Here is a 144,179-nt window from a genome sequence, read left to right as displayed (position 1 = left end):
TGTCTTCACAGAAAGGCAAGTTTACATTTTCTAGCTTTAAGAACACAGTCTAAACCAGAAAGATGTAAAAATTCCAAATTTTTAAAATCGACACATCCTGTCCCATTCATCTGTTTTTTAAATCACTTGCAATGTTATAGGATGAGCTTGTATGAACAAAATGTACTCTGGGAGATTATTACAGTAGATCCAAATGGACAACATGATACACTGCAAAAGCTGGTTTATTAGAAAGCGCAGAAAGAAAGCCTTTTATGCACAACTAGTGTGTTTAAACACAAGGACATTGTGATAAGAAGATCAAGCAGTAGACTGTGAGAAAAAAAAAATAATAGAAAAAAGCACGTTGAAGGCAAAATTAGTTTGCTTTGCATAACTGAATATTTTTTTTTCCACACATGCAGGTCTGCATAACTTTTTTTATAAATGTTAACAATGGATACACTGAAATACAAAATCAGTTTTCTCTTTTGAAGATTGTATTTACACTTGTCCTGGTGCAAAAACTTTTGAACAACAAAAAACAACTCTGTGGGAATGAATTGACTTGAATTTAATTGAATATACAGTACCAACCACAAATAATATTTTCTCCCTTCATCTTTGAGATCAGAAAAACATTACACAGGGTCAACCTGAAAATGAAGTTGAAATATTAAAGATGCATAAAAATATGAGGAAATCAACGTCTAAATCTAATGAGTTAATAGAAATAAGATTTAAGAAAGATTGAGGTAAAATCTGTTTACAAAAAAAATGCATTCAAAAACATATGTATTGTAAATACGGTATTCATTCCATTTTTTTCCCCCAATTAAAGAGCTAGCAATAGTCAATTCTTCAGACCCTTATATCTCTCACTGTTGGTGGAGCAGTGAGAGAGACTTTAGGCCAGTGCTTCAGTATGTTGACCAAGGACAATGCAACAGGACATACCGTTCTTCAGATGACAAGTTCTAACTATCTCGTCAGTAAAGATTCAATGGAACTGTTTGTAAGTGCATTGATAATAACCCTGGCCACAATCCACTCTGGCTGTGCAAAATCTGAGCTACCTAAAACCTCGCCTCAACGCAATGGAAAAAACTGCTTCTTGTTTCTCTACCTGATGTGCTGTGATTTTTAGTGGTATTGTTTCTGGTGCATAATTGCTACTGTGTGTCATTCAGTTGGGTGCTAATCTTCAGTGGTAAATGGTATGGGATGAAATAATATAAACCACAATTGTTCATAGGTGGCAGTAATGGTTAGTTTTGGTTTGCAGAGTTTGGATTGCAGAGTGTAGCCTATTACTATAAGATCGTCTCATGATCAAACAGTCCTAATTTAAGTCTGAACAAAAGAAATGTAATGTATTCCATCTGTTCTGACTGCATGTTCCTGCTTTTTCTATCCTTGCTGCTGCAGCATACATTGTATTAGCACAATAAAACATATGAAGCAAAACACTTAATCTTCTACATGGTGCAGTGCTGCTTGATTCTACTGAACCCAGTAGTGTAGATAATAATTACTTTCTTTACATCCTTGAGGTGAAATGAGTTACAGTGTTTGCTTTCTGTATTACTGTACTGTGATGAAGATATAAACAGTCTTAATTTTTCATTTATTGAAACTGTTCAGCACCTCCTTTGAGATAATTTGTTTAAACTCAGTTAATGATACTCAAGCATGTTCATCTTAGCGCCAATGTTTTTCAGAGGAAAATATTAAAAATAATTATCCTTCTTTTACATAGTTTAAGGAGACAATTCATGTACAGCTGCATTTTCTAACCACCAAAACAAAACAAAAAACCCCACCAGATTCCCTAATGGCTCAACCATTAAAAGCATCTGTTCAGAGGCTTGACCTCATAGTCTGAAGATCATTACTTGACTGTGACTAGGATTCCATAAGAAATCATGAAAGCAAAGCCTGTGGCTTACCAGGGAGCTTGCAGTGATATTAATAAGAGCTAGAGCTGACCTCCATCTCATGCTGTAGCTCTGCCATTGGTGCTATGTAAAAGAAACAGATTTCCTGAAAGTGATGTTTCAAAGAATGACGGTTACTTTTATTTGTGTTTTCAAAATAAGGATGAATAGTTAAATGTATAGATAGCGATTTTTGTTATAGATATGTGTAAAAGCACAGTACACTTTGCAGTCATTCTAAAGGTGTTATGGGTGTGGGCCATGGACAAAATGATTTGATGGACCCAAAGCTTAATTTAATCCCCGTAGAAGAATGTCAGTGAAATGGTGAAGATGTGCCAAAGTCATTTTATGAAAGTTTTCCATGGTTAACATGCCTAGCATTTTTTTACAGCTTTTTCTTAGTGTTATAATGCTTATTAACTTTGAAGTCACTGGATTTTTAATTATTTCAACCATTTTTGTGTACACGTCTGCTCGATTGACTGTGGCTGAGGATCACAGCTTACCCATATCTTGAAAAACACCCACCGTGCACTGAACTACAAGTATATCATTAAGACATGAGACTAATACTAGTTTTTTTTTCTCACTATCATTAGATAACCGTATATGGCGCACACAGCTAAAAACTGTACATTAAAGTACATTACTTTGAAAGAAAATATTAATCTTATACATAGTAGTGTAGTTTTAAACAAAATAATGGACCACATATACAGTATCTGACAAGCCTACCTACTGTACCTCAGTGACCAATGCGATATGATGGAATTTACATTAAGTAGAAAGCAGGTGAGTGGGGGGCAACCTTAAATTGACATGGAGGTGAGTCAACCACTATTGTTTGTGCCACTCACAGACGAGTCTGATAATCCAAAATGTCTCAAAAGAACTCTTAATAAGCCCAGTGCATTGGATCATTTTTAGGATTTCTGAGAATTGTAGTCACATTGGGAATGACACTCCTCCTCATATTTTCATTTGAGAGTTGTGTTCATGCTTATTTCCTCTCCTGCTATCATGCATATTTTTCCATGGTTTTCCAAGGGCTGTATAATTGGTTATTTCTCTTTTATTAACTTAAATCACATATATTTTGATACTTTAAAGTACATTTAAAGTAAATTATATCATTCAATGGATATGCCCATATATTTAGACAGACACATGTAAATCTATCATGGCATAACATGTCAAACTTATAAGGTACTGTGCAGCTGATTTTCCTCGAATAAAATGACTAGGGGTTTACAGTATACGCAGATCCGTCTGTTATTTAATATTTAAATTACGTTTTACATGTTTATATGTTAAATACAATGTTAGCTACATGTTACTTTTTACAGTTTACATGACATGCAATATTTTACATGGTTCTTTACAGATATGCCAAAGCTTTTTCCTCAGCTACATTTTTGTTACTCTTTTTATAATGTCAAAAAAACTTTTTTCTTAAATACTGCAAACGTTAAAAATTAAATACAGATACGGAAATGCACAGATGTTTGGGTTTATTTGTCATAAAGAATATAAAACATTGGTTTGGAGCGAAATGCTGTAAAAATCCTTTTGTTAGTTGCTCCTGAAAACGTCCTTGTCCTCTGCTGAAGTTCATGTGACATTTAACAGTAAACAAAAAACGAAAAATAAGAACGCCTTTTCTTCTGCTGCTGTAATTCACCCCTCAGGTGAAAAGTTTGATCCTTAAACTGAAAAGTTTTGCTTGGTCCAATACTGTAGCTACTGAATTAGTATTAATTTGGGACTGGAAAAGTACCATACTAGTCCAAATATCATTTAGTAAGCAGGTGGTGTGCTAAATCCATATTTCTTGATATTTGATGAACACATTTTGAGTGAACCATTCTCCATTCAATTTACACATTTTGATTCCATTGCACTTTTAGATTGACCTTGTTTTATTTTCTCCGGAGCCCTTTAGAAATAGTCTTTTCCTGTACCAAGGCAGTTTGCTTGTACCCTATAGGATTAGTGCAACTGTAACCATGCCTTTTCTTGGAAACAATAGTGCAGCTATTGTTTCCCTTTTCTCCCTACTGCTCCATAGATACTGCCATAAACATTAATCACTTCAAACTTTAATCAATGTTTTCCATTTAACAAACAAAACACTTACCAGTATCAAAAGTACTTATATAGTAGGCCCTCCACTTTGCTGGAATAAAATAAAACATTTCCCAGGATTATATATTCTTGACAACTATTACTAAAAGGAAATAGAAAGAAAAACCTGATACATTCATGGTAAAAGTATAAGAATTCCAAGATTAAAGTATATAATTATTTAACAGACACAGTATGCCTGAAAATAATTAACAAGATATAGCTGCTGCTTCCTGGTGGTCACTATCAATGTAGAAGTATGACCAGTGCCAATTTTAGGGAAGAATGTACAAGCTAAAAACATGCTGATGCTTTTAAACTGTGATGTCCTACTGCTCAGTATGTATGATAAGGACCTTTCAAAGATGAAAAGATGATAAATAGACATGTAGCAGACAAAATAGATGCATTTTGCAATTATTGCCATTAATACTGTACATATCATTAATAATTGCCAAACTCTTAGTTTTCAGCTAATAGTTTCATATACCCTTTTCAGTTTACTGTTAGCAATATTTTTAGCAATTCCACAGCAACTAATGTCTCAATTAAGGACGTTTATAGAATTTTCAAAGTCACTTTAAGTGATACCACTAAGAACAGTCATATCCAAGTAATGTTCTTTATGGGAATGTACTGTACTATTATACTAATGTACTTCATGGGTAATAACACCTAAGTATTAAATGTATTAAAAATGTTTCTTGGAATGTTTAGCCATTTTACGTTTAGCCAACCAATTTGGCTGAGGGCAAACCTCATAGACAAAGGGCAAAGAGACTATGACCCCCATGTGGAGTCAGGAATTAACCAAAGGGTAGCTGTTAAAGATGGAGATGGGAGAGAGGAGGGCAAAAGAAGAATGTGACAGAGAAAAAGCTCACATATAGTATTAATAGTATTTATAAAATTAGAAAATAACATCAGGAATGATTACGAGTTAAGACAGCTGTGGTGTAGAGTAGAATTTACCTGCTGTCATCCCTCCCAAACTTTCATCTTAAACTTCACATCGTACATAATGAGACCAAACCTTTGTTACTAAACATACTGTATTTACATAAACAGACCAAACATATGATCATATGTTAACAATGCAGAGGAGTAACAAATGGGCATCTGACAAAACAAAGCGTGATATTTATTAAAAAGGCCATATTACTTACAGATATTTAATTTATTACTTAAAGATATTAGGCATTGTAACATAGCATGGAAGAAACTCACATTCTAGGTCTAACTCCAGTGCCCAATTTAGAACAACTGTTCTATTCCAGTGTCTGAATGCACGTACCATAATATGCATATGTATGTAATATTTTACTTATATTACATACAGTTCAAGGATCTCTTTTAATTTTACATCTGGTTATATCTTTATATAGATGTAAATGCACAATATATGCTTTGCTTGTCCTTATTGAGTTAGTAGACTAATCTGCAATATTCCAAATATTAATTCCTGCACTCTTCCCTACTAAAATGCTTTTTTTTAAAAGCATCAAGATTAATTTGCAAAATGACAAATGACATTTAAGAGTTCTGCTTCACTGAACATAAAGATGACTTTCGATATTGAGAATGGATTTATGTTCCTAACATTTGAGAAGTACTTTTGTCTTTCATAGAAATCTATTGCAATGGCTGATATAGAGAGATCTTTTTAAGCACATTGTATGGAATCTCTTTGTCCATTTTGAATATTATGACATTGCAAGTTGGTTCTCATCAATTTATAGATATAAGCACTCTACATGTGTGAATAGTTAAAATGATGTCATGCAGATACAATCTTGAAAAATGTTATTTTGAGAATATAAAGAAGTTCCTGCACTGGGTAGTTACATAATCTTGGTAAGCTTTTCTAAACAGAAACAAGAAATCTTAAATTGTTTACAGTGGTGTGTACATTATGCCAATTTCTTTATTTGTTTTTGTCATTTTACAGCAAAGAGAGTTAATAAAAGTCATTGAAAAAATGGAGTACGGCCACACATGATACGCATAGTGTACTTCATCTGTTTTCACTTACAGAAAATGGCCTTCACTATGTCAGAGAAATGTGTGAGTACAAATGCAGAATTCTGCAGAATGTTTCCCAGGGGTTCTTTTTCTTTTCCAGCATAGTGTACACCTCAATGGTATCTAATTACTCACAGAAGCAAAAACCACATAGGTATGCTTTCGAGAAAGCTGACTTACAGAGGTGGTTTTGATTTTGATTTGTTTTGGGGGGGTGGGGTGGGGTCCAGGGAGAGGTGAAAGAGACAATATTTTTCAATTCTCACTGGAAACTTGTCTTTGGATGCAAAACTCTGTTTCTACAGTAAGTCTTACTGCATACTCCATTTATAAAAAAAGAAGGTTCATAGTTTTCAAACACACTTTCATGGAGTTTCTTCAGTTCATCTCCCATAAATCTGTCTGCCAGAGATTTTTTAGTTGCATACATTGTTACAATATAGTGATGGGAAGGAAAAGAAAGGTTTTCAGTGTTTAAAAGGAAAAAAAAAGGGAAAATAAGCAAACAATATTTAAGGTGCCTTGTTTCATGTATGTTAGACATTCTCCCAGAACTAAAGAAATATTTTCTATTTTCAATTTCTGTCTTAAAATACTAATGGGTGGTAAACCACTACTTCAGGTTGCATGGAATCTATTTGCAGAACCAGTATTAATCAAGCAATTTTAATAGGAAACACTCTGCATGCTGCCTCTGCTCCTGCACATTGAGCATATGCTTTTACACATGGTTTGCATTTAGCACTGACTTGATGTTCCAAAGAAAAGCCCTAAAAAAGAATGCAGTTTCTGCTTTCAGGGGAATAATTCCCTTGAGCTTTGAGGCATCTTCTTTGTTGGGTTTAGAAAACAATTTAGATTCATCAAGAAAGGCAATACTTTGATGCTTTTGTTAACCAAAAATGATTTCATAACAAAATAATAAATGAGAAAACTTATAATAAATAAAAGAAGAAACGTCACCTGTGATGCCCGATTATAAACTTTCATTTTCTGCTCTGTACGTTCGACAGGCTTCCTCTAAAAAGCTGATTCATAGTAGGGACGTATTAATGTGTAATTCAGTACTTAATAGTCATAAAGCTTTCTAATGGGGGGAGGGGGGAATTCTCAATCACATATTGCATTACTTGTTAAATAGCGAATTATCAAAACATTTACAAAACCATACTTTAAACGTTTTTTTCATGTATGCTAGTCAATGATTGTGTAAAGTCTCTAATTTAATTTCAAAAGCAATGTGTCTGTTTAGACTGTAATGAGGAGGTTAGGAGTGGAAAAGCATTTAAAGCATTGAAGATTATTGCCAACTTCAACCCAATGGCCTTCTTCCATATCAACAAATGAAACATTGTCATACTGTATCACTCATAAGGAGTACTGTATATGCAATGTAAATCAATCCAATGGACTTTTTCAGAATCAACAGTGAAAAATGTATAGGTGACAAACAAACAAAGGGGAGGTGCTTTTAAAACTGAGAACAGGAGACACATTTTACATTGTTGAGAGTCTGGAAAACATGATACCCAACTACTGTATGTTCTAAAATTAGATGATATTCTTGTATGGATCTTGCCATTTAATGACATTAAATTGCTTACATTTTGATAGTTCTATTTTATCAAGGCCTGTGATATTGTGCCTTATGGTTTCTGTCTTGTGTTAGAACTGTATAATGCACACACTTAAACAGCTAATTGCTTTAATGCTGTTTTATGCTATAAGAAAACCTAATTCCCTTTTTGCAACGTTTTACACTCATTGAAAAACAGAACACACTGTAATTTTGTGACTTTAGTTAACCACGTTGTTAACAATGTTGAAGATAAATGGGTGCTCTCACAAGAAATTCAGAAATGCTGTACTTTCAATGTGTAAAGTGTAATAAACATGCAAAACAATGCTAACAGTGGGAAAATGTTACTGTGAGCAAATCAGGAGGAAAAATACAGATTACCCCATTATATATTTATGTTATGTTTGACAGACTGATAATGGTACAATGGTACAATGAATTTGGACAAAATTTGGACAAAACCAAAATGCCATAAATCAATTTGAAAATCTGTGGATATAAATTTCCCATTAAATAACTTCAGAGCTGGGTGATTTGGTGCTTATATGATGGTATATCCACACAGAAACACCTGGTAACTGTGGTTGCCTATTGGTGTAGTCAGATTGTAAAAGCTGAAAGTTTCATTGACTGGATTAAACTCATATATTTGTCATATACTCACAGCAGCTTTTAATAATTCTCCTTCTGTAAGCTCAATGCATCAAATCCAACCTGCATTAATTTCAAAAGCTATGTACAGTAGGTGCTGTACCTTATTACACAAAGGCAGTAATGATATTTTGTGCTGCTACCGTGACTCAGTCAGACATTAAAGCCTAACTACAGTATGCTATTAGTCCTGTAAGCATAAAATAGGCTTAATGGAGCTATTTTGTGCCATTTCAAAACACAAATATCCTGGAGATCTCAATCTGTCTTGCAATCATAGGATTGACATTCATCGAATCAACAGTGCATCTTTTGTGATATTGTAACATTTCGACAAGCTTACAGTCCTGAACAACCCTGGAGAGTCTTAAAAGGCTGTAATAACAAGCAAGTCTCTTTTCAGGTTTTAGACATTTCAGGGAAATTGAGATAAATATTTCATGTTGATGAAAGCAAGTTGAGAGTAGTAAATTTATAGCTGTAAAAAAATTGTACCTGTCACAGCACAGAGCCCTACCTTTGTACACTGGGAATTCCTGATACAGGAATGCTTGCAACACAACACTAAAACACAGCAGACAAACTCGTCAGTGTCTTAGCTTTGCATCTTGCACTAAGGAGGGCCTGATACAGATACTCACACTAAAGGCCGGTATTAATTGTGTATTGTGATTGAAGTAGTGTGAAAACCATGATGATGCCACCATTTAAGATGGCAAGAATCTTCAGAAAAAACATTTTCAGAATTTTTACAATAGTGTTTGCAGTATAAATGCAGTATATACTGTATAGCACTTAATTAATAATTAAATGGAATATACATAAACTGGTTCACTGTCAACTGTTATAACAGTAGAAATAAAAAACACCTGACACTCCCCAGAAAACTTGTAACTGACCATTATTATTGTCAGATTATTATTGAAAAAATCTAAATTTGATGATGTATAAAATTATTACTGGTGTATTTTATGGGTACCCATAAACTGACATGAATAAAGCATTAGATTGGATGTTGCAAATTGAATTTAGAAATGCTTATTAATCAAATGTATTTATATGTTTTTTAAAAAATGTTAAGTAAATGTGATGCTAACAGCCAATCTCTTTAAATGGATGTTAACAAGAAAACCACGAACCTAACTATCCATAATGTGGACCATATCTCTAATCCCAAACCTCTATACCTTAATGCTAACAGTGGAAGGTGAATGTTGTGAAAAGTGGAGTGAATTATTTTAAGAGAAGCTATGACAAATAACTATATATATTATATTGTACAGTATATATTTAATGGGGACAGAAATATTTTTTAGTCCTCACTGTTTCACAGTACTGAAAAGCAGAACTGTCATAATAGTGGATAATTCAGCCCTGTGCCTCTAAATTCAAAGTTTTTCAAGTGTGGGGCTGTGTCTGTGAGAGAGCTGTAAAGGATCAAGTAAAGCTTTATTTCATGCTGAAGAGCAGAAAGAAGAAAAAAGCATAATATTATGGCTGTAGGGTTTTATTCAAGTGTAACAACTGTATTTTCTTCTTTCTTTCTACTTTTCAGCATGGAAATAATCTCTACTTTTTCCTTTAAAGTCAAAGTAAGCAGCCATTAACTGATGTTTGCCCTAAGTAGGACTCACCAGCAATGACAAGACCAGTGAAACAATAATTTATATTACACGTACAGTACTGTATGTGCCTCATAAGAAATGCCTTTCAAAGTGGTGTTCATTAAGAATAAGCAGTTCTAAATGACTTATGGCAACGTGAATTTTAATTAGTTCTCAATAATTTACAATGGTGAAGACTTGTGCATTACATTCACTTCTTCCAGTGTGATAACGTTTATCTTTTTTTTTACTGTACCTGCAGTAATAGAAAATACATATCCACAGGACAGCAGATGAGGAAAAAAGCTGTAGCCCGATAAACCCCCTTTTTAATTTTAATGTTTTATATGGATGCATTGATAAGAAGTCTAATAAAATAAGACAGAACATGCAAGCATATAATAAGCAAGTTAACCAGACAATCCCTCTTATGGTCATGTAACAAACCTACGCATAAACTTTTTAACATATGCTGGAACATCTAAAATATTTTTCTTGATTTTGGATAAAGAAGGGATTCGTTAAAACAATGCTGAAAGTGTGCTACTTTATCTAATTAGATGAAGATAAGCTTTGTGTTTATCTTAATTTTTGAATAGTATCCTTGACATACACAAAACTGGATAGAATACTAATTGAGTTATACAGTACATGCCAATTAGCAGCATTCTCCTGTTTTAAGATAATTTATTTGGAAATATAAATTGCTTTGTCAGATTTGAAAATGACTGCTTAAAAATATTTTTAGAGAATTTAAAAAAATAATTTTTAAATTGTCCATCGCATAACGTAACCTTTGCTTATAATTATATAATCATACAGCTGACAGTGATGCAGTACTTAATTGTATCATCTTGTTTTGTGCTTCTCAAAACTTTCCCCATATTTCTTATTTTTAAAGATTTTCAATTCAATTCAATCTGCATTATCTGCATTTTGGACGGTACAGTCCAATTCAACAATACAATTCTGACGTGTAAACATTACCAACAAAGAAGACAGTACAGCAGGACTTAACATTGTTTGAGAGTGATATTATGGAGGGGATGAATTATTTCTTCAATCTATTACCATTACAGCTGGGGGCACAGAGTTGTCTCCCAGTTGGAAGTAGTGTAAATTCACAATGGAGCTCCATGACTTTTCATGTTGTAAACAACTACAGCATTACTATAATTATCATAGATTATGATGGCAAATTATGATCTTGAAGGCAGGTAGGTGAGGACAATACTCTTCAGCAGACTGGGAAAAAAAGAGTCCAATCTACAGAGGTGAAGCCTCTATTTCAGTACTGAAGTCAAGGCACAGTAGTAGCAGTGCCTTGCAAGAGCAAGAGGGCTCTGTCAGTTTCCCTGACACATCCTTTTTTAAAGTTTGTAACAAACATTTGTTCCAAAAACCACAACTTTGTAGCCACTTCGTCCTGCTGGCTAAACTGACAAATTATCTCATTTTCTGGTTAGGAGGAACACATTTACGCCCCCCCTCTGTTACTTCAAGTTAATTATTTCTGAAGATCTACAGTCTGCTCCTTTGTTGTTGTTTTTTTCAAATGATACATAGCTTGTTGATCAGACAATTTTTCGGCTATCTGCATTTTATTTTTTTTAAATGTCGCAAAAAAAAACATTATCGTAACTTGCTAGATATAAGCAATATTTTGTAGGATACAGGTTAACAGTGCTCTGGTAACAGTTATGTTACACAAAACACAAAATCCAATCCATCTTTTTTTCTAATTGTTGAACTGCAGAACCAGTACATGATGGGAGGTGTTGCTGCTTTGTGTCTGCCTTATCTATTAGACATATCAGTAATTTTAATATAAATTAAGAGCCAGCTAAAATAAAACACAAGAGCCCAACATTTATTTGTGGGACAGGTGGTGGCATGATGAAAATCATGTTTGGTTGGTTATTAGCTCTGCTGTTAACTGCTTAAGTACAGTACCAGTTAAAACAAATGCTTATTTGAAGTTGCTAAAATAATAAGATTGGGCCAACCACCAGCACTAAAAAGTACAGTACATCCTGTTTTATAGCATTATGCTTTAATCTGTTTTCTAATCACTCCTTCCTTCAGGATGTGGAAGAGCTGGTCCATACCCCAGCAAGCAACACGCGCAAGACAGGGATGCCAGTCCATCACAGGGTAGAGACACAGTCACACACACACCAGGGCCAACTTTCCTAGATACCAATTAACCTCCCCATATGGACTTTTTGGACAGTGGGAGGAAACCAGAGCTCCTGGAGGAAACCGCCATGAGCACAGGCAGAACACACAAACTCAACGCAGATAGCACCCCAGGTCTGGAATTGAACCGCGGACCCAAGCACTGCGAGGCAATGAAAATCATTATGTGACAATGCCATCCCACATTATGCTACCATCTGTCAAAAATGTCTTGAATTTAAATATATAAAGTGTACTTTAAAATATGTATTTTTTTCTTCACAGAGCATAAATAATGCAGACTGAATGTATTATGTAGATATAATAAGGGGAGCATTGTAACACGATTTAAATTATTACTAAGATAGGTACTGTATAATGGGAATTATCGCAGTAGTTACAAGATTCTGGAAAGAATAATGTCTTTGACAAACTGTCGTGTAGCAGAATTGATTATAAGATGGAATTACATTTATCATCCATAATGTAATATTGAACAGAGGTGTTTCTCTAACTTACATTCTGAGAATTTAATTGGCTTTCCTTAAATATCATTGCCCTCCCAAGCTCCCAGTGGTGCGAGATGTACAAGGTTTAGTAAAGATCAGAGTAGTTATTACTGCACACTTGGGTAATTATTTCTTTCAGCAGTCCAGTACCAGTATTAGACGTTTTTTCAATTAAATTACATAATTACTTTAGTTCTTGAATTAAATAAAACTGAAAGGAAGTCAAAGGCAAATATACAGTGCAAGATGTATGGTATGGGCTTGTGTATGGTTTACTGACAAAAACATTTTGTATTATAAGAAATGAATCGTCTTTTAAAAGAATATTGAGTTTTATTTCAAGTATGATATCTACATAAATACCAAATAAAAAAGTAGCCTTTCATCAAATAACTAATTAGGATGACAGCTGTTGAAGTATACTGAGCACGACATAATAAAAGTAAGCACTGCAGTATGTACTGTTATAGAAGGAGTAATAATGACTTTCTGAAAAAGGACATTATCATTATGTGTGCTCTTAAAAAGTGACAAGATTTTCATTGTGCCTCAAAGCTCAATTGTGGGTATTTATTGTAGTAATTTATTATACACTTCTGATTTAGAAAATTATTATTATACACCAATTACCATATATACTCAGACAAAAGAAAATATGCTACTTGTTCTGTGACATTCATGAAATCTCTGATCTCTATGTATTGTGTTTACATAAAGATAAGATCACTTTATTAGCCATGTACAATTTATTGTATTAGAAATTTGTCTTTTCACATACCCCCACTTGCTCTCCATGAGACACACAGGCAGGGAGAGAAGCTTGGGGTCAGAGCGCAGGGTCAGCCATTTATACAGCGCCCCCGAAACAGTTGGTGTTAAGGGCCTTGCTCAGGGGCCCAACTGAGTAGGATTCTTCTGCCGGCCATGGGATACAAACCAGCAACATTCCAGCCACAAGCGCAGATCCTTAGCCACAGAGCCACTGCACCATCCCAAAGATCACTGTATGGTGCGGTTTTGAAACTTTCTATCACTCACACCTGTTCTGCCCTGGATCCTGCATGTGTCAAATCAGCATGACTGATGAGCTGTGAGCCACATCAGGAGGAATGAAAATACTTGCATACTTTCCTTCAAAACTCTGTTTTAAATTATTTTTAAAATGACCTTTTGTCTGAATATTTTATAGACAGTCTATGGCAACACTTCCTACCTTCAAAAATGTCTGCACACACCAAATGTGATATTTCTTCCATTCATTATAGTAGTGACCTAGCAATCGCATAAGGTCTAAAAAGCTTGTTCACAAACAAACATTTTGCACTGTTTAAAATAGGCTTATGTTACACCAGACTGCTGACAAAAAGTTGTCCAGGAGTAGAAAAGAGGTGACAATATACAGTAGTTCTCTGTAAATACTGTATTGAAATACGTAACATCTAACAAAAACGTCTTCCTTAAACATTTTGTGAGATGTAATATTTCTTCACTTTTTGGAAAAAGCAGTTTGGGGCTTGCAAGTAGCCCATTAAGTGAAAGTGCTTGCTCAGCATGCCAGTTTACCCCACTGGCCCTGGCATTGTGGTTTTCTTCCTGTGCCAAGCCAATTGCCAACCACAGTCCATTCCATAAATAATGGCTGCCAATTGGAATAGTACTGCTCGGGTTTTAGATATCCAGAGGGTCTTCTGGGATTTCAAGGAAACCGCAACTCTTGTAGCTTTAGGGTAACTACAAGAGGAGTGGCTCTGACAGGTGGGAACGTGTGGAACGTGTGGTATAGGTATACAGTACCTATAAGTATAACTACTTACTGTATAGGTACTTATATAACTATAAGTACCTTCAAATGCCTTGCATTTGTTTACACTGAAACATTAGTAAAGGGATGTCACTAATTATAAAAGTTTTCTACATATACAGCACATCTATTTTTATGATTCATATAACTTAAAAACAAACAAGAATAATGCATTCATATTAATTAAAACAAGTTCTAGTTACATTTAAATTCTCTTCTAGTTGCACTTTGTGTAAAACATTTTGGTTTTGGTCAGTTTATGGTGCAAAACAAAACAAAAATGCAGTGTATGACTTTTGCTGGTTAAAGTGTTAACCACTGTTAACAACTAGTGTTAATGGTGTCAACAACTATTTAACTCTTTCATTAGCTTCTTTATCAGAACAGACAGGATTAGAGACACTATCAGAAGCCAAATGAAGGAGAAAAAAAGTAATGGAGCAGAAAAAATATGCAATTGTTTTTCCAAATTACCTTTATCCCTATTCATTTCTGGATTCTTGAGACCAAGACCAAGATGACTCGGGGTTATGAAGAAGTTTGGACATTTAAACATAAGAACAGTTACCAGATATTTCCGGAAATATGTAAATGAAGCCATAAAGTAAAGATTTAAATAAGCAGGATATTAGTACATGTTACTGTAGGCATTTTTTAATTAATTACATTTCTGCAAGAATATGTCTACAAAAATGTGCAGATCTGGGGCAGTGGCTGTTCACTAAATCCATCAATCCAGATAAATACGCCTCTTAAATCACTGGAATATATGCCATATGTGAACAATTAAAAGAATAAAGTATTTATGGTTAAATTAAAACACGAATTGTACTACAATATATAATGGATGTTCAAGAGCCTGCTGATGTCTCCTGCGGTTACCATGGAAACAAAAAGAAACTGATCAAAGATCCACAGCAAAAGCTAAACAAGTCTTTTACATGAATTGCGTCAGTGCCTCTGGATGTTTGAATTATATGTTCTTGGTGTCTTCTTGAATTGTGTACTTTAGGTCCCGTTTCTTACTTTTTTCTGTAACGGTATTATAGTATTTTTTACCCTGATCTCATCAGATCTCTGAAACTAGGAAGGATGCGTGCCTAGTAACTACTGGGTTGGGAGAACTTTGAAGAAAACCGAGTTGTAAAATGTTAATGGATTAATAGGTGACACTCGTCTCTCTGAACCAGGAACAGTACTCGGTCATTTATGGTCCTTTTGTAGTGTTTATACAGTAAGTAAAGGGTGTTAACCCAGATGTTGTGCCTAAACTCCAGTTTTGGGTTTGCATAGCATGGCCTCCCCATATTTTCCCCTTCATTCAATTGGTGAAAAAATTCCTTGTTTTGTTTTAATATTTCTCATTTCAGAGTTGTGGCCTGTCTGGCACATAATGCACTTCAAATGTTGGAAGAAATAGGTGCCCTCGTCTATGCAAAACACTTAGGGATTAAAAGCACTTGCTAGGAATTATTAGATGGAAGGTTAAAAATACTGGTTCACAGTTTTTTTGCCATTTATTATCAGGATAAAATGTCAATGTCTAGAAATGGAATTTTAACTAGATGATTCTGTGTATTTTACTTAGAAATACATTAAATATACAGTACAAACTTTATTTTAGAAATAAATGTAGTTGTATGTCTCCACCAAACTTGACTACATTTTTTTTTCCTTTTAGAAAAGGGAGTCTGGGAGTCTAAGGTGTATGAAAAAACTTGTAAAAATATAGTTCAGGTGGGTAGCTGCGTCAGCATGCGTAGGCTGCAAAGGAACAAGTAATAGGTTTATTCCATGCTGAAAAAAAGAAGAAAGAGAACACAACGTTTTGGCCTTGGAGCCTTCTTCAGGTGTGAGGTTGCTCACACCTGAAGAAGGCTCCATGGCCAACACGTGTTCTCTTTCTTCTTTTTTTCCCAGCATGGAATAAACCTATTACAGTGCCTTGCGAAAGTATTCGGCCCCCTTGAACTTTTCAACCTTTTGCCACATTTCAGGCTTCAAACATAAAGATATAAATTTTTTATTTTATGTGAAGAATCACCAACAAGTGGGACACAATTGTGAAGTGGAACGAAATCTATTGGATTTTTGAAACTTTTTTAACTAATAAAAAAATGAAAAGTGGGGCGTGCAAAATTATTCGGCCCCTTTACTTTCAGTGCAGCAAACTCACTCCAGAAGTTCAGCGAGGATCTCTGAATGATCCAATGTTGTCCTAAATGACTGATGGTGATAAATAGAATCCACCTGTGTGTAATCAAGTCTCTGTATAAATGCACCTGCTCTGTGATAGTCTCAAGGTTCTGTTGAAAGCGCAGAGAGCATCATGAAGACCAAGGAACACACCAGGCAGGTCCGTAATACTGTTGTGGAGAAGTTTAAAGCCGGATTTGGATACAAAAAGATTTCCCAAGCTTCAAACATCCCAAGGAGCACTGTGCAAGCGATCATCTTGAAATGGAAGGAGTATCAGACCACTGCAAATCTACCAAGACCTGGCCGTCCCTCTAAACTTTCAGCTCAGACAAGGAGAAGACTGATCAGAGATGCAGCCAAGAGGCCCATGATCACTCTGGATGAACTGCAGAGAACTACAGCTGAGGTGGGAGAGTCTGTCCATAGGACAACAATCAGTCTTACACTGCACAAATCTGGCCTTTATGGAAGAGTGGCAAGAAGAAAGCCATTTCTCAAAGATATCCATAAAAAGTCTCGTCTAAAGTTTGCCACAAGCCACCTGGGAGACACCCCAAACATGTGGAAGAAGGTGCTCTGGTCAGATGAAACCAAAATCGAACTTTTTGCCCACAATGCAAAACGATATGTTTGGCGTAAAAGCAACACAGCTCATCACCCTCAACACACCATCCCCACTGTCAAACATGGTGGTGGCAGCATCATGGTTTGGGCCTGCTTTTCTTCAGCAGGGACAGGGAAGATGGTTAAAATTGAGGGGAAGATGGATGCAGCCAAATACAGGACCATTCTGGATGAAAACCTGTTGGAGTCTGCAAAAGACCTGAAACTGGGACGGAGATTTATCTTCCAACAAGACAATGATCCCAAACATACAGCAAAATCTACAAAGGAATGGTTCACAAATAAACGTATCCAGGTGTTTGAATGGCCAAGTCAAAGTCCAGACCTGAATCCAATCGAGAATCTGTGGAAAGAGCTGAAAACTGCTGTTCACAAATGCTCTCCATCCAACCTCACTGAGCTCGAGCTGTTTTGCAAGGAAGAATGGGCAAGAATTTCAGTCTCTCGATGTGCAAAACTGATAGAGACATACCCCAAGCGACTTGCAGCTGTAATCGCAGCAAAAGGTGGCTCTACAAAGTATTAACGCAAGGGGGCCGAATAATTTTGCACGCCCCACTTTTCATTTTTTTATTAGTTAAAAAAGTTTCAAAAATCCAATAGATTTCGTTCCACTTCACAATTGTGTCCCACTTGTTGGTGATTCTTCACATAAAATAAAAAATTTATATCTTTATGTTTGAAGCCTGAAATGTGGCAAAAGGTTGAAAAGTTCAAGGGGGCCGAATACTTTCGCAAGGCACTGTACTTGTTCTTTTAAAAATGTATTTATTTATTTTGAAATAAAACATATTTGACACCGCCAACACTAAGATAAAAATCTGATATGTGAGACAAACATTTTAAAATTACCATTTTAAGTTAATACAAATACAAATTTTTGACTGCTGCTGCTAGTTGTTTTTTCCCTAAACAATGACCATGTGGTAACTTGCTGCGTGTGAATATTTTTTTTCATTTTGACCATTTCAAATACTTTACTAGTTTGATCCCTGAGCTAGTTTGGCCCCAAACTTCATTTTGTAATTGTACCATGCAGGAATGAAACATACTGTACTTCAATCAAAAACATTTTTCACAAATGGGAAACAGGACACAATAAATCGTTTTATTTCTCTGAAGCTGAAATGACATTTTTGTATCAGTATGGATAGATAGTGCCATCAAGTGCCAGCAGCACAGAGAGACTCAAAAACCTTTGATCATGTTCAGCAGGTGAAATGTCCTTTAGTACAAAGCAAGGATTTCATAAGTGTAAGGACCTTAACAATAGAAGAGGCAACAGCCCTAAAGCAAGTACTTTTTCTTAAGGAATTCTGCACTTTCATTAGTCATTAATATTTGTCAGAAGTTGTAACAATATATTTCCAATCTTTCAGAGGTTTTTATTCTAGAAATCAGAAAACAATTAAAATATCTGGAAGAAATTTACCACCACAAAATTCATTTGCTTTTACTTCTGTATGTTAGTTTTCACGTTGCTAGCATTGTGCTGAAGTGTATTTATTTAAATGTCACCAATATGTTAAGCACTGTGCTCCCAATAAATGTGAAATAGCTGTATCTTGAATTAATTGCTTTGACTCCACTTCAGTTAATTTACCTTACTACATATTACAAGCTGACAACAGATAAATGAGTATACGTACATTTCAAAGAAATAAGATGATCTTTCAGCACCATAACTGAAACCTTCCCTGAAAACACTGTTACTTGTGGACATGTCTAGAATTATTTCTTAAGCCCTGAATCATAACATATTCATTATGAAAGCAGGGACCATTTAGCAACTTTTCACTGTCATTTTGAAAGACTTTTGTCATACAAACAAAATACTACAGCTATGGAGTTAGATGGATGGCTTAGTGGATGGGTTACTGATGATATCTTTATTACAACTGCTTGCCATTAAGTATGAGTCAGCATGAGATGGATATTTGTGAGCAGATTTCTGACTCACTTGGATTTTACACACCAGGGGCTTCGTGTGTTAAATAATTACACCTAAGCTCAATGTCCAGTCTGCTCTCACTGCCCTAACTTGACTGCTCATATCAATATAACAAAGTCAGGGGGAATATCACAAAGCTGTGGTACCAAAAATTCAAAAAATATTAATACGTTTTTCAAAAATTATTTCAAACACTCATGAAAGAAACTCTTAAAAGAAGTACTGTAATTGTAAAGGTTATGTAACGACATGTATACATATGGAAGAAATTTATTTGAAGATGTCATTGCAATTACACTTATCGTAAATATCTTTTCTGAACTTAAACGCAACATGCCATAAAAAAAGAATTCAAGTTTTGCAAGAATTCTAGCCTTAGCTATGGGATTGCAAAAGTTAGGGTTAGGATTCAGAATTTCTTCAAAGAATTAATGCAACCTACCACTCATTTGAGTGCAAAATATACTCCACTGAAACAAAATATTTACCTGAAATGGTTAAGCAAGCACACAATATTAATGAGAATGCATTAACAAGGGTAGAATTCTAAATATAATTTCTGTCCTAATACACAGCCATGGCATCAGAAAGTTCCTACGTTTTGCAAGAATCCTAACCCTAGCTTTGCGTTTGCACTAGGTTAGGGTTCAAAAAATTCAAACTAGAATTAATGCAACTTTCCCCTCATTTGAGGGTGAAATATACTCCGCTGAAACAAAATATTTACCTGAAATGGTTAAGCAAGCACACAATATTAATGAAAATGCATTAACAAGGGTGGAATTCTATTATGGACATATATTCTACTATTGAAAATGTGTTGGATGGTGATCTCAATGAGCATGGTTTCAGGTTTAACTGGGGTAAGAGTCAGAAAAACCAAGGTCTGGGCTTCATTTCTTAATATGCATGTGCATTCAATACCAAAGTCAACGTTTTGAACAGTTTTATCACTTTCTTTCAAACTTTTGCCTTTTGGGCAATGCAGTGCAAATAGCTATATACTGTGGTATATGGAAGAAAAAAAATCTGAAGATATCATTGAAATAACATTTGTCCTAAATATAATTCCTGTCCTAAAACACAGCCATGCCATCAGAAAGTTCCTGCGTTTTGCAAGAATCCTAACCCTAACCCTAGCTTTGCGTTTGCACTAGGTTAGGGTTCAAAAATTTCTAATTAGAATTAATGTAATCTTCCTCTCATTTGAGGGTGAAATATACTCCGCTGAAACAAAATATTTACCTGAAATGGTTAAGCAAGCACACAATATTAATGAGAATGCATTAACAAGGGTAGAATTCTATTTATTGACATGTATTCTACTATTGAAAATGTTGTGTTGGATGGTGATCTCAATGAGCATGGTTTCAGGTTGAACTGGGGTAAGAGTCAGAAAAACCAAGGTTTGGGCTTCATTTCTTAATATTCACGTGCATTCAATGAACATGGCAAGATTTTGAGCTGTATTATTAGTTTTTCCAATTTAGGCAACATTCCCTTTTGGAACAATGTAGTGTAAATTGCTACTGTAGTCTCACCCTTTGCAAGTATTAGGAAGGATAAAGCTTAAATACAATTCTTCTTGATGAAAATGTGAATTAATTTGCATGAGAACTGGAACAGAAATGTTGCCCAAGAAACGGAATTAAATACATCAGATACACAGACATGTATTTTATTGTTCACTTCCCATTACACAACCATACATTAATTATATACATGTATTTTTTATGGTCATATGCACAGAACAGTCACCAGTAGCACAGGCTTCACATACATTTATTCTAATGGTATTTCTCAGAATTACTGTATATTTATTTTAGAATTCTCATTTGTCAACCACTGTACTGTCAGTCAGACTGAACATGTGTAATACTACAAATCAATGAGCATTTTCTTCATCCAATGGACAATCATCTGTCACTCAGCATTATATCCTGGAAATCTTCAAAAATTCAATAAATTCTTCGATTCAATGGTAAAGAGCATGGATTTGACTCCATCTTAGGGGAAAGATGAGCCTTATAGCCTTCCAATTGCAACTCTATTTACAGTTGGCTGCTTTCTAACCTAAAACATTGGATGACTTAATAAAGAGATACTCTCCCCTCCCACCCCCAAAGATGGTAATTTTCACAAGGTTAAATTTGAATCATGCCTAAACTGTGAACTATGGTTATACAAATATTTTTCATGTATATAAAAAAAGTGAGAAAAAATGCTTAAAAGGCTTATAAATTCTTTGGCATGCTGAATCAATGGTTATAAAAATAGGTTTCCTTCTGCAACTTTTAAGACCCCCTCCAGATTTCTCTTGTTCTCCTACCCTGGGGATTTACTGTAGGCCTTCAGGTTGAACCAATTTGCTCTTGAAAGAAGTACTGCATTTGTTTGACAGGTACCCTTATAAAAACAGTCCTGTAAAACTGAATAGATTGCTAGGGCATAAACTTAGCCTTTGCTAGTATCAGGAAGGATAAAGCTTAGAACACAATTCTCCTTAAAGAAAAAATGAATCAATTTGCATGAGAACTGTAAAAGATGTTTTGCCTCAGAAACAGAATTAAATACAACCCATTTGACATGTCTTACTGAACTGAAATTTCAATGTTATGACATTGAATAATGAATTCCTTTCCTTTTTTCTCCCTTATTTCTTTAACTTCGATATTAAATAATTAAATTGTTAGGCAAACTCATGCTATAGTTAAACATTGACAAATAAGTCCCCAATGAAAACTGGTTCTAGGAATAACAGAAGTAACATGTAATTCCAATAATGCATTCCTATTACAAAGGTGACAAGGAGCAAGTCAACAAATTAGGCTTTAAATAATCGTACCTATTAAGCTAGCATTGAAGCTACAGTACCTTTAAATTCCCATATGAGAAGTGCATTGATACAATCAATGCAAATTAAATCATAAATAAAGAGTCAGATTTAGTATGTTAAAATGATTGCCAATGCTTATTTGCCTTAAAATCTACTTTGAAACCATGATAAAAATAGAAAAGACATTTGATTTAAAATCACATATACACTGTAAATGTTTTATACTTCTAGACAGTTATTGCAAGACAGCATTATCTATAACTTGACCACCTACCTGTAGGGCCTTTGGCAAGCCATGGAGTTCAAAAATATTCCACATTTGTTGTGGCAACTGGGTCAATCGAAAAGCTGCCTTAAAGGAACATCTGCCTTTGAGATTAACATAATTTATACAAACAGGAAAGCGTTAGCCTGTGGTGAATCATTTAGACATTTAATCCCAGTGGAAATGAACTTTTATTGTGATTTGTGAGAAACAAAACATGTAAAACAAGCATAAACAGATAAATTTACAAACTACAAAAATGAATATTAACTGCATAATCTGAACACTTCAGCACCAAACCACATTGTTTTTATTAAACAATTAGGTTGACTGTTGGGAGTGTGTAAGCTTGATTGATATGATATTGATTGATATGCCTCAATCAGAATGAATCAATAAATCAATCAGAAATATGTCAATTATCTGAAAGGATTCAGGTGCTATTTGGAGATTATTTGTTTCACTGTAGTAATTAAGCCAGGACTGTTTGATCAATGATTCCTATTGACTATGTGAAGAATGCTCCTACTTGTGCTTGTTCCACATGAATTATTTGGGACTACTTTAAAATCAACAGTGAAAATAAGGATCCAGAGTCAAAAGCTTAAGTAAAGATGAGCTGGTGATTAGGGCTGCATGGACCAAGGATATACATACCTGTGATATTAAACATTTCTTTCAGCACCATTACTGAAACCTTCCCTGAAAACACATTAACATTTGTTATGACTCCAGGTACTATTAAGCTGCTATATATATATTTCCTGCCCAGTATAATTTGAAGCTGTCCAGTAAAAACTTTGATAAACTTTTGATCAGTGTAATAAAATCCTTGTAACTTATTTGACTGCTTGGAGATGAGTCAAATTGGGGGGATTCAATAAGTGAAGTACAAAAGAACCATTGCTCTTCCTAACTCTTATCAATATAGATTCTAGTGTAACTAACAAGTTAAGATAATATACTAAACTGAATTTAACCTGAAAAACTAATTCAAAAGAATTTACACCAAAATTAGGACAAGGAAAATACCTGGTGGTTGACATTTAATGTAAAATGTAAACAAGTGATGGTACGCAAAGTACTTAAAAGTGAAGAAGTAGGTGTTACAAATATGCGACAACGGTGCCATCCACTAGTAATACCTAAAACAGTGTGAACAGTTTTTGTCACTAAGACATAAGAAATCCAATGCTCTGGAATTAATTCAGAGAAGAGCAACCAGATGTATTTCAGGGCTCAAAGGACTGTCCTACAATGACAGGCTAAAATATTTAAGCTTTGGAGTCTTAAACAGAGAATACTAAGTGGATCCTAAATAATACATTTGAAATACTCAATGGCATTGACAAAATCACCCGAAAGGGTTCTTCAATAGTAAAATATGAACCAGAATACATAAATGAAAACTATGTGCAAGTGAATTTAACACCGAGAACAGGAGACACTCCTTTAAATAAGGGAGTATGTTAGTATGGACACGACATAAGCTACAGCAACATTTAGGTTGTTGAAGCTTATTTTTCTGACTTCTTTCATGACTTTGCTTGATGAGATTATCGGATCAATTAACTAGTAGCAACTAAAGTGGCTAGATGTGCTGTTCAATCTCTTCTCATTTACAACCTTTTTAAACACGTGTTATTTTCTAAGCTTCACTGCTATATTGTAATCTTGTAATATACTGTGTATATATACAGTATATAGCTGGCGTTATGTAGATGGAATATTTTAATTTTACTCTATAACTTATTACATTTCTGTAACTACACAATAGTGTCCTAGTATAACTCCTTTGATAAGTATAAATTACCTTATTGGGCTTTTACAGTTCAAACACTTTCAGAGAAGAAGTCAATTAAGATCCCACTTGGCCAAGAGTTCAGAGTACTCTATCAACATAATGAAAAATTCCATCTTTCAAAAAATTACAGTCTCAATGTCTAAACACTTTACATTATAGTAACTCTGGCAATTTTACAGTATCCTTAGCAATTCAATTAAGCCAATTAATTATTTTAACAAGTACCAAAATAACATTTCCAGCACTAATTTATTTTTTCCTTAATTATCATACACAACAACCGGTGCAAAATTGAATTTACTTTTTAATAACTGAAGGTCAATGAAAGGAGATGCTGCCATAGATCATAAAAATGATTTTGCTTGTGGCTAATAAAAAACCATTAGTGTCATCTGCGCTACTTTGATATAGTCACAACAGACGTTGCCGTCAGTCTATAGCATCTGCTTTGATTTAATTACATGAATAGAGTCTGTACATTAATAGAGAGAGGGACTAGAATAATTTAGCCTAGACATTTATACCAGCATAGCAAGGTGAACAGACTGAAATAGACTAAAGCTTTGATTTCAATGCAAAAAAAACCCCGAAATGGTAAAAGATATGAAACACTGATAACAGACATCTTGTTTTAACTATACTTTTATTAATTCCAAACACACTTCCAAACCATTTTCTTCAGTGACTTAATCTCTCCAACAGGTAAAGTAAATACATAACTGTTTCCTTTTGCAGAGCACACACACGCATATGCTTTCACACATACAGTATACTCAATATAGAGACACTAGCTTGATGTGCATGAAAATAAAGTAGCAATAAAGTAGCAATTAAACATTACCCGTTTGTCAGGGAATACAGTACATTACCCGTTTGTCAGGGAATACAGTGCATTTTATTCAATTTATACAAATATTAAAGCAATCTAACCGCAGCAAAGTGTGATAAAGTAATTACTAGACAGAAAAGGACATTTATGTACAGAAAATTAACATTTTCCACAGCTATACAGATTTTTACAGATATGTGAAAGTTCTTAAGAATTCTCTAAACACATACCACAAATGGGAACCTTCAACATATATAAAACAATAGTCCCTCACTTAAAGCCTATTTTCAGTCTTTTTAGTGCTCAAATTACCTAAAAAATGTCTTGCTGATGTACTATGAAAGAATTACACTCGCTTCTCCTCATTCCATTTTTTTCTGTTCTACTCTCTCTCTCTCACCCTTTTCATTGATTCTGTATCATCATTGTCTTCAGAGTTGACATTTCCCATCCCTCATTAACCACAAAAATGAGCTTAAGGATTTAAAAGCAATTATTTTAGTCTTTTAAAAAACAAAGATTTTGTTGTTCCAGTTGCCTCATAAAACCACACAACTGTGGGAAAATTCCCAAGGATAACCATGATTTTAACTTTAAAGAATGGGATACAGTACCTGGATGTGAAAAACATATCCACCAGGAAAGTTTAAAAACCCCTCTGATTTTGTTCAATTTTGTCAAATGCACAAAACCACCTTCAATTGACAATTAAATATATTTGAAAAAATTAAAGATATTTTCAATGATTCATTAATCATTAAATTTTAATGGTTTTATTGTTCTTAGGAGCTGCTAGAGCCCAATGTGCAGTTTAATGTTACAAAAGACCAGAGAATTGCTGTGCAGCTTTCGATGGACAAAAATAGCCTAAAACACAAATTGTTTCCTTCAGACCTAATAATATACATTATATACTTTAAATGCTTTTCTGATGCTTTAGAACACTGGCACCTACTGTGTGAAATCAAATCTTAACAGATAATGGAACATGAAAAATAAGCTCAATCACATTTACATTTTTGCATGATAGTATCAATTTAGCAGCTACCACCACTCTCGTTTGAGCATTTAGGCTTGACTCTATATTCCTGGACTATCTTCCTCAAGGGTCGAGTTATTTTCCTCCTACTGTAGGTCTTGCCTTAACATGCTACTCTACCTACACAAATGTAGAGGTAATATACAAGATTCATAGGCACAATTTTACTGCAAGGTGGTTACTGGTTACTGCAAGGGTGAGTACAGCAGTATGTGTGCTCTTTGCTGGAAAGCCCTATGTGAATGCATTTGGAAAAGCAGATATGTCTTGTTCACCTGTCTCAACCTCTAAGTACTTATCAAAACAGTGCAAGGCTTATAGAGTTACAGCATATCACCCTATCCAACCATATGAACACCTGTTGTCTCCACCCGGGTGAAGGACTGGAATTTCATTCATCAGCACTGAGAAAACAATTAAGAATGTCATGCCTACACTGTACTGTACCAATTCTGATAATTGTGAACATAACAAGGTGGTTACATGGGTTGAAAATTAACTGTGACAGCACAAATTCCTATATAGCTCAAAATAGAATTGTAAACTAAATGTTACAGGTAAATCACCCAATTCATAAATTAATATTGTATTCTGTTATCTACTATAAGATGTTTAATCAAACAGTATTATTCAGATTAGGCTATACATCATAAGAAATTCCTTAAAAACAAAATTCTAAAATGAAAGTTTAATAATTACTGCTAGTTAATCTGAAAGGTCAGGGTTACTTTAGGTTTTTTATACAAATTTCATTTTGTGCTGGTGTTTATAAGTACTAATAAAACTCTTATATGAAAGAATCATTCACATTTTTCCTTTCTCCATTTTGGTTTTCCTATTTTTTAGGATCTCTGACTTCTAGTTTACTGTACATGGATTTTCTTCTTTATTAAGTAAATGATTTTGTCTTATGCATTTAGCTTTAGTATGCTCATTGGCATGTTAGATGTTTAGATTGGTTCATCTCTTGTATTCCAGTTCAATACCTAATATCATAATCACATGCCTAATGCATCATGGTACTGCTGTCAAGTTTTGATAGACATCTCTTCATCTTGGATGAATAAGACCACATGCACTTCAGGGCTTGTGGGGCTTCTCTTGCATTTATTAGAGAAGATAAGAGAAAGAGCTGAAGGGTGTAGCAAAAGGTTATCAACTGTGGGCCTTGAGTGACCTCCCTAAACACCTCTTCTGCTTTATGGGGGGGGTTATGCTTCTTGTAGGCAACCAGTTGCAGAAGTGTAATTCTTATTTTCTCCATGTAGTATTAAACTTCAGATGAAGCCAAACCACTCCTCCTTAGTATTCTCCAAAAATTCTTTATCACTCATGTTTTACATTTACAAAAATTATTGAAATTCAGTTGACCACTTGAGCTTTCCAAAATACACAGTCACCAAGGCAAAAGATTAGTCATTTAAACAGCCCAGAAAAGAAGTCTTTAAGAACTTGCACTCTTTAATAACTTTAACATGTCAGATGAATCACTTTTTTTCTACCCCAATATCGATTGTGGTAAAAAGAGTAATATTAAGTCTTCACCTCACTTCTTTCATATTGTACAACATAAGATCTTTGTTTTAAGAAAACCATTCACTACCCAAAAACGTAGTGTAGCAAGGCGGTAGTGGGAGGAGCCGCGGCGAACACCGGTAACTTGTCGACGCCCGCTGTGAGGGGGCGGAGGTACCGGTGTGACGTTGGCAAGAACCGGAAGAAAACAAGGGAAAATTGCGCTGTTACAAAAAGAGGCGCTGCGCTGTCGGTGCAGAGCAGCGCCTAGGCCGGACTTACCCTCTCTAGCAGGGTCCAGTCTGGGAGCGCAAGGCCAAAAATAAAAGTTGTGAAAAAGGAACAGCCGGTCCCGGTGGAACTGCACAGCGGGGCAGGTGAAAAGAAAAGAGTCGACCTAACGCTCGAGTACAATCCCCCCCAAGGACCGTCAGAATAGCATCACTCCACTTCCAGAAACAAACGCTGCTCAGCCCGTCAGAGGCGTGTCCAGTGTGGTTATAAATTGCCTGTACAGCTGTTCTTCATTAGGCCACGGCGGTCCAGCTGTGACTCGTTAGGCAATGCATCGCCCTTCCTCCAGGGCTCCAGCTCCACACTAAATATACCCCTCAAATTCCCTCCATATATTTGTACAAGAATTAAAAATTAAAACATCTCTACAGTATATATACCCCACTCCGTGAAGAGTTTATAGAGATAATGTAATATTCTGTTAACAATTTCAACCATTGACAGACTACTTTTCATCTAATAAAAATATGTACAGCCTAATAGAGATGACAACTTCTGTTATAAACTATAGGTGCTGGAGGCTTTCAGACATTCTTATCCACAATTTGCAAATCAAATGATGTTTTTTTATTATTTTATATCCATATTTTATTTCATTTTAGTATAATTTAGTATAAGAAGTTAAATATATGAACTAGTCTACAAAATAAATCTGATTTGTATCACTGTAGGTATGCAAATCAGATATATTAAATATTTGTTTTTTTGCCATAGGATAAACTAAGTTACAGTACATAAGCCATATACTGTAAGCACCGAAGGAATACTAGTCTTTGGAGTTGTTGTGTTCATTGTGAAGGATGCACATGTGAAAATGAAATGTTTTTTTTTGTGCACTTTCCAGTTCAGGAGAAGAAAGCATTGAAAAAAATAGTTTTTCATGTTTTTTTGCCTGAAAAAATGAAAATGCATGAAAGGGGACCCCAGCAAAAAACAAAATAAGTGTGTAATGAGATGTTTTGTAATGTTGATTTCTTTGTAGATTCTATTGATTGAAATGTTTCCAACTCATGCATAGAAGTGTATATTTAGGTATACACTGTATACTATAGCAAATAATTAAAATATTGTTTTTCATTTAGATCATATTTTAATGTCTAAATCAAATTAAAAAGTAGTCGAGGTTTGCAAATGGTTTCCAATAGATATTTCTTATAACATAATAATAGCTATAATAATAATTATTAATATAATTCATGATATTCATACATAATAATTATACATATAATTAAGATACTTGAAAAAAGATAAGTCATTTGGCACATCTTGTTTGTTTGGTACTTTAGTTATTAATTGAATGGAAATTACGGACAGAGAAAACCTGCCTCTTGGTGAAATTCCTGGAATGGGTGAATCACATGGCTGGGAGATCCGTTCCACACACTGTTTTTATTAAAGTGTTTCTTATTTTCCTTTTAATTTACACTAAAAGTGACACTATGACCTTTTGCTGCTCAATCTGGTGGAGTTTGGACTGACACTATATACAGTATACTCCTTAGGATTTTTTATACTGTATACTGTATGTACTGTAGCTGGCTGAAGATTATAGTTGCTACATGGTCTTAGTAATAGTTTGTTTAAGTATGTGTACTGTAGTTATTTTGGTGAGTAGAAATATTAAACTAAAATCCAGCTAAAAAATTTGAATTGTACCAAGCTTTTAGTATAATAATACTTCAACAAAATGTAATCAGAACTCTGATGGAATGTTCATATAATGGTCTACAAGATTTCAAACTTGTAAAATTATAGTGTTATATTTATTAATATGAAATCTATCTCTGCAACATTATAGGTAATACCACGATTTCTGCAAGGATTCAAAGGATGTTATTTGTAGACTGAAAATAAAACTTTTTCGAACAGTTACACAAGACAGGGGTGATATTCTTTGACTGGAAAGTTGCTAATGTCTCAGCCATCTACAATAGCGGTGACAGAAGGGTACTTAGTAATTACAGACCAAAAATAAGACTTGCTTCTGTTAAATATAAGGCCATTGAGGTGATAATTCTAAACTAGAGGATTATCTACAAAGCAATATGATTAGAGGGGATAAGCATTATTGATTTAGAAATAGTAGGTCTTGCTGAACTAACTTGTTAGTTTTCTTTGAACAAGCAACTAATAATGAACGCAAACGGAGCATACGATACCTTGATAACCTGGAGAGGCATTTTGGAATGTTCCACAAAAATATTGACATGTAGGCCAACAGGGAATATGCCCAGAGTCCCTGGCCAATCAGTGTCCCTATAACTTTTTGTGTCAAAAACATACAAGTATAAAAATCTGAGAGTTTGAAATTACAATACGGGCAAAACATGAACTAGATTGTACTTGTGTTGAGATATGCAAATTACTTGATGTGTGATTGGTTGATTGGAACTGAAATCATTAAGAATGTGCATTCTAAGTAGATAAAATGGTCAACATTACAATGCTTTAGAGGGAATGCTAAGTTGAAATTTACACAGGGCAAGAAGAAGTTTATTTATAAAAAAATTACCAACAATAAATCATGACTTCAAAGAGACAGAAACTAAAAAAACTGTAACAAAAAAAATAAAGAGGGATCCAACCACTTATTGGCACATTTTGTTGTGGACTTCAAATGGAGTATGACTCTACCTATCAAGGACAGTGTGAACAAATGAACAGAAGGTTTTTTCTGATAAGCTTTATGTAGTTCTAACCAATTAGATTTTTGTAACATGCAATCAAGCAGTTCTGTAATAATTAAATCCAACATTTTTTTTTACTTGTGAGTTTATATGTGGGGGCACAGTGTGGGTGTTTTAGTTCTGTTATGGACGTTAAGTAAGGATTTGTGAAAGGTCCATACTGCTACAATTTCATACTATGTGAATATGATCAAAAGAAGAGAGCAAGCCACACTTTACACAACAATACCAAAATAAGAAAATAAGAGTGAAGAAATCGAGAAGAGAGACTGATAATTCAAGTCCATTTCCCCTTTAATGAAAGGTCTACAATTTATTATTTATTTATTATCATTACAATCTTTTTTGTTATTACTTGTACAATATTCCTTTTTCAGTGGCACACCATAGACCTCAAACTCACAGAAAACCACAACACCAGTTTTTCCAGGTTTAACTATATTTATGTAGCGGCCATCCATTCCATTGCACTTGTAAGTGGCTGAAATTCCACTTTGAAGGTTAGTGATAGTTGCACATCTGAAACAAAAAAACAAGGCAATATTCATAGTAAGCAGTAGATAAAGTTAATCACTGGAGATAAGAATTCCTGATAAGCATCTAAATATTGCTACAACTAATAAATGGGTCAATCAATCACTTAATCAACAAATCAATCAATATAGGTGATTGCAACGTGCATAAAGCATGAATTCTCAGACATTTCTGCCTGGGTATTCATTTTAAAGTCAATGCTTTTTAATGGCTATACCCCAATTTGAAGTCAAAACCCTATCCCAAACATGTCATTCTTATCATTATAATAATGATTATGAGATATTAAATGTCTGAATTATGCATATTACTTGACTTGGGTTGTAGGCTTTCCCTTTATTTCTGAGGTTCTCTGATTAAGATCCACTAGCTAAACAGTTGTCTTGCATAATGTGTGATCAGAGTTTAGTTTAGTACATTGGGTAAATGTCATTTTCAAAAACTGTTCTCCTGAAAAACATCAATATATTTTCTAATTAAATTTACTAATTACATTTAAAAATAGCATGCCATTTTATTCCTTACATTTTGCTAGATACTGATCATTATAGCATAAGACTAATGTATCATAAATTATATTAACACTAAACTTTGCTTTTGTTAAATATTCGAATCATATACCATATTTAATTCATTGCATTATCTGAATTGGTTAACATAGTCTATGTACAGTATACTGAGAGTATATAACACATTATCCCCAACACTGGCTATAATAAAATGTATTAAAGTACATCTAACAACAATCATAATGTGAGTAAGACATGTGAATTATGGTGGTGTGATTGCTGAAGACTACCAATTGCATCAAAGCCTTCCTTCATAGAAGCCCTGCCCTTTTAGCATAGCAGACTTTAGTTCTGTGAGTGTGTGCTTTGTTTCTCAAGAATTAGAAAATGCTTTAAAGAGATGAAAATGAAAAACTGCACACATGCCAAATCGATGGGTGTGCTAACAACAGGCTACATGCAAGGGGATATCTAGTGTCTGCTTTTCTAAAGTCCATTTTTGATCAATAATCTCCATGACATAATAACTAAGACTTATCAAACACCACCTGAAGTTAGAACAAAAAATAAATTATTTAAGGACCTTACAGTTTTGGGAGATTTGGGGACATTTTTAAGGGTTTGATCCACATTCAAAACAGTTGAGCTCAATCTTTTAAAAAAAAATAACATGTCTTCAATACATCTGTTTTATCATATCTTTCCTGTTAGCTCTATCATTTGACACTGAAAGTTGTTTTTTGATTCCAACCTGGGATTTTGGTTGCCATTGTTATCTAATGAGTTGCCAATGCGAATATCGGATCCATTTATCTGTTCAGGACAGCAGTCTCCTCGTGTTGTGATGATCACCCACTCTACTCTGTGTGGTTCCAATAGGTCTACCCTCCACCAGGGGGTATCATGATTTCCAGTATGTACACAGGACCCATGTTCAAAAATCCCATCATGGTTACCATCAATACCATTGGAAGCTAGGCCCAAATGGTTGTACGGTTTTGACAAGGTTGCTTTTCCACGCAGAGCAACATTTTCAACTGAAAAAAAAAATAGATTGGATGACATTACTATGAAACAAAGACATAACCAACATGACAAGCCTACAAATACAAAATGGAATCCTAAAAATAATTTCATAACCTTTGACAGATTTTCTGTTTTTAAGAACAGAGGGCAGAGGGTTGGTATAATCAGTGTTTTGTGGATCACAGAGTTTGATTGTATAATTCACCTTTGTGTTCTATAAATATCACATTAAGCACCGCTTTAGCTAAACCAAGTTGAGATCTGAATGTCCTTCCTTGTATGCTTACCAATTTACAAATGGCATACTCATCATTAATATATTCATCAGTTTTGTGCACAACTGAAATGCCGGGCTAAATACTCAGTAAAACAGCATTGAAGCTTATTACCTTTTACATACTGTATGCATGTTATGGAACAAAACATATTTTACATTTATATTCTTGAACAAAATGAGATGTAACATACTGTAAATGTTTGTGTAAGATGAAACAGGAAACAGTAAGAAAACCAGGACAAGGGTTTCTCATTTCTTGGGGGAGATTTCATACATTTGTATCACAAAGCTTGTTGTTTTGCTTATGTCTCCAAAGTCACACTGGAGAACCCAAACCTGGTAAGGCTTTAAGTGGCTTTTCTAAGGATTTAAACATATTCATCAGCAATTAAGCAAGTGCTTAGTTCAACCTGGCAATATCTGTACCTTCAGTGCTGAACAGTATTCAGCTGGGTTCATGTCAGTTTTGTACTGTTATGTTATTCAGGATGTGGATGTATGGTGTGTAAGAAGTTTAATGCTTCACCTGAAATAAAAATAAATCAAAGGAATTTGACCCTCCAGACTGACTTAATGACTGTTCTGCTTTTTGCTGTCAAAAGAACAGCAGGTGCTACTTATGGAAACTGAAAGAGATTATGTGGGTACACAGATTGCTGTTTATTTTCAATATTCTCTGATATACTGATAGATAAGAGTTACTAAAAGAAAAAAGAAATCCGAACCCTGTTCTCTCAGGTGAGGAATCTGCAGTTCACTTTTACTTGGATTATTTGGGCAATTGTTCTGTACTTCAGTGAAGGAAACAGAAGAAGTAATTATTTAAAAATTATAATAAACTTAATTATATATTGTATATGTTATATACACTTCTGAGAACTTTTTATACTCTACATAACTTTCACTTCTGAGGAACAGGATTTTAACATACATTTTAAGAAATTCAGACTTTTTAATCTCCTGGTAATATTCTTGGAACTATTTAAGTTTAATGTAATCGCGAATTATGTATTATGACCAATTGAAGTCTGAAGGGATAAAACCCAGTCACAAGCATCTACTTTCATTGAGAAATTGTTTGTGGTCTGGTTGGTGCTACAGTATGTGCTTATATGGTGCCTGTTTAACTAATCTGCCAAAACTTGTACTTCATGATTACTATGAGGAGTCACAAAAGAACCAGAGAAAACAGTGATGGGGACACCTCTCTATGAACACTTGACTGCTAGTTTGTTGTTATCTGACATACTTCTCAGTTGTAAAGCCCATCTCTCTCAGCTTTGAAGAAAAGGTTTGGTGCATCCTGCCAAACAATACTTAACTCCTTCTTTTACCAAAGAATCTAGCTTTTAGCACACAGGTGTCCAACACCTGTGACGTCCTCAGTACAGCTTTAACGGTATTTTCTCAAGCTTTCTAAGCTTGTTGAGTCCATCCCACAAATCAGTAAGCCAACCCAATCAGTTTCAAACGCCCATGCCCACTCCTTTCAAACTGAAGTCTAGATACGAACTTAAGATCTCCTCACCTCCCTCCACCCCTTTTTTATAAATCTCTTAATTTGATCAGAGGTGTGGCTAATTCCATGCAGAGCTTATCTAGACAGTTCCTTATCCTCACACAGAATTGTGAGCGCTAATTACTCAATCATACCAGGTGTGCCTCATTGTACATGTTTTTACAATTGCCAGGAGGCTTATATGATTAGGTAAACTACCCAGGTAGAACTTCCTGCTGTTATGTTTTGTTTCCTGGTTTAAAATATTTAAACTCATATCAAAATTATTACTAGGATTTCCAGGTAGATGCTAAGAAACTCCTTCGTGCTTTTTCATTCTCTTGTTTAGATTACTGTAATACATTGTTTGCTCTTGCCCCCTGATGCAACAGGCTTTCCACAGATTGCAGTATCTTCAGAACCCAGCTGCTTAAAGTGTAACTAAATCAAAATCCATCAAAAATGTCAATCCTATCTTGGTCTCTCTGCAAGTTTAGGATTAGTTTTAAAATCTCCTGATTTATAAAGCTCAAAATAATCTGTCCCCTTTTACCTCAAATCATTTCATAGCCATTACACGGTATGCTGACATGTTTACTTTTGTTTGTTGTGCGTCCAATAATGAAACACCTTTCTTTGGAAAAAGAGGTTTCTGTGGTTATGCACCTAATTTTTGTTGAATCAACAATCTGAGATTGTATAAGACATTGTCTCTGTCTTGTTTTAATTATATTTAACATCTAGGATCCTTTGGTAAGAAATTACAGAGCTGGTTAGGTGGGGATAAATTTGGGTTTTCTGTTTTTGATTTGGTCTGTTTTGAATTTAATAAATTATCAAGTCTATATAGTTGATATGGTGGCATACATCATTAGCATTGTTGTCTGGGACCCTGGTTTCAATTCTGAGAGAGAACGGGGTTCTCTCTGTGTGGAATTTGTATGTTCTCTTGGTGTTCAGATGTATGCCTTGTACCCCAGTTTCCTATAACAGCCTCCCAAAGACATACTTTTAAGTTCATTGGGTTTCTGGAAAATTGGACTTAGTGTGAATGCGTGAGTATATGTTTCATTCTTTTTCTGCCCTGGGTGTATTCTGCCCAATGTCTGTTGCTTGCCAAAATATGCTCTGGCTCCCCATCGACTGTAATCAGAATAACAGTTGAAACATCTAACATTTTCTACCCTTGAAATACTACATTATTTTTTTGAACAATTGAAAAAAAAACTTTTATCTTAACTTAATGACTTAAATGAAAAAAAGAAAGCCTGACTAACAGAGATGATTTCACTTACTGTTAAAGTAGTTGCAGTCATCAGTGCTGGACTTGGCCAAAAAAGTGAAAAATAACAGTGATAAAAGGATACTAACTCTGAAAAAGAAAAAGCATTATTTTAACACATTTAAATAAAAAACAAATCTTGAATCATTAAAGAAGTAAACTATAACTTTTCCATTCTCCCCATAATATGTAGTATAGGTATGCAAATTATGGTATCAAGAAGTATAATTAACTGAGTTTCAACCTCGCATGGATGTTATCTGAAGTAAAATGTTTTTTAAAGCACTGAGTAAAAGTCCACAGTACCAAAGTTGTGGAGTCAGAAGGTCATACGATGAAAAATATACAGTGCAGTATATGGGATATGTTGTTTTTTGGCCAGCATGGTAGTGCACTGGTCAAAATTGCTACCTCACAGCGCTGGGGTCCTGTGAAGGTTTGATTCCTGGGGTGTTATCTGTTTGGAGTTTGTATGTTTTCCCTTGTGTTCGCATGAATTTCCTCCATAAGCTTCAGGTTAATTTGCTTCTGGGAAAATTAACTCCTGCATTAGTCTGTGCGTGTTTGTATCTACTGTATATGTATCCCGAGATGTACTGGCATCCAGTCCAGGTTATATCCTGCCTTGCACCCATTTCATTGCTGGAATGTGTTCCATTCCGAACTGGAAGAAAATGGATGGATGGACAGTACATGCCTCTTAATTCTTTTCTGATGCAAGTTTTAAGAAAGGCTATCCATATAAAATGTATAGGATATACCTGATAAGTAGGATACGAGGTAGGAGATAATCTTCTACAAGTAAATTTTCTCTTTCACAAAATTATACCCTTGTGCAGGAGGAGTCAAATGGTGGTGAAAGGTAATGAACAAGAATTCTGGTAGTATTAATTCGAAGGTCCATTTTTACTCAGAATCAGGGGACAATTGGCCCTGGTGTGAGTGTTCATGTTTGTGCTTTAGAATATTTCGTATTCCTTCTTGTTTTCACTGTATATACAGTTATATATCATGTAAGTTTTGATAATTGTAAGATGACCAAGGGAAGGGTCATTTATAACCGGTATTTCCGGAACAAAACATTTAATATACTTGATATAGACCTGAGCAAGATGGCCACCAAGGAGAACCAGCTGATCCGCTTTTGGAAAAGACCTATGCAGCGAAACAATGAGACACAGGTGAGCTACATCAGGAAACAAAATATAAATGACCCTTTCCCTGGTCATCTTACATAATGTATAGTATGTCATTTAAAATCAAACAGTATGCTCTTTTTTTCATCAATACCTATACAATTTGTATATTCAAATACAAGCTAGAAACAGGGGTCATGCATAAAAAGAGGTGATCAGTCAAAAGGGGCAAGTTAGTAAGACATTCTTATTCCATTAAGGACTTGAAGTAGCATAGCTACATTATAGTACTATGTTAAATTTATCCTATAATAATTATTACAAGGTTCATTTTACCATGTTTAAATAACCTTTAGTTTTATTCCTGTATGCTATTAGAAGTCAATTATTAATTGTCCACAGCTATATTGAATTATATTTTTCTTACCTTATTAATTCTGCACATAGCATTGTTGGTTGTATGTTCCTTCCTCTCAAACTCTACTTGTTTAGGCTCCAAGGTACATTATATAGCAAACTACAAGTAGGTATTTTTTGTTGCCTCAGATTTTGGTTGAACTTTGTCTAGTTACACACTGATAAGAACACATTTGTTATTATATAACCGATCACAAATCAAACACAGGTCAAAAGGGGGAGGACACATTTTTGGTAAAATTCCCACAAAAATATACTGAAATTGAATTTCCACTGTTACAAGCAAAATCACTGTAATTAAGGATAGCAAACATAATGCATCACTTTGGAAAATTGCTTTTTGTATCATCCAATTTGACCATTTTTAAATGTTCAAAAGACATGCAATGATATTCTTTAGAAACTGTTCAAAGAGCATAAAATAAATTCACATATACAGTATTCAACTTTTTCAACAAGCAGAAGAGAGGGCTAACCTGTGCTGACAACAGCCATTTCTCTTTGCACAGCATGACATTTCTTAAACATCAGCTCTAATAGCAATCTTAAAGAATTTTCATACACCAATTCAACCTTATACAGTATAAAGTGTCCTCTAATTTTCTGATCATTTCAGTTTCTGAACAATATTTGCAATAACTGTTATTTACTTATTAACAGTATGACATAAATTTAACTGTATAATTTAAAAAATAATTTAATTTTTCAGTATTTTTGGTTTTATTTTGCAAATATATAGTTTTTTAGCTTTATTATGTATAATATCAGTTTTACCTTTCTTATGAGTGATAGTTTGTGCTGCGATGGTTTTAGACATCTTAAATTTTAAATATTTGGTTTTCACATCATAATATGTTTACATTACCATTACCACAATACAAATAAAAAAGGTTTGTTTAAAATAGTATACTGTAGTAGTATTTAGTATGGTATGATTTAGAGTATATACTGTAATATCAATATATAAATGTTTAAAATATGTATAATGTGCAAGCCTACAAATCAAGAATGTTTAATTGACTATATGACAATTTCTGTGATCTGCTAGATAAGTTACATCCAAGACTCCAACACTAATAATTTCCAGGATAATGTGAAACCATTTCATAAGTGGGCAAACTTTTAATTTTTGAACTCCCAGCTTTTAAATAAAAGCATTAGCTTTCTAGTGTACCTAGACCTTTAAACCATATTTTAAATTTTCAACAAAAAAAAAGAACAAAAACATCCCAGACCTTTTTGATCCCGAAGCAGTCGTACATACAGTACAAAGCACAAAGCACTTTGCATTGTGATATCCACCTCTCTTCCATTTGTAGAAATACTGTATGACTGTGCTGACTACCCATGTCTTCATACAACATTTTAAATAGTCTGGATTAAAGTGGTTGAGCTTTAATATAATTAATAATTTGTACTGCCTTGAGAAGTGCATTTTTAAGAGATGTGGTCGTTTTTTTTTTAACTGCAAGTGCTTAGCTGTATAGAACACAATGGCTGCTGGTGCTTCCTGCTGTGTGACAGCTCCCACCATTTTAACTATCATTGCCTGGAAACCATCGTTAAATAAAGCAACGAATGTTTCTCATCCAATTTCTTGTTTTGTTGTTTGTGCAGTTAAGTATTTCTACACCAGTCACATTGTTTTACAAATATTCACTTTAAAGATTATTCAATAGATGCATCACACCTACTATATTGGACAAAATACAAAATCCTGAATGGCACTGAGCAAGTCAGATTAGGAGTGTTCTTAATGACTAGAAACAGATTAATAATCAAAGCAATATATGATGATAAATTAGCAATATAATAATGTAATAATAAGCAATACATATGAATATTACATTTAGGGCACTCAAGAGGACTGTTAGAAGTATGGGACCCAATTCCTACTTATGAAGCTAACTCTGTGGAATCCTTAAAGGAACGGATTAAAGGAATTCTAGGATCGTTAAACTACTACTAAATGAGCAAGGCTGGTCAGACTGCCTCCACTCATTTCTAACCTTTTCCTTCTTCTTTATCATTCTAAATCATGAACATAAATGGATATAGCATTACTCGGGAACTAAAAAAAAAGTTATGTGTGATTTTTCTTAACTCAAAGTCCGACCATTTTTAAAGTTTTTGTGATTCACGGACAAAAGGTGGCTACAATGACCAGGAGGTTGTGTTCAAAAATCTAAAGGAAAAGCAGGAGATGATCCAGTTTTATCAAACTTAACCTAACATTACAAGAATGGCAGCTTAATAATGCAATAGTATCCATGCATAACGCATGAGGCATGTGACAAGCAGGTACAAGTAAAAGCAAGTGAAAGTGAAAATAATTCACTAAAGACCAAAAGTAAAATCTTATAAATACTGGATTTCAATATCCTCAGGAATATTAATAACATTAACATTAATATTATGACCAAACAAAATTTGGACTTAACGGCTGTTACTTTCAAATGAACCATTTGTTATTATTACAATTACCTCATTGACCATCCCCATTCAGTGCCAACATAGACCATATTTATGCAAAGATTTTACCAGATGTCGCCAATCCCTTCACAGCTGTGCTAATCTGCAATTAAATAGCTTTCATTATATCAGAATTTAGGCCATTAAGATACAGATTGCGAATGGTACTTCTAGTGTGAAATGGTTTGACTGCCAAAAAATAATGAATTTCCACACAATTTAAATTTCATACACATCTCATAACATAGGTAGAAATTGAATGCAAATGAATTGCTCTAATGCATTATTGCCCACCAGCCTCTTTTTAATCCCAAACCATATAATTAAGAATAAAATTTAGTCTCAGCATTGTTCTCAAAATGTCACAGCAAGAGTGGCGTGGGAGGACAGAAATCATTAATCCATGCTGAAGTCTGAGTCCAATTTGATAATTACTGTCCCCAAATCTATTTGGGGAAACATTAAGCAGTAATTGTAGGAAAGTTAGATAAAGAATTCACTGTTCTGAAATATAAAAGCAAATTATAGAGTCTAGTTCACTTAGAGTCTGTTTTCATAAATGTTAGCCTTTGCTCTGTACAAGCCTAGTACAGTTAAGCAAAACTCATTCTTACAGTGTAGGAGTACACGTACTGTATCTCTGGAGAGCACTACATCATGAGATAAAGTGTCAACAGTATTTTTGCCTTCGCAGCATGCTCAGAATACTTTCTTAAGCATTCGTTCAAGAACAGAAACTTTTATGTCATCTTAAGCTGGTTTATTTTCCTTCACACTGCACTATAAGAACTCCTTTACTCGTGCATATTTCATGCCCTTTCCTGTAGTACTGTATTTGTAGATGCTTATGTCAAGTGTAACATTTTGCATTTATAATTTTTTTTTAAAATTATTTTACTTTTTTTTTTTTCCCTATCATTTCTAGTATTATTTTCTTGCAACACTGACTAAGGTTTAAAAACGGATCTTTTCTGTTGTTTCATTGAGGCCAAGCAGAGTGGATGCATAAGATGGAACATTTGTCACGGCTAAAGTGACAAATTTGAAACAGACTCGGCAGCGTACACAATCGGCGGTTTACTGTACACCCACAATATTAAGCCTCTGATTCTTGCCTAGTTTCTATTTTTAGATTAACATTTTATATTGCAGTTTATTTTAAGACAAATAACATTCAAATGCCATTAACGTGTTAGAGGTTTATGAGTTCTGTTCAGGATTGTGCTTTAGAATCTCATTAAGTGCAAACAAGAACAGGAATAATGACAATAAACATCCTTTAGCATTTCTATTAATAATCATACTCTATTTGCAAAATATTGTAGCAGCTTGAGTGTTTTCAATTTTCACTGAAAAAAAAAATAGGCCTAATTGATGTCTGTCTGACAGGAGTCTAATAATCCTGTCCCAGCAATTGATTATATTGATTATAGGCCCAATAGTTTCAAGGACATACAGTAGTTCCTGATTGGGTGACTAATCACTCAACTAACTGTTACGTACAGTATAGACACTTACAGTATCAGTCCTCAAGAAGATGTTTTTTCAAATTTTGCACTAAAATCAGATGTATCTATAACTAACTCAAGACATGTTTTAACTTATCCTCTTTTTTATTTATAAACAAACTCTCATTAATGTTTACAAATATTTTATTTCAGCATATTTGGACTAGATTTTGTTAACGTTTTATGAAACATATTGACTTTTTAAAAGCATCGAAGCATGCTCCCTCACTTCAGTAATACAGTATGTGTTACCCTAGATTTAGAAAAACACAGCTTCTTACATAATTCAGAAATTCTTTTTGAATACCACAGAAGACAAATGATCATTTCAACAATTTTGTATTGTGTTATATGTTAAACTGCAACATACTAAAATAAAGGCAAAAATAGGAAACATACAATATGTTGGATGTTTGAATTATTAAATATCTGTTTCTGAACAATTACAGTTCAACAGATGTCAGAATACAAAACTATGTAAAACATATATATATATAACACAAAAACTTTAATTTTTCAGTCGAGATATAATTAATCTTGTTTCCATATGCAAATGCATCAAATCTGTAGCATAAATCTATCATAGTGCATATTCTGAATACTGATCATCCTCACAACTTTCCTGCAATACTGTTTTGCATTCTTGGGCAACACTGTGACACCTCCAACTCGAGAAATCATCACAAAAACTTTCAGTGGAAAAGTATGCTTTCTCAAAAAACTGCAACATTCCAACTAAAACACCATTAAAGTAATTTTCTGTCTGATAAAAAGAGCGGCTTTTGTATCCATTTGTGTCAATGCATAATTGAAAGTGATGTGATGTGCTTTGTTGCAGAGCAAATAATTACAAAGCGAATGGGATGAATAAATACAGTTTTGAACCCTTCAGAGAATTTGGTATTAAAAAGAAATTCACAGTTTAAAAGTCATTCAGCTGGAATCTAATAACTATTTAAATATTAATGGAAATGTTCACAAAAGCAGTTTGCAAAATGCGTGGCGTTGACAGTCTTATCTTCATGTTTGAGGAACAGGTTTGCATTGACAAATGGTTGCAAAAGTGGGAGTAGAGCCTCATTCATTAATAATTCATTTGCCATGTGGGTGACAATAAAAAGAAAAAAAAGAAGGCTCCAGATCACACTCTCTGTTGACAGTGAGTGACTGGCAGAAGCTGATGTGTCTTCATGCTGCCTTCTTGGCATTTGAGGCCCCTGGAGACACCACACTGTCCTTCCCTTGTTATTAAGACAACTCCAACCACAAGCCACTGACAACTGGTGTCACTCTTGTCACTGCCATCTATTTAAATCTGTCAAAACATTTATGTTTGCAATAGAGTTGTGGTTTTCATAAAGACCTTTGTGTGACCAGCTAGGCAGTGCACAGGCTTAATGGAGATGGAACAGCCATATATTCAATCCCCATGCCTCTTAATGACTGTTGCAAATTGAGGAGTATTGCTCCTACCTTGTAATGTATAACTGGGCACCTAATAGAAAAGCATTGCCCCTGTAACACCACTCATATAAAACAATTTATATAATAATTGTTAAAATACAGATGCAATATATTTATTGCACCATTCCTCAAAGCAATCAAAAGCAATGCTCATTTACACAAATTACACATTCCCGATTCTTATTAATCTTTGCAGATTCAACCGTATGCTTTAACCATAATACATACAGAACACATAGAATGTGCATTCTACAGTATGTGTACACAGAATTTCTACATAGATTTTAAGCCTGATTATCTGTAAGCATACTCTTTGAGTGTAAAAATAATATATACTTAGTATTCAGAAGTCTAATTTGTTTAATGTCCATTTTTTAAATATTTATCAGGTAAAAAATTCTATTACCTAAAATAAATGAAAATATTTCTTCCCCAATCTACCCATTTTCAGTGTCTACTCATTTGGGTACTGCGATGAACAAGACACAAGCCACAGGATGGGACTACAACCCTAGAAAAGATGCCAGGCTATCCCGTGTCACACACATGAGGGCAATATTAATGATGCCAAGTAACCTGGATAGTACAACCTGGAACTGTGAGAGGACAACAGAGCACTTGGAGAACATGCAGATTCCACAGAGATAGCACCCCAGACCCCAGAGCTGTTAGGCAGTAGCACAATCAGCCACCATTCCACCCTTCCATTAACATATTCTACAAAACAGACAAACGATTCACAGTATAAAATGTACAATAATGAACAATGTATTAAACTAAACCAGTTTAAAAGAAACTAATTAGAATGCAATTAAATGAGAAAAAATACTTACTGAAATAAAATTACCATAAAACATGCAATTAACTTGCCTTATACTTGCGTGTTTTTGCAGTTGGTAGACTAGCAATTAATTGAAGTTTGAGTGCTTTATTCCAATTAAAATGACATTCTGTCATTCCATTTGACAGATGGAAAAAAAACTGTTCTGTTTTAATTTGTACAAATGTTAAGACATCTTTATAATTGCTAAACCCTTTTTTCAACAAATTTCAGCTATAACCAATGGACTAAGCACAATGTAATAGCTGGATCTACAGATTAGACAACCATTGCAGAAACAATATTTTTTCATCAATTAGAGTGGTTTATATATTTATTTGAATGAAAGATTTAGTTCCTTGGCTTTGTGCTGTTGAAAGATAAATACAGAACATTTAATCTCACCACATTCTATTAAATGATGTAGATAAATGTTTAAAAACCAATTACAATTATCCAAAAAACAGTTTGTTTACTGTCACTATATATTTAGCTAGATGTGATAAACGGTTCAAAGCAAATAAGAAAATTCTATTCATTATTCACGTTCTCTAAACAGCTTCACTAGCTGCATTAATAAAAATCTAGAGACGTTGAATGTTATAAATTAAAAATAGACTTGATTCATTTGTACCAGGTAGAAATTTACGAGCTGTGGAAAATCCGCTTTTTTGAAGATGATGGCGTATTTCTACATCTGTAGAGTTAACATTTTTTGGCCATAATATGTAAAGTTGCCTTAATGCACTAATAATGTGGACAATATCTGTGGATCAGTGTACAATTAATTTAAAACAATGTTGTTAAGCTGTGAGAAAACAAAATTTATTATGTGAGGTTCATTCCCATAAGCGTATTTATCCCTTTTTGAGTGGATGTTCTCTGGCATGGATGGAAGGGAATAATGTATGGATATTAGCTGCTTTTCTTGTAAATCACATTTAATTTGTCTACGAAAAAGAATGCAAAATCCTGAAAAGGATATACAAGTACCTGCTTTTTATGGAAGTGTTTTGAAAGACAAAGAGGCTGTGAATGGGATCCATGAAAGGCAAGAAGCAAAATATGCTCTTGGTTTCTTATTTTCTAACAGTATTTCATTAGAAAGAAATTTGTTTGAAAAGAAAGGAGTAATAGAATGTGTTTAGTGTTGAAGAACTGCTACTTGCAACACAGCACATTGGAGATAAAGGAACTGTCACGGATGTCGGAAGGGACGAACTGTGGAGAGGCAGGAGAGCGAAAATGACCCTTTGCGTAGCAGCGGAACGGGGGATTAGCATTGGCTCAGCAGTTCAGGAGTTTTCTAGAAACCAATGCCCTCAGGCAGCGGACGTGGGGCGACCTGGATGCTAGGCAGGTCTCAGGACATCCGAACCTTAATGCTGAGCGCAGGAGAACCAGAGACCCCGAAATATATAGCCCCAGAGGGAGAGACACCAGAAGGACAGCAAAGCACAGGAAATTAGCGACAGGACAGAGTAGGAGCGCCCCCTGGCTGCAGAGGGCGTGACAGGAACTGCAATTTTGTACTTTAAAATACCTTGACCTCTTTGGACCTTGACCTTAACACATGACTGAGAAGTTGCACTATATAACACCATCCATTGAAGGATAGCTGCAGAACAGCTGTAATACATTTATAAGGAAATTATAAAAACAGATCTATCTCTGTGATCTGGCTATGCTTATTGGCATTGTTAAAAAGATAAAAATAGAACCAGACATAGAAAACATCTGGATATACGTGAAAGTGTTAATGCAAAATATTGCACTCAAATGGAATGCAGTGTTTTATTGCTATTTGATGCATCACATTATAAACAAATGTGCAAAAATACCCAATTACATCAAAGATTTTTTCTACCAACTTGAAGCACAGTGTTATCTGGTTAGTTACAAATCAAATACTTTGATATAATAGAGTTCTTTTGACTACATTTTAGTTTTTTTCAATCTAAAATTGATAACATCTGAAGTCAGATTGTATCATGTGACTCCACTTCCAAGAATGTACAGTTTGTGCTTTCAGGCTTGGAACATCTCACCTTGCAGACCTTATACAGTCTTCAGCAACTATCTGAAATTCACCACATATTCGTTGTATCTCATTCCTACTGCCTAACTGTGTTCATTGCCTGCAATTCTCTGTGCCTTCATCATGCATGTTGTAAATCAATTACTAAGATCTGGAATTATTCCCTCAGCCCATAAGGTCTTTATTATTATTCCTCTGGTAAAACAAAAACAGAACTTAGGCTCCAGACTGCTCAGTTATCATTGGCAATCATCTAACATGCCATTTTTTACAAATGTTTTAGAACATGTTTTTTTATTTTAAACATATAAAGCATAAAACAGGTATACTTATCCTTTTATTCAGATGAATATAAATATATTCTGTAGGACAACACGGTAGTGCAGTGCTGATCATTGCTGGGGCCTAGGGCTTAATTCCTTGGGTGCTATCTGCATGGAGATTTATGTGATCTCCCCATGTCCGTGTGAGTTTCCTCTGGGTTCCTCCAATAATCCATATTGGTAGGTTAACTCGCTTCTGTGAAAACTGGCCCTGGTGTGAGTGAGTGTGTGTGTTTGTGTCTGTATGTGCCTTAAGTTGGACTGGTGTTCCATCCAGGGTGTATCCTGCCTTGCACCTGCTTTCTGGCCTAGGCTCTGACTCCCCAGAGACTCTGTATTGAATAATGCAGATAATAAGATTCTGTATTAGAAAATGGATGGATTGATGGACAGTATATGCCTCATAATTATTTGTATGCAGGTTTTAAGAACAACTATCCATACAAATCCCTAATCTTTACATACCTGATAGTAGGATGTGGACTATGAATGCAAGTACTGAGTATTCATCTTCTGAAAGGGAATTTTCTTTTTGACAAAATTACAGCATTGTGACCCCTGGAATCAAATAGAGGTGAAAGTTAATGAACAACTGATATTTCAGGTATTACTAATGCAAGGTTCATCTTCTCCATTTTTACTTGGATTTCTGCTTCATAAACAGTAGCTGCAGTTTATTTGGGTATGTAAGCTAGTATTTGTCCCAGTCGCACAAGCTTAAGATCAGCGTAATGATAGTGTACTGCTGCTTTAACGCAGGTAGACCTGCAATCAACCCCCTAACCTAAGTGTGTGTTTTCTTTGATTTGATATATTGTGTTGTATGTATGGGATGGTATTTCTTTGTTTGATCTTTTGTGAAAGTATTTGCATTTCCACATGTCCTGTGTAATAACTACTTTTGTTCTAGTAAGTTATGTAAGTTGTTATGCAAGTTGTGATGTACATTATGCAAGTTAATATGCAACTTATTAAGCTATGAATATTAAGATACTAATTAAAGTTAAAGTCCCGTAGATAGGGGGAAATAGCCAAAGCTCCCTGTATTTGGACTTCTTTGACCGTACTGAAGGGAAGTCCCAGGATCTTCTGGAAGCTGGCTCAAGTTTATAATGTAAATGCCTGATTGTTACATTGTTAGCAGAAGACGTTTGAAGGATGCCATGGGTGAACGTGCCCAGTAGCAAAACAACAAACTTAATATCTTTGGGAGTTTGGGAAGAATCCAGAGAACTTAAGGAAAACCCATGTAAAGACATGGAGAACATCGAAACCAAACATTGAAGGCACCTCAGGCAGAATAGAGCTCATGACCCAAGAGCTGTGTGGCAGCATAACTAACCACTTAACACTTATCACCCAGACAGCATCTTGTACCTTCAGCAAACTTATTAACTGTATCTCTTGCAGTAAATGCCCAGCCATCTACATTGGAGAAACAGGAAAGAGACTCAGAGACCGCTTCAGAGAACACGACAGGACTGTGAAGATTAAAGATCTCTCCAAGCCCACTGTTTCTCATTTCACCTCTGACGGCCACGACCACTCTAATCTCTCCGTCTGTGTTCTCAAAGGCGGTTTTCCGAACTCATACATCAGAAAGACCACCGAAACTAAAATTATTCTGCAGCTAGGATCACACATTCTCCCTTCTCTTAGCGACAGATTACTGTTCTTTTAAATTTTCTCCATTCATTGGAAGTTTCTTTTCACACCTCTCTATACCCATTCTGACTTCACACCTCTTGATTGGCCTCTCTTTCTCTCCCCTGCTCCCGCCTCTCACTCCTCCTCCCTCCCAACCTTTCTTCTCCCGCTACATTACCTTTGCCTATTGCCTTGTCTCTCGCACATCTGAAGAAGGCTCCACGGCCGAAACGTTGTGTTCTCTTTCTTCTTTTTTTCAGCATGGAATAAACCCATTACTTGTTCCTTTGCAGCCTATGCATGCTGACGCAGCTACCCACCTGAACCACTTAACACTATGCTTCCTAGATTCTAATGGGACTAATGGGAATTATTTTTGGCTCCTCCAGTTTTAATTATTTTTATGAATTTAGTAAAGCTTTCTATTTTGAATCACTTTAAAAGTTCATGGTGATGTACTGACGGGGTAACAAAGCAATGAATTGGCTGAACACATACTGTAAGTGTTCAAATAAACTCCTAGTAATTTGCTTCAAATATTCCTTCACGACTTTGTCAGTTTCTCACTCCAAATCTCATTGAGTCTAGAAACACCCACGTAATAATATGTGTTGAGAATCAGCATTGACAGCAAGATCTCACAACTTGAGGGCTTTCATTTTTGAGAAAATACTGGTTGTCAGATGATCCATGAATTGCTTTTGTCACTTATCACTCATTCTTTATATCCAACAGGTCATAATGCGAGAGAATAAAACATACACTTTGTTACAAAAAAAAAACAAAGTGCCTTAATAATAAAAAGAATGGATATACAGTATTAGATAGAAATACTGTAGTCCTACTTTAGTCTGTAGTTCTTTCATTTCTGTGGCATTTAAATCAAAACCTATTTAGGATTCTACATGTATCTTTCATTTATACAAAAAAATCCCTCATACTAAGAGGGAAAATCTGAAATTCATTTATTTGTCCTGAATAGACAGAAAGGCAACACAGATGTGAAACCTAAAAAAATTGCTTGAAGAATTGAATTTTAGACAACAAGGATGAAATTTTGATAGAATTCCATTTATCAGGGCAACGGGCTTTTTCATATTTGGGGATATAAAATACAATTTTAAAATGGTTCATATAGGTTTTTATTACTTATTTAACTAGGTATGTGAATGTAGATTATCATGTCTAATTAAGACATTTTGTTGTTTTCATGTAAAGAAGTAGAAAGCTCAGAAACTTGAAAAGGTTATTATCCTAACATATTACAGCCTCTTGAAATAAAATAATTATGTAGAGTATGTCTTGGGTTTATGACAGACATGATAGAAATGTAAACTTTTCTGTATTATAGTGTGTATTTGCAATACACAAAAAAAATGTCTTACACAATTCTTACACATCTTACACAGAATTCTCCTCCTTGGCTCAAAGAACTCATAGTTCACATAATGTAGTTTCCAGAACTTTGTCTGAAAGGCACATTAGCATGACTTAAACAGTTGAAAGTATTTCATATGTTTAAATCATAGAAATAAAAAAAAAGATTTGGAAAATAGGTTCCTGTTGTGGGAAATTCTTCATCGGAGGAGCAGGACACAGTCTTGTGCACATTCAGTTTTACTGAGCCTCAATAAGGACAGCAATGTGCACTTGACCTACCCTGCAGAACAGACACACAGCAAGGGGGTTCCAATGCTTATATAGAGTCAGAAAGAAGTTTGTTTCACAATCTGAGTGCTTGTCCTGTTCTTTGATATTTGATTACTTCTTGTCCTGCTGTAGGTTCTGTCCTTTGATATGCAGCAGGCATTGATCTGCTTTATCCTGTTTATGGTACTGTATGTTTGTGGGTTTTGTCTTTTGATTTGTAGCATTAAGTCACTAGGGATGCTAAAGGAAGTCACCTTTATTGCATTTTAGCATGACTGTTGAAAGATAAATTTACAGACCCCAGCAATACCTTCCACAGTGTGGTTAAGTAGTAATATTACAATGTTGGATACAGTAAGTGATATATTTATATATCCTACTTCAGTTCCTATCCCTTGCAATCTTAATGGTGTATTGGCTTTCTTATTAAAATATGTAATTTGTTGTTATATCAAATCTTAAATATGGGACTAAAGTTCATCTGAAAGGATTTCAATTGTATTTGATGAATCTTATTTTCTGGTGGGCTAGGCTTCTGCAATTTCCTAGAAAATAAAATCAAGCATTATCTTATGAAGCATAACCTTTATTACAGAGCGATGTTCAGATTGTTCTGAGCACCAAAAATGAAATCCTTGGACTCCAATATAGTCATTTTCAATTTCTATTTTTCTCTGTCAAGGTTTGTTTATTTTTAATCTGTTCTGTTATCAATCATCTTTACTTCATACTGTTCCCTCTATAGAAGAAAATACATCACTGGGATTTAATAACTTATTCTTCTACAAAAAAGCAGTGGTAAGCCTAGTGGCAGAATTGCATTAGTTATCAAGTAAAAGAAATGCATTTTCTTGCAGAAGATTTAGTTCCAATTCATTTTTTACTGTTTAGTGCTGTCATTGTGTTGTCTTGTAAATTGGATTTTAAACTAAAATGGATATGCGATTTTTATGATTATGAAAAATCCTACTGTCATTGCTGTAGTGTTTTACCTTGTTTGCTCTAGCATGTATTGCTCAACATTACTTGCCAACACCAATTAGCTCTTATTGCACATGTCAAGGTTGCTGATGGAGAGCACGAAGGACACAAATCAAAGTATCTTCAGTATCATGTACAGCATTAGGTAATAAATGTAGCTTAAGACTGCTGAGACCAAACAGCTTCTGTAAAGGTGTAATAAACTCTATTTGAGTGGGTGTGACTCATTGTGCTATATGAAATCATAAATTAATAGTTTTAATCTTTAAAAACATTGCAAACTGTTGTTTTATTAAATCGTTAAATTAGAGGATTATTTGAAATACTAAGATTCATATTGTAATTTGTTCCCTTTGACTTGGTTCACGATATGGTTTTCTAACTGTAGGTACTAAGAAACAGAACACAATCTTATACTATGCATTTGTCCAATGTGATTTGTATAACATAAAGAATCCCACAGATATAAATTAGTCTTGACAGAGATTCTTTACAGTATTACTGGCAAACTAGCTCCCATTTGTTTCTTTGAAGAATTTTAAAGCTAGTTTACTAGATCAGCAGAAATATACATTTTGCCTTTGTCTAATTATGACTTGTACACGAAATATACTATAGTGTTTAAAGTCAGAAGATACACGGAATATTACTTTTGAAATGCTCACTTCCTTTGTCAGTTATATATGGGAAAGAGTTCAATAAGCAAGCTTCATATGTCATGAAGATATAAAATGGAATGTACCTGCTACAGTTGCATATTTACTGTATTTTTTCACTTCATTAAAGACAAAGTAAGGAGCCCTACAAGTGTTAAATTGCATGCAAAATCAATATTTTTGCTGATCTAACAGTTCATGTTTAAAACATGAATGCATAATGGAAAACATGAATTTTAATCATATTTTTACAGGATTACAGTGTAGCTCATATTTCCCTTCCTCCTGCTCTGAGTTACAGAGTTCATGTGTCAGCACCTTAATAACTCAAGTAGTTACAGAAGGGTTGAAGCTACAGATCTATACTGTAGAATAAACCTGCTTTGCTCCAGGTTACTGGAAACAAATGCACAAAGTTTTCTTAAACTTAAAATTAAACTTTTAGAATGCAGAAAGTGGTTTAGAATGTGGCACCTTGAGTTTTTGTTAATTATTTGAAGTTGGCTGAGTTTTTAAATACCCCATTTCCTATTTTACGCAAGTAAAATATGTTTCTGAAATATTTTCTTTAAATCAGAAACCTCAATAGTTTGGTAGAAGCCAATGTAATAATGGGCCCCTATTACAAGGTATAAAATGCTATGTTGCCAATTGTTGTGGGATGTTTCTTTTTATTAAAAGATCTAAAATGGCTAATCTTGGATTAGATAGTACAATTAGAAATGTTATGCATTTATCTTAAAAATGAACATATACAACTAACAATGAAAATGTACATTTATCTTAAATCTTATAAATCTAAAATCCATTTTAAAGATAGATCTTGTCTTGGGGTGGATGCAAACAAAATACTTAGAAGTGCTTGAAATTCCCTGAAGCCATCTTTCCTACACTGCAACCTCACAACTCCAGAGGTCTGAGTTTAATTCCATCTTTGGACACCTGTCTTTGAGGAGCTTGTATGTTTTCCCAGTGTTCATGTTGGTGCTTTGGGCTCTGTAAATACTGTACATAAACTGTTGCTGAGATTGATAGGCTACTCTGTATTGTCCATGTTTGGGGTATTGAAAGTCATTCCCAGTATTAGCAGTACCATGGGACTATAGAGCAGTATTCACAAACTCCCTGAATATTGAAATAAATATGTGAAGTCTCTGGTTTTGTATGTTTTGCATGTGTGCTGTAACACGTTTAAGTATGTATGTATACAGTGCCACCGAAAATCTTTTCAGATCCTTCCTTTGGTGTCCCATTTTGTGAAATAATAAAATAACCCATACACATTGGATCAATTTAATACTGAATTCAAAATCTAAATATTCATACAGAAAGAATCTTGAGAGTTAGTAAATGTCAGCAAAAACTAAAGTGAAAAAAATGAAATATGCTGATTGCACAAGTATTCAGAGCCTTACTGGGCACTCAAGTAAGATCCAAAAAGACCCATATTATGAAAACAGAATAATGTGGTGCAAAGGAGGTTTGTACACATTCAAATTAGACTGTGTTATGTACAGTACATCTGCTTGGGCATACAGTACAGTGAAAACTGAAGGCATTAACATGTAGTGTGCTCTAGTTTCCATTGTTCTTGGATATGCATTCCTCATGGTAAACAACAGTATTTCAAGTTTTATTGCTCAATGGTACACAGTTATTGTGCCTTCAGTGATTGAATGAATGATCTAAGTTCATAAGCTTCCTTTGTGTACTCAAGAAGCAGACTTGCATCATTTTAATATTTTTTTTAACTTAACTGAATTGTTAAGTTTGAAATGAAACTGATACAGCTTTACAATGCATTCATACATTTTTACAGATATACTTATGTCGAGAATTTTAGTAATTGATAATCAAATGACTCACATTAAGATGAAAAGCAGTCTTGCAAACGTGTTCTTGGCCTTCTGCACACTTTTAATTTCCTTTCAGCTGTGGGGAGAGTGGAAATAAGGTGAAGATTTGTGAACTGCATACATTTACTTTTACATTGATAGCAATTTGTCAGCAGTTTACATACATGGTTTATGTATAGAAGCAATAACTGTCATGTGTCTTCATAAATATGATACATAATCATGAAAATGGAAATAATATTAATGGCCAGTCAGTAGAAAGAGAAGAGGGTTTCAAGACCTTGAACTTCTAAATTAATTCCATGTCTGAGATCGATTTTTAAATTACATTTCCTTGGTTGACTTTATTGGGTATTTTGTTATTTAAAAAGACACCTTTTCTGTTTCAAGCTTAATACAGCTTTAATGTGCCTTGCAGCTTTTTAATTACAGTCTAATAAATATTCAATGAGAGAGAACGCATTGATTGTAAATAGTTTACTTGCCATGCCTTTTGGGATTGTTGTAGAACCTTAAGCTGTGGGATTGATGGGGAAATCAGGAATGACACATTTTGTAATCTTACTAATGGTTTCCTCCTCTGCCCCAGACACCTTCAAGGTTAAATAAAATGTAGATTAGACCTTTGTATCTTAGCTCTTGTTTGCATTTTGCAGTGTAGATTTGATCATCAATCTGGTACATGAAACTTTGCCTGCAATATTGAAATAGTTGTCTTCAATTAAATAATGCATTACAATGCAAAAAAATATTTGGAGCAGCAAAAATACTGAGATATGAATCTGAGTTGCAATTTGGATTTGGTATAACATCCTTTGCAGCAAAGTATTATACAGTTCTTAATCAGTAGAATATAACTCAGTTGGAGATGTTGATAAAATTGTTGGTATTTTTAGATGATTTTGAGGTAATCATCTTAATTATTTGTTCATATCCCAAATATAATGACATCATAAAGTAAAAAAAAAACTTGGATGAAACAGATTGTAAATGATATTTTGCTGAATTTCTTCAGTTTACTTTGTGTGATTTGAGAAAACGGTGGTAGATTTCAGGCAATAACATACTAGTTTCAACACACCCCATGCAAGCACCTGTTTCATTGATTTCCTGTCATCTTTGCTGGGAGTCTTTGACTCACATTTTTGAAGGAAATAGCAGTCAATTCTTACACTAGTTGTAAGGAAGCTGCACTTTTGTTTTCAGAATGATGATATTCCAGTTTTATGGCTGTAAGATGAAAAATCAGGTTTACAGGCATCTATTCCACTTACACATTGTTTTCGTGATTAATCCAAAATATTTAGATGTCTGATAATTTACAGTATGTAATACTTTCCCTGCGTAGTCTTTTGCTTTGTTTGCTGCTATTTTAGTTACTGAATAGCTAACTACAGTACTGCATAAAGGTGTAGATGAACTGTGAAGAACCTGAGCTCTGAATAAATAACAACTAGTTAACAGGAATATAGTAATTCTTTATATACTGTAATTAAACAGAATACAAATAACAACTCAGCCCTTCCCACTTACATGGCAGAAAAATAATCACCTTTGAGTTGTTTTATGTTTTGGAATACAAGCATCTGTGACAATCAAAATTTCGATCATCGTCTTAACCAAGCTTAGCGGGTCCTAAAGGGACCTGTAACCAATCTAAACTTTCAGTTGTCAAATAAACCTGATTATTTAAGGCAAATACTCAACACATTGCTAAGAAATACCTGCACCTGTGTACACTATTTATTGATTAGTGCATGAACGTTTGGAGTTTTCATTTGGCTTCTTTTGTACTGTACTGTATGTAAGGTGGTAAGCTTCTTCACTTACAGGTACAGTAAATAGACAAGATTGACTAACACACCTAAAAGTGTTTCGGGAACACAAAAATCTATTTGTCTGTAAACATTGATTGTTTTGAGTTTTCCTGTTGTCTTGAGTTTTTCCTAGGAACCATACCATTTGCTACACATCAATGCCTTTGCTAACATTCGTCTCTCATCACTCAAGGAGTCACTGCCTGCAAATTTAAGACCCATAACAAAGCTACAAAGCTGGACCATGTTAACTATCTAGCTGGTGGGATTACAGAGAGCCAAGTGATCTGAGAATTAGCCAGGTGACCAGAACATAAAGAAACAATTTCAGGTTGCTGATTTAGCTCTGTTATGATCTTCTCATGACTTTATTAAACTGACTGCACTCTATCTTTTCAAAAGAAGGCAGCCCATAATATAATGACACATTCTCTCCAGCAGTGTATTTATGCAATTCCAAAAGATCATGCAGAGGGTTTACACTTGCTTCAAGTCTCACCTGAACTCTCTGGTAGACAACTAAGTATAAATTAAGAATACGGAACTAAAGCAAGTTCATTTGCCTCAAGAGGTCAACTAAGCTATCAGTTCGGCAGAATTAATTTTAATAATACAATTTTATGTCTTCTTCACACCTAAAGAAGGCTCCACGGCCGAAACGTTGTGTTCTCTTTCTTCTTTTTTTCAGCATGGAATAAACCTATTACTTGTTCCTTTGCAATTTTATGTATACTATACAGTAACTTTTCAACTGGAGCTATTGTTTAGGTTCTCACAATGTATAACCGCACATCCCCATGTATTCAATTTATATCTTTGACAAAACCTAAGCCTACAGTAAGCTGTTGTTTGAGCTCATATCTACACTTCCTCTTAAAGTCCATCACTAGTGGCTGGGCAGTCAAACTGTTTCTGGCCTCCAAACAAACAATTTCCAAAACCAGTGTTCCAAACTTTTCCGAATTCTTTCAACTAAACAAAGTCTCTCTCTCTCTCTCTCTCTCTCTCTCTCTCTCTCTCTCTCTCTCTCTCTCTCTCTCTCTCTCTCTCTCTCTCTCTCTCTCTCTCTCTCAAGTAAAGTTAATCCTTCACTTATTTGTTATACTCGATATAAGAAACGTAACCCTGGTTAATTACCCTTTTATGTAAATACTGGTAATTCTATTTGTTCTGCCATTTTTGAAATTGAAACTCTATACCCTACAATACCCATTGCCTCCAGGATTTTTATAGATGGTTTTCTTTTTCTTTCGCTTGATAACATTTTAGTATCTTTTAATTTTTGCCAGAAGAATGAGTGTCTGTAGGAACATGTTCAGCAGTGGATTTCTTAAAGTTCCTAATTTTTGTACCAACAAACCAACTTTAAGGCTTCAGTCTAGGACAAAGCTCTCATACGTAGATTAGGCAATTTGTATGCCTGCAAGCCTAGACGGAGGAATGTGCCATTTGTAAATACCAGAGGGGGTGAATGAAGTAATTATTTATTTGATAAAAATGCCTGTTGTGAATTGTACTGCTCTGCTGTATTTTTTGCGTATGCATAATTTAAGCTCTTTGTAAAAATACGGATATGAATGGTTTCATGTATTGTATTATTAGGTTTATTGTTAATCGTTTATTTGTTTTGGAACACTCCCGGCCATAAAAAATGGATGCTGGGAAGCAGCACAGTTTGAAGGATTTTTGAGAGGGAGAGTAGTTGGTTAGTGTTAGTTGGCTCCCAGCCTAGAATATTTAATATGTTGTGTAGAAGCAATAGTGGTGGTAATCCACAATGATTTAGATTGTCTTTTGTTAATGATATTTTCCCTATTCTTGTTTTTGGAAGGCGTTCTCCTTTTATCCCTGTATTGTGCTCCAGAGAGTGCACCCTAAGGTTGTTGGCCATCCTGAATGGCCCCACAAACTCAATAAGTCTACACTCTGTTTGGCCTGGGACCTTGACCAGTGAGATTTTGTTTCTGGTCAGGCTTGGTGAGGGACATGTTCTGGTCTACATCACCCATAAAGACAAGATTGTTGAATTATTATAGCTGAGATTTTTTTTTTAACTTAATTTCTTTTTCAATCTCTTTTATATCTCTCTGAAGCTAAAAGCCTTCGTATGTTGCACATGCAGTATTTCATGCTCAATGTTGACAGCTTTTTAATAGAAAACAATGAAAGGATACTTGAATTTCAGTTTCCTTTGTCACTCTCACAGCAGCAGACAGATTTGTACAAAGAAATTCATTCTAAAGTATTAAAGATTGAAAGACTACAAGATGGAGGACAACTTAGAGGAGAGACATGCTACAAAATGACATGCAGTCTGACAATTTTGTAAGTAATGTTATATTCCAGCCATTTTGTGACTTGTTTAAATGGAATTCTACATTTTCAGAAATAATCATTTTGACCCTGTGTCTTAGATTAATTAATTTATAAGAAATGTTACAGTAAATACCACTGATTAAGACAAATGAGTGTTCAGTAATGTATACTGTATCTCATTATGAAATGCAATTGAAAGAACAACAATTAGCAATTATAGCCACAAGACTTTTAGAGTATCTACCAACTTTGCACACTGGCTTGGTGCAATTGTTGGTGCAATTCTTCTGTGCTAATTTGCTCAAGCATTTGCTTGTGTTTCACATATGGATAGCCATTTCGAAGTTTTTCCACAGATTTCAGTATCATTCTAACACGTTTTCCACAAACCACAAACTCCTAGCAGGATTTGAGATTTTTTCCCAATAGGGACTGTGTTAAATATATAAATAAACACTTTTTAAAAGGTGCTGGAAAAATCTAACTTCTCTTCCTGCAGCCAGAAACACATTTGCAATATACTCATAACCACACAATCCTCTCCCATTTTCCACCTTTATTAAACACATTTTATTCTCCCTTGAGTCAGGAAAAAGCCTTAAAGACAGCCAGTCTCTACTATACAGATCTTTAAAGTCCCTCTGTATAACCTTATCTCACAATAAAGCAAAACGCAATCTCTATACCCCCATGTCCAACCCTAACACTCCCTGCCAGATCAAAAGAGACCTAAAGTAACCCATAATCAGAAAAAAAAAAAACGATTACCGGAGAACATGCCTACTGGAGAAAAGACACCTCATGAGAACATAAAGTCTTTGAGGATTTCAATACATTGACCAATCTCCAGGTGCACCCCTAATCCTTAGGATGAAGTACTTAAAATCCTGAACTTACTTTTGCAAGAAAAAAATATTTATCACACTTGAAATCGGCATCTAATCTTTTCCTCCCTTCTTACTCATTAACAAAATAAAATTCACTATAAAATTAGACAGAACCTACCGACAGCCCCTCCGTAACAACTTTCATCATCCATTTTTGTAGATCCACAAAAAATCTAAATATTAAATTCCAGTCTCATAAAAGACAAACATGCCACAAAAACACTTTGTACTCCATGAAGAGCCCAAAGGTAGTAAATCATGATAAACTGATTGGAATATAATCTCACATTGATGTAGGAGGCTCACATCAGATTATAATCCTCACAGAAATGTCAACATGTGCAAAACAGCAGAATGGGTTTTGTCTCCAGTAGCATTGTAACTGGACAAAGAACTAATTAACTAACTAATGGTCATATGCAACCCATGTGCAGTTCTACACATTTAGCATACAGTTAAGGCTGTGCTAGTTAATTTGTTTTATTAACTGAGATACAGATTTTAGCATGTTTAGGGACACTACATAGGGTAGGATATCGATACCTATTTCACTTCCAGTTGAAGGATTGCTATACTGGACATTCTGAAACTTCCAACAAAAGAATATGTTTGCTACAGTTTTCTCAAGAAAAATGACACACTTGTCATTGCTTTATTTCAGAAAGATTCTTAAAAATCTTTAAAAGGAAAGTTAATTCTCAGCTTGTTTTACATTATCATATTTCAGGACACAGAGGGAGGAACATGACTAATTCTGAGAAGAACAGAAGAGATCCCGTACAAGCTTTGTAGATGAGCATACAATTTAAAAAATAAAAGTCTCCCTGTTTTGTTATTGTCTTTGGATTTCCATTGTCTTTTTGTTACACACTAAAGCACTGCAATTATCTCTTAATTAGGGTTTTCGGAGTGCATTTTTACAGGATAATAACTTGGTTTGCAAGCAATTGAGTGTAAATAAACCTTATCAAGACAGTGTTACATTTCAAATCCTGTTTCTGTCTGTGGAAGAATTAATAATGTAGAGACTGTAAGGCAAAGACAGAATAATGCACAGACTGCAAGGCAAAGGCAGAACATGTAGATAAAAAATATTTGGAGAGAACAAAAAAAATACATACATTAATGACTATTGTTTAAACATTTAATGCATAATGTCATGTCTGTTGTGGAGTTAAATGAGCACACTTTAAAATAATTAAATTACTCATTGCTTATTGTGTTTTGCATGTAAAGAGTACCAATGGAGACAGTAAAAAGACAAAGTTATATTACATGTAAGTTAATCAAAATGATTATATTAAACCCTAACTTGAACTAAACTAATCACCTTAATGAAAATAATATCCTAGAAAACAGACAGCAAAGATTTAGAGAAGGTAGAACTTGCCTAATAAAACACTCCACTATTTTGGCCAATAGCTGTAGAGTGTAATTTATAGCGGTCTGAAAGTAAGGAGTTGCAATGATTTTTTTAATTAGTTTAGGGTACTAGCTCTTTCAGAATTTATAGTGGGTAATTGTTTAATCAATTCCAAACCTGAAAGTAAAATTTAAAAAATGAATTCAAATTTTAACTGCAGTGAGGCAAAGGAATGGCAGGACCAGCCCTATTTAAAATCTGCCATTAAATCTCACTGAAGTGGTTACACAACACTAGGGAACAAAGAATACACATTAATATTTTTTGTCTAATGGCACTAATTTGAATATTTCAAATGTCAGGTAGAATAAATGTAAAAATGGTTATTTATAGCCAATATTTTTGTTTCAAAAATATGTAGAGTATATGTACTAAAATGTCAGATTAAAAAAACACTTCTGCTAGGCTTGCTCATAACAATAAGCATCTGTTAACACAGCCAGGCAAGTTATCTCCAACAGTTCTTAAGGGACAATTTCAGACCAATGCTGCTTTTCTTCCCTACTGTTTTCATCTGAGACATTTTTTTTCCAATACTATTCTAGATGTCTTTAGCCTGAAAGCCATGGTGGTTTTGACAACAATGAATCATCACATGATTTCTATCAAAGAACTCTGAGAATAAATCATTGCCAAAATGTTCGTAAAATGGGACCTGCTAATAGCTTCAATTTCAGTGCACTTGCACAGTTCATGGGAACAAATGCATCATCAGAACAACCTCAGCAGCTGCCCTCCCAGACTAAATAAGTTTAGATAAATTGTGCTGCTGGAAATAGCTAAAGCCGGCAGTAATAGAATCCAGCAGGCTTCATTCATTAGCTGGATAGGTGCCAACATCCCGTTGATAGCTTCATAATAAATATTACAACAATCGGCTTGCCTTTTTACAGTTTTCATGTGCTTCCTCTCTTCAGTTATCTGCCGTAGGTCATACTGATCATTCTCCTTTGTTCATTTTGAAAATGCCAAGTCCTAAGAAATAAAAACCCAAATCAATCCCCTTGCATTTTAAGCAGCTAAATCAGTTGCAGTTTTTTTTTCAGTAACTGGTGCTTCAGTGGTTCAGTCAAATTTTAATAATGGAGAAAGGAGCCAACAGATATAAAGGAATAGCACACTTACAGTTATAGTCTGGATGAACTTGCTTGGCTGAGAGAATAACCGCATTAAAATCTTCAGCACCAAGGAACACTGTCACTGTCTTCCCCTCACATACAAACTATGACCAGGGAACTGCAGCAACAGTGAGAGGGTTGGGGTGAAGGGAGAAGTTCTAGAAAAATGCATGCAGTGGTGAGCAGCCAGTGAGTGTTTATATACACAAGAGCATAAGAGCAAGATTAAAATTTGACCTTTTCCCAGATATCTGTTAAATAACACTAGTAGTTCGGTGGTTATAAGCAACTAAATCAAAAATAGTGTTTTTTTTTTCCAATAACTGATCCTTCAGTAGTTCAGTCCAATGTTAATAATGACGAAATGGGCTGACATACAATATAAAAGGGATTCTTAATAGCTTGGCCTACTTTGCCGTACTTATACTTTGGTGTTAATTTGCCTGGCTGAGGAGATGACAGGGCTGGCTCAGTGGTTTCAGCAAAGATCGCTGCAGGCACAACCCTCAAAAGGATACCCAAAACAGTGATTTAGATGTCTTTGAACACGGAGCAAAGATCAAATCAGTCTGTCAACATAGGAATCTGATACACAGGAGAATGTGAGTGTAGTGGGGAATGAAAGATGAGCACCTACAGTATGATGCAGACAAAGTTCAAGATTGAACAAATTATATTGACAGTTGCACTGTTAGTTTAATAACCATTGCCTGATCTCGTCCATCTGTTCATCCATTTTCTAACCTCTTCATCCATTTCAGGATTACAGTGGAGCCAGAGCCTAACTCGGCAAGCAATGGGTGCCAGGCAGGGTACACTCTAGACAAGATGCCAGTCCATTACAGGATACACACTGTGACACAGAGACATATACTGTACATTCACACCACGGCTAATGTTCCCACAAGCTGATTAACCTACTAGTATATAATTGGACTGTGGGAGAAAACCAGAGCATCCAGATGTGAACCATACTGTACGAAAACAGGGAGAATATACAAACTGCACACAGATTAGCACCCCAGATCCAGAATTGAACCTACGGCCCTGGGGCAAGGCAGAAATTATAACCAATATGACACCAAGCAACCCCACCCCTGACTGATCTCACTTCATCCAAAAGGACATTCTGTTTCCTCATAATATGGGAAACAAAGGCCTAAACTGAGAAGAACTGAAAAAGTATTTAAAAAATATATTAATGTCCTCTATCTTTTGCATCCTGTTTATCATTTTACACAGCTTAGTTTTTTATGGTGGCAAACATAGTGCTGTGACTGGGACCCCCTAGAGATTCTCAAGGACAGTCCATTGCATTAATACACACATTCTGTTTAATGTCTGCACATTTTGTAGATGTGCAAAAAAACAGCTTTTTTGGTAACCCTCAGGCTGCAGACATAGGCTGATGAGAAAAACAGCAGACCATTTTCACCTGTTAGGCTTTTTCAGAGCATTTAATCCCCCCACTGTGAAACCCTTTCCTGTCCTCCTCTGTCCAAACGACACCAGGTGGTGGAAGTTGAGGTATTTCAACAACAGATGCCATTGTTCAGAGTGACTCCTGAAGCACGGAGGAAGGTCAGGCACACTCAAGGGAAGCGAAGCATTTAAATTATCTTCTAGTAACTTTAGAGTCTGTCGAGAGCCCACAGTTCCATACACTTTTCCAAGCTAACAAGGAATAATTGTCTGAAATTCTAAAGGTCTTTCCCCCTGTGCAGTCTTTTATTACCTTGGGCTTATTAAAATCACTGAGGAGAGAACAGACTTGGAAGAATGAAGCGTGTGACTTAAGACTCGCTGGTAAAATCCTTTTCACATTTCATTTTTTTTAAGTAACTCTGAATCACTCATGAAGTCCCATGGAGATTAGGGTCTCCTTTTCACCTTGGGATGGAACAGGATATTGATCTCAATTAAGGCAAAGGGACAATGAGGTAGGCCCAACCTTTTGGTTCAGTTTCTTTATTGGTTTTCTAGAGGGTTTGTTTAGGGTTTTACATTTTGAGTAAATATCCTGAAACTGTATTTTGGTTCAGCATCGCAGATATTAATATATTTCATTAAACCATGCGACCTGTTAATATTTGATGCATACAGTACCTTTCTGTCTTTACTTTTATGATTTTTACCAGACATTGATATGCTTTATATCTTTTAGAATTAGATTTTTTTTTATTTTTACTTTAAATACTGCAATGCAAAAAAAGAGTTTAGTGAGGCCAGAGATTCTGTGGTAGATGGTAAGACCTAACGTACAGTTAATACATTGCAAGAAAGTTTTCAGTCAGGTTCACAAGAAGTGAAAAGGCTGGTGAAGAAAACAATGAGGCGTTTTAACATTCTCTGTGTCTTGTAAACACACCTCTTGAACTCCTATTCATGTACGTAACTACTTGTACCCTTTGCATCTGGAACAAAATGCCCAGTCAATATATTCTTGAAGCCAATATATTAAAAAATAAACCTAGCCTTTGTAAAGAGATCACTTTTTTGGCCATATACTATTTCTTGTATTAGAAATTTGTCTTTTGCATACCCCAACTTGCTCTCCTTGAGACACACAGACAGAGAGTGAAGCTTGGGGTCAGAGCGCAGGGTCAGCCATTTATACAGCGTCCCTGGAGCAGTTGGGGTTAAGGGCCTTGCTCAGGGGCCTAACGGAGTAGGATTTCTCTGCCGGCTGCTAGATATGAACTGGTAACATTCCAGCCACAGACCCACCGCACCGCCCCCCACTTTTTTTAAGAGAGATTTTTTTTAAAGAAATGTTTAATTAATTTTAATTTAATTAATTCTTTGTCATATGAACACACTGGGGCAGGATGCAAGGTAATTACTGAAGAATAACAGAAGGATAAGTAAAGAAATGTGTCTTTCCATTGAAAATCATTGGTATACAGTGGAAATCATTACTTATTTTCTATCAATGAAAACAAAATTCTAGAAACAAATTCCAGTTTAACCAGCCTCCAAGAATATGCATTGAACAAGTATTAACGATACGTTCCATCATATCAATCAGACAACCTCCTGGTATTCTCTACTACACAGCCAGACATGTTTAATTTACTGTTGGTGAAAAAAAAAAAAAAACAATAAAATAAGTAAAAGCCTTTTCAGAACAAAAGAATGATTGAATATCGTGATGTAGACAGATCAATATCAGAACAATTTAGGAGCATGTGCAATGTTTAACAGCTGTCTTGTTTCAGGAATGTTGTCTTATTGTAATCACTATGATATATACCACTCGCAAAAGAAATCTTTCAGAGTAAAAAATCCATTCTGGTCAATTGCAGAGATGTATTACAAATCAAACTTTTCTATTCTACACCAGGTGGATTTTTCATCCAGGTGGATGCTGCACATTGGTGGTGGTGGAGGGGAGTCCCCATTACCTGTAAAGCGCTTTGAGTGGAGTGTCCAGAAAAGCGCTATATAAGTGTAAGCAATTATTAATTATTATTATTATTATTATTATTATTAATTATTATTATTATTATTACACCCCTAAAAAGTCTGCAATACAACTGAATTAGATCTGAGATGCATTTCACATACTGTACCTTTCACTTATCCCATTTAACTTTTGATTACAATCTCATCACCCTCCATTCATGAATGCGTAGAGTTACAGTAGATAGATGGACATATGGATAAATAAATAACAGAATCGTAGCAAATGAGAAGACATAAAAAATTATTTCAGCTTTCAAATTCAATTGATTAATGGCAGTACTGCAGCAGTAAATAGAGGTTTCCTATAATCCTACTGTACAATCAAGTTTTCTAGAGTGGTAGAACAGTAGCACTACAAAGAAATAAAAACACGAGTATTGACCTGAACAAATCTGTGATATGTGAAATGAATCCTCACCATTTTTTAAATGATGCTCTCTATACAGATAACAAAAATATTTCCTCAGTCAGCGTTCCAGGATGAGTTAAAGCCAAAGAAGTGCTGTGCTTTTATGAAGATGAAACCTAGTGAGCAATGAGAGCCATTTTTCTCTGAACATTTCTGCTTTTTAAGTAAAAAATAATAATCATCCTATGTTCCTAGTCCAATTAGGTATCAGTAATAGAATATTAGGGTAACTGTAAATTTTTATGACATTTGTGGTTAGAACAAAATTCCAACCTTATAAACCATAAATCATAGTACTTGTGATAAGAAATCTTTAGAGTTCTAATCAAGTCTAATCTAATTATAGTCTTTAGAGTTCTAATTATCGTGACATTTCTCAGTGAAGTAACATGAGGAACAGCCATTTGATATTAAGTTATTAGAGCTTGTGCAAAACAAAATCTGACAATCCCTGAAGCTATATTGTCTTGTCTATGAAGTAAAAAGTTTTTTTTTTCATAAAACTGAAATCCACCTCCTTGATCTTGATATGCACAACATATGTCTTGAGAGAAACAGATTTTGGGGAAATGTTGTGAATCTTTTGGCAATGTTGCAATGATCCTTTGAAGCATTCTTAGGCATTATACACTAACTAACAGCTTCATATTATTTAATAAAGTAGCTGCATTGTTTTAACAGCAAAACACAGGCACAAACATTTGCTCTTTCTTTGTCACAGGAGCCACACATAAAATTAAACAAGAGTCCAAAAAATGTCCTGTGTTGTTTGCTTTTTAATTTGATTTACATCCTTCTCTCCTTAAAGCAATCTCTTAAACCTTAAATCTTTAGGATAAGGCGAGCAAATTAAATAATGTGATACTTCAATAGCCCTTTTACTAAGGAAGCCAAGCTATACAAATGTTCATCGATTACAGAGCAATTTATCCTTTTCACTGTTAAGTAGAGAACTGTCAGATTTAAAGATAGACTAATGAATCTCACCATGAAACATGCAAAGTTTCTACTTCCAGTCCACTCAGGTAGAACACACATTTACAGCTGACAGTGATGATCGAGACATCATTGAGTGGTAAGATATCAATACAAAAATATGATTGTAAGGGTATATTTCTCTACTCAATTTGTTACTGGTGTTAACCTGAACTGGAGTTATTCTGGTGTACAAATACATATGCATATATAATATCAGTATAGGGTACCAGATCACAGCTGGCTAAGTTCTTTTAGCTTTGTCATCTATTGCAGAGATTGCAAACCCTGTTCCTGGTGTTCCAATGTCTAGCAGGCTTTATGAGTCACCCATTAATCATCAATTTCCACTTGGAAGAATTTAGTTTTGGCCACTTAAGTAGGTAGGTAGTTTGTGCAATTAAGTGGCTTAGAGATTTTATATCAAAATCCTATAACTCTCAAGGCTCACAGTTGGTCATATATATTGTTTGGTTCCATTCATTAAAGTTTTTAATGTAGGTTACAGCAATTATGTTTTAATTGTTAATGAGGTTCTGAGAAAATGATGCATTGCCTCTTCAACAGATGCTTGTTGTGACAATGTAAAATCAGGTTCCATTAGAATTGATCTGACTGAATGCCAAAGACATAATTTTTTTTTCTTTAGCTATTTCTTCTGCTCAAGAATTCCTGACCAAAAAGCAATTTTGAAAACATCTGGCATATAAATGCAATATTTTAATTCATTAAACTACTGGCATGGAAGAGACTCTTTGGGAAAACAATTTTGTACAAAATTCATGATTGTGTAAGTACATTATCTTACAAACATAGAATTATATATATATAATACTTATTGATTTGTCTGAAAGACAGATGTCTATACAGTAAAAGCCATCAATTTTAGTATAAGCACAAAATTACAAGAATTACAACTACATGACAAGATTTACAAAAATTAGGCTTATTAACTCAGATATACTGTACGTAATGCCTGCACTGAAACGAAAAAAGTTCTGTAGTCACAAAAGGTACTGTACGCATGTACTGTATATTCTTTACAATAACCCACATTGAAAAAGAATAGGATTGAAATTATTATTATTAGGTACCTGATCTATTGCAGATACAGTAAATACACCTAGCTTCATTTTATTAAAATATTAAAATTTTGACATGTTGAAGATAACTAAGAGTTTTTAACTTGTAATCCTCAGTGACTTTTCTTATGCCTAATATCACTACATACATTCCTCAATGCATTTTGCTATTGCTATTTCTTGAGCTACTGTATATGTAGGACAAAGTGAATATAAAATATGACACATTTGAAATAAATATTTAAGAAATAATTACAGTATATTTCTCCCACAACATAAAAATAATAATTACATTCCACAACTGTCATGCGTAGTTAAATTCAATGTTATATTAATTTTAATAGTGCACTGGCCCCATTTTGTTCAACTGAAAAAAGTACTGAATAGTCCTAAAATAAAACCAAAAATCTAATCCATATTCAATTCACTAAGTCAAACTCCCCACCAAGAGACTAATTATAAACACAACATGAAACTGTTTGTCCTAATTGACAAGTTTAAAACAATCATAACCCATTTCCAAAATTAAAATTAGTTTAATTTGTTAATTTAACTCTCACACTAATCCAAAACCAATCCTAACCCTTTTTCTAACTTAACTCTAAATTCGTGATTAACACACATTTAAATTTACACATCTAATCCTAAATTAAAGATATACAGTACAATACCGCCTACTAATACCAAAACTATAGTCCTAAAAGACCTAACAAGAACTCTGACCATAACCTAAGGCTCTAAAAGAATTTCTATGACTAAATCTACTGTTAGCCCTTACATAGACTAAACAATAATTCTAAATTAAAGCCATTTTTATAGGACATTATCTACAAATTCTATGTAATATCTATTCATCAGCCTAACTGTTGGTCACTGTAATTACTTTAAACCTTATTCAGCCTTAAAGTAAGCTTATTCCTACCCAAATAAAACCTAACTCTGGGTGTAACTCTGAATCATTCCTCACCAACTGTTCAGAAGACATTAAACATAATCAGGTTCACACAATTTGTTTTTTTAATTTTCTTTGCATATACAGTACATGTTGATTTACGTTGCCTAAGAGTTGAATTAATTGAAGTTAAGCAAGTTCTTGTTGTGTGACTGTAAAGCATATCACACTGGTTAAATATTTGATCTAAAGATGATAGTGAAGTGTTTCCACTATAAGGCATGACAACAATGCTGAGAAAATATATTCAATTAATTAATGCTCTGTTTTTAATCTCATTAACAGTTGTACTTAAAAAATCAAAAGAGGTACTCATTTCTAAAACAAGATTGTGTCGCAAATGTTCAGTGAACAACGTTTTATATAATTCATTTGCTTATCGAAATGACAATAGTACATTTATATTTTTACAAATACATTTACATTTTCTCATATTATAGGTTTTTCAGTCTCTGTTGGAGCTCAAATTCTTTTTGATATCCAAGGCTACCATGGATACATAGCACATCACCTTGTTCATATTCACAAGGGGGCGCTCACCCCGTGGTCCATGTGGGTCCTAATGCCCCAGTATAGTGATTAGGACACTATACTGTAAATAAGCACCGTAAATGAGACGTAAAACTGAGGTCCTGACTCTCTGCGGTCATTAAAAATCCCAGGGCGTTTCTCGAAAAGAGTAGGGGTGCAATCCTGGCGTCCCGGCCAAATTTCCCATTGGCCCTTACCAATCATGACCTCCTAATAATCCCCATCTATGAACTGGCTTCATTACTCTGTTCTCCTCCCCATGGATAGCTGATAGGTGGTGATGCCGTCTATGGCTGCCGTCGCATCATCCAGGTGGATGCTGCACATTGGTGGTGGTGGAGGGGAGACCCCATTGCCTTTGAGTAAATCGCTTTGAGTGGAGCATCCAGAAAAGCGCTATATAAGTGTAAGCAATTATTATATTATTAGAGTCAGAATATTTGAATCACAAAGTGCCAAGTCTCTTTTCTGTACTGTAGCAAGAGTTTTGTAGAAATCTTTAACAGCCAAGCTAAGACTGACGGTAAAGAAAGTAAATTTGTAAAATGGTAGCAGGAATTTCAGCCACATAATGGTTCATGTTTTTCATCTCAACCTTTTTTTCCAACCTCTTTCATTAATTCCCTTTAGCAACTGAAATACCAACTTGCCGCACTTCTTACAATATTATCTTTTCTTCCAATTGACCAGAAATCAAAACCAAAGAAAGAAAACAAAATTAATTCACAGACTTGGTCCTCCCATATCATCACCTACGAAAGTTAATACTGTTACAATAGAATTTAAGTACAGTACTATGTACAGTACATTAGATCTTTTTTGGTCACTGACTCAGATACCAAGCTCTGATGCAAGATCTTCACTTGAAGTATGATGTACAGTATATCTGACTGTCTCTCTTTTTGTTTGGATATTTTAGCATGTGACAGGAATTTTCGCTTCTCGTTCTGCAGGAAGCCCAAGAAGCCCCTTAAAAACAAGAAGCTGACTTCAATAGACCAGTCTGCCTCTCTTTTCTAACCCCCCAACAGGAGCCCTAGAGCCTTTTTACCACCTTTTTACTGCCTTCCTGTAATGTTCTGAATCTCAAACACATCTGTTGAGAGACTGCATGAGAGTCTCTACAATTGTGTTCTCAACTGAGTTGCTGTATGGTGATTTTGCAGCTGATATTGACCCTGTATGAAAACATCCGTTAAAAGATTGTGGTGATGATGTTAATACTCATTTAGTTATTTAAGCTTATTTAAGTAATTAATCTAGTTACGATTAATTAAAATAAAGTTTTATAATCACTGAAATGGTGAATAACAACATTTCTAAAAAAGTTAGTCGTAAAATAAGTTTTGAGTTTTAAATTTATGCAGCTGTAGACCAGCTGCCCCACAGGAGATCATATATTTTATAGCTTGCATGCTCCCTCGCAGTGAATCAAACCACACACTCTAATTCACTGATAAAGCCAGACTTCAGAGTCTTTTACACTTGCAATGCCTTACATTATAATACTGAGATATTGCTGGGTCCTACTCTAGTGTGCTCTGGAGTGTACAATATCATATAATAGAATGACGTGATAGATGATGAACAATGGAATTATGCTGAATTTTATGCTCTTAAAGTTTGAATATACATTTGTTGACATGGGGGAAAAATCCCTTCTGAGTTTAAAAGACACAAGAAAAACCTCTGATCATTCAAGTATCACTTCCACAAGGAACTGAACAGACACCCGTGCTCATTCTCTTGGATGATTTGGAACCTGAGCAGCGCTCTTGCAGGTACTGTAAATAGAAAAACTAATAATGTACTACTTCACCTATCCTGACTCACAAACCTGTAGAAACAAGATTTGAATGAAAAATTGTGACATTTTGATGTACTACTGTGCTAACCGAATGCCATTCAAAATGCTTAAATGACCAAGATGTTTTTGCACACTTTTACCAATGTTTTGAATTAAGTGATGAGAAGACAGGGTAGAGTGTGACCCATCTAGCTCATTTAGTTGAAAGGAAAGAATCAAAGAATAAAAATAATTATCCATGCATTGCTTTCTTACACGATTGTATATGAGTCGTATGAGACCCTTTCTGCATTAACATTAGCTTTCTGTAGAACAAAACAGCATATGGAAATATACTTATAAAATAATTGTTTAAAGAAGAGCAATATAATGCTGCAGTAGCTGGCATTACTGCCTCTCAGAGCTGGGGCACAGGGTTCAATTCCAGTCTGGATTTGACTCGTTCACCCTGAGTTCGTGTGGGTTTCCTCCCACAGTCCAATAACTTACTGGCAGGTTAGTTGTCTTCTGGGATAACTGGCCCTAAATACAGTACGAGTGTTCCAGTGTCTGCCTTGCAATGGGCTGGTTTCTTGTCCCTTGCCTTGTGCCTGTTGCTTGCCAGAATAGGTTCCGGCTTCCCTTGACCCTGAATTTGAAGAAGTGGCTAGAAAACGGAGGGGTGACTTTAAAGATTTCAGGATTCTTTTTACAAAGTTATCTTTTGCTTGTAATAATTAAATACATTTACCCAGTTCTCAGTGTACCTGTAATAGACTTTATCATTATAATAATGTACAATTCAATATCTAACCAAAGATTTCCAGGACTCAGCAGTAATATATTTTTTTGAATCACAGTCCACATTGCTATATAGGCCATTCAACTGAGATGTTGTAATTTGGCAGTTAAGGGAAAAGTTGATCTGATAATGATTAATCAATCTCCCTGGAACTTTCAAAGAAGGCAGAACATACACAGAAATGTTTAAAGACAATCTCTGGAACCACTGCAGCAGAAAAATGCCATTAATTGCTTTCTAAACAGATAAAATTATATGGTCATACAGAAAATTATTATTTCTGTGATGAAACTCAACATAAGATGTGGTTAACTATGATAAAAAAAACAAATAATTTGTCATTCAGTTCTACTTTTTTTATACTGCAACCCCCAGGCTAAAAGGATGTTGAAAAGATTCAAAAGTGAAGTTATGTCTCATGTCTTCATCATGTCTGGTTTACGTCTACAGGAACTTTTAGTTGTTGCACTAGACCGATGTGTGGAATCCTTAACATGTAAGTCCGTAACATCTAACAACTTACCTGTTAAGGACTCTGTATTGCTAAAGGATAGAAAAATTGCATGGAATTACTGCTTTGATATTGCTCTCATTATGTAAGCAATGTTATAATAGTGATTTGAAGTCCATACAATAAGAACATAAGAACAGTTACAAACAACAGAAGATCATTCAGCCCATCTAACCCATTTGTAAATCTGTAGACCATGGAGGTGTGTGACTTTGTTGTTTTCTATAGCAATCCACAGCTGTCACTGATTGTTTGCACTGATCTGTGATGAAGAGATCATTTTGACAACTTCTACTGACTGAAATCTGATGGCTTCTTCCTCAGAGATGAAGAGTTATCCTGTAAGAATGCCCCATCTTAACCTCACTGGTCCCAAGTAGATTTATCTTAGAAAACTAAGTGTTGGATCCTTAAAAAAAAGTTAATTATAGTAAGTAAATATTTTAATACCTCTTTTCTAAACCAAAAGCAATATCCAAGACTGTGTCATACCTAGGCCCTCTATTCTTCTAGGTGCTCTCTAGGTATGCTGCTTGATGTAATATTACACTGGATATTACACAGTAGCATTAATAAGAGTACACCTTAGCATATTTGACTCAAAAGAAAACAACTTCGTCTTCATAGACTTCATACAGCATTGTAGAGGCTAATACAGAGTGACTGGTGAGACACAAACTAAACTTACGGAGAAAGCTTGTTTCAGCAGTTAATGGACTCTCCAGGATATTGCAGAATATCCAATAGTCTAATTGAATAATGCAGAATATCCAACAATCTGATTGAAATTTCCAAAGAAACTGAATCATTTAACTAACAGAATTTTCAATATATTATCTCTCACTATTTACTATTTAAGGAAAATAAGACTACTGAGAATACTTGAACTTGGAGTCTCAGAAATGGTCATCTTAGGTGAGGTAATAATATTTGCAAACGGGGTGCTTGTGCAATGCCTAATTTCTTAGTTATTTATTTTTCTATTAACTATAATTGATAAAATAAGTCTCATTCTCTGATTGCTCCCTGCTTTGAAATCAGGGCTCCTGAAGCTGAGGGACATAATCACTTTAATGTTTGCATCGGTCATAGTAGTACAACCAGAACTCTTTATCTTCAAAGCATACACTCCCTAGTGCTTAATTAGATTCAATTCTATTTTATTTACCATTGCATTCGATATGTAGCTCTGGAAAAACAGGCTTTTACTGATACTTACATTATAGCACTTTGAAAATTTATAAAACTCTATTAACTTAAGATCTACAGTAAGTGCAGGTTGCAAGTACACATTGCTAAAAATATAAAAATAACCATGGAAAAGGTGTACTTTTCTTTATAGTGCCATGAAGATGCTTAGTCATCAACAATTAGTCTTATCCATACACATCTCTTTCAGTCCACTGCAGACAAGCTAATGCTTGCTTTTGTTTGGTATATCCAAACATGTTCTTAAGCTTCTCAAATTCTTAACCAAAATTAAAATGCAAAAACAGATTTCACCTGTTTTAAGCTTCCTTGTGCACAAATTCTGGCCCTCTTTCAGTTCACATATGAGGCTATGAACAATGGGAGATACTGCTGTCTGTTCTGTTACTCTAAGATTGTAGAATCATCTTTCAGCCCATATCAGATCTAGCAAGTAAGTCAACAAGCACTTTCAAATTCACTTTTATACTTTTAATTCTGTTTCATATACTGTGTAATTGTATACTCATCTTCTTTTTGTTTTACTGTACAGTGTCTTGGGATGATGAAACATAAGGTTTTTGCTGTCCAATTCCTTGTAAAAAGAAAGACTTGACAACATCTGATATTCACACTTCTTTCTTATCAACTTCTGAATTTCATAAGTAGAATAGTTTTTTAAATTCAAGTAAAATTCTGTATGCAGTGAAAGAATGAAGAGAATTTAAAAATATTCATTGATTAAGAGACTAAAAGAGAAAGGCTGTTGTACATTAAACTGTATTTAAAATATAAATAATATTCTGAAAAAATACCTGGTTTCCAAAACTTAAAAAAATATTCCTTTTTGAAAATTTCTCTGTTTAAATATCTATGGCTAGATATGTAAAACCTTTTGGCACCATGCAAACTATGAAAAATGTTTGTTAAACAGAAAATACACTGAACTATTACAAGAATTACACAAGGTTTCTGGATTAAACAGCTCATTTAATCTCAAGGGCATTTATCAAGATGCTTTCTGGTAGAAACTTTTCCTTTTACATTAAAAGTGCAAAACTATTAATTGAAAATTAATTAATTAAACTATCTATCCATCCCATATTAACTGAAATTGAAATGTTTGGAATGGAGTCATATCACTAATACCAATAACAGGATCTTCAGAAATCTGATTCTGTGTCAGTCTAGCTTTTTTTAAAAATGTTAAACTAAAGCAATTGGGAGAGATTAAATATTACTATGATACAAAATCCTGACATTGTTTTTACTTTTAATTCGAGAAGCGTGGCCCTTTCATGGAAGTTTCCTCTGAGTGACTTTGTTGTTTTATCCATAAAATCAGGATAATCTAGACGCTAACAATCACATATTGAGTTCTGGTCATTCAACATATTTATGTGAAGAAAAGGGTATATCTGAGTTGCCCTACATCTACAATTTATATTTTAAAAATTTCTTCACAACGGTTTTTGATACACTCTACTCCTCCTTTTCAAAGAGCACAATCTTGCTTTCCGAGCATCAGACAGTTTCAACAGTTTGCTCCTCTGCTTGAACAGCCTCCTGGACATACACAATGAACTGGGAAGCATCTTCTCCCTGTGTGTAAACAGTAACAGTCTCAATTCCTTCCACATCATCCGAGGAGACTACCAGATGGTGTTCCTCTCCTAGGCCTACTGATGCTTGTTGTAAAGCCTCTTGAATCATCACTGCGTGGTTCCCTTGTTGCTCCTCTTCAGCAACCTGTGATAAATGAAAAGAATTGTGCTTGATGGCTCAGTCAGTAAAACCATAGGTAAATCTATATTACATCAAATAATTAACCAACAAATGTCTCCTCCTCTGTGGAATCTTTCACAAGATCACTTGTGTGTTGACATTATTTGCAAATGTTTTCCTTCCGGCTTTGGACAAATATACTGTACCCATCTCTGTTATCAGACTAAAGGGTAATAAGAATCAAATGTTTTCGTTGGAAACAAGAAGCAGATTTGGACTATTGACTATCCTGGGGTGAGACAGCAGGATATTACTGGTGTACACAGGATGTGTGTACCCACTCATACGTCAATAATTTCCAGACACTAACTATCCTAACCAGCAGGTCTTTGGGAAGTGGAAAGAAAACAGATCCAGTTAAAGATTACGCAGTCATACACAGAACATATAACATCACAAAGAAGGCATTAAAAGGGTAAGATTGAACCAAAAGCAGTGCAGCTATTAAACTGTTATTTAATATACTGACAATATATTCATATCAAAATTATATTAGCTCAATTAGAGTAAATAAAAAAGTGATGATTTCGATGATTAGTTTCTTGTAAAAAAACTAACCTGAATTTGAGAACAATCAATTGCTGTCTGATTTTACTTTGCATTCAAAATTTAGCAATTTTCTTATCCTGTACATATGAACGAAAGGTACTTGATTTTTTTTAAAAGTGTGAAATTCCAATTATTATGCTAATTGGATAAAGTAAATTAGCCTTTGTTCGTTAGTAGTGTTACAGTTGAACTTTCAAGCCTTGACGCATATGGCCTTGATAAAAGCAATGAACTGAACTCATTTAGGCTTATAAAGACATTTTTGCAGTGATGATGCACATAAACAATTAAGATGATCTTTGTTGGTCCTATAGGGAATAAAGAACATCTAAAGACCATTTTATATAGTCTGCTTTGACAAACTAATGCTACACCATTTACGTGGCCTTTAAGAAATGAACATTTGGGTGTTCACTAAAATACACTATGTACAATGACCTGAGCTGTTAGCATTGATACAAAACTGATTACTATGTTGCTGTTACAATAACCATTAGCTCAAATTATTGCTATCATCACTACTATCGTTACTATTATGCCTCAAATCCTAGGCCAAGGGATTTTGAAGTTTCCCATGATGCCTTAATTTGCTTTTTTTTATAGGCTGCTTGGTTTTATTTAAACCTCACACTTCACCTGAAAAGGTAGGTCAGTTTTTCTCTCTACTGCCAATATTTCGACACGTGCATTAAAAATCTAATATAAACATTAGTTCAGGATTTCAAAGTGGAGCTTTGTAAAACACTTGATAGAATATTCTTTTTGAAGTTCTTCTGCTCCCTCGAGTGATGCTTTACCTTTAATTGCTCCAAAGGCAAATTTTCATTTTCATTTGAGCGCAGTGTGCAAGTGCTGACCTGATGTGGAAGAACTCTGTAAATAACTGCTCTGACATTTACAACTCCATAATACATTTCAGTTATTTTTCGACATGGTGCAGTTTTACATTTTGAAATTCAATCTTTCCCTTTTGCTGTATAAAATGAAACGAGAATGAGTTCCATAAATATCATGAATTTAAAAGATGTAAAAATCATATTAAATCATTTGCACGTACTTATAACCCATAATTATTCTTATTAAAAAAAAGATGTACAGTGTATAATGTCAATGACTTTATATTTTTCATTTTACTAGAGGCTTTTAATTTTGTGTGTATGAGTCAAATATACTCTAATTCATCTTTTGGACACTGATTATTCATTTCAGTCCTTGTTTGCAAAAGGAGAGTGGCATTTCTATCCACATTATCTGTGAATTCGGGTTGATGCATTTCGTTCTTTCGCCACTGTGAAAGACACACTAGAACAAAGTAACTCCTTAGGTCCATAAATAATAAAAAATGCCACAATCTGTCAAGACTATGATGCAATAAGATCAATAAATTACATTACCATTAATTCAGAAAGTTTTACTGTATTTGATAATGACATCTCACCTGTTCCACCACAGTCACAGTTCCAGGAGCCATAGCAACTACTGAGGCGACAGCAGTGTCATGATTCTCTGAGCCAAGCTCAATTATTTGTTGAAGAATATTAACTGCCGTGGGATCCAATCTCTCTCCTATAGTAAATATCAAACCGAAGCAAGCAATAAGCACAAGAAAGACAAAAACAATAACAGCAACAACTGAAATTCTCGATCTAAAATTAATTTAACTTCTGTAAACGGAACAAAACCCAAAGAAGATCAATTGAACATGGCTGAAAACCTAATGATACAAAATAATGTAAAAAATGAGAATGCAGCATTTTGATTTATATAATATTCACTATTAAAAAAATGCTCAAAGGTGTAGATCCCAAATAAAACAAAAGGAAGAGAATGAGAACGCTCACGGGATGATTCCAAAACTTTCCTGCTTAATTATAACATTTCATTTGATGAAGTCCAAGGTATTTTTTTGTAAACTAGGTAATTGAAAAAGAAACTCTATTTCATTTCTCTTTTGCATTTTCTGCCTGATTGTACAAACATCAGGAAAGAGCTAATAAACTGTACTGTCACAAACTCCTCCCTGGTATTTGCTTTTACTCACCATTTTCAGTGTTGTACCGCAGATCCTGGAGTGCTGCTACAGCAGCCTCAGTTCCCTGGAGATCTTCAGTCTCTGTAATATGGAGATATTGGGTAGATGGCTCATCCAAGGAGGATTCTACAACCTGCTGAAAGATACACATTTTGAATTCTGTGCCTTTGGGCTATGCAGTAATCTATTTATAAAACAATAAAAAAACAACGTTAAAACTTGAAAAAGAAAAGGCTATGGCAGTTCCTTATCTTCTTTTGCTTTAGAAGTTTAGTAAATACTCCTCGTGCTATTGTATTTTGTTTCTGATTCTTTAGGGGAGATCCTGTACTAAGAATAAGCAGCCAAGTGCCTGGAGGCCCATATTTAAAAGCCAGTAATATTAGAAACAATATACTGCAACAGTTTTAGCAAGTAATTATGACAACATTTGTAGCAGTTACAGCAATTTGAATGACAGAGGATAAGGGAGATTAATTTTAGTGGGACAATATGACTAGAAAAGATGAAAGGTGATGGGGAAGCAGTTTATATTGGAGATTCCACTTCTGTGACTGCAAAAAATAAATGGAATTGTGAACTGGTTTGTAAGAAAGAATCAAAACTGAACAACTGGAACCCCGTTTAGCCTATAATACAACCAGATTTGCATGTGTAAAAGAAGAGGTTATATCATTGGTTGATTTCAGTTTTCTTCACCTAGAGTTATACAGGCCAAATGAGATCATTACTGCTAAAACTGAAACGGAAATGACAAAAATGATTGATACTGTGAATCACTGCTTTCGTAGCCAGCTTGTCAAAACACCAACAGAGGCAAGTGCGTGCATTAATTTGATCTTCACAAATATCCCAGATGGATTAATAAGCATAGAAGAGACACATTAGGAAACTGTGAGACCAGAATATGATCTTGTATCATCTAATCTTTCAATAAGCTGACAATGACTTTCAATAAGCTTAAAGCATACCATGTAAACAGAAGCCCTTTCAATGATGTTGATATCAACCTAAACTGTTTCAGAAACTTCACTCATGCATGGTGACAAGGGCATAGTATAAAAATATTTTACACTGAAAAGGACTATGTTTATTATCTATAGTCATAAGTAACCAAACAATGTCCTTAGAGGCAGCTTTTTGAGTCACCTTACCTCCCACTGATTTCCATCAGTCTCCACAAGCTTAAGACCATGCTTGTTTTTAAGATGTCTATTCATCTCCCATTTCGTGCCATAAACAAAGTTACAGACAGGACACTTGACACCTCCTGGAAGTAAAAATACGAAACAAATTTGGGGCAGGTTAGATGTTTTACAACTGAAAGGAAAACGGAATTCTTTACATTAAAGTACATGAGTATCAATAGAAATATAATGTGGAAGTAAAATCAATGTTATGATTTTTGATTTGCTGATCTTTTGTTGCTCTCAGGTTTTAATTGAATGACTTGATTTGTCCTTTTGTCCCCCAAACTCTTTCACAATTAACCAGGACTGCATTTCTGTTAAAGCCTCTTGTATGTAATATCAGAGTACAGAACGTATGTCTCTATACTACTGTTTAAAAACAGTATTTTATTGATAATAAGAATAATTAATTGCATTTATATTGTTTTTTTAATTCCAAAGTGCTCTTCACACGCGGAGGGGATGCAATTAATTCACCAGTGAAAAAAACATGACAGCCTTTATGCACCAGCTGTCCCACTGCACAGATCAGGCACAGGATGGACAGAAGTGAAGTCTCACCAAATAAAGAAGGGGGAACTTTAGATTGGTTAGTGAGGAATTTAGCTAGGACATTGGGATGAACACTACTAGTCTTACTAACATTGCCACAGGATCTTTAACAAGCAAGTAGTCATAGTATAGGCTTAACGTCTCATCTAAAAAACACCATCTTATTCAGTGTCAATCAGCATATTAAGATATTGTTTTGACAATTATGTTCCAAAGGGGAAAGAAGATGTACTACTGTAGTACACCGACAGCAGGGATATTAAAATTATTTATCTATAAGTCATGCTGTCATTTTAAACTGCAGGTAAATCAGAGTTTTACATGCAGCATACAGTATATCTCTTGTGTATTATAGGTAAGCTGTGAAAATTCAAGTCCACAACCCACTGCTGTCTAAGCATTCTAGGCACCAGACTTATCTAATGTGAATTACAGTTTCATCTTATACTATACATCAGAAGATTTGAACAGAGATAACATCAATAATTGTAATTTAATCTTTAAGGCATCAGATATGCACTTTTTTATTATAATTACCATAGCTACTGTATGTACATTGTGATAAAACAATTTTTCTTTTAAAACATCTTCAAGTGTCTTTAATCTGCAGACAAAATATTTCCGTAAAAAAATCCAAGTACGAGATATAAATCTGGCAAAAGAGTATTATAAAAATAGACACTACACAGTGCATCATCTATCAGAATTCAAAACAGCTGTACACTTTCAGAGGCTCTTGGCTCCTCTTTAATCTTTCTGAACTCACAGCTGCCAGCTGTTAAGTCCTTTTGGCATTTTAAAATTAACAATAAATTTTGCTGCAGTCGTAATCTGCCAAACAAAATAAATGCACTTAACCATTCACTGAAATGATTGTCTTAAAACACTACTTATTTCAAAACTCCAAACCACAACTTAACTGTAGTATTCTTTAGAAAAATATTATCCATTAGAAAGGGGAAGACAGAAATGACATTGCATTGTCAATTAGCGATGCTGTCAGAATCTGGCATCCAACTGGCTTAAGATGACTGACCTTGTGTGCTTTACAATGATAACCAGAAGTGCACCAAAGCATTTCAAAACCACCTTAAATTTAGCCTACTCAGGATCAGCTTTATTCCATTGTTGTAATTGCTTTCCCTGAACATACAGAAAAGATTGGGTCCCTTATATGAAACTGCGAATACTATAATGATTGCCTGCTGGCATTAACAATGTTTATGTTATATATCGTGTACTGTTTGAGTCACATGAAGTAATTGATAGGGAAGTGATTTTTCATTAAACAGCCTATTATAATTCTCAGAATAGGTCCCTGAAATGAGATCAAGAAGGGGAAATCTAAAGAAAGAAAATGCAACTTGTATGCATTAGATATTTATGTGTTAGCACTGAAACTAAATGCATTTTAATAAATTGTCATAGATCTCTCTAGTTGACAGTAAAAGACATTTTAAATTATTTATTGTATTGTAGGCAATCATTCCATTCATTTCACAATTTTGCTTTACTTTGTGCATAAAGCCCAGCTAAAACTGAGATCAATATGAGGGGCCAGGCTAGACCTAAAACTCTCCAGCATAAACAAAAATTATAGATTAGAAAGGATTGATTAAGCGATTTAAAGCTTTAAACTCAAAATGTATGAGGAACCTACAAAAATGGAAATGATATCCATATGAATAATTACATGATTCAGGAAACATCTCACAAAAATGCATAAGTGTGTGGAAGCAATTGCTAGGCAATGGTTTGAAAACTGATCAAAGAAACAGAGTTCAGACTTTCTTGGACCAAAATGTTGTGTTAATGCCCTGATATCCATCCGTCCCACTAACTAGCAGCACCAAAATTATTTAAATGACGTGTTTATGTAGCTTTGTCAAAAAGATAGGAGGACGCAAGATATGTTCATCTGTTGTATCTAACAATAAACACCTTTATTACAAGAATTAAAGCATTATTTTTTTGTGAATTTTGGGATTGGTTATATTCCCTTTTCTTTACATTTAAAACCAAGTTCAAACTGAAGCTTTTGATACTTGAAGAATGCATATGATGTTCCTACTTTGATGTGCACTGCCAAACTCAGCATGTGCACATTCCTTCTCATTCAGCAAATCTGGGCAGTATGCAGAGAGACACCAGTGCAAATTGATGACAAAGGCAACTTTCATGGATAACCAAAAACCTCATGCACATTACTTATCAAAACAACAATTAGATTAGAGGATATCAGCCACTCATTGTCAAGTGCTCCTGGGTAATTCTATATTGACAAGGCCACTTTATCACAGTAGCTCTGGGGTAATTCTGCCTTGACACTGGGAACTGCCAGGCCCTGGAAGTGGCACAACCTGGATTTCATCCTACAGTCACTTTTTGACACAGGTTGCAAATTAATCCACTTATTCTGCAACCTGTATCAAACAGTGTACCACTTAGTTGGATGTATTGGAAAGAGATCTGTATATAAATCATTCTAATGGCAAAAAGAGAGCAATTTCTGACTAAAAATACACATTTTTCAAAGACATAAACAATCTATTCTCCATCTCTTTCAATACTAAATATAATTGGTGATGTTACTGACAGTAACCCTGAAATGTATCACCTACTGAAAGGATTATTTGACCTCACAATCAAGCCAGATCAGGGATTTTCTAGCTGGAGTCCACATAAAAAATAGAATACAAATAGTGAACAGAAGTTTTTTCTTGATGAAAACAAAGAAAAGGCAATACAAGAGTCTCACAGGTTCCATATACTGAAAAAAGGACGTCTTTCTGGTTAATGCCAAACTTAAAAAGAAATGGAAAGCAATGAAAACAATTATATGAAGTAAACTGAAGGATCAATTTTGTGGAAACAATATCAGAGAAAATAGGCAGCATAGTTTAGAAAATATACATCTTGCCTTATCAATTTGTTAGAGGTCACTGAACAATCAATACCAATAATGGACACACATGTAGAGCATTGGTTATTAAAAAGAAAATAGACAGGTCCAGATAAGAGATGAATACTCAATCTGGGTTGATGTAATTTGTAGATTACTACAGGGATCTGTACTAGGACTATGCTTTTCAAAATGTATATTAATGATCTAAATTCCAGAATGATAGATGATAATAAATTATGAGAATTGTAGGAGAATTAGAAAACACTATAAAAGCAACAAATGCAAATAAGAAAATATTTGATGCAAATAATGACTGGGAAAACACATAGCAGATGACGTTTAATGTAAGCAAGTGCTTACAAATGTTCTGTAAAACCAGAACAGGGGGGACTTTCTTACCCACAGATTAAAGATGGGAGTATGGAACCAGCCATGCTGTTAATACCCCAGTGTCTTTCAAGATATGGCTAGATGAGAGTCTTGGATTAATAATACTAACTACCACACAAGCTAGATTGGGCTGAATGGGCTCCTCTCATTTCTAACCCTTCTTATGTTCTAAAAATACCCTTTAAAAAGAGACAAATTGTTTTAAAGCTTGACATGTAAATTGATACTGTAATAGCTTAACTTCATGGGTAAATTATAATTAATTAAATATCATTCAGCTTTCTTTTCCATTCATTTAAATGCAAATAGTTTTGAGAGCATAATTAAAACTACTGCTGACTGAAATATCATCTCTCCCAAGTGAAATATAGACATATCAAGACTTCGAGCTTGTTGCTGCTAAATGGGAAAACATAGCATTCAGGAATATTTCAAGTGTTTTTCAACCTGTGGCATTCATTGCTTGTTACGTAAGAAGAGTGGGTTCATTTTTAAATGATTAATATTTTATGAAGATTGTACTAATAAATCACTAAATAATCAACATGAGAGCAAACATTCAGGAAGCAGCTAAAGGCATTTTATTTTATATTATGGCATGAAACATACATAATACACACAAAAAACATATCAGTAGTCAGTATCAGTAGTACAGATGTAACGTCAAATTCAGGGATGCAATACACAATCTTAACTAAAAGTTAAGGACAAAAGGAGAAGTCTGTATGGAAATCCATGCAGTATGTTGAACACTGATTAAAAAACCTACCTTGTTGAAGCAGCATATCTGCAGCTGGAGTACCCAAGCCTGCGTTTGTGTATTGTTCATTGGGATGCTTTTTGTTGTAGTGCCTTTTCAGGGATCCAGACATGTTGCAAGAATAGTGGCAGTGTGCACATCGGAAAGGCTAGAAATGAATCATGAAAAAATCATATTTGGTGATCAGTTATTTCCTTTGAGTTGTAAGAGCCGAACACACAAATGCACACCAGCTATCCAGGCACTTGTATCAAATAATTTTCATTAACGTGATTTCTGCTGACACAGACGCAATGCAACATATTGGGATAACCTTGTAATAAATTCATGGCTCCTTCTACATACCAATGTGGCAATGAGTAAGGTTAAAGTCAAGTGTTCGGAGTGGGTTTTGATACACACAGATAGATTCTAGGTACTGTAAGTGTTGTGTTTTTTGCACCAGATAATTGACTAGTTGAAACCAATAACAACAGAGGTGAAGACTACTGCAAAGGTTTCAGTTAATTTTGGACCCTGCTCCTCCTGGTTTTTATCTCTCATTTTTAACCCAATTCGGAACAATCTTAAAGTGAAAGAAAAGGAGGAATGAAGCCCATAACATAGCATAGCAGCCAAATCAAACATTTCAATTTTTCAGACCCCCTCAATTGATTGTAACTTAACCATCCAGTACTCTGATCTTGCCAAGCAAATGCCATAAATATCATAAACACTCTCATACATCATACAGTACATCCTGTATGTTATGCAAGTAAGACATAATTTCACTCCCTTTTAATCTCAACAGTAAAATAAATGCTAAATGCTCAGTGTGAAAAATGCAAGAGGAAATAGGCTCTGCAGTATAAATGCAAAATCTAATTCAAGACAAAATTCCTGCTGAAGTGTTTCTGCTGAAGGCACCATTAGGCATGTTACTTCAACAAGGAAATTAATGGACAAATCCTAGGCTGCCAACTGTTCATAAATTTCCAGACAGCCTGTAAAATATGTCCAAATTTCATTTTTGAGAACTCCTAAATTACAAAAAATGAACTTTGTTTTACGAAAAGTTCATGTTTTAATGAGCCATTTCTTTTTAGATGTTGCATTTGGTGCTTGTAACATAGCTAACATGGCCAGAACTACAGCAAGTAAGCTGCCACCCACACTCTGGAAGCATACATTCCACAAGGTCAATCCACCTTCCCCCTTAATGAAAGGTTTTTCATTAAAATGTGTTATTTATCCCACGACCTTTCAAATGTAAAAGTATATGGTTTGTTTTTGGATACAAACTGTACAAAGAACATAAGCAAAATCTATTTTAAACATCGTAATGTGAGAACAAAAGCCATACTATTTAGTATGAAAGGAGATTTGAAGCCTCAATTCTTGACACTTTCCAATTGAAAAACGATTTGTTCGCTTTCTAGCTCTCATCTAAAGATGCACTTGTTGGAAAGCTCGCGAAGGAGAACACAATAATTGTGATTTGTGCAGAAATCTTTGTGTGTCCTTGGGCTAGCACCAAGCAATTCAATGACGAATTCATGCAACCTTATGTATTAACGCAAGAAGCAATATAACAATGAAGAACCCAAGCGGACTAAGATGAAATAAAATGCGGTTTCTAAACTGGCTATTATTTTTATGTTATGGACTTTCTTCCTCCTTTACTTTCACTTTAATTTGTTTTCATCACAAATAAAAAAAAGTACATTACCAAGCAGTCCAAGGCTGGCATTTTTCACATTTTTCACAATTATGCCACAGACTGTTTCAGTCATCTCGGTTTTCTCAACCAGATTATCGCTTAACATCTCTCAGATGCCAAAAACCATATTAGCTAATCACTCTTCATGACTGACAACTGGAAATTACTGTATGACTGATACGTCCTGGATTCTGCGCAGACTGTCACTGAATATTTGGAAATCCTTGCACCATTCTGACAAAAAAAAATTCTTTCCAGCGTAAATTCCGAACCAAGCAAAATCAACACAAAAAAACACAGTAAAAGTAGGAACTGTAAAAAATAACATTTTGTATCAGACAGAGAGATCTTAAAAGTAAGACCTTTCAGGAGTCTGGTGAATCTTTAAAAGCACAAGGCCACTCAGTGATATGGATATTAAGGAACTCTTGTGATATCACAATGCTTGTGAGGAAGGACAACTTTACATCTAATTTCCACTTCTCATACAAATAATGTGGTTGTGGAAAAATAGTGATTTGAAAAAAAAGTAGTTTCCACCTCCATAGTACTCTGGAAAAGAAAGAACTAATAAATATCCCTAATATATAATAGATCTATCATTCCTTACTCTTTTTCAAACATTGATAGATTTTGTTTTCCTTTTTCATGTCTGCAACATGTCTCCTGTTACCTTAAATGAGGCGTGTTGTTCCATGTGGCGCAGAAGCTGGGGCTTCTGAGCTGCTGTATATTCACACACAGTGCATTTAAACTGCCGGCCTGCAGAAAGGAAATGAAGGTTGATCAAAAGATAATTTTCTCAAAAATATGCAAAGTCCCACTTGCACACTGAAGGCAGATGGGTGAGGGTAACTGGATAATGAGAGTCCAGGCGACAGAGGTGAAGCGATCATCAGGCTTTTTTTTTTTCAGTTGAAGTTAAAGCATCATACAGCAGCATAAGGGGGAGAAAAAGTTGTATTTTCTCTCTTTTTTTCCTTCTCTGCCTGTTTCCCCTGGCAGAGGTCTCTCTTTATAGCCAGATAACAGAAGTTGCAATTCTCATTCCCAGTCAGCCCCCTGTTCCAGCAGACGGAGGACTTTCCTTTCTTGCCTTTCAGTTATCAAAAACCCAATTTGCAGTGACCCGCAGTCTACGCATTATGTCTGAATCTCAAGGACATATTGTTAACAAAAGAAGTGGTTTGAACATAAATAACTATTTACAGATGCAAGGTCATTGGTGCTTTGAGTACAGGCATAAGGTTACAAGTGTGATAATTACAATAATTCTGAGATTATCATGTTATATAATATATATAAACAATTACTCAATATAATGGATTTAATACTGTATATAATGTACCAACATATACAATACCGTATGTAATGCTAGTTGAAAGCTTTGGAACCCTTAGAACTTGAGAGGCAAAAACAAAATGCCAGTATGCCACATTGTCTGAAATAAAAACATATGGGAGGGGGTCTTCAAAAATAGCATTACAATAAATCTCTATTACACAAATAACAGTTGCTATGTATGTATTAAAACAGGGAAGATGTGACCTGAGAATTTAAGAAGTAAAAGTCTGATAATGTATCAATATGATCAAAGATTAGCCTTTCAATTTTCATAAAACAAAAAGAAACAGCCAATCAAATCTCTACTGTTTAATACAATTGTATTAGGAAATCACTTTGAGGATATTACTTTAATTCTGATAATGAACATCCGACGATGCCAAACACAAAGCTATATATCAATCTGCTCTTTCTCACTGGAACTATCGGTAATGAATGTTTGCATGCCACCAAAAGCACTTAAAGTAATTCTTGTACTTTGTTGTATTAAGAAATTATACTAAACGGAAAACCTAAGACGAAACGTCATGAGGCTTCAGTTTTATATTTCAAGCCAGACTGAAGTCTTACCACACAGCAAAAGCAAATAATATTAGTCTGTCAGCTTTCCCCCCTGTCTGCTATTCAACTGGAATAAAAAGCTCAAATACTTGTTTCCTTTTAAATACTATTTCTCACTAATGGAACTTTTTTGCTGTCATTGTGAATTCTACACCTTTTCAAAAAATCATTAAAGCATTTGCGATTTAATCTATCCCACTTGATTTTTTAAATAAAATAGTTTCCTTACAAAAAAAACTTTTCTGGAATTGGACACCATTCATTTGGAGGTTAATAGATGTAAAGAGATGCTTGCAATCTTCCAGATAATTGCTTTACTCAATTGCAGGTCACACACCTGCGGTTTTCAAAATGTCCTAATAAAGGCCCTCTGATAGACTATGTATCAGCGCTGTTAATATTCCCACGCACTAGTCCAGAAATATCATCATTGTGCCAGTCTTGATCCCATTAGTTTTATGATAATTGGGCACATCCATGAAGAGTGTGGGGGTCAGAAGGGGATCAACTACTCTCATGCACTTGCTAATGGATTTCAAACGCCAAGACCCCAGTCACAGTGTGAAGGCAAAGTGCCAGATTTATAAACAGTAACTTTTTTCTTCCCCTGTGTAATAGCTGTAAAGTGAATTCCTGGGTGAGGATAATTGACTGCCAAGAGATAATCTTACACTGTAATATCCCACAGGAATTAGAAGGCAAAGGTACTGCAAAAAGGTACTGTACGTGGCAATTGGCTGTCTAGCATCTAGACATGAGCCTTTCTCAATGATAAAGGAGACATCATTTAATCTTATAATATAAAAAATAGAAATTTAAAAGCATGGTCATATGTAAGGGTTAAACATTTGCACTTCTCATGCTTAATTTACATGAATATCCATAAACATATCCTGCTGAAAGTGGAAGTCTCTAATGTAAATAGCAGAGAACCGAGAACTTTTTTGACATCCTTATCCGTTGGCACCTAACTTATAAAGTAAACAGCTCCTGTTGTGCACATTTAAGCACTGTTGTTTTACTTCTTCACTGAAGTTAGCATTCATTGTATTTGTTACATGAGGATTATCTCAACATCCTTTTACAGAATAAGAAAAGAAGTAGGTTTAAAACGTACTTTTCTATCTACAGTGCACTACTTACTGCAATCAATGAATCATGCATTGTAATTAATATTAAGTCCTATTATTATGTTACATTTAATGAAAAATAATGTCATGAGAAAACTTCCCAATCCTAGTTTTTATTTTGCTTTTGATCTTTGGAGGTCAATAAAGTGATGCACAATTGTTGGAGATTCCCATCAATAGCCTGACAGGCACAAAGCAGTTTACATTTTATAAAGTGAAGAGATAATTAAGCTTTTTTGGGGGGATAACAATACATTGGACTCCGGTCATGTGATTTCTAAAAAAAACAAATGTGCTCAGTATTTGGTATTTGAGCTGATTAAAAAAAAAGCTGATTAAAATCCTGAATTAATAGCCAGGGGATCAGATAACTGGTATGCAGGTGTAATCTTTGTTTCTGAGAAAATAATAAATCTGACCTATCATCAGAGAAGGATACTTGACTGCAGTAGGCAAAGAAGACACTGCTACCAAAAATGTACAGTACACCACACGTGGTGGTAGGCCTTCCTGTTTCATAAGCAACATTAAAGTTGTGTATTTTTAAGTGTTTCTGTGCACCTTCTTTTCAGTTATGTGAATAATAAAAAATTCATGCCATTTAAAAAACAAAAATTACAGCTAGAAAGAAAGATGCAACAATGCCCTGCCTCAGAAATGAAGAACATTTGTTTGCCTTTGGTATGAATGAAGGCTGGCTGCCTGCAATAGAAGTGACCCAGAAAATGACATTTTCTCATTCAAAATCAGCAGAGTAGTACAGAGCAACCTGGAAATTGCCTCTCTAAGGAATGGACAAAGTTCTGAAAGAGAATGGCGATTAAGCAGCCTAGGACTTCACATCCATCTAATCCATCTCTGTAATTGTTTTCCGAGGCTACAGCACAAGAATGTCCAGGAAGGAACAGAACACTGTAGTCTTCTATTTGCATGCTTGGTGGCTTTTGAGGACTAACATGGACAAGAGAGAAAGAAATGCAGTCTTCTGTGGGCTAAAGGACATCTAGAGTGGCAGCAGAGAGAGACTGTTGGAGTGTTTTACTCAATAATGAATGCCATTTGCCCTTGGAAGACCTGACAGATGATGCTGTGTGTGGAGACATTGATGGGAAGAAAATAATTTTGAGGTCTTGCCACAGCCAGGCTTTTCTCCAGACCTGAGCCCAATATAACATCTGTGAGATCAACTTACGAATGCCATCAACGTGAGCCAAACACAACCACCCAGCTTGCTGCAGCTGCTCAGGAAGAGAGAAAAAGCATCCCACAACAGGGTAGTAACAGGCTGATAAGATCTATTCATAATACAGTAGGTGCAGGATTGTGCTAATGCTCTAGGAAGTAGAACCCAATTTAAGCTGTGAAATGCTTTCACTCACAACAGAAACTGAATTGTTTTTCTTTGTTTTTACTTTTCAGCACAGAATTAACCTATACCTTTTACTTTACAGCTCACATGCTGCTGTAGCTCTGTCCACAACCATTTATATTTAAAACATTTGATTTTATCCATTAAACCTGAGTTACATCCGTTTGGTGCGCAGGACAGTTAGATTGTGCTATATGGATCTTTTTTGTTTTCTGAGGAATAGATTGTTTTTGTATTTAACAGAGATTTAAAAACAACAAAATACTTCTGCCCAAAATAATATTTTATTGTTAAAGCATACTAGGGTTACGCTTGATGTATTCTGAATGTATAAAGAATCGATAGACCAAGGAACTGGACTGGTTCCTCTTCCTGCACTGCTACAAAAAAAGTGGATGCCACTTAAAGGTTTAAATCAATACGAATGCACAGAAAACTACTTGAAGAGGAATAAAGACAAATGTCTCACAACATATGCTGTCATCAGAGTCAGAATAAGTAATCAATTCCATACAGTTCTAAGTAAGTGAAAAATCAATGATAATTAAATAGACTGAAAAGGGATAAACGTGGGACAAACAACAGACTCTGAGCTACTTGATAGAGAGTCTTGATAGCTAATTGTCACATACACATTAATAACATTTTAAGCTTAATAATAAAATACATTTGTATACACAGAAAATGACCATTTTCTTAGTACAGTACTTTAGTAATGAAGTAAAATTGAATATTGCAATTATACAATATTAATGTAACCTTTGTCAGCTTTGTTCAAAGCATTCTCTGTCCTCTCTGTACTGTTTTCATGTGATTGTATATTTGGAGTCTTTATTGTATTTGCTATTTTTTAACAAAATCTTTACAACAAGAAACACAACTTATTTTTCTCCCCATGTGAATAATGACTAAAACACTGAAAAGTAGCAAAGGTGATAAATTGCACAGCAGTCCAACAAACCTTTTCAATAGCCACTGAACTGGCAGCATTATACTTGACTACAAATGAGGGAAGACGTAAGCGGTACTTCAGGCAAATGTTCACAGTGGACTCTTAATGTCTTGAAATTTACAGAATAAGGAATGTTTTTCTTGTCCTTTTCATTTATCAGGATGAATTGCTTTAGACTAGATGCTGTTGCCAGTATTTAGGGAAGACAGAATAAATTCTCTTTCTGTTGAAACCCCCCTCTGCTCTCTTTCATCTCTCCTTTTTGATCAATTTCAATTTGCTGTCCCAGTGGTTCTAAGAAGAGCATATCTAGCAATATAAATAACTTAGTGGAAAGAAGACTTTTAATGCCAGCAGTGTCTGTCTCTATTACAGCAGGATCTATTGGATCAAGAAGCAAACATATTCCCTGTGGAGACTATTTTCTACCCAATTAGAATTTACCTTCCCCACAGATATGTGGCCTGTCTACCCCAACATGCTCACACAAGACTTAATTCCAGTCCTTTGCCTTTTTAGTATACTATTCCTCCTCAGGACTGTGCTGAATTGCTTTGTGAATGATTGCAATGTTTTGTCCTTTCTGACCTCACTTGGTATATTATTCCACACATTTATTATTCTCTGTGGGAAAAGCTGCCTCCGGGCCTCTAGTGTTTTTTTTTATTTTAAGAAATGTACTGTGTTTCACATCTTCAGCACAATTTGTATATTTTAACCTTTTCTCCCTCTTATCATGATGTCTTTTCAATGAAGTGCTCTAGAGCAATTACATATATATATAAAGCAAAAAACCTGCTGCAATATTGGGGATTGAAGATTGTATTTTAAGCCCATGCGTTAAACACACATTTTTATATAACGTGACTTTCTTTATCATCATTGTAAATCAATACTAAGGATCGGAAAATGGATGTCATTTTAGGTTTACCAAAAAGAGCAAAGAAATGTTTTAATTTGGAAAAAAAAGTGGAACAATGGGATTTTTAGTTTATCTGCAACCATTTATAAAACTTCAGTACAGTACTAGACGGCTTACGAACCATATATAGCCACCTAAAATGACATTTATGTTTTGGGAGCCTGAAATAAATCATTCTAGATTTCATTCTTCAAAATATGCAAGATTTAAACATAAAAAGGGCAGCTTGGTGATGCAGAGGTTAGCAATGCTGCCTTGCAGGGCTGGGACCCTGGGTTCAAATTCACCCCTGTGTGATTGAATTAAACGAGACCAGTAGGGAAGACCGTTTTTATTCCAAAAAAGGGAATCTATCCTCTTTCGTAGACTCACCATCAGCTGTGTGCATTAGCTTGTGGCTCTTCAGAGTGCATTTGGATTTGAACTTCTTCCCACACATGTCGCACAGGTGTGTTTTCTCGGTGTTGTGTCGGTTCATGTGGGCCTTGAGGTTGCTCTTGCTACGAGTGGCATAATCACAGAGGGAGCACTTGAAGGGTTTCACTCCTAAGAGGAACGAGAGCACAGGCAAGAGTTCAAATACAGCCCTCATAAAAGCAATTAACCATGACAATATCTGCCATTTCCATTTAGAAAATGTTCACATACCTACTGTGACTGCAATAGTTTAATATTAATAGATAACAAATATTAATCATTATTTAAAAAAGACATTTATTTCTTACAGCTTTATTCATCTTAAAAGAAACAACAGAAAATCAAGAGAAAAGCTACTGATGGTGTGAACAGGCCATTTAAACCATCTGTGCTCATTCCCATGCTGGCTACATTCTTAAATTATGTGGACCTTTTTAAAGGACCAGGTCACTCTATATTTGTACTGTTAGGCTTGTGTGTGTGAGCTTAAAATTAAACAAAGATGCATATGCTGGGGTTTAATTAAGATGTTTAATGTTAAACTCACAAACATATTTATTACAGATGGTAAAAACAAATCTGTTAAAGCTCGACAGAAAAAAAACCTTTGACACAAATGGAGTATGGTTCTTTCATTTTAAAATGTATTTTTGGTTGAGTTAAGAGAGGGTGCTTCGTTATTACAAACATTCCATTTCTAAAGTAAACTGCACAAACTGTACTCATCATATCCTAATGAGATTTCTGAGCATTCCAATCCCATACAACAATTACATATAATGAGATTGCATGACACAAACAATATGGAGCCCCTTCAATGTTCTGTCTTTATCACCACTGTTTAATTTGCAACTGTTGCTTAAAATCTGCTTTAGCAAAGGTACATACAATAGAATAGGAGTAAGATTTTGTCCACAAATTCATCAGGTTTTTGGGTTTCTGTATTTTCCTTAATCCACAAAGCAGGAAATTTCACATTTTAAAGTTGTAAAACCTTATCCCTCGGACCTTATCCCTTGCACTCTAATAATGGCATTCGATGTCTTTTTATCTACAGATGACAATATATCAAGAATCCATTGCTGTTATTTCAGAGCGATATACTTGTCAATTTTTGGAGGAGCTGATTTAAGATCGTTTGAGACTCTTTAAATCAGGAGACTGAGACCGATGTTTGTGCTCTTGATGCAAAGATATGGAACTATCAAAATAAATGTGCTTGACACCCCCTTAGCTGTCTTTGACCTTTTTTTATAAAATGCAAACACAATGGATAACCTTCTCTATCTAGACTAAGAGAATGAAGTATTCAAATAAATTGTTATATTGTATATATTGTATGCAGTATACTACCAAAGGAGTCTTCTTTTCATACAGAAAGGTTTCACTTTCATACACTTGGTTTAGTACTTCACCATGCAACAGTCACTGCACTTTATTTCTTTACACATAACAGCAAAGCTGTAAACTGATTGTTTTCAGAAAATGTACACTTTTAACTTCTATAAAGAGGAAACACATTAATACTACTCTAAACAATGTTTTGCTTGCACCTGAATTTCTCATTGTCATTGTAGCCTCTCTGTCTTAGAACAGACTTCCATCATTGTCTCTAGCCTGAACAATTCCTGATATTAATGTAATTTAAAGCTGACGGAATCTCACACACTAGTGCTCTAATCTCAGTCTCAGCTGAAGGTGAACCTGCTGGAAGTATGGGATGGAATTAGATTGCAAATATGTAACTGGCATGTATAACATGGTACTTTCTGCTTAAGATATTCTTGATGCCTGCAGAGCCCCACTTCAGCCTCACTTCCAAATATTTTTACTGTTTCCAATCCAAAACTGTTCTAGTGATTTTACAGTATGTCATCTTTTTTTTTAACCAGCATACGTAATAAAGATGACATACTGTAAGTAAAAGTTTATTCAGAACACACAAAAAGTCGAAGATGGATAATCTATTACAATATATCGTTGCAGACTGTGTCTGAAAACATTTTACAACCTTTCCCATGCCATTTAAGACCTCATGTTAACAGGGTCAAATAATAGTTTTAAAGGTTAAATGTCATCAGTAGGGAATTTTAAGTCCTGTAATTATGAAAACTGGTAATTCCAATAAAGTACTAATACTACCCTGACTCTGACTCATATGCTGCCTGGGATACACTGATCTCAATATCAGGGGATATGCTTCACACTTTGTGATTGTCAGCACTAGGTGCTATATTAAAATGACAGGAAGGTGTCTGGATTTGTCACCAATCACTGTACAACACACATTTCTTCACATACACATTCATAAAGAGATTATGTAATTCTCAATACCTCATTCTAATTTTCAAGCAGGTATTCAAATGAACTTAAAACATCAAGGTCATTTTGATTCTCCCCCCAATTAATAATGTCCTTTAGGAAACAAGACTGTAGCAATAACTGAATAAACAATGAGCTGATTATGCCAGGTTCAAAGCCCTGTCTCTCAAACTGCTGTTCCTTCACTTTGCTGTCCTGCTTACCCATCAAAACATTTCTACAAATCCATTTTTCGGCTCACACATCAGAAAAAAAAACACTTCGGTATGTACACCACACCGTAGTTTTATTATGCAGAATATCCAGTTTAGGATTAATGGCATTAACTCCTTTGTGACTCCAATATTTTGTAGATTTGGCTAAATTCAAATTACACACTCACTTAAAAGAAGCTGCTGAAATCACTAGTGAAAGACATTTACCAGAAGCACAGTGCCTACCTTCATGGGCCCATATGTGTTGCTGAAGGTCAGAACCATTTCTCATGAAGTAACAGTCACAATAAGGGCACTTGGATGCACGTTTTCCAATTAGCCCCTTCAGCTGCACTCTCCTTCCAAGAATTTCTGAGATTTTGTTCATCGATACATCTGAAGAAGTGAAGAATGATCTTCCATGATTATGTAGTTAGGCAAATGGTTCTTTGAAATAACCTGATAATATCTCAATAAAGTATAAATTGGTTTTACTAAGCAGAAGTCTATTGAAAGCTAAAGAAGTCTATCATTGGTAACAGCTCATATAAATCTCTTACATCTACTGAGGTAAGAGTTGTGTATCTATGGCCAGGATCATTGCATTTTATTACACACTGCAAAATCACACATTATAAAAAATTAAATAGTCATGCTATAAAATTCAATTTTGAACGGTGCACAAAAATGTTTTAAGGACATTACAAAGGTTTTAGATACAGTATTCCAGAAGATTGATTTTAAAATAAAATAAAAATCACACAAAGTATCTTCCTTCATAATGACAGATCTTAGGGGGAAAACATTTTCTGTACAGCCTCACATCCTCATTCATGTATATATAATTAGATTATTCAGAATACAGTATAATGTCTGTCCCTTGGTCAAGTGCTACTCAGAGGGAAAAGAAAAAGAGTGGCACGATGAAAACTGATTCCATGCCTACCCTGCTGTATTAGTGGCGTACAAAGCAAGATTATAATTCTTCTCAAAAGTTTTTTTTAAAGAAGTTTCAAGCCTTTATCCTACCAGGAATCTGAAGTATGAAATTGAGCATTACACTGGATTTAGACGTTTATAATCACTGTTCATCTAGTAATCAAATTTTAACTTCAGAGAGTTTATCCTTTTATTAATCCCAGGAGGTTTTTAAGACTTAATGTAAATGCACTGTAATGCAGACAGGCTTTCTGTGGTGCCAAAACAAATGCAAGATGATAACTAAATAGCGTGACTTTTTACTTCTACTTCTGTTTTGAAATCCCCAGTAATGCCGCTTATAAAAACTCCTTTTGCATCTTTGTCCCATGCAGTTTTACACCATGTATATTGATAGATTCGGTGCTCCAAAAAATGTGTGATCTGATTGATGCGATGTTTTGACATGTGACTGATTTGAGGTTTCTCCTATTTTAGACTATCATTTTTGCAGATATTTTGTTTTTGTATCTTTAAGTGCTATATATTGTAACGCAACGGGGGCTCAGGCGGGTGCCCTTGCCGCATTAGGTTGGCCCCCCACCGTCGGGGGCTCGAACCCGGGACTCCCGCGTCACTCAGCAGGGACCCAGCCCGGTGAGCCAAAGAGAGATCTCTCTACAGCCCAGTAGCTGTAGTCCTGCTATCACTGGGAAGGGCGGCGACGTCACCCCTCTGGTAAGCCGGCTCTTACACAGTGCCTGTCGGCCGTAAGCGTTACACTCTCCCCTGCTTAATTTGCCGTCCCCGGTGAAGGGCTATCCCACCCCGCTTCTGACACCAATGTAACGCAACGGGGGCTCTGGCGGGCGCCCTTGCCGCATTAGGTCGGCCCCGCACCGTCGGGGGCTCGAACCCGGGACTCCCGCGTCACTCAACAGGAACCCAGCCCGGTGAGCTAAAGAGAGATCTCTCTACAGCCCAGTAGCTGTAGTCCTGCTATCACAGGGAAGCCGGCTCTTACACAGTGCCTGTCGGCCGTAAGCGTTAGAATATATTAAAATGTAAAATGCTTAATGAAGCAGATACTCAATAAAAATACCTTCAATGTTTAGCTTAATTAAATGCTGCAATTTGAATAAATACAACTCTTCATACTTTGTATAGATTTGATGCCTGTACATTTTGCATTGGAATCACATACTTTACAGCATGTTATGGATCAATAATAGCTTCATTAACACACAGTTAATTGTTTGTCAATAAAAGAGTGAGTCATGATAACACCAGCGAAAAAACTTAAATGAAATCATCCCAGCCATATTATGGTTTAATTACTTACTGTTACAAAAACAGCTGTGCACATTTATTGTATTACAGTTACTATATAATTAATTTACAACAGCAATATATGGTATAATAAGTACCATTTTAAATTAAGATATAGTCTAGAATGAAAAATTAGAGAAAACAATAACATAAATAATATTATACCATAGTTGGATTTGACATGGTGTGTTGTTTCGTGAATAAATGCATAATTATAACTAATCTTAATCATTTGTTCATTTGTTGTATAGAACATTAGGCTGGGAATACTAAGTCTTTATTTAAAGCTTTCATGAATTAATGCACTTTAAAAAACGTCAAAAACTTATTTTAATCATGAGTACTACAATAATCAAACATTACAGCACACCAGTTCTGCTATACATTAATACTTAAATATGCATTGTATATGATAAAATCTATGGTAAACTCTGACTATGTCTACAAAACACAACCATTTAAATTAATTATCAACGGAGGAAAATAAACTTAGTAGAACATCTCCAAATGGTGGCTGTCTAAAGGAATCTGTACAAATGTTTGAGATATGCTTAATTCTTTCATTTTTATTGCATTTTCTTCTCAAAAGAAAAAAACATGTTTTGTGACCGAATTTGCATACTCCCTATATTTACAACTTTAAGACAGTGATATATTTCTATAAGACTTGCAGCAGGGAACATCAAATAGTTTAAACTCTAGTAATGGATCTTTCTGGTTGGTCCCTCTGCTACATTACATTGATTAACTTTCTTAGTTAGCATTCAATGCATCTTGAATAACAATTGCTTTTAGGATTGTCTGTAATAATTTCCTTAGAATATTTAGAAAAGATGCCCTTGGATACATTCGTTTTTTAAAGTTTGCTGTGTGTTGTTCAGGCTCTGTTTTTTTGTTATTTACAGTGGATGTTTTTTATGTTAGAACTTTCTTTATTCCTCAATGATAATTGCTTAGACTTCAATGAAAATAACTTAGTTCTCCATTCCCCAGAATAACTGTAAATCTTAATCAGCAATCGACTTCCCTAATACCTTCAATTAAGTATTAGTGTCAATAAAACACAAAGGCGGACTGGTGAGAGGATACAGTCTCTAAGTACTCCACATATACTGCCACGTTTGTGTCTATATTATTGATGCTTCTGAAATTATAGGATATTTCCTTGCAATACTTATTATGTCTATTATGAAAGCTTTGTTTTTGTCCCAAACAAGATTTCTAGGTTTCAGTGGAATAAATGCTAATTTCATTGTCTACCTGATGATACAAAGCTTAAATACGTACAGTTTTGATCATATGGAAAAAAAAACCTTCAGTTGCACCACAGACAGATCCTGTGTTATTGCCCTCAATCATGCTACTGTAAATCCTACAGAAGTCTATCCTTTGCCCAAGCATACCTTGCAGATATTAACCTATTTCCCATCTTCTTTGATTCTGGAAAGGTTTTGAAAATAGGGCTCCCTGGTAGTTCATTCAGCATGTTGTATGATACAATTATCTTGGATCCCTCCAATCCTGTGCATTCCTAAACAGCTGTGATGAAACTCCAGTAGTGCAAATGTCAGTGACAATAGTGATCTACTGCTCAGTGCTAATGCCCCTCACTGATTAGTATGCTGGCACTGATAACTTTTGTCAACACTGGCCATGTAATCTCCCTTGATTGCCTCCAATAGGGGTTTTTATGATTCAGTACAAATCTTCAGTTGCTCAGTAGGACACTTGCAATCTCTTTCTATTGCAGTACATTGCTCTACCACAAAATATGATCTCATATAGTGTTCCACCACAATCTGTATTTCGACTACTACATTTTGAACTCTACGTTTTGTCAAAATAAAGTGAAATATATTGGAACAATAAACTGTAATCCCAACTGTTGTCACAAAAACTATATAAAACAGATTTTACATGCATGCCTGCAAAATCATAAGACACAAACATACGTGCTTCAGGAGCTCTTGCCAGTTTAATGGTATCAAGACTTACTATTAGATCCCGAATCAAAACTTTACAAATATGCCTCGGCTACATTATTTTGAAAACCATTCGTTTCTGCAATCCTGAACAATCAGTCACCTGAAAGTCCACTTAGGTAGTAACCTCATCTCCACAGCACAGTGCAAGTCAAGCATCAATTACTAAACATTGCAAAGGACTGACCCTATCTCTATTTTGTAGACGCTCATAATCTTGTGTCATACCTTTTTATTTCTTGTCTGAGTTAGTGATAAGCTTTACTTAAATGACTGTATTTGTAATTCACAATGAAGTCTTGCAAAATGCAACAGCCTGAATTGTTTCTAAACAGCAACAGCTGCCAAGCAGGTTTTAAACTATATTTAGGTCTATTCTCCCAAATCATCACAGCTTCCACTATACTAGTACTGATTACTGCTTCAATTTCTTGATGCTCTGATTTTCTACCTGGCAATACTAGGTTCTTTAAGTCTGGGCTATCCCTAAGAAATACACTTGGCAATCGTCCGCTGTTTTTGTTGCACCTGCTACTTTGGATTTCCAATCAGATACTGTTCAAGTTGTTCCTCAAGTTGTTCCTGTTGGCTGACATCACAGCTTCCACTATACTAGTACTGATTACTGCTTTAATTTTTTGATGCTCTGATTTTCTACCTGGCAATACTAGGTTCTTTAAGTCTGGGCTATCCCTAAGAAATACACTTGGCAATCGTCTGCTATTTTTGCTGCACCTGCTACTTTGGATTTCCAATCAGATACTGCTCAAGTTGTTCCTGTTCCATCTCTGCAGAAAATCTAAACTAAAAACACATCTGTTATCACAGATTTTTCATTCTTCTCTCTTGATTGATATCTGCTCTCATGAGCTAAAGTTTTCTAATCAGACGGGCTAGCAACCAAGTGTTTTTTTTCTTAATATTCTCTCTTCACGAATTTTGTACCTTTTTTTTTACAATTAGGTTTTTGTAAATATGTCATTTGCAAGTGTTTGGAAACGAGCCCTTTTATATAATTTGTTAGGATTGTGTCATTTATTTTTATTGCAACAGTAACCTGAAGGAACTATTTAAATTGCAAATCTAACTGTGTCATAGTGTAAGATGACTCACTGTACATATGGTGTACATCATGAAAATACACAAAGAGCTGTTTTTAACTGAATAAATAGACTTAATAGATGTTATGCAAAAAAAATCTTGTAATGTAACTTTTAATTTTGTTTAATAAGAACCACCAACCCACAGAACATACAAGCCCTGTGTGTGGAATTCAGTAAGCAAGCAAAGAAAAGCCCTGCTTCATATTCAGGTGGAAAAGTCAATATGTCTCTGGTTCGTACCTGGATGGTAGGTTTTGATGTGAGATTTAATAAGTCGATCCTCAGGAAAGGTCTTCTCACACACAGGGCAGACATAACTTCTTTTATCCTGAAAGAGAGTTTGACACGTAAAGTTAATATTGTGTGAAATTAAACTACATAACATAAAGATTTCACCAATAAAGTAAGCATCAGTGACTACTACAGATTTAACTGAAAAACTCTTTAAGGAAAAAGAAACAATCAAGTTCACTGTTTAAAATGAAGTTTGTTGGAACTACTTTTATCTAGTTTAAGAAACTGTAAACAGAAAAGTTCCCAAGAAGTTTTGCTTTCCCTATAGACATTACAGAAACACACATAAATGCAGCACGGTGGCTCTGTGGCTAAGGATCTGCGCCTGTGGCTGGAAGGTTGCCGGTTCATATCCTGCTGCCAGCAGAGGAATCCTACTCCGTTGGGCCATGGATCAAGGCCCTTAACCCCAACTGATCTAGGGGCGCCGTATAAATGGCTGACCCTGTGCTCTGACCCCATGCTTCTCTCCCTGTCTGTCTGTGTGTCTCATGGAGAGCAAGTTGGGGTATACAAAAAGACAAATTCCTAATGCAAGAAATTGTATATGGCCAATTATTCTTATAACCTCTTATTCTTATAACTCTCTCTGTTATTTGGGAACTACAAATTGCAGCCTATCTGCTAGGTACAAGAATTTACCAAGTATGCAATTCAATGGCATTAGGAAAACGGATGATCCATGACAAAATTAGAAATCATGGTAACTGATCTTCACCTCAAATCAGTCAATGTGCTTTGTGTCAACAATGACTGTGCAGAGAAGGAATGCATCCCTGTCCAAGTTAATACTTCTACCAATATACTGTGAAATCTGTTAAATTTGTTCTGTACACAGGATCCAGCCTTCAAAAGCAAAATCATAATGTACTTGGATAACCTTCTCAACTGGATATTTGCTAATCTCTTGCAAGCTAGTAATATTCTCGAGACATCTGTCGGCACAATGTTTTGCTCAATTATTGTGGCACTCTTAGCATGTTTGGACTCTTAAACCTTGGAGTATGATTGAGACCGGTTTCTTTCCCAGGACTATACCATAGACAGGCCCATAACCATTTTTCAGCCTTCTGTGAGTATTCATAACTTTCTAGCTTACCTTGGCAGGAATTTAATCACAGTTCTCTGCTCAAAAACAAGTTTAATGCATGCTGCCATCCTGACTGAAAAACAAACCAACAACAGCACTTCCATTTCTCATCTTCTGGTGCTATCCAAATTGCAACATAGTTTTTCGCGTTGCACTGACTGGATATTTCATTTTAGATAATAAAACTACAGACACATTCCAGTCGATGCTAGTACCAAAAGAGAATAAAATGATGTCATTCTCTAATGTTATAAGATTTATAGGCAATAACTCTTAAATATGAACAGTCTGCAAACACAGTTTCATTATGCTGAAGTGCAAAACAGCATCATTCATGCCACAGATAAATCTTCATGGAAAGAAAACTCCAAAGGTCAATTACAAGAAGATTAAATAACCAAAGGTTGTACTTTTTTGAGGTCACAAAACTGCAGATATGAAATGGACCGAGCTAAATTCATCTTTAAATTCATCCAACCATTTTCTAACCGCTTCTTCAAATTCAGGGTCGTGGGGAAGCCGGAACCTTTCCTGGCAAGCAACAGGCACAAGTAAGATACATCCTGCCCAGGACACCAGTCCATCGCAAGCCAGACACTGACATTCATACTTAGGGCCAGTTTTCCCAGAAACCAACTAACCTACCAGTATGTTTTGGGGCTGTGGGAGGAAACCCACATGAGCACAGGGAGAACCACTCTATGCTAACCAGTGCGCCAGGAAAAGTATTCGGACCTTTTCTTTTGGTGTCTGATTTTGTGACATTACAAATTGATACAAACTCTTTAACGTTTTACACAAAACCTAAGGGCTCAAAATGAATGAGCAAATAAGAAATAAGGGAAAAAATGTGATTATGTTGATTGTGTAAGCATTGTAACCCAAGAACTCTATTTGGTAGAGTTATCTTTGGCAGCGATTGTAGCTACAATATATGTGCATAGTATCTACCAGCTTTGCATACCGACAAGGTGTAGGTTTTAACAATTCTTCTTTGCAGATTTGCTCAAGCTCTCTCTAGTTACTTGGAGTTTAATTATAAAAATCAGTTTACAAGTATTTTCCTAGGTGCTCAATAGAACTAAATTCAAGACTTTGAATGGGCCACTCTCAAGGACATTCCTTGTCCTGCTGAAAGGTGAATTTGCACCCTAGTTTTTAGACTGATACAAACTAAAACAGGTTTCTTGTCTGTACTTTGCTTTGTGCATTTATTAAATCAATCTAGTTCCTGCTGAGGAAAAGCTTGATGGCAAGAATAGTGTTGAATAGGAGATGCTCTTTTTGGGATATTCTGCTTTTTAATTATACTAAAAAGTCTAAATTGTATGTTGTCTGATCACAAAACCTATTTGCCATATGTTTGCAAACATGCTTGTATCACTTAAATTGTTTGTTGGAAACTATATTTGCGATGGATTTGTCACTCTAAAATATACGCTAGTTTTGCAAACTATTTTGGATGTTGTTTATTGTTGCACATTTTCTCCCATCTCTGCCACTTAATTCTGTAACTCTTTCAAAGGTGCCACTGGCTTCACAGTGCCATTCCTTACCAGTTTCTACCTTTCCTTGTTGCTCAGTTAACAGTGAGTACCAGTCATATCTAGTCGGTATCTGGGTGGTATAATTCATCTTGATTAACCTTCCACTTCCTGATAAATGAGTAAAAAAGTAATTACAGGGATGTTCAAAAATTTGGATATTTCTGCACTCTTCTCCAAATCTTTCATTTTCAATGCATTTATCCTTTCCATGCTCTGGATGCATTGTAGTCTTCCTGGCTGAGTTTTTGTTTGAAATTCACTACCTGAACATAAAACCTCAAAGAAAAGAGGTGTTTTCAGATAGAAATCATAATAGAAATTGATTATTGCACAGAGAGGCTACTTAACTGTGTGGCTCTTTAAGTCATTTTGTCCAAAAACATTACAAATTAGGTTTTCCACAACAAAGGATTTAAATACTAATTTAAATAATGCAATCATGACATTTCCATTTTTCTTTTGGAATAATTATTATTTGTGAATATAACAAATATTAATTTCTACTTCAAAGTGTCATGACTGAGAGCTTCCAAGCAACTGTATGAACTGTGCAAGGGTCTTAAAACTTTCACAAGCCATTATATTAAGCTCAACTAAAAATGAATAAAAAATGACTAGCTCAAAAAAAAAAGTAAAAGGTATTTGCAAGTTGAATGTTCTCCAATTATGAGTTCACCAAAAAAACTGTTGTAGATACCACTATAAACATATTCTTTAATATTATATAAATGGAGTATTTTTTTTTCTGGTAGAGCACTACAGAATACAACTCATTATTTTTAATGAGAAGACAGCTGTATATTTTGAGTGTGCTTGCAGCTAGGGAAACATTTCTTCCTTCCACTGAAAGGCATCAAAGCCAGGCAACAGGACCATGGTTTCCATAAATGTTGCATATGTTCACTAAAAATAAAGGACATCTGCATCATAAAGTCTAATTTTGATTTTCATACAAGAAAAAAAATACTATTTTCATTAAGCCATATTTCGTATTTCAAAGTCGTATTTCCCCCTGCATCTTCACATGAACTGCTCTGAGTGTAGTATTAACATTTTTTTATTCTGCAATCCATTACAGCCTAAACTGTAAAAAAAAAACTGTACTGAATATGTGCAAGAGAAAATGTGACAACCAAAAGTAAACATGACACACAAAAGTAAAGCTGACAAAACTGAAGAACTGTTAGCAATAAAATCTGAATATCACACATTCTGTTTGTAGATAGCACTTCCAAAAAGCAGTGTGGCAAATGCATAGCATATTTGTTTTGGCTGATTTGTGACTAAAAGCTGAAACTTCCTTCACTTTGTATTTTTAGGCAATGATTTTTTTTTTAGATGGAGTTATATCTTGTTGGTAAAAACTAGCATACTTTATGTTGAGGTGCATTAAACCTAACCTGCCCATTCGTCTACCTGCATGTTTAGCATAAGTTAGCATACCATTCATGACAATAATGTTTTTGTTACACTTACTCAATCTATTCATAAATAAAATCTATAAATAAATATAAGTTTAAATTATAAATCACAGTTTTAGTTAAAAATAACATTTCATAAACTGGATTCTAAAACTGCTCCATTTAATGTAAACTTTAAAAAATACTTAAACCCATAAATGTTCAAAACAAGGCTTCTTTATCCCATTAAATAAATCATAAAAATGCCCCGACAAGCACTCCAAAGGTGTGCATTTTGACAGTCCTTCTGAAGTCTAAGATATCATACAAGATTCTGAGCCACATTTCTGCCAGGAATTTTAAAAAGAAGCAATTAAAATAATCAGTTTCCAAATTATACAGTATGTATAACTCTTTTTAAACTTAACATATGTTACTACCTGAATTTAATTTGATCTGGCAATAGGTGTGGTACAAGCAAGTATCTTAAACACAACATGTGGAAATTCAAAACAGGATGCTACAAAGCCAAAGTCCGGTTCCAATTTTCTCTGTTTTGCTGATTGATGGGTTAGCAAATAACAATGCAAATCACAAGAGCATAGTGTCATGAGCAGATTCTTTGAAACAGCCAACGTTAGATAACTAAATGTAGAATAATAATAGTAAAATTGAATGTATATGCATTTAGAAACACTGACACGGCTGTCAAATTCAGCAATGAAAAGTGACTGAAGAGATTTTACTGTTCAAGGAAACATTAAATTTAGACTCTAATTACATCTTTTTAATTTTTAAAGCATTCAGCCTATTTCTTCAAGGTCAATAAAATAAAAGCATATCCATAAAATAGCAAGAAGTATTGCTTCTATTTTCTTAACTTATAGGTCTGATGTCATAAATGATACACATCTGAAATAAAACAATAATATATGTAAATTTGGTCCTTCAATATCAATTCTGTCCTATTGCTTCTTTTTTCTGCCTCCTCATTTCTATACTATAAAATTCTGTAATTTCCTTTAATTTAAAGGTCACACCGTTCATATGTCTGCAGTGACTGATTTGGGGACATTCCGACATGTAAAACATACTAGAAAACAAAATATTAATTTCACAATACTCACAAAAAAAATTATATGAATACTGTATGTGACCAATAATGTATCCGTTTTGTTAAAACTGTACTATACGTACAGCACAGGTTTTAATATAGTTTCGACAGTTGAACAGGACACTGACCCATAAGCTGCTGGTACAAAAAGACATGACCAGCCATGCCCCCAAAAGAAGCACAAACCCTGATTTTGCATTATTTTTTGTGGCAGGGTGAATAGTGCAGAAAATATACTTCATTAAAATACCAACAAAAATAATATGAACAGAACTGAAACACTTCAGATGGAATGTATTTAAAAGCATGAAAGTAAATCTTTTCAGAAGCACACCAGCTAATAGAACATTCTTTGCTTTCACACTAACTACAATACAACCTGGAAACAACAAATAGAACCAAAACATTAGAAATAGTAAACCTGAGATCATCTGAGCTTTCCAGAGTGTTGCATTTTTTTTTTCCATATTATGCTCTCTAATGCACTCACTAAATCTTGTAAATGTATTACTTTAACCATTTTCTGTGGAAGCTGGCATGAATAGAAAGCTGTTCTATCTATTATTAAAGACTTCTGGGAAATACAGGTTCTTTAATCATTTTAAGCAAACATTTGCTAAGGATGTTTCAGTTGCAAACACTTTAAAAATATATTTTTAAGTCTTTAATGTGTACATACTGTATCTACCACGGAACACAAAGATGTTTAGACAAGACCCTAATATGTTAATAATCAGATGGTACAAAAGTTATTGAAAGCTTCACAGGTGCCTCATCAACCTACATGTTGTTTTTGTTTAAATGCAGCTTCCCCTTGTACTCTAAAACAGTTTCTGGGACTGAACACTGGAGATGTGTAACACCCAGGCCTACTTCTGCAATTGAGTGTCACTAAATAGTTAAGCAATAGTGTGAAAGAAGGGTTAGAAGACTACTGGAAGGTTGTGGTTTAAATCCCACTGCTGTTGAGTTAGATATTTCAAATGGGAACACAAATAATTCAAATAAATTGATAACATTTTCCGAAAGCCGCCTCTCTTTTAATGGTGATTCACATCACCGGAACATCACACTGCATTAAAAAGTATTTCTTTACCTCTGATTCTTTGATGATTTTTACCATTATGAACAATAATAATTTTAAACACTGGGACTGTCTAAAAGCTTGGTGCTTGGAAGAACTGGCTCCATAGTAAAACACTATCACTGTGGAGAGATGTATGACTTCAATTCTGGAATTAAATGACCTAACTCCCAATAAAGAACAAAAGCAATTTTCAGAACCATGATGTCTCACATTAAAAGCTGTTCCCTGATCCAAATACGTCCATTGTGATTTCACTTTAAAATGTGGTCTCTAAGAGGCACAATTAAACAAAAAGCTTGATTTCCTTTACGTTTTAAATGTATTTTGTTTTCTAGAGAAACATGATTGATCAGGTAAGAGGATGAGGGTTATATTTAACAAGTACGTATACAAATATAAGTGCAATACTTATTATAATTTAAAGTCAGAACAATTCCTCTTCAAAATGAAGATCTTTGACCAGCATGGTCTAACTTTTAGATTAACTGGAGAAGCCCAAGCCAAGTGCACCAAGATATGGTCCCATTCACAGATGAAAGATATAGCATCAAGTAACTCAAGTTCAAGGGAAGACTGTCCTAAGGACAGTAAAGGGCTGTCCTATGCTGGCAAGTAAAAACAAATGCAAACTAATTCCTTTTAACACTGAGAAGAAGTGGTGCTTCTTCATATGAAGGTTTGTACGAGCTGGCATGTTGTCCAAGCAGATAGACTAGATCATTAAAAAAAACAGCTGGATCAATTTCTCACATCAATTACATCCTATTACACAAGATTATATTTAGAAAGACTCAAATGTATACTAACATACAATATTTTGCAAACTTTCATTCACCCTTTGATAGGAGAAAAATACTTCTGCATAACAATGCAAGGACAAATAAAGTTCCATAACTCAAGGTATAAATGGATCATGTTGTGGCATTCAGACAATCCTCTTGGAAAAATACACATTTTATCCAGTCAACTGATCCCCCTCAGCCTCAGCAGAAATGGTAGAGCTTCTCTTGACAAGCCGATAGTTGAAAACTTAATTTTATAACAGCATAATAAATCAAAGGCCCAGGCACAGGCCATAAATTCAAATAGCCCTGGAATGGAAACTGTTGAATACCAAACAAAAGGAAAATGAATTTTCCCCTTACTCTGACAGAATGGCTCGAATTATAGTGCATTAGAAAGGGTATGCAGTTTTTCAATGCCCTTGATCTTTTTTTTCTCCTTAAGCTGGAAACATTTTGTGGGTTGGGTTATCATTCCAGACATCTACAGTGGTCTGCTAGCCTCTCCTTTCCGATATATAACTTGTTGCTTGTTATGGTGATCTCATATCCCTTTAATGCACCACGGTAGGTGAATCATCCTGCTATGAAAACTACTTGATTCAGCAGCTGGGTGTAACTATTGTCCAGACTTAACACAGCTATTTCTTAGCAACAAAATAACGGTTCTGAAAAATCCTAAATGAATAAAAGTCACATAAGTTAATAATATTGTTTCTAAATCATGTAGATTTTACTGGCTTTTTTTATGAAAAAGACTTACTCAAGGGGTTTGTCTAAGCCAGTAGGTCAGTTAGGATTAATTTCAGAGTAGTGTATTGATCAACTACTGTATATCAGTATAGTATATATACTGTGTATATGTGACCATAGAGGTGACACTATAATGATACAGTGGCCATTGTAGTAAGAAACACAAAACACGAATGACATACATAGTCTACAATCACACATGTCCAGGTGGTACCTTAAAACCAGTCAAAAAGTCTTAGAACAGATATCTGACTCTTTTCCAGAAGAATGTTACACACAACATGTAGTCCAACACCTCCTTGGGGAAAGCAAGGAGAAATGGCCAGAAGCCATATCACCCTGCGACTCACCATTGGCAACAGTACCTGGATGGGAGGTCTCCTGGGAAAAACTAAGGTTGCTGCTGGAAGAGGTGTTAGTGGGGCCAGCAGGGGACACTCACCCTGCGGTCCATGTGGGTCCTAATGCCCCAGTATAGTGACGGAGACACTATACTGTAAAACAGGCGCTGTCCTTCGGATGAGACGTAAAACTGAGGTCCTGACTCTCTGTGGTCATTAAAAATCCTAGGGCCTTTCTCGAAAAGAGTAGGGGTGTAACCCCGGCGTCCTGGCCAAATTTCCCATTGGCACTTACCAATCATGCCCTCCTAATAATCCCCATCTATGAATTGGCTTAATTACTCTGCTCTCCTCTCAACTGATAGCTGATGTGTGGTGTTCTGGCGCACTATGGCTGCCGTCGCATCATCCAGGTGGATGCTGCACATTGGTGGTGGTGGAGGGGATCCCCATTACCTGTAAAGCGCTTTGAGTGGAGTGTCCAGAAAAGTGCTATATAAGTGTAAGCAATTATTATTATTAAATTAGACAAAAAGTGGTGTTTTGGTACAAACATGAACATTCTTCCTGACAACAGAAAATTTAGCTGCTTTTGAAACAAAAAAGAGAGTGTAAAAAGACAAACAAGGTGTCTTAAAAGGAATCCCAGAGAGAAATGTTCTCATCTAAAAATAAAATTGCATAATTATGATAAAGAGTAAATATTCCAGTTTGGGGTAACAGTACTGCATACAAGTCCTGCAGATTATTATTGTATTATCTATGTTGCAAAAAAAATCTTTCTATTTCCTCTGTTTTATGGCTACTTCCCAGGAGCCACAAATTATAACATAGGGTGTTATTATGTTGCATATGAACAAAAAATAATTGGAAGCTATTTGACCTACAAATGTGATGTTCAAACAGTTTACTACAGCAGTCAAACCAATTTATAACTACCCATAACTCCAAAAATAGGTATTACCATATAAAAATACTCCAAAACACTTAAGTTTCTTGCCCCAAGAATTGGCAGGGTAATTAATGATAAAATCCATTCCAAATCCTCAAACATCCTTTCCCTGTGAGGAACATTGGTCAGCTGTTTCAATTTAATTTAAAGGTTAACCACAGATACATTTCCACTGAGGGAACAAAGAATTTCACCCACATAAAAAAAAAACAAAGTCCTCCATTTTGCACGTATAACTACTCCCTCTTGTCTCCACCAAGACCAATTAATTTTCAGCATGCTCCAGTTTCCTCCAGAGAACAATTGATCCTGTTTTGACAAAAAAAATGCACCCTAGACCATATTAAGAACTACGTGGCTTAAAGGACAACTACCTATGACGATTCTTAACCTAGTTCTGAACAAGAAATGATTTGTAATGTCTGGTTAATGCCCTCTCTTCACTGACTGCAACACAATTATTATTCTGTAGTGGTGACTGCAAGTAGTACAATTAATGAAGTATTATAAACTATGTATAATATTAATGCTGTAGTACTGTGATATGCATAATGTGGGACTCCTACTCTCCTGACTAAGGCATGGTGCCTCAAGGACTATGAGAACTTTTCATTATTAGTGGCTTTATTGTCATTGCATTCATATTTGGGTTTGGATTTATTTTAGGTTTTTATTCATTCACATGGCATATTGATAGCACTCATGTATAGAAGGGAGTCCATTATCATACATGTTAGATCTATTTATTTTGTATGCATATGCATCTTCTTCTGTATATCTGATTATGCCCCCAATGCATGACCAGAATGCCTTATCGTTTGTCGTATCTTTTTATTCTTCTTAGATAATTTATATATATATATAAATGTAAGGATTAATCAAACTTGAACTGCAGTTTTATTGTGTTTTATCATTATTTCAGGTAAAATGTAAAATCAAAATTAAATGATTAAGCATGTGTATAGGATTTTACATATAAATATTTAAATTGGCATTCTGAATAAAAATCAGATTCCAATATCTTTCCTTACCCTAAATCATGATGGATTTACCAAACCTTGACGTACTTTATTACACCATATGAGGAGGGGATTTATCTTAATTACACAGCAGCTTTGTCAAACGTGGTTTTAAAGTTAATCATTGTGTTCTGAATTATGGTAATTAAATGAAATCTTGTAAAAAAAATCTGCATACAAAAACGTTACTCATGGGATTCCCACCAAGGTAGTTTACAACAGGCTTGGTGCCAACAGGAGAAGGGTTAAGATCTAATGAACTGGTCAACTCCTGGACAATCAGTGACTAAGCAACTTTTCAGGTGTCAGAAGGCATGCAATGATGTCAGTGAGGGACAACGGAGTCACACTTCTCACTAAGATAAAAGATATCTAAACTGTGAGATGTTCATAAGTCTGCCGCCATGGACCAGTACAAAATTATATTTATCATCATTCAAATGGAACCTGGTGACAAGATTTTTAAATGATAAAAAAACAGCACCTTGAGATCTCACCAGGACACATCAAAACTTATTTTGTTCATGTTGACGGAAATGTATCAGCAAATTAGTAAGAATTTTCACAGCTTCTGGTTTAGCACTTTTCTTTGACCTTCAGTAAAGCGTAAAAGACCAAGCAGAAAACTGACTGTTAAATCACCTGTGTTTTTTTTTATCTGTACTTGCTTTTTTTAACAAAGTCACCAGTCTATTTTACCTTACCAGTAATTTTTGATTAAATTCATTTTCATTTCAGAGAATCCCACTTCTGCATAACACCTTCAGAGAAATGGAGGATGTGGTTTGGCCAAAACTTTCAGTCAGAATAATAATTTATGCTGCCTTAGATGAGCAGGAGCTTCTCAGAATAGAACAAAATCAGGGATAAAAAAAACAAACCAGAAAACCTCAAATGTCAAATCAATGTGTAAAAGATAATCTGAAATAAAAAGCCTTAACCCATTTTCAGATCAACAATTACACAAGAAACAGGAGTGAGAAAAAATGGCAAACTATTTTTTTTAAAGTGATGACTTAAATAGGGACCAAACGTACTCCATTTAAAATGTTAATGTAGTTTTGCACTAAATTACCTACAGTTCAACAGAAGCAGTGCACCATAAAGATAATCAAATGAAAGAAATACTGGGTTGCAGTACAGAAAAACTCCCAAGGCAACCTTTGATGGAATCCACTTCACCTGTACTTCAGTTATTTATTTAGGAACTTAATTACTACAATTTTCTTATGATCAGTAATATGTTTCTGAATTAACTTTAAATGTGCATCAAGGCAGAGATAACTCATTACATTTGAAGAGAAAACAATTTCCCTTGAGTCTGTTTAGCTTTGTATGCTTGACCAAATGCATGAAATGCCAGAGGCAAAAGTAGCATAGATGGCAAGGAAGTTATATCTCACCACGTTCTTAACAACAGGTAATAAATACATACAGGCATTTGACAATAAGTAATGTAAATTATTTGTTATAGCAAATTTCCATTAAAATTCTTAATAGACTCAACGACATAGTGACATGTTTGGATTAAAGTAGTCCAATGTCTATATTTGTAGCAATACTGTGTTTGCACGTGTCATTGTTTCTGTCATTATAGTACAATGGACAATTAATTTCATACTTTATGGCTATGAATTAAGAAAGTTAAATCATAGCTGGAGGCCAACTTTAAATACCAGCAGTGCTGCTTCAGAGTCTTAGGAAGATGTCTGTATTATTTCTCTGTAATGCCGAACAAAATTCAGACCATGGTTTAAAAAAAAAAATGGGTGACCTTCATTAATAACAAAGAAGCTGATTCAAATATAATATATTACAAGGCTCAGGGTTTTTGTTAGGCAATAAAATAAACAATTTTGTCACCAAACCGGAAACATTATAATCAAACAAAATTTCTGTGGAAAGAATATGGTGATAGTGAAACAGTACTTCAGTAAACAGTAAAATAAATAGGGGGAAAGTTTTAAAAAAATACAAAAATATTTTTAAAGTAGAATAGTTATCAATTAAGAAACAAAGTCCTCTAGTAAGAAAGCCAGGCCTGCCTTTACAAGGACAATATCACATTAGCAAAGACTTGAAGACACCTACCAATACTCTTTTCAGAATTTATGACTTATCCATAAATATAATTCTAATGTCTTGATGAACAGCTTCAGGAAAAGCCAAGCCTCAGACTTCTGTTTTTAAGACTTTACAAATTCAGCCAAATGATTTTTTTTCATGTTTTCCCCACTACACTTACCTTTGTGGTGTGGGCTCCAATCTTTGCCTGTTAAATGTGCTTGTTTCCCTGGCTCAACATAAACTATTTTAACTGTAATTCTATCTTTTTTTTGTGTTGTGCCAGTAGCATAAATTGTGACAAGATTAAAAATGTCATGGTTGTTCTAAAGAATTTCTGATGAAAGCCAATATGACAAAACCAATAAAGAACGCATAACTTTGTTTTTAATAGCCTTCTTGTCTCTATATGTTGATGAAATTCATCTCAGGTTGTGTAACAAGCTCCAGTACTCAGATGGAGTACAAAGTAAATTCTATCTTGGGAAGTAAGAAGACCCTAAAAACAAACCTGCAGAACCTAAAAACATCTGCAGTTCCTGACCTCCTTGTACCACAAGACCATCCCACAATACAGTACTATGCACACTGTAATATGTGCAATACTATACTATAAATGTACTACATGTACTGTATATCTGTGCTGTACATATTACTATACCATACTGTGCTATATACACAGTACTATGCTTAGTACATAATACAGGAGCTCTTGTGCCTTTTTCTTCCAAAGCATGTAACTACACTACTTACAGAAGTCAATTGATTTGATCTACGTCTCTCACGTATGACTAATCTGTGATGACTAATCCAAAACAACTGTAACTGGAATATAATTTATTCCAAGCCACTTAAAAAAATTGCAGATATTTCTTTCCAATTTCAATCGTACATCATTGAGAATGTAAAAATGCGAACAACACAAACTACATTAATGTAAAAGTAAACAACATTGTAAAAGTCAACCGGCAAGACAGAGGCCATTCTGGAAGCATTGGATATCAAGTAAAATAGAAATAGAAATGTTCTCACATCTGGACAGGATAATGAACCAAGGGACAATTCAGAAAAGTCAATAAAAACCCATCCAGCATATCTAGGAGATGAAAAGAGCCCACAGACCAACTCAACGACAGTGAGTAACTGTGCGACAGTGAGTAACTGCCAAGCCACTGTTCTCCTATCTAACCACAATATTATTTAATAATATTTAGGTACCTCATGCAAAAAACTACTTTAACACTTAAAAATGCAAATGCAATATAAAAACAATTATATGAAAGCAGGGATAGTGCTTTTGATGCATTTCATGCAAGTAGTTTTATCAGAAGATACATATTCCTAAGAAAAATTTAAAACATTCACTGTTTCATTTGGAGCACACAAAAATTGGTACTTTTGATTTCCTTATGTCAGAAATAAAATTATTTAAATCACAGGAAAATGTTCTTCACTGGTTTTAAGTGATTATTTGTAAACAGTATGGCTATTGTATAAATTGTACATTTTAAAAAAGTGCACGAATGCTTTCTATAAATGTTTAGATGAAAATATAAGTCATCCACTTGTCCTTCCAAAATATTTTGCTAACACATACTGTGTATGTACTGTAAGAGCTATCACACTAAAAATGTTCCATATGGGAAATACCAAAGTCAATGTACTAGTAACCAAGAGTTCGCCTACCAAGTACCAAAGTGAGAGTAAAAAAAAATTCCCAAACATCAGCTAGTCTTTCTTTGTATCTGAGAGACCACATTCTAGATGTCCATGAAAACGACTACAAGTGTAGAAAACAAGCAGGTCATCACTATAAAATGGAGAAATTATTAACTTCAGTATATGAGGAAAAGCAGAACCGACTGCCAGTACAGTATATGAAGTACTCAGGCCTTCCTATGGTATCTTAGTTTGTGAAATTACAAAATGATGCATACACATTTTTTCACAACTTGTAAATTCACCCTGAAGACCTCTAAGGGTAAAATATGTTCCTGTAAATGTCAGCAAAAACTAAAATGTAAAAAATGAAATATGTTGTTTGCAGATATCGTCAGACCTGTGGACTTAATGTTGGCAGGAAGCATTTTTGTTAACAATTGCAGTCTTAAGTCTTTTTGAGTAAGCCTCCACCTACTTTTGAACAACAGCTTAGTACGGTTTTTGTCCATTCTTCTTGGCAGTTTTGCTCAAGCTTTCTCAAATCGCTTAGGGAATACTCATGGACAGCAGTTTTTAAGGTATTTCCATAGATTTTCAATAAGATTCAAGTCAAGACTTTGATTGGACCCTTCAAGAATATTCACCTTCTTAAACCTATTCAATTCACAGTATTTGTGGCTTTGAGCTCTGAATAACTGTCTTGTGGAAGGGTGAATTTTCTCCTTAACTTTAAAGTTTTCAGCAGAGACTGATTTTCCTCAAGAATTAGCCTGTTCTTTGCTCCATCTCTTACTCCTTCAGTCCTAACAATCTTTCCATTCTTTTGCGAGTAGCACCACCATATTGTGATGCTACCACCATCATGCTTATTGATGGTGATGACTGGGCAAAGTGCTGTGTTGGCAACACTGCGCCAGATAACACTGCCCAATTACACTAAAAAGTTTCACTTGCACACAGGCAGAGGCAACTCAGTTAACTGTGTTGTTTATTAAGGTCATTTTCGGAACTCTAAATTAATATAGGTTTGCCACTGCAAAGGGATTGAACACCTATGCAATCATGATTTTTCTAAGAGTCTTTCATACTAATGATCTATTCATTTGTTTCTTTTTTTATTTTGCTTAGAATGCATGGAATACATTGTGGAGATTACAAATATGAATTCCTAATTTAAAATCTCATGACTGCAAGCTTTAAAGCAACAAATTATGAAATGATATGCAAGAGCTGGAATACTTTTGCAAGGCACTGTAAATATAGAAATCAGAGACCCAAACATCCGAGCAAACAAAAATTCAAAATACATAGTCAACATAAAATAGACATTACATACAAGGTGCTATTTAACAAATCTCTCATTGGTTTTGAGATTCCAGGACATACACTGCATATCTTTCGATCTTAAAGGTCAGATAACGTCTTTGCTTTTTTGAAAATTGAAAATTTAATCCCACAATTCCGATTAAAAAAAATCTCCTTGCTGAATAATTTAATCACAGGCAGAACTCAGAATCGCAGCTTTGCTGCTGACTGTACTTGCCTCTTTCTAACCTCAGCTGCTTCCTTTTTAGATTTTGTTTTGCATTTTTTACTTATCTTCTAATTAAAATGCCCATTCCAACCACGTAAACTGCATATTTAAATTAACTCAGATCTACATGACTTCTGCTGTTGTGCTTTGAAAAATATCCAAAATTCCCTCCAGCATTTAAACACATTTTTACTTTCATCAACTAACCCCAATGCACAGACACAAATCTCTAAACAACAAAATCAAACTAAATTCACTTGACTGTTTTAAGGAACCCACAATAAGTACATTCTTGAAAAAAATCAAAAGACCTATGTTATTATTTTAAATAATAAATAAAATGGTGTTTACAGATGTCTAATAAAAAATGAGGGATGTGAAGATTTATAAGCATCAAGTTTGAAATGTTTTTTTCTACTACTATTATTATAATTTACTATTATTTTTTTCTATGGATTACATACCTCAATTATCAAGGAAAAAAAATATTTTAACAACTATATGATGAATTTCCACAATATTTCCAGCACTTAAGACAGTATTTTTTAATTTCAATCTTGTCTCCATTTACCTTTCATCAGCACAGAATATTATTTAATCATTTTATCATGCTGAAACAAACTATAAATTTGAGAATGTTAAATACTGTGTAGGAGCCTATTGAACAACATGGTGGCAAGATGTCAACAGAAACAGAAAGAAATATGTTGGAAATACTTTAGTCCGCTTGTTAAAGAAGCTTTCCTGATAACACAGTCAATGTTGAGAAAAACGTTTTTAGTAAAACAACAAGAAAAAGTGCCCAACACCTTTTCATTAGAACCCATATTAATTAAACATGGTTGGTGCATACCTTGTTTCCCTGAAAATAAATGTGGTCATTATTTCTTGATTAAGTGCCACATTACTGTCCTTATTCTGAGTATATATGAAATACTCCAGCTGGATGGCTTCATCACATCATCAGGTCCCTCCCCTGTCAGAACTCTTTTTAGAAAACTCTAACATGATAGAACATGCCATTTCTATGAAAAAATAATGGTGATGATAACTGAAATTGACTTGTAAGGGTACTGACAACATTAATTTTTTAATACAAATTATAAACTGATGTTGAAAAAAACTCAAGGAGGGTGCCCACATTGCCACTAGAGAATGGTTCTCCATCGGTGGGCCGTCAATAAAACTGTGAAGGACACCTAAAGCTCAAAGATATGAAGGGCTAGTTACAAACAAATGAGTCAACCCTCTTGAACATACAATGCTGTCACACCTTAAGGACACGACGCAACACAACACTTCCTATAACAGATCATACAGCTTCAGGGAGTGCTAGTAGATAAAAAAAAGACACGACAACAATCAAACAAATGTAAAAATAAAGCTCACCATGTCGGTGTGTATCTTTAGATGTGCCTGTAGCTTGTACTTGTCGGGTGTGCTATACTCACACCCCTCTGTGGGACACTTGAGGAGGATATTGCTGTGTTTCTGAATCACATGTCGTTTCAGGCAGTTCTTGGTGATGGAAGAGTAGTTACACTGGGAGCAGTAATGTAGATGCTCACGGGTGTGAGTGCGAATGTGCATGTTATAATGCACCTGATACCAGAATAATTTACCTGCAAGGTAACAAAAAAAGCAGAGCAAAGCAAATCTTATTTATTATTTGAAATGTTATTTTCAATCCAAGCTATACCGAACTTCTTTCAGAGTAATAGGAATCAAATATTTTATTTTACCGTCTCACACTGCAGTGTTTAAAGGAGTCATTAAAAACACAATTAGTCCCAAAAATGTAATTAACCATTGGAGAAAAAATATCTAAAGAGAAACTGAAGTAATAAAATCAACATAAAATCTTTTTTGAGCGTTCCAAACAATAACTAAGATATGTGCAGGCTGGAAAAATTACTTTTTCAGATGAATGAAACATTAAAAGCATTTTAAAACCATTTCTGTTCAAAATGATTTGCAAGATTAGATAAGGAAAATTGTTACACCTCCCTTAAGATAAGAAAGCTAGGAAAGTGCCCTAAAATTAATAGCACTTCTGTTAAAGTATCATTAATTTAAAAACACTCTGAGAGATTTGCTATTTAATTTCAATTCGCTTATAAATAATAAGGTCTTCCACAATAAGCAACTTAAATCAAGGACTTTATTCAACTTTATGATTAAAAAAGAGAATTTCAAAAATCTGAAAGACCTACAGAATATCATATAGGTTTGAGTGGCAGTCTGGCTCTTTTGAAATGCAAAAAGATCTAATACATGGCCCGGCCACTCTCATGAGAAAAAAAAAATACAGTGATGTGAAAGTAAAGAGAAATGAGACTGACAGGACAAGTTTGTTACACGGGTACAGAGAATTGGATCTGGCCCTTCATCAAGGGAAATGTGAAGCCAAGCAAATATTGCATGGGCAGTAATTTTCAACCCTCTGCAGATTTTAGAATTATATGTACTTACAGCAAACTGCTGGAGACATGAACATTTGAGTTATTTTCAAGCTTCAATATTCATCCTGATTTACTGTATATATATTTACAAACTAGCAATGATGCCATGACCACATCCTCAGCATATTTCAAGCTCAATAATGGAGACAGTTGTAAACCAAAACCAATAATTGAGAAGATGGAGCTGCAATTCTTCTTGCCAGGAGAAGATGTAATGACAGATTTAGTGAAACCTTTAATAAAATGGAATCTGGAGCAAAATGGGACCATAATAGGTAAAATTATATACACTGGCAATGACAATAAAGCAAAAACTAAAGAAAAAAAACATTAAATGAAGGGACGTTATATAATGTGAGGTAGGCAGGCTTTGCACAGAACTCCTAAACCCAAAATAATTAACATACCAATTTCTATTCCAGTGGCCTTCAATAAGTGCACTTTAGGTCCCACAAAATGGCAGAAGATGCATAAAGCAAAACAAGATGAAGCAGGAAAACTCTCCAGTGTTTTTCTCAATCAGTTGATAACTTTCCTGCCCACAGGGCAGGAGGTGACATACTCAATAGATTGCTTAGGGGCAAACGGAGATCTACACTGTCATTCCACTCCCTAATGGGACATAGAATATTTTGCTACAAAATGTACCACTTTATACAGTAAGTACGCTACACACCTGGCTAAATTAGCAAAATGTAAGGAATGAATAAAAAAACCTAATCAACCAGAACACTCATTCATGTTATCATTGTGAAACCAAATGCCCCCATTATGACATTTTGGTTGAATAATAAAGCCAGAAAGAGTAAAAGGAAATGCCTTCATGTTTTTTTAAGTAAACAAAATCCCTAATTTACAAATCTCAATACAATGTGTAACAAACTGAAAAGTTACAACACGGCAAAGAGTACAAGAGCATTTTAGTTGGTAATGTCAAGATCATCATTATCTAATGCAAATCTGAAAAAATCGTTATGAAACTGATACTGTGAATATATGTAGAAACGTTTAACATCTACAGTAAATATAATTTGCTTTGGCCTTTAATTACAATAAACATGATTTTAAACATTTACAATTTCTCAGTGAAGAAAAAAAAATAATGCTGAGGAACTTTAATATTAACGTACCTGTTTCTTCTCAAATCACAGAATCACCGCCAAAGCCATTGTAAGTAATACAGTCACTGAAACCAAAAAGCTGGCTTATGCTTAAGGAGCAATGTTTTCTAACACTATGTGCTTTATAAAGTAGTCTTAGGACACCCGCCATCTTACTTTAATTGCTAATGAATGCTATACTGTCTTGGGCAGCACATTAAAATATGAATAATGGGGAAAATCAATTTTATACCTCAAGGATTCTAATACAGAATGTTGCCTTGCATCACATTCAACATAAATCTACAGATCAGTACTCATATTTGGTTTAAGTTCAACCTAAATTTTATATTAAACAAAAATCTTACCACAGTATTCACACTCCAGATCCCCATAAACCTTCCGTATCTTTTCAAAGACTTCCATGTTCAGTTGTCTCTTTTGCATGCTGTCCACAATCTGCTTGAAAGCTGTCCTTTCTTCTTTAGCGTTTGATGTTAAGTTTGTCTCTGCAAGTTCTCCATTTGGCAAAATTTCATCCTGCCCTGTGGTTTCCACATTTTCAGGTGTTCCTTCACGTGCTTTGTCAGTATTTTGCTTGGCTGATGATGACTCTTCCTGTAAAACAACATGATGCTCAGCCGGCTGCTGACTGTAAGATAATTCTTCTTTGCTTGTTGTGGTGCTTGTTTCCAAAGGCACTGGTAGGAGAACATGACTGGTGCTCTCAACAGCACAAGAGCTTTCGACCATGTGCTGGTTACATTCCTCTTGCAATAGCTTCTCGTTGGCTGGTTCAGAAATTGTGTCCTGCTTCAAACTTTCACTATTAGGCTCTGGCAAATTAGGCTGCACTGGACCTTCAACTAAATGTATCACTTTAGTCTCCTGTATCTGACTATTCTGTGTTGAGCAGACCTCTTGAGAAAAGCTTGCCATCGTTTCTGCAAACCCAGTTTCCTGCACCAATAGATGACCTTCTACGGCTAAGCCTTCGTCTGTTTGAGGTGCTGCAACTACTTCAGCTGTTCCAAGCTCTGGAACAAACCCGTCCTGGGTGTTCAAGAGAGACAGCTCCTCAGTCATCTGCAACTCTTCCTGTTTTAGTGTTTCCCGTTGGACATCGCTGCCGGGTTCTAGGAGACAGAAGCTCTGATTGATGGAATCACTGAAAACCGCCAACTCTTCCAAATCACTGTGGGCTTCTCGGATATGCACCTTCAACCTGACGGAGCTGACAAACTTGAGCAGGCAGATGGCACATATGTAGATGAAGGGATGCTTGCGAATGTGAACCTCCAGCGCTTGGTACTTGGTGGAGCCATGGTCACAGAGTTCGCAGCCAAAAGGCCTCTGGCTGCCATGAACCATCATGTGGCGGTCCCTGTCCAGCTCATTCTTAAACTTGCGGTCACAAATGTGACAATCGTAGAGCAGCTGCCGTTTGCCTTCTCTGGTTTGGAGACAAAGTTCGTCGTAGGAGTCTTTCACTTTCTTGTCCTCCATGTCATGGCTCACGCGGATGTGTTTCAGCAGGTTCTTGACGTCAGAGTACTTCTTTTTGCAGAAGTGGCAGTGTTGCTTGATCTTCTTGTGCACGCGCTCGACGTGCACTTTGAGGTGCCCCTTGCTGAGGCAGTTGAAGGCACAGTACTCGCAGCTGAACTTCTCCCCCGTGTGCTTCCGCAGGTGAACGCTTAGATTGGCCTTGATCGCACTGGCATAGTCACAATGCTGACACTTGAAAGGCTTCTCATTTGTATGAATGCGCAAATGGGCTTGCAAGGAGTGCTTAAACTTAAACACCTTGTTGCAGTACTCACAGGTGAAGATTTTAAGCTGTGTTTGTCCCAGCCTGTGGAGGGTACAAATAACACAAATATGTTAACTGGATTTTTTTTTGTTAATAGAGATGAACATATACCCAATTAATTCTTATGAATTCACTGTAGTTGTCAGTGTTATTTTACGCAAACAAAATTGTTGCTTCCGTATTTCAAAATTTCCCTCTCCAGTAATTTCTAATTGAGCTTTCTACAGTACATTAAACTGATTAAATGACTGCTTGAAAGGCATTTTAGAGAACACAAATATATGCTTCTTTTCAGTTACTTGAAATCACCAGCGCTGTTCAGGGTTTGGAAACACCATATGCAGAAAGACTGAGGATGAGAATCCTACTTCTTAATTGTAATCTCCTGATATCTCTGAATCCCTGAACAGATCATTGTCTCTCATTATTTCTTACAAAAGCTGTAAATGGGTTTAATATGTTCCAGACCCCAAAACTGTTACCCCAACTATTACTTTTTTTTTTAAATCAAAATGACCGAAAATGACAACAAAAAACAATAATAACTAGCATTCATACCGTGGTTTGAGTTTTTATAATAAAATAAAAAACATTACCTACCTAGCTAGACATCATTAGTCATACCTAACCACTGGAAAGTAACCACTTTCATTTGCTTTTTGTGTAGTTACACACACACACCCATAATTCTCATTTTCTTAACACCTTTGGGGTCCATGATCAAGCCTAAACCACAAATATTCTTACATGAAAAGTAAGAGCACACAGGATAGCGAACAATGCACGAAGCAAGACGCAGTGATCTGTATCATGCATGCCTCTCCTGCTATTCCAGTCTCTGTGCTAGAGATTCACCCATACTATTTCATAGAATGTGATGCACACACACACAATATGAAACTGTTCCTCTTCACTCTACATTTTGGTGGAGGTTTTGAAAACTTTTCTTCACAGCACTTCTTCATGGTATTGAAGTTGGATTGTAACAATTTCATACTTTGTAGTACTGAATGTTCATAATAAGAATATGTGTAAATATGCCTACACCCCTTATAACAGAAATCCTAAATTAGTTCAGGTGTAACCAATCAGCTTACAAATGACATACCAAGTTAACTGGTCTCCACCTTGGTTCAACTGTATTGATTCACAAGATTTCAGGATAAATTCACTAGTTAATTCCTCTGTGTAGTGCATTTCAAAGTAAAGTAACTCATAACCACCAAGGAGTTTCCAAAAACTTTGAAAGACACAGATCAGGGGATGAGTATATACAAATTTCAAAGGTAGAAACAAATTAAAGCATTAAAGTCACAGTGCAAATAAGTGGCAAAAGGTATTGTGGTATGACAAAACTAAAATGTAACTTTCTGACTTAAATTCAAAGTATTATGTGTGGACTGAACCCTACACAACACATTACCAGAAAACAGCATCCCTATTGGGAAGCATGGTAGTAGCAACATCATGTTTTGAGGATGTTTCTCATTCACAGGTACTGGGACAGTATCCTTATCAGGATAGAATGGAAAATGAATGGAGCAAACTACAAAAAAGTTATTTAGGAAAACATGCTACCTTCTGCAAAAAAGCTGAAACTGAGATGGAAGTGCCCCTTAAAATTGCAGTCTATAGAAAAACACTGAGGGAAAACATCCCTCATTTAATTCCACATAAAATCGACAGAATGTGAAAAAGTTCAAGGTGGTGTAGATTTTCTTTAGGCACTGTTACTTTCTTCTTTAAAAACAAGCTAACATCCTATACTGTAATGATCTCTAAACACTGCAGGTAACTCACACACTGCCTAGTTCACCAGCTTCCCTAGTATAAGGGAGAACAAACTTAATAGCCATTATACTTATGATTTAGGGTACACATTAATATTTTAATACTTTTTAACAGGAAACAATGAGGGATGCAATTCATTTGCAAAGCAAGCATGAGAGGGGAAGAATAACCCTACCACAGCATACTATGTAATTTTTAAACCTTATGATAAGTGGAATAAAAGTATATTTTAAAACAATCAGAAATTAGTATATTTAATACATTTTCTAAGTTAACTGAGCAGTTACCATGCAGAACATCTACCAAATTGTATAGTTTTCCAGGTGGAATAATGAAATACTTTCATGTAGACAAGTTCCTTATTAATTTTTACCATATAGTATAAAACAGTAGACACATTTTCTATTCAGGGATGTAAGAATACTAGTGAATCAATGTAGTGCATTGAAGAACAGTTATTCTCTTCCCCAGTGTCTCTGTATGTGCTCCTTCTAAAATGTATGAACAATACTGTGTATTCCACACTTTCAATATATTATTGATGTATCAATATTCTTGACTTGCAATACAATATAATGTATGCTACTCAAATAAAGCACTCAGATAGCTTTCAAAGAATGTACAACAGTGTCCTCTGCTGTCCAAAGTTAGTCACTGTTGTTGTTGTTATTATTATTATTATTATTATTATTATTATTTACCGAAAACAAGATTTTAGATGTTGTGAGAGTGATCAAATAATTGATCACATTAGTTTATTAACTTATATTTTCTTTCTTTCCCTATGAACTCTTCAGTGAGACAAGACTGCCATACCTGTTGGACTTCAGTGGCAATTCATACGCTGTCTGTTGTATAGCATATTCCTGATAGCCCCTTTTTAAACCTGTGTCTGGGCCAGTTGACTCTGAATCTACAACTGGAGCAGTTTCTGCAGGTGAGGCCTCGATTGGAACAATTTTTGTAGCACCTAGAAGTAAAGTTACACAGATTACAGCTTGATTATTATTATTGTTGTGATTGTTTTTTCATACTCAATTATAGTTCTGAACAACAAACACAATACATGCAGAAGAATAAGATTCTGCAACTTTATAGTTCTATACATATGTTTGCAACTTTAAAAGCGACATTGTAAAACAGCTTTATAATTTCACAATACATAAAAGACACTTTTCACAGTAAAAAAACTTTGAAAACATAAGATGCAGAAGATAAATAAAAAATTGCCTTTTTAATTATAGTAGAAGAATGCCATCTACTGGTTATATTGGCAGCAACAACATGGTGTACATTAATCAAAACTATCAGACAGCAGCCCCAGTGGCTGGATTTTATTTGAATTTTTCTATTTGTACCTTTTCCAATTCACTTTTCAGATGTACAGCGCACCTTACGTTTATTCACGGCCTAGTGCCAAATGTTTCTGAATATGCAACAGACATTAGAATGAATTTTAGCTTAAAGGTATTAGTGCCTCGTGTCCTGGGATAAATTAAACAGTTGTCCCAAAATTTTCCCAATTGTCCCAGCTTGCCCATACCTGGTATAGCTTCATGAGCTGTAAGAACAACACTAATGATGGGCTTCTTGAGGCCACTTGTCTGGTCAGAGTCCTTCACAGAAGAGGACTTCTCAATTCGTGGCACCCGTGACCTCTTTGGAGCCCTTTCCCTGTCTTCTTCTCCGTCTTCTAAAGCCAGCTTTACATCAGGGTCATTGTCTAGGACAGGCATAAATGATAACAGGACACATTAGAGAATTCACTCTTGACTTTTGATTTACTGTATAGTAAGAAGTTGCAAGAATCATGAATTAGTGTTATCAGGAGTCCCCATGTTCTCAAATATCCAAGGACTTGCACATTTTATAATTATTTATCCCACAATTATTTCAATAAATGGCAACAAAAATAAATGTATAAATGGCTTGGATCAGCACCAGAGCAGGCTACTCTAGTCTCGGAAATAGTTTTGCTTTATACGGTCAAAAATTATAGGCATTCTTAAATGCCATTGGTCATGTAATCTTTAATCCAAATGTTACCACAAGTTCAGCATTTAAGTGTTAAAAATGTATCTGAAGCAATTCTATTTCATAAAGTTTCAAATAAGTTCAAGTATAATTGAAAAATATTCATTATTATACTATTTTTTCTCAACTTAAGTATTTTTCCTGTATAATGCCTTTTCAAAAAATCACAAACTGAGAAAGGAAACATCATTAAATTGAAAGGTTAGAGCATGGAGCATGGTGTCAGTGTACAAGCTGCAAAGGAACAGGTTAATTTTAGCAAAAAGAAAGAGGAAAATCACTGTTTCGGCTGTGGAGCCTTCTTTAGGTGTCATTACATCAATACTACAGCAGATGCAATAATACCATTGTCTTCTTCCTCTTCACCCTCTTCCTTCAGTCCTATAATGCAGATGTGCTTCTTTATTTGTCTCTTGTTGCAGAATTTGCGACTGCATTTCTTGCACTCCAAAGTGCTACTATCCTCAGACTCCACCTCCTCAACTGCCTCGGCCTGTGCTTCTTGACTTCCTTGGCCACTCGTTTCCAAAAGCTCTCCTTCTGTGTAGAACTTCTTAGTCGACCCCTTGGGCCTGCCTCGTTTCCTCTTAACGGTGCATTCTAAGGGCACAGAGGCTTAAATGTTATTTGTGCAAACAGAAACAGCTAATAGGATACATTTGTCAAAACATTTCAAAGATGGTTTTTTTCATAGAATTAACCTATAGTGGCCAGTACTTGTCCTAGAGATGAAACTTTCAGATCCTATATATATACACACACTGTACATGCATGCAAGATGGATGCTTAAAAACCCCATTTCAATACTGATCAATCGAGTGATTCAGTGATTCAACATGGCAGAGTTAACTCATGGTTTCTCCGAGCGCAGGTCTGACTCCAGGATTCTGATGCCCCAACTTTGAGTCATGTCACCAGTCATTTGTAACCAGGACTCGTCAAGTGGCAGCATTTTAACAGGACATAAAGGCACCATGGTCATTAGAGAAGTTGATTTCACTAACCTCGAATCTATATAGCATACAATTCTCCCACAGCTGGAGATCTGATTTTTTGGCACAGTCCACACTTTACTCTTGGAGGAGTAGGACTCTGGTGCCTGCGATTAAGTGTGATCAAATTCCAGGAAGGGCAGAACCACACTTATCAAAGGCAGACAATTGGCTCGGTGATAAAGTTAAGATTAGTTGGCCAGGGCTCTTACCTTCTGGTTAAACAGTGACCCATGTGACCTCCCCACTCCTCCCATCAGTGTTAACCCTGCTGTTAGCTGTATCACAGTTTAAAGTATGTCAAATTATATATGGATAAATGGTTGAGTGGGTCAAAGGAGCCTGTTTGCCCCTTCCTTAATCTTTATGACTGGGTACAGGAGTTACTGCTGTAAAATGAGACATAATGAGACTACAGGCAATTCCAAAGTGGTGGATATCATAAAAAAAACAATAGAAAGAGCTCAGATCAAACCGAAACCAAAGCTCCCTGCTGTTCTTGAGGATTATGATTCAGTATCTATAATACAGTAGGAAGTAAAATGTTTCCACAATACAATACCCACTGATGTGACTGAATTGCATAAGTATGCTTTTGGAGAAGGAGAATACGTCAGCATGCACAAAAATCAAAGCTGTTGTTAGAAAATAGACTGTTTTGTACAGGAAACCTAATTTCAATGTATTAAACAGCATGTCAGGAAGCAGAATGCTAACATTTAAATGTAATTTCAAGGTCTGAGCTCGAAGACCGACAAGTATGAAGGAATGTAGTAGTTAAACTGCACTAGTATTTAAAAAGAAAATAGAAATTGAACTAGTATTTAATATACAATGTTAATTAAATTCTAGATTCATAAGCAGTCTCTCGCCACCACTCACCTCCACTCTTCTCAGATTGGGTGGTTGTTGATAAAGGTCTAAGAGGTACAATGATTTCATCAGGACTGAGACCCTCAATTGTGTGCTTCTCTGAGACATGTGTAAGAAGTTTTGCCTGACTAGGAGAGAAGAGGTTGCAGATCTTGCACATGAAGATAGAAACACCACCTGTGAAATGTAACGATACCGTTAAGATTACCAGTGTGTAAACACTTTGATTAACACAAATTACATTGTGCATATTATTTTGTGCATTTATTCCAAAAAAATCTATGTACCCAAATCACTATTGGTTAATTCAAAACACAAAGGACATTTACAGATTGATTTACATAAATGGACACAAACCAACATCTCGACAGAGTTGTATGATAATAGCAGTACTAGAAGTCTTACTACTACTGTTACTACTTTTTTTTTTACCATCACAAAAATCATGTAGTATCACAAAAAATAAATTATTTAATATAACTTCAGAACTCTTATTTCTATTACTGTGAATTTGCTTATTAGATGTACTTATCCAGGATGACTTACGAAATATACAATGATAAACAATGCAAAATGTTTCTCTCAGTATTTCTTATAAATATTATATTTCGTTCAGGTTAGTTGCCTTTCTTAAAAAAAATATGTCAATGAAATAAGAAATGCAATAACAGCACCTCACAGAAAAACTTGAAAATGCACACTGAATAGATGGGCACCTTTTTATCTCCCTAACATAAACCAAGAACAACCCCCCCCCCCCCTCCCCCAGTATTCCTGACCTTAATTAAATGTATCTTGTAAACTAGGGTAGTATAGTGACACAGTGGTTAGCATTGCTGCCTCACAATGCTGTGTTCCATTCCTGAGATACTGAGTGAAGTTTTTAATGTTCTCCCAGTGTTAGCATGGGTTTTCCTCCAGGTGCAATGGCTTTCTCCAACAGTTCAAAGACATACTGGTAGATTAATTGACTTCTGTGAAAGTTGACCATGGTGTTGTGTCTTTTGTGCCCTGTGATAGACTGGCATCCTGTTCAAGATATATCCTGCCTTATTGCTTGCCAGGATATACTCTGGCAGTCCTGTGTCTACTGGATAAACTGGCTAGAAAATGAATGGATGGAAGATGGATCTCATAAATGAATTAATAATTCTAAATTGGCGAACTCAGAGCTTTCCTCCTCAAGATGTTTATTTCTGCTGGTGCTTCATCACCAAACCAACCCTTCCACAGGAAGATGAGGATGTTCCATATTTCCTTAAACAGTTCATGACACAGCACAGGTACCAGATATGTTTCAACAGTATATGCCTAGAAATAACACTGTTTTCTGCTATATAGTTTCCAAGCAATACCCTAGAGCATAAAGGCAAATATGAAGATTTTTCTTATCCATCTCAAGAACATGTCAAGAACTTCAAGACAACTAGATCCTCTAAACATTCACCTCTAAAGGTGAATGCTATGTGCTCCTAGTACAGGACACTTAAACAGAGCTCTAAAAAAAGCTCAGAGTCTTCTGTTTTTTGGTCCACCTGTCACTTACATGGTTGGTTTAATTACTTAACTGCACAACTGTAGTACATCTAGACATAAAACCAAGGTCCTGATTCTCTGTGGTCATTAAAAAACCCAGGGTGTTTCTCAAAAAGACCCCGGCATCCTGGCCAAAATTCCCATTGGCCCTTACCAATCATGGCCTCCTAATAATCCCCATCTATGAATTGGCTTCATTACTCTGCTCTCCTCCCCACTGATAGCTGGTGTGTGGGGAGCATTCTGGCACACTATGGCTGCCGTCACATCATCCAGGTGGATGCTGCACATTCGTGGTGGTGGAGGGGAGTCCCCATTACCTGTAAAGCGCTTTGAGTAGAGTGTCCAGAAAAGCGCGATATAAGTATAAGCAATTATTAATTAATTATTATTAATTACACACTCTCTATAGCATCAGTAACTGTATCTTCGATGAAAATTCATTTTGAGTGATCAACTGTTCCTTTGCAGCCTAAGCATGCTGACGCAGCTGCCCACCTGAACTACTTCAACCTGTTATGTAAGTGTCAGTCTAAGTACATAAGTTGTTTAAATGACTGTTCAGTTTGGAACAAAGACCGAATACACTGTGCTCTACAAAAACTTCCTCCAATAGAAGAGAAAAAACAAAGATGCTAGCAGAGAGAGAACTTGTGTTTTAGGTCTTTGCAAGAAACCATTTTGGAAGATAGCAACAGTAAGAAATAAGACATTTCTGTTGTCTGTTGTCAGTGTGTCTGTTGATCTCTAATTATTGACCTAAAACAACAGCAATATGAGTTATTTATGTTTATAAATGTATTAAACTGTGAAGGAAATGGAATATCAAGTCAAATACTTTAACACAAGTCCTTCACATCCTCCTCAATAAGCCCAACAAAGGTCAAGTTATTCTCTTCCCACATTTCTACAGACAGGTCGATTATTTGATAATGTAATCCCAAGGTTTTTTTGTGGGGTCATTAAATCAAACAGAAAAATGTAGCTACACAATGGCAACAATGAGTTGGAATAGGAGATATGATTATAATAAATTAAAAGGACTCATAAGCAATTTGTAATTTAAGTTACATCTTTATGATTTATAAGGATTTTTGGTTTATACGTGTGGGATTCCAGTAAATGTTCCAGGTGATCCTCCCACCTTTCAGACACACAAATATATTCCAAATATATTTTATTTCAATCAGCAACAAATGTGGTGGGTACTAAAAGACAACATGCTTAAATATGAAGTTAAGACTGAACCAGGACCAGGGTGACTAGCAATCTCAAATGATTGTGTAGCTCTATATAGCAAACAAAACAGTATGTCTCTAGTAGTCTATAATGGTCTTAATTATAAGCTTATATACAAGCTCTTTGGAACATGACAATCGTCATTCATCTTTCCCTTTCTAAACAATTAAATACCAAACCGTTTATTTCAAATCATTTTCCAGAATTTATCTTTGCTGTACTGTAGAAGTTACATTAGAATAATCTGTCTGCGAGACCACATACCTAAGACTGCTAAACGTGCACATTTTATAAAACTCATGTTAGGGGGCGATTATTGAAATAAATGTATTCATACACTAAAGTACATTAATGAATTTATAGACTCTGAGCTTGTTTCTATGACGTACGCTATCTAAACACGGGGGATGATAAAATATAGGTAGCGCAAAGTGCACATTTCCATCTCCATCACGTGTTACATGTTAAAAAGTTAGAGACATTTTTACAGTTAAAATAACCAAGCAATCGCTAAAATAAAAGTGGTACTTTATCTCACTATTATGGACGCCAAAAACTGGAAATAATTTCATTAAAAATTTCGAAAGCTATCATCATTCCCCCAGTCGGTGTCATATAAACTAGCATTTTTAGAGACAACTTTCCTTAGAAATTCAGGACGTCACACTAAAATAACCTTATATGGTTATTGAAATAAATACATATTGATATGTACTGGAAATGTAAACCCAATACAATTTTAAAAACGACAACATTTAATATATAATTTATAATCTACAATATAAACAAACATATCCCTTGATGCACCCGTTCCGCCTGCTACTTTTACCTTTGCCTCGGCATGTAGCTGCAACGGAAAAAACATATTCAATTTAAACACCTACCTGCATTCAAAAAGTCCATGGTTTGTAAATAAAAACTAAATCCTTTCAGTATTGACTGCTAGCGTTGTCATTTTTTTATCGTATTAGATCTTAATTTAGTTTACATTATATTTATTTAAAATGTTTTGGTGAACGTTTCTGGCGAATCTGCGATATCAGACATGGCGAATACAGTCTCCTTGACGAAACCGTGGTTAAGGTGAGAGTCTTTCAGAGAGAGTATATTTCTAGCGCGACCTCTATGGACTGGATGTGTAAACTTCATTTTTTTTAACCTTTTAAGTTGTCTGAAAAAACTCCATGTAATTACTTTACAAACATGATATTTATTTATATTTATAACTGAAATATTCCATTTACTCGTTGTGATCATTATTAAATAGCAAAAGTTTTCAATCTTAGAATGCCTCAGATTTTCTGTGTATTCTTCAGTACTGTTTCTCCATTCTTTTATGCTAGAGAGTATCAATAAAAAAATACCCAAGTCTCTAAAAAAACACTGCCATGGTGGAGACTATAAACCAGGAAGCTACTAATATGCCAGGTTTGGATCAATCTTGATACAACTTTGATAATTTCTAATTAGATTGTCAATGAGTAATAAAAATTCACCTTTCAAACTCAGAAAACAATATAGTGACCATTGACATTTATAGTGACAGTTAGGCATTTATAAAAAGCTCCGTTCCTAAATTTTCAGTGTGAGCTACTGAAGTTGTATGTGAACTGTAGGCAGAATTCTAAAATATTCTGCATTCCTGAGAGGCATTACACATGGGAAAGTGCAAGAGAAATGTCTCATGAAAAAAACAATATATATCTATTTTAATTTTTTGTGATTTCCATAATAAAGCTGTTCTAAGAGATGTTTCAGATGGATTTCATTTCAATCTGGATTTATAAAGGAAGCAGCTTTTGGCTCGATTATTTCACTTATCTTTAAGCATGTATATTATGTCATTTACTATACTGGTATATTAATAAAAGCATACAAGTGCAACAAATTTACAAAGTTATCAGGATTTGTTTTTTTATTCCAGGCAAACTCACATTTTATAGAAAAGACATACAGGAGTGTTGTTCATTAGATTGCAGATGCTGTCTTCTGAGGTTCTGCCCCATTCTCCTTGTACAATTAGAAGATGCATGTACCTGTTCACTGCCACAAATCATTCCAGCTCATCTCAGACTTGACTGGAGCTCCAGACTGACAAGTCAGGTATATACAACATGACTCATTCTGATCTTGGAAGTAAACCCATGTTATACAACTAATACAAGGATGTGTTTTCCTACATGAATGATATCACACTGGGATGAGTCTATAGGAAAGTCCCAGAACTTTGTCCATACAGGGTGATGCATTCAGGAAACCATCAATCATTTCCAAGTGGCATTTACCCAGAATCTATAAACTGTGAGGCAATTGTGCTAACCAACATCCTGATCTATGCATATTTCACAAATCATTTTAGTATAACCAGTATAGCCCCCAAAACCCAAAATATTTGTGCAGATGGTGTGTTTTAAAAATACGTTCAGATGTTTTATGGGTCTGAACATTGATAAGCTTTTGACATTTCATAATGTTGATCAAAGTATTCTCCACTAACAAGCTTTAAAAAGGGCAAGTACCTTTCAGAGCTTTAACTTTAGATGTGGAAAAGAAATCTTAGCACTGTAAAAAAGAAAAAAAATACTGTTAATTTCTATACTCTATACATACATCATGCAAGCAACCAAGAACTGTGAAGACGCTAAAATTTATGATTATAAAATGAAATGCATCTTAAAATAATTACACCCAATCAGACATTATTTACTCAATTTGTAAGATTTTTTAAATGGAAAAAAAAGTTAGGTTATCACATATCCGGTTTCTTAAAAAGCAACAGAACATTAACATCATGTTATGGGTAATCATTGCCAGCTGGATAAGCAGAGGACCGAACTGTTATATTACATATCTGAATTAGAACCAGAACTGCAACTCAAGTTTTTATTTCAAAAGTCAACTTTATGGCTAAAATAATTATCATAAAGTGAAACAAGCTTTGATGCCTATTTTGAGTAAATGAATTGTCATTTAAGAAAAACATCCAATTACAAGAATAGTTCCTGAAATAGATTTTTTTACACTAGTTTTCCCCTCAGTAAAGAAGAAGATATGATTTGAATATCATAAATAAAAAAGCTCTTTGCCTTTCAACAAAATGTAGAAATAAATCAAGTGTAATTCAATGTGTTGAAGGAAATGGATCTACTTTAAAATCCCCACTGAATTTTCACTGAGGTGATGAATGCATGTTTTTTTTTTTCTGTAGCTGAAAATGTTGAACACGAAATGGTCTGCTAACAGAAAACAGCATATCTCTTTTGGGGGAAAAAGGAAATAAAGCGAAGTATTTGCGATACAGCATTTTACTAAATGGATGAACACAGAATTTGAGATTTGGGTGCAAAGCTAATTGTAAATTAATTTTGGTGCAAACTGAATATGTTAATAAGATCAGTTTCTCATGGTATAAACAAAGGTTACAATGTCTAGAGGCCAGTTGGATGCAGTCATCTTCTTTACTTTTCACCATAAAATTCAAAGCTCAGAAGATCTTTGATAAATATCCCTCTTTTATTCTATAAATTTCAGTATAGTTGATTTCAAAAGTGTTCATTGTTGAAAACCAGTATCACTGTTTCATAAAATGAAGTCTGTAAGTGAATTAATGAGTCAAAGGCACTTCTCAAAATCTTTATTGACGTTTTTTTAAAAGTATCAAAAATTCAAAACAATACTAAGTGTAAATACTGCATTCATTAAGCAAATAAGAAATACAATAGTAAAAAAGGAAATATTCTTTACTTTTATTATCATAGTCCATCAAAACTGCATCATTTTCTATAAATTCCAGTATTTATTTTACATTTACAATGCCTTGAAGGACATATCCAACAATTTAATCCAGACGGGTTTTTCCCTTCCCAGTAATCTGGAATTGGTAACTCTTAATCCATTTGGATCACTGCTTCAAACCCTATTTTAGTATTGGATAGATTAAAAAAAGGCATTCTAAAACATGTACTGTTATCTGCTGTTCTTTTCCTCCCAGTGCAGGTCCACAGTAATGCTATGACATTAGAGTGAGGATCTTACTAAAAACACTGCAGGCACAACAGTACCTGGCAAGACACAAGCATGTCTGTTTGAAAAAGACAAAAATATCTTGGTTGACTACAAACCCAACACTTGTGGTGCCTGGTATTGTGCACAGCACTTTAGAAGTCCCAGTTTCAGTTGGATAATTACATAGCCCATGCTTGAACTAGCTATGTCTGGACTGTGAGTTCACCCTGTAATTCAAAGGGGTCCTTCCCTGGATAACCTAATCTTTCATAGAAGAAAGAAAATATATGGATTGATTAGAAACTAATTAAATGATGTCTCTATGATGGTAATTTATATAACAATCTACTCCCCAATAACATTCTATAGTTGATTTAGTTCGTGAAGAACATTCGGATTATTCAAGATAATTAAAAAAGCAGCTTCTATAGTGTTTATCTGCACCTATGAAAAATAGAAAGAAATTATTATAAGCAGATTGGATCCTCTTTGGCAGTAAGAGCTGACACAGCTGTCCTTTTAAAGAAAAAGAAAAACAGTATTTAATATGAATAGTAATCCTTCCTCCACACATGAAAAAAGAAATATGATGAAATCTGTAAGATACTGCAATCAATATGCCTGAAATACCAATTATGAATTTGTATGCTGATATACAGACTAAGCTGCTGGACAGAATTTATGTATTAAGGTGAATGCGCATAATGTATCAATTGTTTAAGGATATCAATCACCCAATACGTAAAATGCAAACAGGCTTGTTTGACTGAAAAGCTAAATACCTAACTCATTCCTAATGTAAAACAATAGCGGTCTGTATTTTGTCTCCTTGAAGTTAAGACTATGAACTTCAGTAATAGATTGTGTACCAGAAGCACAGGAGCAAACAAGATCAATCTTACAGTACCCAGGTGCAAGGATACTCAAGCTCATTCATATTGCCTTTCTACATTGTGTTCTTGCCAAGACTAAAACCAAAATGAGCCAGTGGTTTATGGATAGTTACTTAAAACTGCTTAAGCAGACAGACAACACCAACATATGTTTAAGCAAACCAGTTTCCATCTTAACTCAACCTTGCGTTTTTGGGTCAGTTTCATCTCTGTGCTCAAAACCCTGCTGTAGACATCATTCCAGGATTGTTACACCCATTAAATAAATGCACAATCTGGGTTTCACTCTCTCCTTATCTTTTCACCTCTTGATACGTTCTTTTTATTTTAAATTGATGGATGATGGTATTGAGCACCGTGTAGGACATGAGAATCCTATGATAAAAAGGGAGAATGTATGGTGTTACTCTGTCAGTATGACTGATTTCAAAAACGCTGGATAAAATGTAATAAAGTGATAACTTTTTCTATTTCAATGATATATGGCATTCACTTCATGTTATTTGCTGCATAAACGTTCTTCCAAACTAGTCAAAGTAAACACCCTTCTCCCAGCCTTTACTTTGAAGTTACAGCTGAGTGTAGGATGTTTACACTAACTATGACTTGGATTCACCTGCAATTCACAAGCAACTATTTCCACGTGAGAATCCATCTTCTTCAACGAAAACCACCTGAAATATAAAAACCGTGAAGAATTTTTTCCACATGAAGCAATTTTAATCTCGAAATTCCGATGTTACGTTTTATGCATTCAAAGTGGACAATGCGTGTACACTTTGCAGAACGCATAAAACACTGTGAATGTGGAAAACCTCTCACAATTGAAACCAAACTTTTGAATCATCTCATATGCTGTATTTATCATGCATATAATCATATTTTAATAAAATCTTTAAATGAGATACCCAGGAATGTTTAACCACATCAGTTACAACTCATTAACTCTCAAACATGCCTAAATTAATGGTTTGCTTCACTGTGGAAATCTAAATTCTATGTATGTTTCTGTATAACCTAGTTTACACTAGGCCAAAGATTTTCCAACATAAAAAACAAGAATGCCACAAGAATAAAACCAAAAACAGAAATAGACCATTATAAAACCATCACAGTAGATACAAAGAGACAACAGTTTTAAGGTCAAATAACTGTCATCATGCCCATTTGTATCCAAGGAGCTGAAAGCAGCCGGTTGCAGCAAACATCTGACTGAAAGCTCAGATGTTATTTTACAGCTTCCAGTCGGGGATGTTTACAGTACCAGACTACCAAGTTTAAATTCCTTATTAACCTCCAGAATTGTAGATATGACAATTAAGCTCCCTACAATACTCGTCTTCCTTCACCTAATAAACCTAAAACCCCATTTTGCAGAAGCGTCCATACCTTGCAGAACTTCAGATTCACCTCCTCAACGTCTCATCTCCCCCACCTTTTGGTAAGGAAATAAGAATGGTTACAAAAGTATAGCCAGAGGACGCTATTCTGTATATTTATGTGTGGAATGTTATTATCAGATACAATGAAAAGTTCCAATTATGCCTTTTTTTTCTGATTCCATTGTAAATTTTAAATTTCCAAAAATACTTTTAACTACTTTTATCTTGAAATATACATGCTTTCACAGACTTCAAAAAGATACAGACAAAGCCTCAATACAAAAGTATGTCTTAGAGATAGTTTTGAAAGTTTTTAAGAGTTCCTGAATTTTCTGTTAAGTCATTAAATCAGTGATACATGGCTTATTAAAGCTTTTTAAGTGTTACACAATTAAGCAACATTCAAATGTTCACTACAAAAAAATAGACATTTAAATGTAATAATTTTATACCATAAACACAAAACAATGGCAAGATCTGCTTAAAAAAATGTTAAAGTAGTATGCCCATCCTTTATTTTTAAAAAGTAAAAACGATTTTTTCACATTTCACACATCTACTGTAATGAAACTAGTAGTGCTGAAATTATGATTTCAGATTAATAACAGTCCTTCAGTTATGGGAGAAAGACTAATGTTAAAAACAGATTTTGTCCTAGTTTATCACTTACAAGCTGCTCAGAGCATTAACAGCAACTTAACTTTGATCCATCCTCAAGAGAAGACACCGACCATCTGATGAAAAATGTTTAGAGCGTCTCAGCCAATTCACAGCTGACTGAATACAGGACAAACCTCTTAGAAAATATTCAAGCTTCTGCCCAAGAAAAAGGCCTTTTTCATGAAAGGTGTAAGTAGACATTACACATTAGACTCATGTGGCATGGGTACTTACAGTCATTGAATGTAAAGTGCTAAAAAACACTGAGCAAAAAGAATACTTTCACAATTTTCAATGCAATAGTCAACAACACATTGAGCAAAATGATAGAACAGCAGAATTCTTCAGGTGATCCGCATGTAATGGTTTAAAAATTGACCACCGTAAATCAAAATGAAGTCATTCACATCTATGTCTGCAGCATTACAGTTACAATCAAGTGCATCATAATATTGTTTACCCTCCTCATGCAATGTTTATCAGCAGATAACCACAAATGTTTTGAATTCATCTCACATCAGTACTGGATGGACTTAAGAGAACAAAAATGAATTTCTTAAGCATAAATAGGAAAGAACTACTTTACTAAAGAGAAAAACCTAAAAGCACTTCTCAAGCAAAGGGCTACCTACAACATTATCTCTCATACAGCAGGTACTTACAAGGTGCACACTGAGTCTACAAAAAAAATCAAAGCGAACAGATGGAGGGAAACCTGCAATGGAAACTACACCGCTGAGGTGAGTTAGGAATTTATGGTACAGAACAGAAAAGCTGGAGCAAAGCATTTATTCCAGGAACAAAGCAACACAAAATTGCTGAACGTGTATGGAAAGAACAATAAAGAAACTTACATATAGTTGAAGTCCACATATTGAATTACTGTTTGCTGGAAATGAAGATGTCAGTATTGTAAATTTTCCACAGTCAAAAATAAGTATTTTAGCAAAATGTAGCAACATAACGAATAATTAATGGACAGCAAACTGACCAATGATAAGATGCTGTGTGTACATTTCAATGATTATATGCTGGTGATTTATTACTTGAGTATGTTTCTGTGAAGGTACTGCCTTTTTGCTAGGGTTATTTGGAAAACTGCCAAAGCATCATACAGCATAAGCTCACAACTTTACATTACAAACCATGGCAAATGTATTTAAATTAACAGTGCACTTTCAGGTTCCACCATATAACTTGCAGCAAACATTTTAATGCAGATCAAATTTAAAAAAATTCACTATGCATTCATTTTTCAGATTTTGCCCTACACCACATTGTTTTACTAGTGCAAATCCAACAATGGAAACATCTGGAATTATAACATTGCCAAAATTGTAGGCAATACTGCTCAATTTATGTTATTCACACTGATTTTTTTTTAAATCCAGTATAACAGTACTACTCCTCTTCTTTCACTCTTGAAAATTAACAAATCACTTAAAGGGATACAAGAAAATCACATGAAATACGGGCAATGAAGAACACAGAGGTTTTTAATTATTCCTCCTAGTATAACTCAGTGTTGAAGGATACAAACATACTTATGAAATGTTGCTTTGTTTGTAAAAGGATGATCTCAGTATCAATCAATAGAAGCTTAAATATACTAACATGGTGTTAAAAATAAAATAATAGTTTCTACAAATGCTTTGGATTATAATACATGCATTTTGCCGTTAGCCATTGACAGGCACTATGCAATTTTTTTTCAGTTTCATTCTTCTTGCAGTTTTTCCAATGTTTGGCCTAATCCATTATTTAAGGAGCACCAGTGTTCCACTCTAACATTGCTAACTAGGACAGACATCTGTAAATGATCTAAGATTCATTCACGGGTAAGGCTAAGGTTAATGAGGTAGGCCTAAGTGCAAGCAGTTTCCATGGACACATTTTGTCGCTCCAACAGTCTATCCTAAAGTAGGTCAGCATTTTTATACATACTATATACTTCCAACACAAAGTGCAGTTTGTCATTGCAGCTTGGCTCATTCATTAATTATATAAACAAATCTCTGAAAAATATTTAAGTGTTCCGGGACATTTGAGCTGTGAAGGAAACACCATGCCACTCTGACCCCCCCCGTTAACTCTGACTAATTTCAAATGACAGAGTTCTCTGAAACTGAACTAAGCAGTTCAACAGATCAGGATTCTTCTCATTCACATAGAAAAAATAATTTAAACTGCTACTGTAGCACTGAATACCTGACATCCAGTGCCAATGCAGCACAGTAAATAGGAGGGTTAAACAGATTGACAGTGACGACTTACATATTAGCATGATCAATCTTTCCCTGAGTGAATAACTTTTATACACTTTTAACATAAACGTCCATCTAGCTGGCTACTGTAGCTTTATTCTAGCCTCAGTTTAACAGGGTAACAGCTCCTGTGTCATCACAGTTCTACGTATGTGTAATGTCTACATAACACTTGCAATAATCCCATATAATACACTTAAACTGTTACAGTACCATTGGGAAAAAAAAAGCGATAGCACCTTAAGAACATGACAGCACTTATAAGGCCTTTCACAAAAGTGAAAAAATTAACTCAAATCCTGAGCTAGGAAATCATACAGGGAAAGAAGCAGCTCTCCAAATTAGGAACCAAGTTCAACACCTGACAACTTTCCATCACACTCTGTGAAAGGTCCAGTTTCCAGGAAAACACAGACAAAAGGGATAAGGCAAACAGAAAGACAATTAAGTCACTATCTCACATGCTTTCTCAGGTAAAAGACATTTTATCAACTATTTAATTACTAGGTTGGAAAAGTGCTCACTAATGCCAAAATGTGATCATTAAGCCTATTTAGTGACAATACTTCTCATTCAGTGTCAATATTAACTTCTGAAATAGTAATCAAATTTAAATATGCAGGAATCTGAAAAAATATTTTTCCATCTTCAATGTTAGCATGTTACGAAATATGTACAATCCTCACTCCACAAAATTAGCTTGGACTTCTACGTCAACACTTTACAGCTTATGTCTGGGTCTGAAACACTTTCACATTATAACAAATGAAGATAAAAATGTGCAATGCTGTCACTAAAAACATCATATAAAGTCCCTTACCAGAATCCATACAAAAAGTAAAGTTATGAACTATATTTAAAAATTACTATCGTTTTCTTTCTTGGTTTCTATCAAGTTCAAACTTAAGGAAAGCACTGTTAAGATTTACAGTAACTGCACCATGCACATTATCAAATGCAGGATCTAGTTAATTAAATTTAAGGGCCAGGGGTAAGGTCAAAACACAAAACTGGCACTCCTCTCAACAAAACAGACTTCAAGTTTTTAACTACTTAACAACGAAACAGAAAACGATCACAGCACAAGGCGAACTTTAACCAGTGCGGGACAACAGGTTCAATCATTATCATTTCAATGTCCTTCATAAATGTAGCTATCTGGATCAATGGATGGATTAATAGCTCAATTGAACGCCGTTTCCAAAGGCCCAGTCACAATGCCCGTGCTTGATGGGGGAAAAAAATAAAAAGCTTTTGAGGGGAATTGAACCAGGTCAAAGGGGTCAACACAACTGTTGTTCTTAACCACGTAAAATCTGTAACACCCACAGAGCAGATGGGAGTATTAATTCAATCTTGTCTAAAAGCCAAGACCCTCCAACAGCCTAAGGTCCTTCCATACAATGGCAGGGGACAGCAGGGTAAAACAATTCCCTAAGCAAACGGCTAAACTCCTGACCCCTGGATCCACAGAAGATGGTCCCACCTATGGAGACATCAACGCCATAATCTTTTGAATGACATCTCCATAATTCAACAAAGCCAGATCTTACTAAAGAAGATAATTAGACCAACAACCAGTCGTGGCTGTGTCTTGCCAGATTTCATACAGCTAAAGCAGTTCACCTCATGCCCAACAACTACACAAGCACTGACCTACATCAAAGCAGAATTTACCCTGACTCATGATTAGGTATAGCCGGGAAATGAAACGTAGCCGAATACAATTCAAAACATGGAAAATATATTGAGCTCCACGGTAAGCAGCAACCCAATTTCGGATGGTTAACGTTACAAAACGTTTGGGCCGTTTTTTTTTTTACACTAAACGGAAGCAGAGGGCGATGCGTCTCCATCTCTAAAAACACCTAAACAAAAATACATTCTGCTTTACCGGGATATGGTAAATTATGCGAGAAGCAAGGTAACCGCTGCAGAAAGTTAACTGTTGGCGCTAAGTGTTTTAATCGAGCGTCAGGACATTTTTTTTTTGCGTGCATTTTAAATTTTAATGATGGGGAAATTGCTCTTTTCCTCATAAATTGAATGAGCAAGACGGAACTCTTCTTTTCCACAGGATATGCAGCAGTTAAGAAGGAATGTAAACAAGCCTTAATCGGGTCCTCGACATTGAAAAAGGAGTGACATTGCTCGGACTTGGTGTAGCCCGCATTACAGCTGTTGGCCAACTACTAAAGATCAGGGATATTACGAAGGCCATTCGGTAGTTGGTTTTTTTTTAATGCATTTTCATTTTTAATGAAACACAAATATTTGGATTTCCAGTTCCCGTCCGTAAAGACAAACAAGGGGGATTAAAGAAACCGAGATAAGCCCCACGTTCTCCGTTTGTTTAGCTGTGCTAAGGATCACTACTTGTTCAAAGGTCAACAATCAACGCAGAAGCAAAAAAAAAACACATATTTAAATGGCATTAGAAACAGGAAAGTCGATCAATCACATTAAATTAGACCAATGCAAAAGCCAATCCCTACAAAGTCAAATCACTGAAACGCTGCTTAAATAGTTTGATAATTCACTCAGGATGAAACGGAAACTTACGTTAGCGACAGTACTCTGGACTATTACCAGTCTGAACCAGGTCATCATGTACAACACGGGCAACCAATGTCGCTTCTGTCAGAAAAAAAAAATCTTAAAATCTCAACAGATCCAGCAATATGACCGCAAATTCAATTAATCTGAATTAGCCCAAACTTTAGAGAGAGTTACTAACAGCGCAGTTCGCAGTGCTGTGCACAAAAAAAAAATATCCCTCTGGTTGACTGTCCTCAACAAGCACGACTTTGAAAGGAACAGGAATGAAGGACTTGCAGTGAAACTGTTAACTATATATCTTCTGTACAAAAAAAATAAAAGGAGTAAATATTAGACATGTGATGCATTTGTTTAAATGAGTATAAGAAAGTAAGCAAAGTCCCTCGGGCTAACTAAAGCTTTTCTCTGCAACTAAACCTGACGAAGACTGAAAACTCCCCTAGAACACTTCACTGAATCCTTACCGCAACCTCCATCTCCTAATCCCAGTTAACTGAGGCATATAGCTTCACGCCAGCCCCATTTTAATATAAATTTACGTGTTTTCCTCCGGCTTTTACAACCCAGTTTAGACTCCTCATCTCCGCCATTCTGTTTCTGTTTCCTTCCGTCTCTCTTGTCTTTAATTTGACCTTTAGTTACCCGACACTGATATTGACGTCATTGTCATGGAAACACAGCCCCTCCCATGGCCTGCAAACGTCTGACAAAACCACCACTTAAAGCTTACCAAACTACCACATGTGAACGTCTTTTTATTAAAGTGACAGTCAAAACACCCAATCATTTTCCGAGAAAGTAAAGCATTCCCTCCCCCCAAGGAGTGATCCGTAGCCAATAGAGAGTTGATTCCCTGGCCTGTCTGTTCAGGACAAATCAAGCCGTTTTCGGCCTTTCATCCGTTTCCACATCTGCAAGTAATGAATCAGAGGTAGTACTGTAGTACAGTAAAAAATTAATGGAAGTATTAGCACCTTCTACTGTAAAGTCATTTGCTTTGAATCTTTCATAGGGCATCAGAAAAGTTGAAAGGATTGATTTATTATAAGGATTTATTAGTTTTACAAAATATATTTAACTTTTACATTTCATTATCACCCTTTTCAAAGTGAATAATAAATCTTGTACATTTAAAATTCCATTGTATACCCAGTTTCATATATACAGTACATATGCTATTGCTGGTTTTTATGCAAAAATATTTCACTTTCTCTGCTGTTCAAATTAACAGGATCTACCCCTGTCTTGCTGAAGTACCGACAAAGTAACAGACAGAGTGAAATACTCAGAAAAACAATCTGCAGTCTAAGACTGATATAAAAAGATCATTGGACATATGCATGTTATCATTATCACATAGTTTGTGTATTGTGTCATAACACTTTAATAGGTCTCTGCTTATTAACATAACTCAGTCTTACAAGTCTCAGACATGTGTTTCCCATCACCCATCAGCCTGTTCTTATACAGTGGCATTTCATTCATGTTCGAGTTGAATCCACAATCTAGTTTCCACAAACAATAATATTTAGTGAGAGAAACTGTGAAAAAGGTTGATTTTTGCAGGTCAAAGTGTAGGCCGTGATCAGTAGATATTGAAAGAAAATGAAAGGCAGCTAATGTAGGTGATATACAGTAGGAGGAGGAAATTAAAATAGCAGAAAGCTTATTAAAAGATCAATGGTAAATAATTTCTTAACCTCCACTCAGGTGGCTGCCACTTTCAGTTCCACATCAGATCTCTGTAGCAGGGCTTCCAGATGGCCTAATAAGTAAAGATTTTCTCTCAGAAAAAATTAAATACTCCACAAATACCCAGAAGAGGTATTTTAATTTAAGTAGAGAAATGCAGAGTTTTTCCTGCAAAAAGCAAAAATCTATAGTATTAGTACAAAATTGTAACTAGAAGAGGCTACGTACGAAAAAGACAGGAGTTTACGTTGTCACATTATTTACATCTTTTAAATAATGCAGGGAAGCATTATAAATAAAAGAGTCAAACAAGATGTTACTAACATTGTTAGCGTATGTAGTTACAGGAATAGACTTTAAATCGCGGGATGTTATGCTTACATTGTATAATGCACTAGTAAGGCCTAAGAATATTGTGTACAGTTTTAAGCACCATAGTACAAAAAATATTGCTGGAATTTGTCCGGAATAGAGCAACCAGATACATTATAAAGCCTCTGTGAATGTCCTGCTCTGATAGGTTCAAGAATCTTAACCCTTTTAGTCTTGAATAGAGAAGACTATGAGGGGACATGATACAAGTATCAAAGTCCTCAAAGGCACTGACATTTCTTTAGAATGAACAGTGAAACAGGAACCAAAGTGGTAACAAGTGGAAACTACAGGAAGTCCTTTTATAATCGAGCAAGAAGCTATTCTTTACTTAGACATATTGTTGAAGCCATCACCCTGTTGTCTTTCAAGAAAGGGCTGGCTGGGTTATTTGTATCTATTTATTAGTTATTATCTGCTCAAACAAGCTAGACAGACTGATTTGTCTCTTCTCGTTCAGCCCTATAGTCCAGATGTCAGTGGTCCGCATTTGCACCATGCCAATAGCCCAGCTGTGATAGTAATTCTCCATGTAGTTGCAAGCAGTTTGTAGAGGTCGAGTAGGTTTGAACTTGCAACGGTATCCTCAGATTGTCAAGCAAGAGGGATCCAATTAACACTTCAGAGAGATGCACCACTCCTCCAATCTGTCCTAATGCTCCTGCAAGGCAGCATGTGTCTTGCAGTATGCTGAATAACAAATATCTCTGACAGGTGTGGCAGTATCAGAAGAATGTACAGTATGCACAGGACCTCATTCTCTACATGTGGGTACGGTTTGGTAGTGGTAAGCAAAGGAAATAAAAAAATTCATTTCAAATTGAAAGGATATGAAACAGCAAGTTACTAATGTATCCAGGTGCAGAGTGGTGCAGCTCAAAAACGTCTGACAAGACAAGGAAATAATGTCTAGAATGTGGTAAAACTGTAAAGATGCAAAATAAGCATGGGGGAAGATGATTAATGAGATGTTGTAGATACTGTATATGAACCAAAATCTATATTTTTCATTTCCAGCCAGGACCAGTCATACATGTGAATGGAAAAGGCTTTGGAATGTATCTGGCCCATGAAAAAACAGGACATGTGGAAAAGATACAATATCACTCCATTTTTATGTAATAACCTAATGTTGTGCAATAACCTGAAGAAGATGATGTGCATAAAGTGTTCATTCTCTGCAAGATGATAACCATAGAAAATCCACTAATGTAAATAGTCCCACTTGAAATTAACTAATTACATTAATTAATTGAATTAATTGAGATTGAAAAGCATTAGGTTTTAAAACGGAAATGCTGAAATTTTAAATGTTAAACTCACTGCAAATAAAACATGAGTCCTTACTAGAGTACATATACAGTACTGTAGGTTGCACTACCTATAGCACTGCAACTATTGTCATGGATAATAATACTGGCTGTTAATAATCACAAACCAGCTGTTGAGACACTTCAACAGAGCATAAAAAGTGCTGTACCACAAGGATTACTCTTATGACACAGAACATATAGTTCATTCCTCATATTGTCTTGCCATTGTATTTTGTAATGGTGTTGGGCAAACACAACAAGAAAGGAGGGTTCTATAAAGATCCCTGCATCACATTTAATTTTCAGACATTTTTTGATTTTGCAACAGCTGACTTTAAGGATATCTTTTTCTGAGTAATCTCTGTAGACCTCTAAAGACTTGCCATAATAAGAATGTAATGTATAGACTTCCCTCATGTGTCAGCCTGCTACTGTGTACACATGGTGACTTTCAAAGACTCCTCCATATTGTAAGGCAAATAAAAAAAAAAATTAGGCCTGTGGTTCATAAATACTGTACTGTACCTCACAGGACCAGTAATGGAGAGACTGAAAATCTAAAATGCTAAAGAAGTTGGCACACTTATTCTTGATGTCTTTGTAACCAAGGATATTAAGGTAAAGTATTGTTATGAAGTACTATCCAAAAACAAGAGATATCAAGGAGCTTCTTTATTATAGAATAAATGCATTATTTAATTGAAGATTTTCAGCTTTCCAATCCTTGTCAATGAGAAGCAGAACTGTAAAATAATGTTGCTGCCACCATACTAACTGTAAGGATGATGCTGGCTAAGTGATGCTCCATGTTAGGTTTGCTTCAGATGTGACACTTTGCTAATAGACCAGAAAGTTTTTTTGTCTTGTCTGACCACAAATCCTTTTGCCACGTATTTTCAATATCACCTACTGTAGGTGTTTTGTTGCAAACCCCATATGGGATCTGAAGTGCTTTCTGTCAGTTCCACACAAAATCCCTTTGTGGAGTGACCAGGATATTGACTTATGGACATTTCCTCCCACCTTAGTCACTGAACTCTGTAACCTGTTCAAACTCTCTGTTGTGTTCACAATGTTATCTTGCTCAGTTTGGATGGGTAATCTGATCTATACAAAGTCTAGGTGTCTTCCACTTCTTAATCATCATCACCATGCTGTAAGATAAAGTATTTGAAATATGTGTGCACCTTTTGTCTGGTCTGTGGATTTATATAACCTTATGCCTGAGTTCTTCTGAAATATCCTTAGTCTGCATGGTTGAATATTTAGTTGAATTTCACAACCTAACTGAGAGATTTTACAGAAATAGGTAGATTTATTCTGAAATCATGTGAACTACTATTATTGCATACAGAGTGGACAGAACTAA

General features: G+C 35.0%; 2 protein-coding genes and 1 long non-coding RNA gene across 7 annotated transcripts; all 3 read right to left on the bottom strand.

The window, feature by feature from the left end:
* Positions 1 to 30,706: 30,706 nt before the first annotated feature.
* On the bottom strand, positions 30,707 to 37,234 carry LOC102690017 (fucolectin-1-like). Of its 2 annotated transcripts, XM_015356830.2 has the most exons (5): positions 37,120 to 37,234; positions 35,570 to 35,646; positions 32,225 to 32,510; positions 32,062 to 32,125; positions 30,833 to 30,949 (listed from the first exon to the last, which is right to left on the bottom strand). In XM_015356830.2, the coding sequence occupies exons 1-5, from the start codon at positions 37,140 to 37,142 to the stop codon at positions 30,932 to 30,934; spliced, it is 468 nt and encodes a 155-aa protein (XP_015212316.2). In that variant the 5' UTR covers positions 37,143 to 37,234; the 3' UTR covers positions 30,833 to 30,931. The 2 variants fall into 2 exon arrangements, with proteins under 2 accessions (XP_015212315.2, XP_015212316.2); XM_015356829.2 differs by lacking the exon at positions 32,062 to 32,125 and having other exon boundaries at positions 30,707 to 30,949; positions 37,120 to 37,229.
* A 35,521-nt stretch (positions 37,235 to 72,755) lies between these two features.
* Positions 72,756 to 128,727, bottom strand: zfat (zinc finger and AT hook domain containing). Of its 3 annotated transcripts, none has more exons than XM_015357100.2 (16): positions 128,555 to 128,727; positions 124,905 to 125,072; positions 123,376 to 123,630; positions 122,540 to 122,719; positions 121,813 to 121,966; positions 117,761 to 119,247; positions 115,220 to 115,452; positions 98,432 to 98,519; positions 93,106 to 93,255; positions 90,299 to 90,472; positions 84,322 to 84,410; positions 81,959 to 82,097; positions 77,307 to 77,422; positions 76,162 to 76,288; positions 75,559 to 75,686; positions 72,756 to 73,535 (listed from the first exon to the last, which is right to left on the bottom strand). In XM_015357100.2, the coding sequence occupies exons 1-16, from the start codon at positions 128,571 to 128,573 to the stop codon at positions 73,311 to 73,313; spliced, it is 3,732 nt and encodes a 1,243-aa protein (XP_015212586.1). In that variant the 5' UTR covers positions 128,574 to 128,727; the 3' UTR covers positions 72,756 to 73,310. The 3 variants fall into 3 exon arrangements, with proteins under 3 accessions (XP_015212586.1, XP_006635717.2, XP_015212587.1); XM_006635654.3 differs by having other exon boundaries at positions 76,162 to 76,285; XM_015357101.2 differs by lacking the exon at positions 128,555 to 128,727 and adding an exon at positions 128,500 to 128,522.
* Positions 128,728 to 129,558: 831 nt separating this feature from the next.
* LOC107078579 (uncharacterized) lies at positions 129,559 to 140,065 on the bottom strand. Of its 2 annotated transcripts, XR_011190771.1 has the most exons (5): positions 139,898 to 140,065; positions 139,612 to 139,734; positions 139,437 to 139,511; positions 133,958 to 134,003; positions 129,559 to 133,242 (listed from the first exon to the last, which is right to left on the bottom strand). It is a non-coding gene; the product is annotated as an uncharacterized lncRNA (long non-coding RNA). The 2 variants fall into 2 exon arrangements; XR_011190770.1 differs by lacking the exon at positions 139,612 to 139,734 and having other exon boundaries at positions 139,898 to 140,060.
* Between the last annotated feature and the right edge of the window lie 4,114 nt (positions 140,066 to 144,179).

The sequence above is a fragment of the Lepisosteus oculatus genome, chromosome 10 (genome assembly GCF_040954835.1).
Source record: "Lepisosteus oculatus isolate fLepOcu1 chromosome 10, fLepOcu1.hap2, whole genome shotgun sequence".
Lineage (NCBI taxonomy): Eukaryota > Metazoa > Chordata > Actinopteri > Semionotiformes > Lepisosteidae > Lepisosteus > Lepisosteus oculatus.
Note: the sequence above shows the minus strand (reverse complement) of the source record. Positions and strands in the feature narration are given on the sequence as shown.

What these genes read in the sequence shown, in the direction of transcription:
- LOC102690017 (XM_015356829.2), bottom strand. Translation starts at nt 37,142, where the DNA reads ATGCTATGTGCAGAATTAATAAG. An exon ending in CTATGTGCAGAATTAATAAG is followed by an intron (nt 35,647 to 37,119) that starts GTAAGAAAAATA and finishes TTTCTTTTTCAG; the next exon opens with AGTTAGTATCCTTTTATCAC. An exon ending in TGACTGCAACTACTTTAACA is followed by an intron (nt 32,511 to 35,569) that starts GTAAGTGAAATC and finishes TTTTTTTTTCAG; the next exon opens with TTGAAAATGTTGCTCTGCGT.
- zfat (XM_015357100.2), bottom strand. An exon ending in TAAAGATACACACCGACATG is followed by an intron (nt 98,520 to 115,219) that starts GTGAGCTTTATT and finishes ACTCTCTTTCAG; the next exon opens with GATAAAAGAAGTTATGTCTG. An exon ending in AACAACACGCCTCATTTAAG is followed by an intron (nt 82,098 to 84,321) that starts GTAACAGGAGAC and finishes ATTCATTTCTAG; the next exon opens with CCTTTCCGATGTGCACACTG.